Below are 111,065 nucleotides of genomic sequence, written 5' to 3' on the forward strand. Positions count from 1 at the left end.
GTGCAACACCCCTCTCTGTCACAGCTGGGGGCTCATCAGGGATTTCCTGTTATCTATACAAATGGAGAGCCTGCTGGAGAAGCCGGGGTAGAGGTCTGGCAGTCCGGGTGATGGAGGGAACACACTGAAATGGGTGGTGAAGCATCAAGGAGAAGTCTAGAACAGGGGTTCTCAACCTTTCTGTTTCTGAGCCTCCTCTCACCTCAACAAGCTATAAATACTCCATGGCCTCCCAGGCCTCTGCCCTGCCAGGCATCAGAGTTTGGGGCTCCTGGCTCTAGATTTTAACTCCACAGGGTGCAGGGGCTGGGGCTTTAGTGCAGGTGCTGGGCCTCAGGGCTCCAGCCTGGCTGGGCTCAGAGATTCAGCTTTCTGCCTAAGCCCCAGCTAGTCTACTGCCAGCCCTGCTTGCCGGACCCCCTAAAACCGGCCCAGTTGAGAACTGCTGGTGTAGAAGACCCCACAGACCTTCTAACAATCCCACCAGGCAGAAAAACAGCCTTTGCTTGCCTGGTAGGTTTAACAGCAAAGAGCCTTCAGGAATTTATACAGGAACAAGCCCAGGTCTGGCAACAACTCCTCCAAAGTCTGGCAAGTCCGTGACAGGAAATGGAAACCAGGCACAGGAGATCAGACTCTGTAAAATGGGACCTGCGAACAACCTGATCTGGTTTTGGTTACTCTTAAAGGAGCAGCGGTGAGACCTCACAAGGACAGAACAATGTGGGCCTTTCGACTGACACCCCATTTAACCGGGGAAGCACATATATGGCTCTTAGTGATTAGCGGGCAGAGATTAGGGCGTGATTAAGGCAGCCATGCTGGACGAGGTGGGGCCTGTCCACAGAAAAGTACTGCCAGAAATGGAGAGTTGAAAGATGGATTGAGGATTAGGCCTCTGTGCATTTGCATAGAAATTGAAAGATTGGACCACTCACTGGTAAGGCCACATACTCAAACTGTGGGGGAGATCATGGACTGCATGATTCTGGAAGTTTCTTCAGAGTCACCCTGAGCATATCTGAGTATAGGTTACGTGGCACCAGCCAGTTAATCTGGACCGCAGTTAAAATTACAGAGGAATTTGCAGAGGCGGACATTCCCAGAGTGAGTCAGTGGTTTAAGGGCTAAAGATCACTAAAAGATTGCCATATGAGTCTCAAATAAAAGCTCATGTCACCAATATCATTGTGAAACACATCTACAGATGCTGTGTAAAGAGCCATGTCTATGCATTGAAAATTACATTCTTATGATCTGTGTCTAGGGACTAGTCACCAGGAAAGGTGAAAAAATGGTTTTCTTTAAGGCAAGAAATGTTTCTCCATCTGTTTGTTTACATGTAAATTAAGCATGTAGGGTTCACATTCAGTTCAGGACTGTGAGAACTTCAAAGAAAGAAAAGTAACAGGAAGGAGACAGGAGTGGGGACCCAATTTTGGGGTACACCTCAAAGGTTTGCTCTAGTATATTTGGGGACAAAGAAGACACCTGGCATCTTTCACTTAGGAAGCAGATGGACAGCGAGACGGACAGCGGGGTCACTATCAGGCTTGGTTGAGCGTTGGGCGAAACATCTTTAGACAGGAGGTTAACCTGTTGGGTAAGTTTAGTCTCTAGGACCATGTTATGATTTCATTTGACATGTAACCATTTTTTGCTTGCATTCTTTCTCACTGTCACTGGAAATTCTGTTCTTTGACCATCTCTGTTCTTGTTTGCCCTATAAATATATCTAAGTGCTGTGTGTTTTGCACTATAGAGTATAAGTAATAAAGTATAAAGTATAGAGTCTAAAGTATAAGAAGTAAACTGGTGTGTACTGTTCCATAGGGAACAGCACGCCCGGTAATTCTGTGGGTGTTCAGTGGATAAAGGTCTGGACACTATACGGAACGGTCAGAAGACTCGGGGGTTGGTGTGTGCCTATCACTAACCTGTACAAAGAGACTGGGGTCTGAGGAGGCCTGGATGGCAGTGCTTGTTTTGCCAGAGCCTGGTCATTTTAGGGAACTGACCCACAGCAGACACAGACAAGACTTCCTCACTCTAAGGGCAGGCAATGGTAAGGTGCCTCATAACCCTGGAAATTCCTGGGGAGTGTCACACAACTCTATTGGAATTCTTTGTTTCTCTCCCTTCCTTCTAATTACCGGCAAGGGTTGCCCTCAGTATGTTGTTGGTCTTTTTGGAATAGGCTCCAGCTGCTTATCCTTGGCAAAGGCATCTTTTGTCCTGAGGTTCGGCTGACCTGCTGCAGGAGAACAGGAAACAACTCTGGGAGCAGCTCCTGCACAGCTTTGCTCGACTGCTGTGCTGACACCACCTCAAAGATGGCACATGTTGCCTGAAAGGAGAGCATGGTAAAAAATGAGATCTCCTCCCAACACCATCACACCCTCTTCTCCTTCTGATATCAGCTGTACTGAATTTTCACTTCTGCCGGTAGCAGAATGACTGCAAGCAACTCCCTTAACTCGTGGCTCAGTTTCCCACATCTGTAAAAATGTGTATGACCTACCAAGGCATGTTGTGAGTCCTAAGGAATATTTGCAAAGCACTGTGAGCAACCTGGTTCAAAGACTCTCTAATTGCCAGATGTTATTAAGTAAATCAGCCACATACTCTAAAACTGCGTATTTGTTCCACAGACAGCAGAGCTGGACTCAGGGAAACAGTACATCAGAGGAGAAGTGCCCACACAGCAATATTCTACCACACTTCTAGCTTTCCAGCAGCAGGATTGTCACAGGGCAGAGGAAAGCCTGAAAGGCGTGTCTGTCATCTAACTTACTGAGAGAGGTTCAGCAGCTGCCAAATGCCTGTCAGTTTCAGTCTCTGAGGTGATGCTTTCTTCTTGGCTTGTTGACGTCTTTATTTTTTCTATTAGGACCTGTAGGACCTGAGTGGCAAGCAAGGGTCTCCCAGAGATCTCCACAGCTCACTGGTGTAACTGCAATTTAACAGAAGTTACATGTGACCCCTGGACACTTTTGTGGCTCAGACTGAATGTGTCCTATTTAAGTAAAGACCAACTTTTCTCCTTGCCTATGAGGAGAAAGTTAGGAGCACTGTCCTCCTTTAACGCTCCTCCTGTTTAAATATTGAGTTTCCAGTTACAGAACTAGGTTAAGTGACCTAGTCTTACTGCAGCCTAACCATTAATACTAGACTTCCGAAGGACAGGACACAGAGCGCCAATCTCAGTTCCTGTTTTACCACTTCCCAGTAAATATGGAATCCTAAGCATGTGGCTCCCAAAGATCCAGGGTTTGGAAGGCAAGTGGATGAAAGAAAAGCCACATTTCTACTAACTGGACATACAATTATGAGAACGAATATTCATGGCCATCCTAGTTCCCTTCACAAAGGGTGTCCCTACCCTCTGTTTGCCAGAAGCTGGGACTGGGCAACAGGGGATGGATCATTTGACAGTTACCTGTTCTGTTCATTCCCTCTAGGACATGTGGCACTGGCCACTGTCGGAAGACAGGACACTGGGCTAGATGGACCTTTGGTCTGACCCAGTATGGCCGTTCTTATGGTCTTAGATTCCAGCACTGATAACTGATAACCCAGTTGGGGACCTTTAAATGAAATGATGGATCTGCTTCAGTCAGTTTTAAATCCCAAGGACAGCAACTCTATTCTAGCAGCCACACCTGACCGATACCAGCGGTCTGATGACAATATTGGACCTATTCTTTATCATCAGCCAGGGATTGGACTTGAAGCTGTCATGCTACCAGGAAATCAACAGCAATTGCTAATTTTCAAAGTGAGGTCAATTCAGGTGTCTAGAGAGCCAGGTCGGTTCAGGCACCAGCCCAGCAAGCAGCTGCTTGGGGCAGGCAATGGTGAGGGCAGCACATCTGGGTCTTGGTGGCAATTCGGCGGCTGGTCCCTCACTCCTTCTCAGAGCAAAGGGTAGAGCTGCACATCGCGATCGCAGGGTTTTTATTCCCGCCCTTTTTTGCTGCTTGGGGCAGCAAAGCCCTGAGCCAGCCCTGCTAGAGAAGTAGATGTTTCTAACAATACACTCCAGTTATACCAGTAAAGTTAGGTCTTTAGGATGTCAAAGCAGTTATGAATTAATGGAAACAGAATGACACTTAATTTCTCTCCACCCCACCTTACCATGCTCTTGGACCTTCCTGGAGAAAGACCCAGGCTATTAACCATCAGGAATTATCCCAAAATGTCTGCTGCTTAAATAAAGCCCTACATCTCCCAGCAAAGCTGTGGGATCCATGTTTTACCAAGATGAATGCAATAGGTAGCGGTATATACCTGTCCATTGGCAGATGGTTGCTGAGTAGGCTGGAGATCACTGCCTCTAGGTGATGGTGAGTTAAAATAGACACTGCCTCCAGCAGGAATTGCCTCAAGCTGCCCTCCTGGATAGTAGCCATGTGGCTATATATTATATCCACAATAGCTGGCACCTGGAAGGAACAAAACCAGAAAGAAATGTCCCTTTTTCTTTCTCTCCATTCATTCTACAGAATCAAAACCTTTATTTAGACATTTGCTGATTTTTTAGAAATTCCTCAAGAAACAAACGTTCAAATATGTCTGTGTAACTTTAACCCACAACAATTGCCCACACTTGGCTGTAAAAATTAACACTGACACACACACATACAGCGAAACCCGGCTATAACACGATGATCAGGGTCCAAAAAATTGGATCGCTCTAAATGTGGGGTCGCGGTATAGCAGGGGTTACCATTTCAAGCTGGTCAGTTTCAAGCCGGTCGATTTCTCTTGGGCAGAAAACTACTTGCATTTGCGAACTGCCCACCGCAGTAACTGAAAGGGTGGAGCTCCAGCAGCGGGAGCTCTCAGCCATGCAGTGAGAGGAAACACTTGGGGAGAGCAGGGAGATGTGCAGCGGGCAGAGGAAGAGAGGAGCAGCTGGGAGAGAGTGGCTCTTCTCACCAAAAGGGTAAGCGGGGCAGGTGGGAAGAGGCAGTGGGAAGGCACATTCCATTTTTGCTTTTTTTCCCCTTTGGGGCACTCCAGCCCCTCTCCCTTCACAAAGCCTCTCTCTCTCTCTCTCTCTCTCTCTCTCTCTTTTTTCTCTCTCTTTTGCGCTTCCGCAGCGCTCCAGCTGCTTTTTTTTTTTTGGCCTGGGGCGGCGGGCCGCACAATCGTGTTATAGCCTTCGCATTGTGCAGGCGCATTAGCAGGGTCAGGGCGGCTCTAGCCATTTCGCCATCCCAAGCACGGTGGCACCCGTGGCTCGGTGGACCTCCGCGGGCGACCGGCAGAGCACCCCGGCGTGCCGCCCAAGCAGCGCTTTGCGTGCTGGGGCCTGGAGCCGCCCTGGCGGGGTTTCCCTGTACATACCAGGTAATTTAATGTGGTGGTGCCCAGCTATGCATTAAATAAACCAGCTGGCATGCACAAAGAAGGCTTTGCTTGCCCAGATTTTGCAGGTGTGATTTAAGCAGCCAAATGCAACCATTTGCCTCGAAGGATGCACAGTTCATAAACAACCACAAGCACAAAATATGCAAGTGCTTTAAACACAGTGTGCAAATGCCTGGGACTATGAACAGGTGACGACCTCTCATTCATGCCTAGCCCTTCACATCTTGAAACACTGTGCAAGCGTGGCAGTTCTGCTGCGAGGTTCCCTGTCCTGAGGCCTTTCACCAGCCTTGATAGAAGATTTGTGGAGTGCTCCTTTCATCTAGCCCTAACGCACTGGGCTCCAGAATAAGGCATATAAATAGTGGATCCCAAAGACACTATAGTTTTCTCCCTCCCTCCTTCTATTCTTAAAGGGTACGTCTACACACTAAAATCCCACAGCAGTGAGTTTCAGAGCTCAGGTCAACCTGGGCCTGAGGGCTTGCACTATGTGGCTAAAAGTGTAGCTGTTCCTGCTCGGGCTGCAGCCCAGGCTCTGAAACCTGGCAAGAGCTCAGGCTCCAGACTCACTGGGAATGACTACAGGACTATTTTTATCCAGGTAGCCCTTAGCCATAGGCCTCCTAAGAACTGGATGCCTCCAAGTGCCAGTCATTCTGTCTTCTTGTCTTTTCCCAGAGTCTGTTTTCAAGCCTTTCTTGGCTGAATACTGTGGCAACAAGCCAGACAAATAAATAACCAACCATCTTCCTTTTCCCTTGGATTCTCTCTGTCTATTGCTATTGATTCTGCCGTTGCCTAGTTTAGGGTGAGAACAGAGATGGAATCGACTCTACGTCTGAGGGGAGAAACAGCAAGATTTTGTTCATTACACATGAGGGCAAAGATCTAAAAGCCTCGAGTTTAGGCAGAAAACCTCTCCAGTTTCCCGTTTTACCTTATCGAGCATGGCATCTCCACACTCCTTCAGTATAACCTTCATCCACAGTCCAGCTGCCGTGGCACAGGTGGGGCTGGCAGACAACATACTTTCCACTGTGGCCTCAATAAAGGCTGTGGCCTGTTCTGGGGGAAAGTACTCACTAACAACCTGGGAATAAATCAAAAACAGGAGAGACTGCAATGATGTTTGGCTCCAGCACTTGTAAAAATGGAGGCCTAATTTCTCTATGGAAAAAGATCTATGCATCAGCAAATTGCATCTGACGAAGTGGGTATTCACCCACGAAAGCTCATGCTCCAATACGTCTGTTAGTCTATAAGGTGCCATAGGACTCTTTGCTGCTTTTACAGATCCAGACTAACACAGCTACCCCTCTGATTAATTAACAATTTGTTAATTAGCCTCATGTCCAGCTAGCCATTTGGGATTAAAATTCTCTCCATAGTCTATATACTACATTTTTGTATTCTACACTAATGAGATCAGGTTCGAGGCAAAGCTTCTGTTGCACAGTTAGCACAACATTGTACCGGCTATGCAGGAGGTAAGTTTCCAGTTTGTATTCTCTTAGATACACTGCATCTTTTTACAACATATACAATGAAGTCAAGAGAGGCATGCTCACAAATATAGGCAAAGGCAAACCCACAAGGTGACAGAATGAAGACTGGATGGGTTCTCAGCTTGATGTTCCACTAATACAGTTTTTTCTCATGGATAGCTGGATAGGTACATGTGTGTGCATCTGCGTGTGCATTTTCATGGGCGTGCAACATTCTGTGGAATCTGGATTTTACATGGCATTCATAGCACACATCTATGAAAAGCATCTTGCTGGTTACTAGCAGCAGAATGCCCGCACCCACAGCTCGCTCCAAGTACAGAAAGGCATCATGAAAGTGTAAATGTAAAATGAAGGGTGCCTGGTCACTAGAACATCCGCACAAGTTTTTGAGTCAGTTACCTGGCCATTTTGGAAGATGCCTGAAACAGAGCCTCGGGGTCGGAGCTGCTGTTAGTTCGTCACGGAGACATCTCAGCTCCTCCTCCGCTGACCCCAGGTTCATGGGCTGGCCTGGAGTGGAGAAAAGGAAAAAAAGTACTGTAACGACTAATGAAACTGAACCTCTACTGCATGGATATTCATACAGGAGGATCCATGTGCTAGGCTGTTATCAGCATAGTGTAAAATCTTGGCCCCATCAAAGTCAATGGCAAAACTCCTGTTGACTATAATGGAGTCGGGATTACACCTAAATGTCTGAAAGTTAACAGTAGTGGTATGTTATTGTGACTGATACAGGATTGAACAAGCATCGTATTCAGCTTGGAGCAGCTTTCTGGGGTGTCTGGTTTCAGTAGTGTCTCTGCTCTCACTATTTACATCTAATCTCACATTCAAGTACAACTCATGCAGGTAGCTGTGAGGTTCCAATGTAGAGTGAATCCCTCCACCAAACTCTCAAGATGGGGCTGGACAAAACCTTGGCAGGAAACCCATGCTCATCCGTCACTTCTAAACAATGCTGGGATTTCTATGTTGTACACTCAAGACTGGAGTCCTTATTCTGTTTGTGAATCACCAACACTGTTTTTAGGACTGATTAATAATAATTAGAAATAGGGTCACCAGATGTCCCAATTTTATAGGGACAGTCCCAATTTTGAGGTCTTTTTCTTATATAGACTCATATTATCCCCACCCCGTCCTGCATGAGTTTCACATTTGCTGTCTGGTCACCCCTAATTGGAAATGGCCTTAAATAATAACCAAGATCTATCCCATTAGGTGAAAGAACATCCTACTCCAGGGTCGGCAACCTTTCAGAAGTGCTGTGCGAGTCTTCATTGAGTCACTCAAATTTAAGGTTTCGCGTGCCAGTAAGACATTTTAACGTTTTGAGAAGGTCTCTTTCTATAAGTCTATAATATATAACTAAATTGTGGTTGTATGTAAAGTAAATAAGGCTTTTAAAATGTTTCAGAAGCTTCATTTAAAATTAAATTAAAATCAGAGCCCCGGACTGGTGGCCAGAACCTGGGCAGTGTGAGTGCCACTGAAAATCAGCTTGAGTGCCGCCTTCGGCACCCGTGCCATAGGTTGCCTACCCTGTCCCACTCTTTCACAAAGGGAAAATGGCCTACACTTACTCCAATAGCTTTGAATGCTCATGACAGAGGGCTGCTGCAAGAACTTTTGTTTAAAGAATTATTCAGAAACCCCTCCAATACAGCCAGTGGCAGGGTAAAGAGAATGAAAATGTTTAGTACCAAGGGCTTGTCTACATGGAGATAGTCAAGAAAGCTAATCCAAATTCATTTTCAAACTGCATTAGTTAAACTTCATTAAACACCTCTGGGGACACACTTATTTAGAATTAAAGGCCTTTTTCAGGTTAGTTTAATTCATGTAATTCACTTAAATTAAGAAGGGCCATTTTCATTCAGAATCAGAGCATCCACACGTGTTTAATGCCACTTTAAAATTTACACCTTTAGTTCATTTGGATTAATTCTCCTTAGTGTCCCTGTGTAGAGAAGCCCTAAGGAACTGAGCAGTTATCTACCTGGTGCAGACCATTTATTATTTGTACAGTTCCCAGAAGTGTGCCACACTCTTTACACATCATAATTGTCTCTTCTAATGAGGTATTTACAAGATGCCCACCACTCTGTTATCTAAGTGCCAACAGACAGGACAGAAAGAACTAGACAGGCAGAAAAATGGACAATACAACAGTGGAAGAACGTGAAGAATTACTTATATACCTGCTAATGGGAAGAATTACTTATACCTGCTAATGGTCTCCTCACCTTGTATACTGAGAAGGCAGCTGATACAGTCAACCACCCACTGACGAGATTGGCCAGTGAATCACAGCTGTATGGTGCTATTGCTCCAATCAGAGATCCAAACTGATTAAAAGTTTCCTGAGTCTAATTAAAAAAGAATGAAGAATGAATGTTCTCCAGCTGTACTAGACTTCACTTGCCATCTTTATTGTTGATACCAGTCAGCTCTGTGTTTTTGGGGGACCAGGGCACAGTATCTAGCTTGTGTGACTCATGAAGAACACCCCAACCCCCGTCTCTGTTTGAACCAAAACCGATCAGAGAAAAGGATTGCAGAGAACAATGAAGGGTTTGTGGAGACCCACCTAGACACCTCCGGACAAGGGTGACAAGATTAAGACATCTCCATTTGCATACAGAATGAAGATCAGAGACAACTCCCCTAGCCTCAACTGCATGAAAGATGGTATAGGGATTAGCATAAAGAATGAAGAACAGAGAACTGCACTGAACTCTGGGACCAGAAAGCAGGGACGCATTAAATCATGGGAATCCCTGCTCCAGATGCTAATGAACCTACGCCTGCACACACCCCGCTCAGCAATTATCAGACCAATTCTAGTAATAAATCTTTGACTCATATCCCAAAATACTGAAGCAGCCTAGTTGCCTTGTGAGCTCCCTGGAAGAAAACAACACCCATAGCCAAGAGTGATCAGCTCCTATTGTCTAGCCTAAAGAAAACCCTTGAGCCATCAGTTTACCCATAAACAAATCTAGTGTTCTCCCTTCAACCATTGTATTTTCTCTACAAAACCCCTACCTATGCCCAGGTAAGGGTTCTGATGTATAGACCCAAACTCTGCATCAGTTCCACCAGGATTCCATCTCCTGACTGATCGTGCTGGGGGCTCTGCCTGTCTCCAGCACTCAGGACCCTGAGCTACCACCATCACCTGGGAACCCCGACCAGTTCAAGTCTCATGGAGCGGGTGAAATCCATCTCTCTCTGTTTTCTTTCCTACCTCAGGTATTAACCTTTAAAATGTAGCTGTTACGTTTGTTTAGCCCTCCTGGTGTGGTTATCACTATGATTCAATCAATAACTGTTATGGTTCAGCTGGTTGCCTCTCTCTCTCTCTCTCTCTCTCTGAATTTTACTCTTTTGTGTTTTTAGCTTCCCCCATTTACTGTGCAGCAACACTTCTTGTACCTAAGCTAAAGATCCCTGTAGTGCCCAAAAATACTGTGGGGTTTGCTCCTCAAGTGGGTTACTACCAGTACAATTGTAATGTGAAAGTGTGATAGGAATGTGTTAAACTTGCGGCACATAAGTGGGGGGGGGGAGCAGCTGAAAGTGCTGCTGAACCCAGCCTGTTGAGACCAGGGGCGCATAAGGGTACCAGCTTGACAGTGCTGCTTAACCCAGCCCACTAAACACAGGGACATAGGAGGGGATCAGCTGATTGACTTGCTCTGCTAGTGTGTGCGCATGTTCATCTAGTTCTAGTTATTAGCCCTGGGGAACCTAGTCCTGCAGGAAAGCTCCATTGGGAGGGGACTTGTGGAAGGAAGGAGTAGAACACACAAGTGACATAAGCAACACATTAATAGAATTACAGAACCGCCCCTCCCCCGCACAGAAGAGTGACCCTAATTAATGAGCCTCCCCAAAGTAACGGGCACATCTGGTAACATTGTGCCTCTGATTCCTGTACTGAACTGGGTAACGCACATTGGAAAATATAATTCCAATTGTACATACAAACAGATGGGGTCTAAATTAGCTGTTATCTCTCAAAGAAGAGACCTCAGGGTCATTGTGTACAGTTCTCTGAAAGCATCTGCTCCACATGCCGTCAAAAACGCTAACAACATGTTAGGAACCATTAGGAAGCGGATCGATAATAAGGCAGTAAATATCATTATGCCACTATAGAAATCTACAGTACCCCACACCTTGAATACTGAGTGCAGTTTTGCTCATCTCATCTCAAAAAGATATGTTAGAATTGGAAGAAATACAGAGAAGAGTAACAAAATTATTAGGCATATGGGACAACTTCTCGTACAAGGAGAGATTAAAAAGACAGGGACTTTTCAGCTAGGAAAAGAGACAACTAAGAGGGACTATGATAGAGATCTATCAAATCATGACTGGTGTAGAGAAAGTCAATAAGGAAGTGTTATTTAGCCCTTCACATAACACAGGAACAAGGGGTCACCCAATGAAATTAATAGGCAGCAGGTTTAAACAAAAAAAGGAAGCATTTTTCACACAATGCAGTCAACCTGTGCAACTCATTGCCAGGGAGATGTTGTAAGGCCAAAAGTATAACTGGGTTCAAAAAAGAATTAGATGAGTTCACGGAGGATAGGTCCATCTCTGGCTATTAGCTAACATGGTCAGGGATGCAACCCCATGATCTGGATGTCTCTAAACCTCTGACTGCCAGACGCTGGGGCTGGGACTGTCCAACAGGGATGGTTCACTTGACAATTGCCTTGTTCTGTTCATTCCCTCTGATGCATCTGGCACCCACCACTATCAGAAGACAGGATACTGGGTAGATGAACCATTCTTCTGGGGGATCCAGGATAGCCACTCTTATGGTTTATGTTCTTAGCTGATTACATAGAAATTCAGCTTTAGCATCCTGGGAGCATAAGAACCAAGAATGCATTTGTGACACTGGCAGACCGGTCAACCTGTGTATGACCCATAATAACTTAACAAGAGGCACTTCTACTGTATCAAGACAGTTCACTTGCATGTGAATTTCAAAGAGATGTATTAGACTAGCAATCATCAACTCATTCAAAAATGAACAAAAGATGCTAAGTGTATTGCTAAGAGAGAGAGAGATTGTCTGTGATTATCTATACCTGGTTAGAACATAAGAACATAAGAATATAAGAACGGCCGTACCGGGTCAGACCAAAGGTCCATCTAGCCCAGTATCTGTCTACCGACAGTGGCCACTGCCAGGTGCCCCAGAGGGAGTGAACCTAACAGGCAACGATCAAGTGATCTTCCTCCTGCCATCCATCTTCATCCTCTGACGAACAGAGGTTAGGGACACCATTCTTACCCATCCTGGCTAATAGCCATTTATAGACTTAGCCACCATGAATTTATCCAGTTCCCTTTAAAATTGTTATAGTCCAGCCTTCACAACCTCCTCAGGCAAGGAGTTCCACAAGTTGACTGTGTGCTGTGTGAAGAAGAACTTCCTTCTATTTGTTTTAAACCTGCTGCCTATTAATTTCATTTGGTGACCCCTAGTTCTTGTATTATGGGAATAAGTAAATAGCTTTTCCTTATCCACTTTCTCCACACCACTCATGATTTTATATACCTCTATCATATCCCCCCTTAGTCTTCTCTTTTCCAAGCTGAAGAGTCCTAGCCTCTTTAATCTTTCCTCGTATGGGACCCTCTCTAAACCCCTAATCATTTTAGTTGCCCTTTTCTGAACCTTTTCTAGTGCTAGAATATCTTTTTTGAGGTGAGGAGACCATATCTGTACACAGTATTCAAGATGTGGGCGTACCATGGATTTATACAAGGTCAATAATATATTCTCAGTCTTATTTTCTATCCCCTTTTTAATGATTCCTAACAGCCTGTTTGCTTTTTTGACCGCCTCTGCACACTGCGTGGACATCTTCAGAGAACTATTCACAATGACTCCAAGATCTTTTTCCTGACTCGTTGTAGCTAAATTAGCCCCCATCATACTGTATGTATAGTTGGGGTTATTTTTTCCAATGTGCATTCCTTTACATTTCTCCACATTAAATTTCATTTGCCATGTTGTTGCCCAATCACTTAGTTTTGTGAGATCTTTTTGAAGTTCTTCACAGTCTGCTTTGGTCTTAACTATCTTGAGCAGTTTAGTATCATCTGCAAACTTTGCCACCTCACTGTTTACCCCTTTCTCCAGATCATTTATGAATAAATTGAATAGGATTGGTCCTAAGACTGACTCATGAACACCACTAGTTACCCCTCTCCATTCTGAGAATTTACCATTAATTCCTACCCTTTGTTCCCTGTCTTTTAACCAGTTCTCTATCCATGAAAGGACCTTCCCTTTTATCCTATGACAGCGTAATTTACGTAAGAGCCTTTGGTGAGGGACCTTGTCAAAGGCTTTCTGGATATCTAAGTACACTATGTCCACCGGATCCCCCTTGTCCACATGTTTGTTGACCCCTTCAAAAGAACTCTAATAGATTAGTAAGACACGATTTCCCTTTACAGAAACCAGGTTGACTACTGCTCAATAATTTATGTTTTTCTATGTGTCTGACAATTTTATTCTTAACTATTGTTTTAACTAATTTGCCCGGTACCGACGTTAGACTTACCGGTCTGTAATGGCCAGGATCAGCTCTAGAGCCCTTTTAAAATATTGGCGTTACATTCGCTAACTTCCAATCATTGGGTACCGAAGCCGATTTAAAGGACAGGTTACAAAGCTTAGTTAATAGTTCCGCAACTTCACATTTGAGTTCTTTTAGAACTCTTGGGTGAATGCCATCTGGTCCCGGTGACTTGTTAATGTTGAGTTTATCAATTAATTCCAAAACCTCCTCTAGTGACACTTCAATCTGTGACAGTTCCTCAGATTTGTCACCTACAAAAGTCAGGTCAGGTTTGGGAATCTCCCTAACATCCTCAGCCGTGAAGACCGAAGCAAAGAATCCATTTAGTTTCTCCGCAATGACTTTATCATCTTTAAGCGCTCCTTTTGTATTTTGATCGTCAAGGGGCCCCACTGGTTGTTTAGCTGGCTTCCTGCTTCTGATGTACTTAAAAACATTTTGTTATTACCTTTGGAGTTTTGACTAGCCGTTCTTCAAACTCCTCTTTGGCTTTTCTTATTACACTCTTGCACTTAAGTTGGCAGTGTTTGTGCTCCTTTCTATTTGCCTCACTAGGATTTGACTTCCACTGTTTAAAGGAAGTCTTTTATCTCTCACTGCTTCTTTTACATGGTTGTTAAGCCACAGTGGCTCTTTCTTAGTTCTTTTACTGTTTTTCTTAATTTGGGGTATACATTGAAGTTGGGCCTCTATAATGGTGTCTTTAAAAGGGCCCACGAACTTGCAGGATTTCACTTTAGTCACTCTACCTTTTAACTTTTGTTTAACTAACCCCTCATTTTTGTCTAGTTCCCTTTGAAATTAAATGCCACAGTATTGGGCTGTTGAGGTGTTCTTCCCACCACAGGGATGTTGAATGTTATTGTATTATGGTCACTATTTCCAAGCGGTCCTGCTATAGTTACCTCTTGGACCAGCGCCTGCGCTCCACTCAGGATTAAGTCTAGAGTTGCCTCTCCCCTTGTGGGTTCCTGCACCAGCTGCTCCAAGAAGCAGTCATTTAAAGTATCGAGAAATTTTATCTCTGCATTTCGTCCTGAAGTGAAATGTTCCCAGTCAATATGGGGATAATTGAAATCCCCCACTATTATTGGGTTCTTAATTTTGATAGCCTCTCTAATTTCCCTTAGCATTTCATCATCAGTATTACTGTCCTGGTCAAGTGGTCGATAATAGATCCCTAATGTTATATTTTTATTAGAGCATGAAATTTCTATCCATAGAGATTCTATAGAACATGTGGATTCGCTTAAGATTTTTACTTCATTTGAATCTACACTTTCTTTCACATATAGCGCCACTCCTCCCCCTGCACGACCTGTTCTGTCCTTCCGATATATTTTGTACCCCGGAATGTACTTCACAATGTAACTAAATTAGCTTGTAGATGCTAATTCCTTTCATGGCTTAATTGCCTTAATTATGTGTGCAAGGTGTTCAGTTAACCTTAAAATCAAAGATGTAAGACACTTCAGGAAATCAATCATTTCTACATTATCTTCAGCTTAACTATCTGTGTTATAATGGAAGATCAGCTAATTACCTTATGTGAATGAATGTAACTAGTTTACTGTGTATGCACAGGAAATAGAAGATTATCTTCAAAGCAAAGTACAACGGGCCATCTGCATTGGGGGAAGGTCCTTCTGTGACAATTTCTGTGAGGTAGGCTTGTCAGCCTGGTAGAATAGCTATAAAAGAGAAGGCTCGGGCCTGATCCTACCATCTCTAGTCTGCTTAAACGTTGAACAGGGACAGTGTAAGCCATAGGACAGAGATCTTCCAAATGATTATTTGGAAGAACCTGGAAAATGCCTGGAAAAACTAACAGACCTTACATCTAAGCTGCCTTTGGATTCTGATCTGTTGGGAAGATTCCAGAGAGACTTTTACAAACCAGCAGTTTATTCCATCACTGTTGTGATCCTGAACTAGGAACACTGAAAGTCACTTGTCTGGATATTGATCTTTTAACCATTTGTAACTCTCTTCTTTCTTTTAACAATAAATCTTAGATTTAGTTAATAAGGATTGGCTGACAGTGTGATATTTGGGAAAGACCTGAGATTCACCTTGACCTGGGGATAAGCATCTGGTCCTTTATGATTAGTGAACCCCACTATGACGAATCAGGTTTCCAGTAACCCCTCACTATATTAGACATAGAATGTCAGGGTTGGAAAGGACCTCAGGAGGTCATCTAGTCCAACCCCTGGCTCAAAGCAGGACCAATCCCCAGACAGATTTTTACTCAAGGATTGAATTTACAATCTTCGTTTAGCAGGCCAATGCTCAAACCCCTGAGCTATCCCTCCCCCCTCTTCCAAGACGTGGATGTTTACATGGGAGCCAAGGTCTGGAATGCCAAAAGGGGACCGTGTTTGGCATCTTGTTATCTAGGGTGGAAGCTCTTTTGTGGTTGACTTGGTGAATCTAATGATAGAATAAGCCATCAGCTTGGGGGTTGTCTCCCTCTACTTCTTGCAGTCTGCCCGCAGTGTGGTCACAGCAATGTTGTGTAACCCTCTCTCTTACGGAAGCAGAGGGATGTTAGTCACCTTGAGATCCCCCCAGCTGCTGTCCTGGAAGAGTTTTTCATGCATTTGCGTTGAGTGTCAGATCTGATGTAAGCAGGGAAGTCAGCTCAAGGAAGAGTACGGCTATACTCACTGTGCTATGAACTGTCTCTTGATAGGCAGTCAGCAGCTGGGTGCTGGCCTGCAAGGCCCTTTCTCTCTCCCACTCCTTCCTGAACTGAACCATGTCCTTAGGAGCTGTTGGTAGAGCAGGGAATGGACAGAGTTAGTACTAGAAAATCCCTCCTAAAAGTTCCTCTTAAACAGGTTTAATTGTCACTAAAATCCCACTCCAAAGCATCTGACCTCCATGTAGCAAAGGAATTACACCTATATCGAAGGGGCTCTTCCATTAGACAAGTCCCAGGGACCAGATTCACCTCTGGTGTACTGTAGCTCAATGGAAGCCAAAGGAGTTACATGAGAGATTAATCTGGGCCCGTGTATGTGATGTCTGCTGTAGACTGTCTGATGGGAGCTGTCTAGCACATTGCATGCTGTTTGATGTCTGCTGCTGTGGTCTGTTTCCTGGGCAACTTCTCCCACATTGAGTGGCAAAATGACAGAGAGAAGCATTTCTTTTATTAATTTGAATAATTTGAACTTCACTTTTATACTGAAGGTGCATCAAACTCCCACCCTCAGCTCTTCACGATATTCTGTTCATGTCTGAGGAACAGGAAGTCTGCTCTGAATGAGTTTCCATACACAGGGCTTAACTCAATATTCATGAATTCCTCTTAGAAGAAGTGATCAGTTTCAACTGGTTCTCTTGGATTTGGCTACTGCAGTGGTGATTTTCTTGCCGCCCCAAGTAGTGTCAACGACACTGTAAGAACCTGGTCCCAATCCAGCCCTGGCATAAAATGGCACAGCTTCTGTGGATTTCAATGGGGCACATGCCCGCATATCCCAGGAAGAATTTGGTACTTTCTCCCTAAAATTCACTCCGTTGTGGAAAATTCCTCCACAACTGAAGCTTGACCCCCTAAATCTCTGTCTCTTCCCTGCTGTAACACAAGAAACAATCTCCACCACGGTTCAATGGTCTACTCACATCAAACATTTCCTGGAACCAGTCTGCGGTTGGTGCTTCCTCCAGCAATGTCTCCATTAGCTTGCCAAGAGCTTCAAAGGACCTCACGTAGAGTGACTGAAACCAGAAGAGAAGGAGTGAGGCTCAGCACAGATCATTTGTGTGTGTGGGCCGGGGAAAGCTAACCATAACCTTGCCAGGGAGGCCATGTGTGACTGCCATCACCCAGTGCCTGCTGGGCAGAAATACAGTGGATGGTGCCAGAGGAGAATTGTCATCACGCATTTGTATATGCAGAGCATCCTCTGCTGTCTCGCCTTCCTCTTTCGTCATCTCCAAGGGAGGAAGGGGAAATAAACTTTTGAAGCACTGATCCAGGAGCTCACGGTTTTCCTCCATGGTCAGAGATGGTTTGAGCTTGCTGGCAGAGGAAAGATAGAGAGAAAAGTCATGCATTGGACTCAGTTCCACCTTCAAGTAAAAGAAACGGGTCCAATGACTAGAGATTGTCCCAATCTAGGACCCCAAATGCGAACAACCCTTCACTTTGCACCTCTCAAGTACTGGCTCATCTAGAAGTAAAGCTAAAATGTCAAGTCCCCCTTTTAGAGAAACCCACAAGCTTCCTTCCCCCTGCCAGCTAGTCAGACACCTGCCTCCCCATCTGAACTCTGCTCCATTGTACTGCATGCCCCACAACCGCCAATCTTGTGTCTTTCGAGCACAAACCCCCAAATGGACACATTCAAATCCTTAAGAACTAAAGTCCTGCTGTTGAGCAGCATGTGAGCCACAGGGCCACCCAGAGGATTCAGGGGGTCTGGGGTCTTTGGCGATGGGGAATTGCCGCCGAAGACCCAGTACTTCAGCGGTGGGTCCCGGGGCGGAAGGACCCCCCTTCGCCAAATTGTCGCCAAAGACCCGGAGCGGAAGAAGCTCCGGGGGCCTGGGGCCCGTGGGAGTTTTCCAGGGCCTCCGGAGTGAAGGACCCGCCCACGGGCCCTGAAAAACTGTCATGGGCCTGCGGGCCCAGGGCCTGGGGCAATTGTCGCACTTGCCCACCCGGGAGGCCCTGGTGAGCCAAACCCTGCAAGCATTAAACTGCTCCCTACCTGACACTCATGAATTAACAAATAAGAAGGCATCACAGTGCCAGGAAATATGGCAGAAAATAGCCTACCTCAGATGTCCAATGGCAAGAATTGCCTGGTAGCAAACTGCAGGTGCCAGAGAATCCAGTGGTTCCTGTTTAATGAAGTCCTGAAATGCAGGAATAGAGACATCAAAAATGGGAAATGGATTTGAAAGGCAGAGAGGCCTTCCTCTCACAACCTGAAACAGGGCCATATGCCAGACCTGGAATAAACAGACACCGTGCCCAGCAGGCTCTCTGCCTCAGAAATGGACCGTAGGGCCATCTGCAGGCTATACAGAGGACAGAAAGAGAACTCACAAGACACAAGCCATTCCTTCCAGTTACAGCCCACAATATGTCAGCATCCCTGCCAAGCTCAGAGAGGACCCAGCATTATGGGTGCCGTGCAGGTAGCTCATGAGACTGCAGTAGTACAGTCACAGCCAATGGATAAAATATCATCTCCTGGAAAACCGGTCTCATTACATTACAACAAACTCTCTTGTACTTCAGTCCTCAAAGCTCCTAATCACTCACCAGCATGTAGCCAAGGAGCTCCAGTTTGTACGAGAATCCGAACTCCTGGGAGTCTCTGGTCTCCAAGATGGCACGGCTAATCTCCATGACATTGTGGATGAAGGTTAATTTTAGGTTCATGTCCTAAATAATCCAGAAGGAGAAACAAGAGGATATGGATGAGAAACTGAGAGAAGAACCAGAGTCCAGACGATAAAGATCAGGAATTAAATCTAGCCTCAGGGAAGCAGAGAGGTGTCCCCAGACCCCAGAAGGTAGTGGACTCTGGCTCTGCACCCACCTCAGAAGAAGAGAAAACCAAGGTTCATCAAATAAATCCAGGTCCACTTACACCAGAGCAGCCAGGACCCCTGCTTGATGTAGCAAGGAAACCAAGCTCTGTGCAATCCTGAGATTCACATTGACCTAGGGATAAACAACTGGTCCTTTATGATCAGTGAACCCCACATATGGTGAATCGGGTTTCCAGGAACCCTCACTATATTAGACATAGAATGTCAGGGTTGGAAAGGACCTCAGGAGGTCATCTAATCCAACCCTGGCTCAAAGCAGGACCAATCCCCAGACAGATTTTTACCCCAGTTCCCTAAATGGCACCCTCAAGGATTGAATTTACAATCTTCGTTTAGCAGGCCAATGCTCAAACCCCTCAGTTATCCCTCCCCCCTCTTCCAAAGACGTGGATGTTTACATGGGAGCCAAGGTCTGGAATGCCAAAAGGGGACCGTGTTTGGCATCTTGTTAACCACAAAAGAGCTTCCACCCTAGTTGACTTGGTGAATCTAATGATAGAATAAGTCATCAGCTTGGGGGTTGTCTCCCTCTACTTCTTGCAGTCTGCCCGCAGTGTGGTCACAGCAATGTTGTGTAAACCTCTCTCTTACGGAAGCAGAGGGATGTTAGTCACCTTGAGATCCTAGCTGCTGTCCTGGAAGAGTTTTTCATGCATTTGCGTTGAGTGTCAGATCTGATGTAAGCAGGGAAGTCAGCTCAAGGAAGAGTACGGCTATACTCACTGTGCTATGAACTGTCTCTAGATAGGCAGTCAGCAGCTGGGTGCTGGCCTGCAAGGCCCTTTCTCTCCCACTCCTTCCTGAACTGAACCATGTCCTTAGGAGCTGTTGGTAGAGCAGGGAAAGGACAGAGTTAGTACCAGAAAATCCTCCTAAAAGTTCCTCTTAAACAGGTTTAATTGTCACTAAAATCCCTCTCCAAAGCATCTGACCTCCATGTAGCAAAGGAATTACATGTTTAATGGAAGAGCCCCTTAGATATACAAGTCCCAGGGACCAGATTCACTTCTGGTGTACTGTAGCTCGATTGAAGCCAAAGGAGTTACATGAGAGATGAATCTGGGCCCGTGTATGTGATGTCTGCTGTAGACTGTCTGATGGGAGCTGTCTAGCACATTGCATACTGTTTGATGTCTGCTGCTGTGGTCTGTTTCCTGGGCAACTTCTCCCACACTGAGTGGCAAAATGACAGAGAGGAGCATTTCTTTTTATTAATTTGAATAAGAGCAGAGAAGTCTCCCCAGCCGAGCTCCTTTTTTAACTTCACTTTTATACTGAAGGTGCATCAAACTCCCCACCCCTCAGCTCTTCACGATATTCTGTTCATGTCTGAGGAACAGGAAGTCTGCTCTGAATGAGTTTCCAAACACAGGGCTTAACTCAATATTCATGAAGTCCTCTTAGAAGAAGTGATCAGTTTCAACTGGTTCTCTTGGATTTGGCTACTGCAGTGGTGATTTTCTTGCCGCTCCAAGTAGTGTCAATGACACTGTAAGAACCTGGTCCCAATCCAGCCCTGGCATAAAATGGCACAGCTTCCGTGGATTTCAATGGGGCACATGCCCGCTTATCCCAGGAAGAATTTGGTACTTTCTCCCTAAAATTCACTCCGTTGTGGAAAATTCCTCCACAACTGAAGCTTGACCCCCTAAATCTCTGTCTCTTCCCTGCTGTAACACAAGAAACAATCTCCACCACGGTTCAATGGTCTACTCACATCAAACATTTCCTGGAACCAGTCTGCGGTTGGTGCTTCCTCCAGCAATGTCTCCATTAGCTTGCCAAGAGCTTCAAAGGACCTCACGTAGAGTGACTGAAACCAGAAGAGAAGGAGTGAGGCTCAGCACAGATCATTTGTGTGTGTGGGCCGGGGAAAGCTAACCATAACCTTGCCAGGGAGGCCATGTGTGACTGCCATCACCCAGTGCCTGCTGGGCAGAAATACAGTGGATGGTGCCAGAGGAGAATTGTCATCACGTACTTGTATATGCAGAGCATCCTCTGCTGTCTCGCCTTCCTCTTTCGTCATCTCCAAGGGAGGAAGGGGAAATAAACTTTTGAAGCACTGATCCAGGAGCTCATGGTTTTCCTCCATGGTCAGAGATGGTTTGAGCTTGCTGGCAGAAGAAAGATAGAGAGAAAAGTCATGCATTGGACTCAGTTCCACCTTCAAGTAAAAGAAACAGGTCCAATGACTAGAGATTGTCCCAATCTAGAACCCCAAATGCGAACAACCCTTCACTTTGCACCTCTCAAGTACTGGCTCATCTAGAAGTAAAGCTAAAACGTCAAGTCCCCTTTTTAGAGAAACCCACAAGCTTCCTTCCCCCTGCCAGCTAGCCAGACACCTGCCTCCCCATCTGAACTCTGCTCCATTGTACTGCATGCCCCACAACCTCCAATCTTGTGTCTTTCGAGCACAAACCCCCAAATGGACACATTCAAATCCTTAAGAACTAAAGTCCTGCTGTTGAGCAGCATGTGAGCCACAGGGCCACCCAGAGGATTCAGGGGGTCTGGGGTCTTTGGCGATGGGGAATTGCCGCCGAAGACCCAGTACCTCAGCGGTGGGTCCCGGGGCGGAAGGACCCCCCTTCGCCAAATTGCCGCCAAAGACCCGGAGCAGAAGCAGCTCCGGGGGCCTGGGCCCCGTGGGAGTTTTCCAGGGCCTCCGGAGTGAAGGACCCCGCTCCACGGGCCCTGAAAAACTGTCGTGGGGGCCCCTGCGGGGCCCAGGGCCTGGGGCAAATTGCCGCACTTGCCCACCCGGGAGGCCCTGGTGAGCCAAACCCTACAAGCATTAAACTGCTCCCTACCTGACACTCATGAATTAACAAATAAGAAGGCATCACAGTGCCAGGAAATATGGCAGAAAATAGCCTACCTCAGGTGTCCAATGGCAAGAATCGCCTGGTAGCGAACTGGAGATGCCAGAGAATCCAGTGGTTCCTGTTTAATGAAGTCCTGAAATGCATGAATAGAGACATCAAAAATGGGAAATGGATTTGAAAGGCAGAGAGGCCTTCCTCTCACACCCCGAAACAGGGCCATATGCCAGACCTGGAATAAACAGACACCGTGCCCAGCAGGCTCTCTGCCTCAGAAATGGACCGTAGGGCCATCTGCAGGCTATACAGAGGACAGAAAGAGAACTCACAAGACACAAGCCATTCTTTCCAGTTACAGCCCACAATATGTCAGCATCCCTGCCAAGCTCAGAGGGGACCCAGCATCCTGGGTGCCGTGCAGGTAGCTCATGAGACTGCAGTAGTACAGTCACAGCCAATGGATAAAATATCATCTCCCTGGAAAACCGGTCTCATTACATTACAACAAACTCTCTTGTACTTCAGTCCTCAAAGCTCCTAATCACTCACCAGCATGTAGCCAAGGAACTCCAGTTTGTACGAGAATTCGAACTCCAGGGAGTCTCTGGTCTCCAAGATGGCACGGCTAATCTCCATGACATTGTGGATGAGGGTTAATTTTAGGTTCATGTCCTACATAATCCAGAAGGAGAAAGAAGAGGATGTGGATGAGAAACTGAGAGAAGAACCAGAGTCCAGACGATAAAGATCAGGAATTAAATCTAGCCTCAGGGAAGGAGAGAGGTATCCCCAGACCCCAGAAGGTAGTGGACTCTGGCTCTGCACCCACCTCAGAAGAAGAGAAAACCCAGGTTCATCAAATAAATCCAGGTCCACTTACACCAGAGCAGCCAGGACTCCTGCTTGATGTAGCAAGGAAACCAAGCTCTGTGCAATTTAAACAAGCAACTTGTGTATAGAAAACGCAAAAGCTGACAGCAGATTATTTAGAATGTACCTTGTTCGCAACAGTGATGCCCAGCACCTGAAAAACAAAATGCAAAACAGCTATTAGCAATGTAGATAGTCCCACATAACACACAACCTCAAAACGTCCTGGCTGGTGACTATGGAGCAGAGAGAAATCACTATTGTTAAATCTTCTAAAAGGCAGGAAAGGTATCCAGAGGGGATGTTTTGCAGAGGTCAATATCAGGGGCCATCCTCCGTAATATCTGCATTTGTGAACTACTGGAAGATCTGTTTGGTTCAACTGTTTTTGGCAATGCCTAAGTGAAAGTCTCAGTTAGACAAGGCAGAACTGAATGGCAAAGTGACGTGGAAAGGTTGGACTGAGATGAGAGTCAGGACCAGCAGTCAGGCACCTGGGGAACAGAAATAACGCAGCACACACACAAACAAGACGACAGATAAGAGGTAAGGGAAGTAGTGAGTCCAAGAAACAGCGTGACAGTAAATTAACTAAATACAGGCTAGCACTAGACTCTCTTGGGTAGTAAAAAATAGAGCTAGATACATGTCCATATGAGGGGAGTGTTATTCTGAATTGCCTGAGTGTCACTGCGTCTGAATTACTGTGTAGCTGGGGTCGACAGAATTTAGAAGAATATAGAAAAACTAGAGAAAATACAAAGAAGAGCAACAAAAATGATACAACATGTGACAGCTCACACCCGTCCATTACAGTTTTAAATTTGAGTTATGTGACACTTATCACGCAAAGCTCTTACCTGACCACTGGCTCTGTAATGGAGAAGGATGTTCCTGTGATGTCTGCCTCTACTCGAGAGAAGCTGGTCTTTTGGAGCATGGACAGCCACGCTGCTGTAGGCCAGCATCAGGGTGCTGCGAGTCTTGCCTCTTCTCCCATGGTGGTGGTCCTAGACAATCAGAAAGTTCTTCTGATTCCTTTTGCTTTGGAATTCTCACCTGCTGCTGACCGAGGAATTCCTCACAGCAGCAATAGCAGCTTGCACTTGCAAAGCTCTTTTCAGCCAAAGATCTCAAACCACTTGCAAAAAGTATTTAAGCAATATAATAACTGTGAGGTGTGGAGATATTAGTATCTCCATCATTCCCACTAGGTAACTCTGACACAGAGAACCTAAAATGCTGAACCTACAGCAGTGAAGTACACGGGAGCTTAGTCATTGACACTGGTAGGTACAAGATCAGGCGCTAAATATCTTGCCTAAGGCTGCACAGTGAGTAAGTGGCAGAGCCAGCAGTGGAAGCCCAGAGGCCTAGTCTCCTGCTCTAGCCTCTAGATCAGTGATTTTCAACCAGGGCTACTTGTGTACCCCTGAGGGTCTGCAGAGGTCTTCCAGGGGGTTTATCAACTCATCTAGCTATTTGCCCAGTTTTACAGCAGACTACAAAGAATGCAAGTACAATATTTATATTCCAGTTGATTTATTTTATAATTATATGGTAAAAATGAGAAAATAAGCAATTTTCAGTAATAATGTGTTATGACACTTTAATAATTTTATGCCTGATTTTGTAAGCAAGTAGTTTTTAAGTGAGGTGAAATTTGGGGACAAATCAGACTCCTGAAAGCAGTACACTAATCTGGACAGGTTGAGAACCACTGCTCTAAATCACAGGTTCCATAATTGTCATCCGTAGCCCACTGGTGGTCTACCTAAAGCAGGTTGGTTGGCCACATGTTGCTTGCAACACCTCCTCATTTCCAGCCACTAACTTGGATTAAAAAAAAACGCTAAAAATACCTTAAATGCTTTTCCATGCAAGCCACTGAGGTAGTTCCCACACATTGTGCATGGGAGGGGCGCTCAAGCCATGAGACATCAGATGATAAAAATCATTTGAGAGAACCGCAGCTCCAGAGTGTGCTCCTCTCTGCTTAACTGCAGGCGTCACGTAGAACGCACACGCTGGGGGACAATGCGAGCTGAGCAGAACTGACACTACCCCGGGGCTGCTGCCCCTGCTTTAGAGGGAGAGGAAGTTGGAGAAGCCCTGGCTCCTTTACCTTCAGGCGGCTGATGAACCCAGGAATCGTAACCTTGCTCATTGCAGCCCCAAACTCCTGAAGTGCGTTCAGGGTGAGGTCCAAGTGGCTCTCAGCAGAGAATGTGAAGATGGAAATGACTCCCTGTCACCCAAGAAAAATACTGGTTAGGATCTAACCCACGAGTCCCTTCCTTTCAGCTGAAGCGGTGTAAAGCGCCAGTCAGGCGTCAGACCCATGGGCAGCGGGGGCTGAGTGGAACAGCAATGAAGAGGATATGAAGCGAAATGGCATCTGTCCCAGGCCAGCTCAGAGCTGAGCCCCACAGGGAGCATTCAGGGATTACTTGGTAAAGTGGGGAGAGGGACAGAGTCCTCACCTGTCTCTCAGGGGCTTCCATATAATCTGTTGCTGTCAAAAATTTATGAAGCTGCGATTTAACGTGGACCAGGTCCTGACAAACTGCTAAGGACGTTCCTAGCGCCTTATACAGGAAACTCTGAAAGAAAGAGACCGGCACTGAGATACCAGTAACAGAACGTGCCAGTCAGTACAGACCCAGCTCAGCAACACTCAGGAAAGAACAAGATAGCCAAGTCCAAGCACCCATACTGCAGAAACATCCCATCATCTAGCCCAGCCAGAGAACCAACAATGCAGCACAGACAAGCAGCCTGTCCAAGCAAATATTGGAAGGGCAGGGGGGCAAGAGAGCAGGGAACAAGTAAAAACAAATTTTATATGCAGAATAAAATATAAGGTAATGAAGCCTTGAGAGAAGCCTTATGCAGCCCCCCAATCAGAATTTCAAGGGAAATTAACTAGAAACTAAGCCTTAACAGAGAACAAACCTTCTCATGGGAGGGGCTGGTATAGCTGGCCATCTGCTGGTTCAACTCAAGGCTTATCTGGCTGCTCCAGGCACTGTCGTCTATCATCGCCAGAGATGTTCTTAGGAACTGAGTGTAAAAGAAGAGTTATAGCAGATGGTTAATTGCAAGAATTTGGGGGTTGTTGTGGGGTTTGTTTATTTGTTCGGTGTTTTTTTTCTTCCTTGTTCTCTCTTGTAAACTTTCCAATATTCAGGTGTCATGGGAAGGTTACTTCCCTATTGAGAACTATAAACATCGACAACCCAGACTTCCTCTGCTGTTGTTCTTTAACCTTTGTCTGATGATTCCTCTCAGTCCCCAAACCCAGATGAACAGTGAATTGGAGAATGAGATGGAGCCAAGAAATCTGACCATTGAGGAGTGATTTTATAGTGGATGGAGGATGGGCCTAGTAAACTTTGAACAAAGGGCCCTGGACTACGAAGGACCAGGAACTTTCTCTCAAGTGCTATGAACCCTTTATGCCACCTCCCAAGGGTCCCCAGGGTTGTGAGGTACCTCACTACCACCTGCCCTTAGCATGAGGAAGACTTCTCTGTGCTCTACCAGCCACAGGAAATACAAGCACCCTCTTCTCACCCCATTCAGGTTCCACTATCCTCCTCCAGATAAGCAATTGGTACAGTCCAACCGCCGAGCCCTCTCTGTGGTCCCACAACATCCAGCCCCTGTTCCACTGGACACTCACAGAATTCATAAGTTTGCTACACACCACCTTACCAGTTTCACCTCAGCGTCACCGCTCCATTTAACACACTTAGATACATTTATAGTGAAAACAAGCAGCGTTCAAGTGACAAAGATCAGAGAGTTGAGAAGCAGCAAGTAAAATAAATGTAAACAAATGGTTATGTAAAAATAAAATCCTAAAACACTTCTAGAGCTTGAACTTAGATAACCAAACATTCCCCTGTCTCACAAAGGATAGCTCCCCCAAATCTCTCTCCCCGCATGAAACACCCAGACCAAAAGGTGATCCTCCATTCATAAGACAAGCCAGCTGGCAGTTCGTCCAATAGGTGAAGGATTCCTGGTGCTGGGTACCTCTGGACCTCCAGATATAGTTCCACGCATCCATTGTCTTCATTTGAAAACAGGGTACCCCCTACTGTTTGCTTGTTTTTCTTGTATCAAATCTCCTCTGGAGACTTCACAATCACTTGATTAGAATTTTCCTCTATTGATTAGCATCCACTGTGAATAATTACTCACAGGCAGATAAGCGTCTCCTGCCTGAAAGAAACTTGTTTATCACTTTCTGGTGACCAGCCCCCTAACTCATAGACCTTAAAAGCATCAATTTCAGTATGGAACCATAACACCTTATATATTATCCATCCAGTCACTGTGCAATGAATATGATGAGCCGTGTGGCACAGGTATCCAGTAAAGGCTTTACATGACACCCTTTGATTATATAGAGATCAGATCCAGGGAATCCTGGGAATAAAAGGTAATAAATAGGTAATAATTGGAGATATACCAATCTCCTAGAACTGGAAGGGACCTTGAAAGGTCATTGAGTCCAGCCCCCTGCCTTCACTAGCAGGACCAATTTTTGCCCCAACTCCCTAAGTGGCCTCCCTCAAGGATTAAACTCACAACCCTGGGTTTAGTAGGTCAATGCTTAAACCACTGAGCTATCCCTCCCCAATTCTGTGGCTTAACTCAGTGGGCACCCAAAGGACCAGGAGTCAGACCCTCAACTCCCATTGAAGTTGGCCAGAGGTTAGTAACTCAGCACTTTGCTGTTTCAGGCCCAAATTTTGAACAGCAGCCAGGAAATCTCAGAAACCTCACAAGAAAACCCAATCTTATTTGATTTTTTAGCTGAAAGAATTTGAAAGGAGGCTGGATCTGCAATGGGGAACTCTAGAGTGTAATCCAACCCCAAATGGAACTGCAAACCTTCTGGGGCGTATTTCTCACTAGGTCCCTTCCTTTCATTTTCAGCACTCGCCATCAAAATGTTCCTTGTCTGGATTTACACGAGGCTGCAAAGAGCTCTTTCTGACCAGAAAGGCTTCTCCCTGAGATACAGTCACCAAACCCTGTCTTGTCTCTTCCTTTTGGGGTTTCTCATAGCAAATTTTCTTTTGAGTGGCAAAAAGAATCCTTTCGATGTCCCCCAGTGGTGCATTAGCACCATGAGCATGCTGGTTTTCTGGTTACGTTTTGTGTTGTTCCCAGTGGTAACACAGTTATTTATAACTAGAGCAGGTTGAACAATGGTAAGTCCATTTCACAAAACAAGTGGGATTTTTTTGTTTTCTTGATTTTTCAACACACACATGAAAAGTGAAAGAAACAAAAATATTTTGCTTTTCAAAATCAAAAATGACCATTATTCAGTTCTTTGTTTTCCCCCTTTCCTTCCCTTTATCCCTCGTCCCCAGGCCTTTCCTCCTCTTCCACTTTGTGACTGAAAAAGCCAGGGCGGGGAGGGGAGCAGGGGAAGGAGACAAACAGGATAGCAAATGAAAAAAATACCTAAATCAACTTCACTTTAAAACCTGAACATTTTCCGGCTGGGTTGGGTTGTTTTGTTTTGTGTAAAAAAACAAAAAATTGATAATGTCCCATGAAAATAAAAAGGCCAGTTTTCACTGAGCAAAATGAAATGGTTTGACCAGCTCTGCTTATAATGAATAGTTTATCATTAATATTTTCCCCAGCTGATACATTTGGAGGGGGGAGGGAGGGCTGTGACAATACAGCTGAAAGCCATCTTGTACCTGAAGCAGCATGTGCTCCCACCGCGCATGGTCCAGGGAATTCTCCGTGTTTCCTATGAAGCAGGAGGCAAAACAATAATGTCAGCTCAGTTAGCAAGAGTTGTCGTCCCAGGAATCTCCTTTGCAATCAGTCCTTCGAAAACCCCTGCTCTGCCAAACTGTAACATACCTGTGCTTTCAAGGCTAAATGGGACCTACGCCAACATACTTTGCTGGACCAACAGAAAGTATCATGTTATGTACCCTGCTGGCATTTTTATTCAGGGTCAGTCAACCCACCAGGAGTTTTGACTTTAATGGGAGCTGAGGGTACTGAGCATCTCAGAAAACTGTTCAACACATCAGAAGACTGGGTTTAATGGGAATACAAACTTTTCCTGCATAATAAGAGATTCTGGACTTGATCCTAACTTGATGTAAATCGGTGGAGCTTCACTGAAGTCAATGGAATGATACTGATTTACATCAGCTGAGAATCTGGCCCTGTTTTTGAATGTCCAGCTCTAACCTACCCTTCTTTAATGTCGGCACAAGGCAGTACTGGGGAATCTGTACAGCAACAACCACTAGGGAAGATACAGCTCATTTTTAAAATCTTTTTTTGACTATCAAACCCACATGAACATTGTGGGGTCCGACCTTCACCAGAAACATATCTGGTTTGTGCTCCACGTAGGGTCTGTCATACTTCACAGAGACTACAATGGCACAGCCACGTCATTGGCGCTCTGCTGGCATAACCCCATAGTGTAGACGCAGCCTACACTGACTGAGGAGGTCAATAGATTCATACCACCGTAAAATTGCTGAAAGACATTATTAGGCCCACAATACCTAGAGTCTACATGGGCACTCACTTGGCCAACCTAGCTTTTATGGCTCAGGTTTCCTTACAGAAAGAAAAACTCTGGGTTTTTTAATTGAATCACCCTTGAAAGTAAACATGGGGTTTAATTTTCAGAAACCTTCAGTTTGCAAAATCAGACTATATATGGAACCCCAAAATATTTCACTAACCTCCAGCTTCACGCATAATTCACCTTCCCAAACATTAACCTAGCAAAGGTGTGGGGGGAACTGCGGTAAAATTTCCATTCAGCTGAAACCTTCCTGGCCTGATTCTGCCCAGATTGAATTGGCTTCAGTGGTTTAACTCTAGATTTACCCCAGTGGTTCACAGTTATCCAGATGAAGGAAAAGTGAGGGCCTAGAAGCCCAATTTCAATTCCCCACTGTTCCCACATACTGCAACAGGAATGGCACAACACGTGTCGATACGAAGCTGCATTTTCTGGCTTCCCTTCTATGCTCCATGGACCGCACTCCTCCTAACTAGCACTTTACCTTCAATGTACTGCAGCAGAGATGGGATCTTTACTACCCACATCTCACCCACTGCTGCATGGATATTTTGGTGCAGGGCTTGTAATAACTGCAAGGCAGCACATCCGTGTCCTTCTCCTGCATAAGGGGATGAGGCTACTACCTGTCAGTGAGAGAGAAAGAACAGGCTCAGTTTGGTCAGCACAATACCAGTTTGTTCCCGAAGGAGGGAATAGTTCAGACTCTCTCATTGTGGAGACCATACAATAGAGTCATTGTTACTGCAGTGCCTTCCTGAAGAAGAAAGCATTCTAGCTAGTACGAGGATGCAGAACAATGTGTCTCAGGAGAGGGCAGAGCAGAGAGATCCAATCATACACATTCCTCAGCCTGTCTACAAGCATCTAGCTAGAAAACCCATTTTATAGTTAACTGTCCCACTTCACATTCTGCAGAAAACCTAGTCTCATGGTCTACTCACCAGGAGTCGTGCCAGCAGCCCCTGGGGTGTAGGGAAATTCACTAGGGAAAGAAAGAGAATATCATGAATTCTGTCAGACTTTCAGAAAGTCCTGCTTATGTTATTCACCTAGCCATTTCCAACGTGTCCACCAATGTTGAATGCAGCTGATCATAATTTGCATTTCCATAGTGCTTTCAGTCTGAGCTTCTCAAAATGCTTTACAGACATGAATGAATTCCGCCTCACAGCACCTCTATGAGGTTGGCATTAATTACTCCTTCATTTCACAAGTGGGGAAGCTGAGAGAAAGATCAGGTGATTTCCCCAAGGTCATGTCAGAATTTTTGTGGCAAGCTGGGAACAGGAACCCACATTTCCTAGCTCCCTCCCATGGCCATGTTGTAATCACAAGACCATCCCTCATTTTAGCCTTCTCATTGCAGAGGAGAAAACTGGAGCAGACTGAACCTGTTCATTGCATAGTGTGCCTGGGGAGAATAAATGAAAGAGTTTCTGTTATAAACCTGATCCACCGTAGTCGAGGCAAGCAGCTTCTTCTCCTTCCTGCTGCTTTTTCTCAGCCAGCTCCTAAGGCATCTGCAGAGAGGCTTCAAAGTACCAGTGTACTGAGCTGGCACCACATATTCCAGAAGCCTTGGCCATAACACCTGCAGAGAAGAGCGAGACTGTTCAGTACGCAGCTATTTCCATTCCCCCACCTCCAGTATCCTGCTGTCGGAATCCCTCCCTCTCATGTAGCTTCTCCTTTTATTCATCACTGACCCGTCCCTTACTTATCACCTCATCTCTCTCTCTCCCCATCATCTCACTCCACCTGTCCGGGGCCCCCTCACTCTGTCTTTTAAATACACTGCCTTGTTTGGTGAGCAATTTGGCTCTCACCCAGAGATGAATCCTCTTTCCCTGCATTAGAGCATTATGGAGCTATTTAGATGGCACCATCAACTCACCCAGAACTTTACAGACCTATAGAAGGCACAGTCCCAGCCCCAGCATCTGTTCAAATCCAGGATCACCAAATCTAAATGTCAGAAGTATTCATGGGGGACCTAAGGGGCAGTTGCACTCAGACAGTGGAAAGAATGAAGAGAAGATCTCTGCACCATGATTCCTTCCAGTTCAGTTGCTTTCAATCTTTTCTCTAATGTGAACCACTTACTCCGTGATGAAGGGGTCACATCCCTGACATGAATTTGACATGCTGTTCCTCCATTATGCTGACTGTGCAAAAAGCTTCCTTGTGGGGAGGTACAAGGAAGGTAAGGAAGAACGTCCCTATTTCAAGAAGCAGTAGCAACAGGTCACTTACTTGGGTCATTCCAGTGACTGAGGTGTCCAGACATTGCAGGATGTCAGTGCACAGGGTTTGGATAGTGTTTTCTTCTGGAATAGCCTGGGTGAGAAGTGTGGTACCCTGGTGTGAGACAGCTCTATAGAACTTATTAGCTAGTAGCAAGACACTGGCTAGAGAATCAGTGTCCTTCTCTTACAAAGCCATCTTGAACATTGACCTATGCCTGCTTTTATTTTGCACTGGAAGGGAAGAGAATAATGGAAACACCTAACTGGTGGGTCAGATCCCAGGCTTAGGAAAACCCTAAAGTGAAGGGAATGATTCACTGAACACAAAAGAGTTTCCCCAACAGGGTTAATTTTCTTTAAATTTGAAAAAACTGTTTCATCTTTTTATCTGAGGAAAAACATTCAGACTCCGCCCTGTGGAAATCAATATGCAGAACCAGGGGGATCCACTCTGTTTTTTCTGATGCCCCAACCAGCTTGGTCATTTCGTATGTAGTGAGTGTGATTCTATCAACTGGCCTAATTCTGCTCTTACTTACACCGGACTAAATATTGATTGACTCTACTGATTTCAATGTAAAGGAGAGCAAAACTGGCTCAAGAAGAAAAAGCAGCCTTCCTTAAGGGGTGGGTGGGTGTGTGTGAGAGAGAGAGAGGGGCCCTTGGAGAGTATTGCCACAAGCTCCAACTTTGTAGAAAAGAGGCCAGGCAGAGCTAAGATCTTCAACAACTTACTGTAAAGTTGGACTGTTTATGTTAATACAGATCATGGATCCACTCATGGAGCACAAAGTGTCTGGAGCCCCTGGCTGTGTCCATGGACAGAAATACGGATTGAAGATATTTTTAATCTAGTACATGTAGATTAGAGCATGTAGTGAGGGAAATATGCAGCAAGCTTTCCCAGGCTCCTGACAGTCTGTGATGCAGCCTGCATAACCTCAGTGTTTTGCTGATAGTTTATGTTTGCTTCAACAGCCACAGAATTGGGCGTCATTATGTTCTCTGGAGAGTCTATTGAAAACAAAGAGATGTGCTTCCTTGTACAAGAACATTTCACTGAAAAATGGTGTTTTCAGAATTTTCAATGACTCATCAGAGGGTTGAGGAACCTAGATAACTCTGTTAGATGTAAATACCCAGTGTGAGAGTCTGATCTGTTACACTAGTATAAATCCAGAGTAACGCCACTAAAGTCAGTGGAGTTACCTTGACTTTACACTAATATAACTGATCAGATTCTGGCTCTAATCATTCAGTCCAGTTGTCCTTGAGTCAAAACTCCCACTGAAGGCAAGGGGAGCAGTCAGCATGCAAGAATGGTAGGACCGAGTCCTAAGTGTTAAGAACTCTCCTTACCAGTTTGCTGGTGGACACACTGAACTCCCTGAAAACATGTGCTACCATATCCCATGCTGCACAGTTCTCCACACTTTCTGAGCTGAGCAGCGTCCTGATGAAATGAAGAACTGCCTTCCTCACCTGCAAGGGTAGAGATGACACACATGAGTTATTGTTATCCCTTCTGCCTGAAATAGGAGATACGATATGAGAGTCCTTATGCTTTTGATTTGATCTCCTTGGCTTATAAACATGGATCCATTTAACACAGTCAGGAGAATGACATGCCTTCTCTAGTCTGCAGTCTCTCCTCTGGATCTGAATGAAAGCTCCACCCAGATGTCCATTCATCCCATATCATTGAAAAAAAATTGAAATATTTCACTGCTCCACACACAATCTTACCGTAGCATTCTGATCACTGAAAGTAGATTTCACTGCCTTCACAATCAGAAACTTTTTCAGTCTTGTCTCGGGCACTGAAAGATAAGGAGAGATGTACAGTACTTCTTTGTTCCACACACTCACTTTCCACATTGGAATGAATCCTGGATTTCAAAAGGCCCTATTTAAGAATAGTCCCAAGCTTCTCTCATACACAGAATCAATGGGGAAAACATAGGACCAGACTCTGGCCTCAGTTACAGTAGTGTAAATCTAAAGTAATTCCATTTCTATAAATAGTGCCATCATACTGCCATGATGGAAATAGTATAAAAGAATTAGATTGAGGTCAATCTGTGTTTAACACAGTATAACAGAACTCAGAATCTAGTCTATAGTGTCTAATACTGACGATTATCGAGTCAGGGGTATTATTTTATTTTTTATTATCGTTAATGTGCATTAGCCCCAAGTCAACTTCTGTATCTGAAGTTGAAAAATACCTTGGGCTACATTCAGCTCTTAGTTGAACCTGTTGATTTCTGTGTGGCCATAGGGGGGTAACTTAGGGCAGCATTTTGCCCCTTAGTGGATATCCAGACCACTGGTGACTGTGTGTTATAGAGATTCTGTGCCCCATTTGCAGAGGTGATGAGTCTGTTACAGCCCTGCCGGGCCTACAGAGCCTTGGTTCTTTAGCTCAATCTATAGTAGCTCATGCTTTTAGCTCTGGATCAGGGCTGGCTTTAGGCCAATTCCCCTGATTCTCCTGAATTGGGCCCCGTGCCTGACAGGGCCCTGCACATAACTGGACCCCACGCCCAGTGACCTTTTAAATTTTTACTCACCCGGCAGCGCTATGGGTCTTCGGCGGCACTTCAGTGGCGGGTCCTTCACTCGCTCGGGTCTTCGCAGCACGTGAAGGACCCGCTGCTGAAGTTCCACCGAACTCAGAGCGAGTGAAGGACCCGCCGCAAGTCCAGCCGAAGTCTCAGGGCACCGCCCGGTGAGTACAAGCCCCACAAATCAGGCCCCGCACTTCCTAAAGCCGGCCCTGCCCTGGACGTCCCCAACTCAACCCTCAGCATGTCGGCCAAGAGGGCAACTGGCACAGTTGCTCCTGTGTTACTTACAGTCAGCACCAACAATAGCTCTGAGCAGATTCAGAGATGCCACACGAACAGCCTCATTCTCAATCTCCAGCTGCGAGTGCAGAAAGGCTATCAGATCATCAGGAGAAGAACGGGCTGCAAGGCAAGAAATCACGTCTCGCTGATGACAGAACTCTTATTGTTACCAGACCTTACAAAGGTAAGGAAGTTACAAGGAAACTACTGTGTAACTCAGAGTTTCTTCCCTTACCTAGTTGAACTACACAATGGACCAGCTCTGTGTGATTTTCCATGCTGAGCGGCTTAGCTTGAGAACAGATCTGTGGGAAGGGAAATGGTCAAAGAAAAACTAATCAGAAGCAATTGAAAAGAAAATGTTCAATTAATTTCTAAGCTTCCACTTCCTACTTGTCCAACTAGAGGTCTGAACCCCAGGTGGATGGTACTGAATGCACAGCAAGAATCAAACACAATGTCCAATACATTAGATGAGAGAAGCTAGAGTGTTTTGAACGGCAGAGCTCATCGAATCAAGACACAGCCACAGTGTTTACTGTACAACTCTGACTCCCCCTGATAAACGGCTTATGGTAAAATTGCTTTACAAACTGAGCTGGATATTAGCCAAGAAAGTGAGACCACTACCTGCTTACTCTTGAGCCTGCAGAAATCAGTAAGGCATGAGGCAGTCCCCAGGCTCTGCACTATCATTTCATAGATTTGGATTGTTAATATGCTTCAGATCTGCTGTGCCTAAGCTCAAGGGATCCAAGCAAAACCACCCCTCACCTGGTTATGCAGAGCACTGCAGATGGCTTGAAACTTCCCGTCAGGGAGAGGGATCTTATATTCACCAGAGACCTCCAAGAGCTGGCTCAGACTCTGCAAGAGAGGGTGAAAGTCAGATGGTGGCACACACAGGAGCAATATGTAGTGACTGAAGCAGATTCAGGGGATTCATGGATTCCAAGGCCGAAACGGATTATTGCCATCATCTAGTCTGACCTCCGGTATAACACAGGCCACAGACCTTGCCCAGAATAATTCCCAGAGCAGAGCTTTTAGAAAAACATCCCAATCTCTATTTAAAAACTGTCAGTGAGGGAGAATCTTCCTTGGCCCTTGGTAAATGGTTGTAATGGTTAATTATCTCACCATTAAAAATGGACACCACATTTCCAGTCTGAATGTGTCTTGCTTCAGTTTCTAGCCACTGGATCAAGTTACCCCTTTCTCTGCTAGACTGAAGAGCCCATTATAAAACATGACTCCCTCATGTAAGATATTATAGACTGTCATGAAGTCACCTGTCACAGGATAGGTCCACCCCGTCAGGGTGGTACCAGGTTGTGGAGGAAATGAAGTAGATCTCGGGCGGCCCAGCTGGCCTAGTCTCCTTAGCCACCGCAGCAGTCCTGACTCCTATGGCAGCATAGCCTAATGGTTGGGATCAGCGCAGCAGCCCTTCAGTGAGGTTCCACGGCCAAACAGCCTGAGTCTGTAGGGCTCCCCTTCTAGGTATAGCAGTGCGGCCTAGTGGCCAAAGTCAATGGAACCACCCTTGGCAGCAGAGCAATGCGGCCTAGTGGCCAGAGTCATTAGAACCACCTTTTGCAGGAGGGAAGGGTTGCCTAGTGGCCAGCCCTTCTCCACTGGGTCCTACGTATTCCACAGGTCCCAGGCCAGGGCCCTGTCTTGCCGCAGGGGTATCTGCCACCAAATCAGCGGGGATCCTTCCAAAACACACCAAGTCAAAGCCCAGTGCCTCAACTGGATCAATGCTTAGTCTACCTAGGATACTTTCCACTCAGGAATTCTGTGGTCTCTCCTCCATCTCTGGCATTGGGCGGCTGGGGGTCGGTTGCAGCCACAGTCTGGCTGATCTCTGAATCCTGGAGCACTGGCAGTCTCTCTGCAGGAGCCTCCAATGCACCCAGGGCCGGCGCTTCCATTTAGGCGAGCTAGGCAGTCGCCTAGGCGCCAGGATTTGGGGCGGCATTTTGCCTGGAGGCGGCAGGTGGTTCGGTGGACCTCCTGCAGATGTGCCTGTGGAGGGTCCGCTGGTCCAGCGGCTCTCGTGGAGCATCCGCAGGCACGCCTGCGGCAGGTCCACCGGAGCCGTGGGACGGACCCTCCGCAGGAACGCCTGCGGGAGGTCCACGGAGCCGCGGGAACGGCGGCAAAATGGGTAGAGCCGGCCCTGCGCCTAGGGTGCCAAAAACCCTGGCACTGCTCCTGAATGCACCTCTGCTCTCTTCGGCAGCCATCCCAGACTGAGCTGAGTGGCTCTCTTTAATATCCTGGTTCCAGCTGAAGCATGCCCAGCAGAGATGAGGGGCCATGGCCTCCTTAACCCATAAAGTATGATTATCCCGTGTTGAACCAATGTTGGGTAGCTAAACCCAATCACAGACCCTTTTACTTTCTGTTTGTTAAACTAAATAGATTGAGTTCCTTGATTCTACCACTGTAAGGCATGTTTTCTAATCCATTAATCACTGTGGCTCTTCTCTCAATCTCCTCTCCAATTTATCAACACCCTTTTTGAGTTGTGGGCACTAGAACTGGACACCGTATTCCAACAGTAGTCACACAAGTGCCAGATTTAGAGGTAAAATAACCACTGTACTCCTCCTAGAGATTCCCCTTTTTATGCTTTTCAGCTTTTTTGGCCACAGCATGAGCTCATGTTCAGCTGATTGTGGTGATCATGATGAACAATCTTTTTCAGAGTCACTGCTTCCCAGGACAGCATCCCCCATCATGTATGTATGGCCTAAATTCTTTGTGCCTAGATGCTCACATTTACATTCAGCCATATTTAAATGCACCTTTGTTTGCACCCAGTTTACCAAGTGATCTAGATCTCTGTGAATCTGTCCTCGCCATTTTTTACCACTTCCCAATTTTTCTCTCATCTCCCAACTTTATCAGAGATGTTTTTATGTCCTCTGCCAGGTTATTGATAAAAAGGTGACAATCGAATTCTCCTTTGCTGCTTCAAGCTTCCAGAATGTCTCTGATGCCATCTACAGATTTTACTATATTGAAGCAGTTCTGTAGTGCTCTGATGCTATCAAACAAGTCCATCATGCGTTGGTTCCCTCCAAATCATGGGTATTTCAACCCCAAAAGTGACCACATACTGTACCAGAAAGCTTCAACCAACAGAGATGGTGAGTAAATATCACTACCAAGAAGTTATAGCTGTCTCGTGAGTTCATTTACAACAGTGTAGCCGCACTGAAGACAGAATATGGCCCGTTAATTCTTGCTCATGTGGTACTCAGGGTAGATGAAATAGAGAGAGAAGGGAGTGAGACAATATCTTTAATTAGATTATCTCACCCACCTTGGCGCTGTTGGGACCAACATGGCTACAACAACACTGCATAGAACGTGAGGTGAAATAGACAGGCAATGCTTTTAGATCCATCTAGTTACATAATCCAAAGCAATCACCCTCAAGCCTCCTCAGTATTAATTTTCAGCCATTGACCGTTGGCTTGGTACTGACCAGAGACAACATATGGCAGACCATGCTCTGAGGAGCTTATGAACTAAAAGAGAGACGCAGAGTTGACAGGATGTACTGGGAAATCATGAGGGAGGATCTTGTTGGGGAGGGGGGCAGGTGTTTTGTTTTTTATTTCCTTATCATCCTCCCCAGGAAACAGAGGATGCTTTTCATAAGAGGCATTTACCTACAAATCTTCTTGCCTGGCTCACCATGTGTATAAACCCAGAACTCGTGTGGATATTTATTTTCTAACAAGTCACTGTCTCAACCAGGAAACCCCACTGGCAGCAAATTCCTTGTGCAGTTCATACATGCACACACATAGACAGTTACCTTAAGGAGTGGTACCTCACCTTGGTGACGTGAAAAACATCAGTGTTTTCATTATATTGCTCAAGGAGCCATGAGAGGTGTTCAAATATCTGATCTTGATACTCCTCTTTGTGTAGCAGGAGGCTCATCATGGGACCAAGGGCTTTGATGATAGCCTGCTTGAGCTGCATAGATGAGACACAGAATTTATGTTCCTACTAATTCATTCAGTATCATCCAATGGGCACACCTTTTCTACTTCCAATGCCTGCAACTTCCCTTGTTCCACTCTAGGAATGGGCCTATCTCAATATTTCCTGGTAAAGAACCGGGACTCGTAGGGTTGGTTTCAGGATTATATCCTAATGCACCTCACAACTATACCAGGTAAAATATTCCCCAGATTAGTATGCATTCTAGGCCAACTCATCCCTGCTGGAACTCCACTGGGGCTGAATGGAGGAATTAATTTAAGCCACTATCCCATGTTTATCTGCACGTTAGGTGCATAAAACTAGAATCCATGTACACTGTGTACTGACAGAATTTCCATGATGTAGTGACATTATAAATGTTTGGGTTTTAGATGTTTTACATGACACTCTGTTCCATCCAAAAGGACCTACCACTAAATGCCATCATCACAATGAGTGTCAGACACATAGAATTTAACGTTACAATTTCTGCTAAAGGTTTAGAGAACCAGCAATTCTCACCTCCGGCTCCTCACAGGTCAGCCAGTTGCTGGTCACATGAGTGTAGACGGAAGAAAATGATTGCAGAGTCGCAATTGGCCCACTTTGGGGAATGAGCACTTTTCCCAGTTAGCCAAAAAGAGACGTACTGCCCTTGACCATTGTTCCAGAACTGCATGGACGGAGAGAAGACAGGCAATGTGAAAAGGACACATTAGTAACGAGAAGAAGTTGCTTTATCCATGAAGACACCCAGGCCAAAAGTTTACTACAATTCCATGGCAGCTACTGCTCTGTTCAGGACTAGACGCTGAAATCCAACATCAATTTTGTGCTATTTCTCTTCCCCCCATTCCGTGTCTTGTTTCTCAAAAGGCTTTTTAATTTGCAGATCTCTCAATCTTTTTTCAATTACCAGCATCTGAAGACAATTTTTTCTCCCTTCCTTGTTACCTCTTAATTAGAGCTGCTTGAAAAAACAGTTTAAATTAAATTACAAATCTTTACTGATGGTGATTTTTCTTTCAAAATTGCAAAGTTTAAAAATCATTTCTATTTTCAAAAATCAAAAATCCAGCCACCTCTTTAGATACTCAGAAACACTGGATGCACACTTCCTGATCAGACTTGTCACTGACATTTTTCACATTTGTTTTTCATCAAATTTTGGGGAAAAATTATGGAAAATATAATTAAAAATCAAAATATTTCAGCAAGCTCTCCTCTGAACGACTCGTGTCCTCTGCAGTTATTGTTTATTTAACTCTAACACTGGATGATTTTATCTCGAGTTACAGTTTGTCTGAAAGATGTTCAGTGCCCCTAACTGCCATTGGCTTTACTGGGATTTGAAGGTAGTGGGGAGCACTTTGCCCTAAAGGTAGGTGTATCTAGTGTCCTTGCTAAGAAGAATTAGGGCCCAACCCTGTTGTCTATGAAGTCGATGGCAAAATTCCCATTTACCTCAAAGGCACAGGATTAACCCCTTACTGAGCATCACCTGAAAAGCAAAGGAAGAGAGAAGTGGAGAGGAAGAGAAGACAGAGAAAGAGGGTGAAAGGAGATGATGATAAAGAAACTAAGAGGAGAGAATGGGTGAAGGAGTGGGAAATGGGATTTTTAAATGTACAGTATTGAAATCTGTTCCCTTCACCTCCTCCCCCAGGAGACTGCCGGCAGATGGGCAGCTTCAGCCTTTGTGTCTGTTTATTTTAAATTATATCCATGAGTCATAAAGGGCTTGAACTTACAAATGCTCAGTGCCTCCTGCAAAGTACAGAGCACTCTCAACTTCACTGAGTGCTGCGGGAGCCAAGGAACACACCACCTGGTGCAATGCAGGGCAGGGAGCACAGTTCAGGGCATGTTTGCAAACTTGGTCAGTCACTCCAATCTGTACCAAGACTCCCTAAATATCCATTTGGGGCACCTGCTGGCACTTACCACCGCAAAATGCTTGTCTCAGCCTGCCGTCCTTGACGAACTCCAGCATGGAGAACATGGTGTTCAGGGTCACTCTCACAAAAGGGATACACTTACGTGCTGCAGAAGAGAAGGAAGATAGATAATCGGCTGCTCTCTGCCTTCTTAGAACACACTTAGAAACACTGAGGGGCAGGATACTATGGGCTCCTGGGTCATTTTGTGCTGCGTAAGCAGAGCAGACTGGCTTTAAAGGAGCCATTGAAAGCCAGTGGGGGATTCACCCTGAAGAGAGGAATCCTGCACCAGTGCACAGCTGTGCCCGATGCTCAACTCACTCCCAGCATAAGGGGAGAGAGCACTGGGGCCGGATGGGAAGTGGGGTGGAGAAGAGCTCCACTAGACCTGATCTTCCACTCATTCCCATCCTTAAGGAACTTCAGTTGGGGGCAGAAGTTAGAGCTTCCACTGCCATCTGGACAGCTCATGATCTGGAAGCCAGAACTAGCAAGAGCAGTGAATCCTTTGTCTCTCCACACGCACGCACACACTCAAGCAGAGCTCTGTTTAGCTGCAACATTTTTAGGTAGAGAGAGTAATCCCTGTCCTTAAATGAAAGACGATAACTTTGAAACAAAAGATGGAAGTTACCATACCATAGGCTGATGACAGGTTGGCCAGCGTAACTAAAATAAACTCTTCAGGCAGCTTCGGTGGTTTCAGATGACAGTGTAGCTCATACATGACATGATCAAAATAGCAGCTTGCCAGAGTCACTAACGTGTTGCTAGCTGCCACTTTTACTTCAGTTGTTGCTTCCTACAAAAAAAACACAACAAAACAAAAAAAGAAAGACTGAAGTAACTGAAGCCGGTTGCACTAGCCAGAGTTGTTTATATGAGTCAAGATCTTATTTCTGTGCATAAGTTCGAATGAACTCACCCAACTTTCTGCGGATACAGTCATTAGTCATAAATATTCATTGAGTCGTTTGGCTAAACAATTTTCAGCCTTCGAGTTGCTTGCAAGCTGCTTAGTTAGACTATTCATTATTAGCTCCTTGTGGGTGGATGACTGGTCACTTTAGTCACGTGATATTTTGCCCTGCCTGCCCTGCCCTGCCCTGCCCTGAGGAGGTAGTGAGACACAGACAGCTTCAAGATATTCAGAGAGCTTTCCTGGAATAAACTGTCCCCCAAAGGAGGCTGACTTCCTTTGGAAGAAGAGAGATTTTTCCATGGGTTTTCCTGCTGCCAAACTAGATTCTAAATCCAATGCTGCTGCTTTTGGAGATAGCTCAGATTCTGTCTGTCTGTCTTAGAGCTTTATACTGCCACTTATCCCTATAGTATCAGAGCGCCTCCCACATAACATCAGTATCAAAAATGAAATCCCTAGTAGACTTTGGGAAAGACGTGCTCATTAAGAAACCACAGGCCTGTCTCTGTGTCTGAGATCATGTGTCTCGGGTCCTGATCCTACAAAGTACTTAAGCACATGTGTAACTTTCACATGTGAGTTTTCCCATCTTATGCATGTGCACAAGTGCTGTCTAGGACCTGGGCTTTGGTCTGGAGGAAGGTGTGGGCCTCTAACAGAAGAATACATTTTCATTTCAGTATATAGTTTACCCCTCCCCAAAAGAGAGTTTTAATTAGTTAAAGCTTTGGATCCTTTGATTAGTAGCTCAGGAGAACTAACTTACCTGAGTCTCTCTCATCTGGTCTGAGGCTAGGCTTACAATGTTTTTCACTAGCCTTATCTCTAGGCCCCCGGTGTCCTGCTGTAACACCCCCTGCAGGATATAGTAAATGGCTACTCTGTTTTGCTGGGGACAAACCAGAAAAGAGAAAAAAAAAATTCGGAAAAGTTTTTCTTGATGACCACACAGTAATTTGACAAATAAGCCCCTGCCCTAAAGAGCTTCCAATCCAAACATGAAATTATTAGCCCAAGTCTTATCATAACAGAGCAGGTCTGTGGCCAGGAAGAGAATCCATATCTCCTGAGTCATTATCCAGAGTCCTATCCCCTAGGCCACACTGACTCCTCAGCCAGCATGCTCACACAACTACTCCATTGACTTAATTGGTGTAAAACATGCCATGCCCTCCATAATCACCATATTAGCAGCACTTCAGAAGCAGCCGAACAATTGACATATTTTAATCTTCCTGCAGAGAAAAAAGCCAGAAGAAGCCTCCTTCACTGCCCCCTTCTCGAGTTTCATTTATTGAAAACAAACAATAAAAAGGAGCCCCTTGCCCTTGCTCTAGCCACTCCAGACAGAATTGGTAAATGTGTAATTACAAAATACCCAACTCCCGCAGTAAGTCCTCAACAGCTGCTAGGGGAAATTAGCTCAGCAGTTAGATCTACATGGACAGTCGCACAGTTAAAGGTGTCTTTTATGAGGCCCTTCAGTGTAGAAATTCACAGATGATACTAAATATGGGGGAGTTTAGTATCAGCTGGGACAGAAAAAAAATAAAGAGGGACACAGAGAAATTAAAAACCTGAGCAGAGAACAAGATTCCTTTCAGAAAACTGCAAACTAGCACATCTGGAAAGGATGTAACTGACATAATGGGAGGGAGAAAAGTGGGAAGCAACAAGTGCCCTGGGGGTGACAGTGAAAAACCAAGTCAACGTGTATATGCAAGGGGTGACAGCTACCACAAAGAGCCATGTGGGTTCGGTCTTTTCACACAGGGATCATGGCACAAAGCAGGAAGATGACAGTTCCTCTCTGTTCATCTAAGGTGTGACTGCATCTGGATTATTGCATTTTCTAGCACCACATTCCCAGAGAGAGCAACAAACTGGAAGTAATTCATGGGAGAGCAAAAAAAGAATGCAGGGGGGTGGCAGAACTGACTTCTGAATAGAGCCCTGCAACCTGACCCAAATCCTATGGGACCTGACTACAGGCATCAGGGTCAGGTTGGATGAAAAAACAACTGGCTCTTGGGCTCAGGTCAGGTCGGCTCTCCTCCTTTAGCTCATGGGATCAGCACAACAGGGGGCAGTGTCAGAGGATGAAGCCATCGATGCACATCGTTGCCGCTGCGCCAGCTCCATGAGCAGGATGCAGTGGCAATATCTGGTTTGGGGGGAAGGGTTGGGACCAGGATGGAAAATGATTCAACCCTCTCAAGGTGAGGTGAGTGGGCTTGGGGCCAGTTCAGGTTGGGCTTCAAAACTGGGCCTGAGCAGACCTCTACTTCTGAAGACAGAATGAAAGAACTGCCAAAGGCAGATGTGGCAAAAGGAGAACTATGAGGGAGACATGATAATACCATACAACTATATGTAGCCTGTGAACATCAAGGAGGAAGAGGAATTTTTTAGGCAGTGATGAGCTCCATCTGGTTCGCACGGTTCGAGAACCGGTTGTAAATTAGAAGCCTTTTAGAACCGGTTGTTCCAGGACAAACGGTTCTAAAAAGCTTTTAAATTTAACAAAGGCTAGGCAGCTGTCCACCCGGCCCGACCCAACTCACCTCACCCTCTCCCTGAATGCTCCACCCTCCTTCTCCTCCCTTCCCCTGCTTCCCGCGAATCAAATGTTCGCGGAAGCCTGAAAAACAGCAGGCACGTAAGCTGGGCGCGGGGGCGGTGTGTGCATGGCCCAGTCCGGCTCCCCTGGCCCTGGCCGGCGCCCCAGCCAAGCACCACGGTTGGGGCTGGTCCTGGCAGAGCGGCTCGGACCCGGCCCAGCTGGGGACCCGCAGCTCGGCCCGGAAGTCGGGCCCAGGCCCCGGCCTCCCAACCCCTGCCGGAGCGGCCCGCTGCCCGGCCCTGGCCGAGCAGCCCGGCCCGGGAGCCGGGCCCCTGGCTCCGGCCCGGCGCGGCCGAGTGGCTCGGCCCGGCCCGGGAGTCGGGCCCAGGGCTCGGCCCGGCGCGCCGAGCGGCTCCGGCCCGGCCCAGGCTGGGGAGTCGGGCCCTGCGGTGCTGGCCAAGTGGCGCCGGCCGAGCAGCCCCCCGGCGCCGGCCTAGCTGTCCCAGCCCCGCGGCCCCCCGGTGCCAGCCGAGCAGCCCCGGCCCGGGGAGTGGGGCCCCGCGGCCCCGGTGCCAGCCGAGCAGCCCCGGCCCGGGGTGGGGCCCGCGGCCCCGGGCCCGGCCGGGTGGGGCCCAGCGGCCCCGGGCCCGGCCCGGGAGTGGGGCGCGGCCCGGGCCCGGCCGAGTGGGGCGCGGCGGGCGGCCGAGTGGGCCCGCGGCCGGGCCCGGCCGAGTGGGGCGCGGCCCGGGCCCGGCCGAGTGGGCCCGCGGCCCGGGCCGGCCCGGGAGTGGGGCCGCGGCCCGGGCGGCCGGGGTGGGGCCCCGGCCCGGGCCCGGCCGGTGGGCGGCCGGGCCCGGCCGGGAGTGGGGCCCCGCGGCGCCGGCCCGGGGAGTGGGGCCCCGCGGCCCCGGCCCGGCCTGGGGAGTGGGGCCCCAGCCCCGGCCCAGCCCGGGGAGTGGGGCCCCGCGGCCCCGGCCCGGCGCCGGCGGCGGCTCGGCCCGGCCGAGTCGGGCCGTGGCTCGGCCCGCCGCCCGGCCCGGCGGCTCTGGCCCGGCCCGGTGCTAGCGGCGGCTCGGCCCGCCCAGGCTGGGAGTGGGGCCCCGCGGTGCTGGCCGAGCAGCGCCGGCTGAGCAGCCCCGGCCCCGCGGCGCCGGCCCGGGGAGTCGGGCCCAGCGGCGCCGGCTGAGCGGCTCCGGCCCGGCCTGGGGAATCGGGCCCGGCGGCTCCGGCCCCGGTGCCAGCCGAGCGGCTCAGGCCCGGCAAGTCGGGCCCCGCGGCTCCGGCCCCGGTGCCGGCCGAGCGGCTCAGGCCTGGCAAGTCGGGCTCCGCGGCTCCGGCCCCGGTGCCGGCCGAGCGGCTCAGGCCCGGCAAGTCGGGCCCTATGGCACTGGTCGAGGTCCCGGCAGAGCGGACCCGGACCCAGGCAGTGTGGTAAGGGGGCAGGCAGGCAGTGTTCGGTGTGTTGTGGGGGGGTCAGGATGGTCAGAGGGCAGAGAACAGGGGGATTGAATGGGGACAAGGGTCCCGGGGGGCAGTCAGGAAGGAGCAGGGGTTGGATGAGGTGGCAGGGGCAATCAGGGACAGAGAGAAGGGTAGTTGAATGGGGCAGGGGTCCCAGGGGCCATCAAGAATAAGAGAAGCGCTTGGATGGGGCTGCAAGGGGCAGTCAGAGGACAGGGATGGGTCAGGGGTCCCAGGGGGGTGTCAAGGAACATGGGGGGTTGGATGGGGCATGACCCCCGGGGGGGCACGACCCCCTCATGAGGTGAGGAGGAGGGAACCGGTTGTTAATATTTTGGCAGCTCATCACTGCATTTAGGTAAAAGTAGGAGTAATGGGATTAAACTAAAAAGACATACAATTTAGACTTTAATAACAGGAAAAATGCCTCACCTGTGAGACGGGTCTATAAGGTTATGACATAGTCTTCCTAGGAAAATAGCGGAAGTTCAGTCATTAGGGGCTTTTAAAATTAGTTTGGCCAAACCAGTGGGAAATGGCCATTTGGAATGGTTCTGCATTCACAGGGACATGGACTGGATGATCCAATAGATCTTTACCATCTCTGTCTCCTGGGAGTCTCTATATCTAGGTGACCTGCATGCCAAGGTCATAAAGCCCTTTGGAATGTTCAGAGCCAATCAGATCTCTCGATTGGCTAAACATTCCATTGGTGCTGCTTGCAAAGGAGGCTTCTGCAAACTGCAATCAGAACACACAGCTCCACTGGGGAGAAGCTCCTTCCATTCATTTTTAAATGTCAGGAGGATTTGTTTAATTGAAAATTGTCACTGATAATTTATGAATACATAAGCACTATGTAATACAAGTAGCTCTGGAATAGGCAATAATTTTATTCTTTAAAACCAAAAGATTCATCATTAATCAAGTAATTCAAATAATTAAAGTACTAGGAGGCCAAGACAAGCAGTTCGGTTCTGCTCATAAGGGCTAGTGGGGGAGGACAGACTGGGGCAGGGGCTGAATGGGAGTGGAGACCCAGTGTTACAGGGGAGGAGGTTCAGAACCACATAGTGATGGGGGAGGAGGTGCAGAGCTACACAGGGACAGGGAATGGTTGGGTGGGGCATAGAGCCACATTGGGATGGGGGGAGTGGGTATTTGAGTGGGGGTGGAGGAACACATGTGGACAAGGGGTGCAAGGACCCATGAGGGTGCAGGAACACATGGAGACAGGGGCAGATGCCTTACTGAATGGGAGAGGTTAGGAGTCAGCCAGGGTCTGCATGGGGAGAGCTCCCTAACAATTCCTCCCGCCTCCCAAAAAAACTGTTCCATACCTTTCCCATCCATACCCAGCAACCCTCCAAGTTCACACCCAGGCTCCTTCCCAGCAATTCACCTCCCTCTCCCTCAGCTCCTCCATTACCCCTGACTCCACCAAGCCATGAGGGGTGCAAGAAATATGGCTCTGTAGTGAGTTGAAGTGAATTGTTACTCAGAGTTCTGTATTAATATGCATAGTAAGGAATCTATTTGTCAAAAAAGATTTCCTCAATCCTTTTTGTTGTCTATTAATACAGACATACTTGCTGACAGGGATTTTGAAATAAATAATTTGAACTGGTGCAATTATATTGTATATTTGCAGACATGTTAAAATACTGTGCGCATCATTTTTATTTTTTTGTTGCAGAATCCACCTCCCCGGAAAATATATAGATAAGGTCCCTTCAGTGCTATAATCTCAATAATCTTTCTTATGATGACATGAGTGTTGGTTAGGAATAAGAGCAGGGAGTCAGTTCACTTGGGTTTTATTCACATTCTTTTACTAACTTGCTAAGTGGTGTTGAGCAAGTAACTGAATTCCCTGTGACACAAATCATCTGTAAATGGGGATCATGCTTACCATTCTCACAAGGGTGCTGTGAGTCTTAATTCACTAGTGTTAGGTAAGTGCTTTGAGATTTTTGGATGAAGATGCTAAAGAAGGGCAAAGTATTATTGGAAGAGATTACTGCAGGTCCTATAGTGTACTTTTACTATATACAACCCATGTACTCCACTGTGTGTAACGGACAATGCTCTTTTTATAGAGCATTATATCAGCCTGATCTGTAATAACAGCATTTTGCATGATGGAGGATAGAAGGGTGAATACAGATTATGCTGCTGGTGCACCAGGCCAAGTTCTATACTGAATTACCCCCATGCATTCCCAGGAAGTCAGGCAGAATTTGGTGTGGACACATGGAAAGCAGATTTAATTTCATGAAACTGCCCTACCTTATCCTGTTGCAGTTTCTCCAGCAGAACTCTCACAACACTAGCCAGCTTGGTCTTAGCTATAGAGGCAATCCTGAGGGCAATTCTGTCCTTATCTTGGTCATCCATGTGTGCCAGGAGGAAACAACCTCATTATAAACACCTGAAATTTAATAAAAGGATTTGGCTGGTTACCACTGATAGTAGAATTGGTGCTGGCTTCTTTAATTCCCTATCCAGTAAAGATTCTGCAGGTGCCCAAACACTGTGAGGAGAAGACGACCTGGGAATCATGTAAATCCTCTTCCTTCCGCCTGATGACCAGGTTTGTGTGCTGAAGGACCCAGTGTGTTTGGGAGGAAATCATAATGAAGAAAATTTGCTCCTTTCAAGTAGATCCCCATGTAAAATAATCTTCCTTTCCCTCTTTACTATCAATGGATGAGGTTTGATAGCATACAGAATAATAATTTATGGCCCAAATTTTCAAAACTGGGTGCCTAAACTTAAGCACCTAAATCCATATTAAGGCACCTACACCTGATTCAGCATCCTAATCACATGCTTAACTCTAAGCCAACAAAGAGACCTAAAGTTAAGCACATGCTTTAAGAGTTTTGCTTAGTCAGACCTCCCCCATAACATTCAATAGAAACTCAGATTCTCAGGAAAGTTTCCAGGTCCAGAGGCTGTAGGCCAAGTCCTCAACTGGTGTAAATCAACACAGCTACAAGGAAGACAACAGAGCAACACTGGTTTACAGCAGCTGAGGTTCTGGTCATACAAATGGAGAACATTACAACTAATCTATCTGTATGCCTAGGCTTTCTGAATGTGTGTGTGAATAGACTGGATCTAGAAAATACAATGCTGACCCTTACCTCTCTCAGTTACCTCCTGTTCACTCACAAGATTATTCATGTTTTAGTCTTTTTTCACCACTTCCTCCAGTCCTTTCTCCAAAGAGCTCCTGTCCTGGTAGGCAGTTGGCCTCTCAGTCTGTCATGGCCAGGATAGCCAGTTCAGATTATGCAAGCACTATTATGACATCAGTGTGACTGTAGCATACCTCACAATCTGCTGCTGACCAGGTATGTGCTGTAATTACATGGACAAGATCCTCAAAGGTATTTAGGCTCCTAACTCACACTGAAATCAGTAGCTTTTAGGAACCTAAATACATTTCAATATCTGGACCCATACATGTAAGCAGTTCAATAGATGGCTACATTTGCTCCAGTGTAGAATTTCTCATTCTCTCAACATCACTTTGAATTTTGGTTTGGTCCCTCTCTCAGTTTACCACACTTTCCAGTATTGGTTTTACCTGAAAATCTGCTCCTGGTTGAATTTATATAAATAAAAGCACCAAACAAAGAAAGAGAAGAAACTGCCTTGGAGAATGCACAGTGACCCTTGAGTGTGGTTGGTTGGTTTCCATCTACTTTTTAATTTGGTTGATCAAAAAGCCTGATGAAACCTTATTGAACTGTATTACAAATATTGATTTTATATTCTTTTACAATGAATTGAAATTTATACTTAATTTCCATGTCCTGCCAGACAAATCAACTACATTAATTTTTATTGTGTTTGATACAGTGTGGTGTCATATGTAGAGCCAACTCTTGATTTTGGAAGTTATGTTGCCTTTAAAGCATTCAGAGTGATGACACTCTTTGCAGTAAACCATATGGAAAAATAATTCCAATTACATTTGTCCTTTGCTATGTATAACTGTTTTTGTGCCTTACCCTTTCTGATTTTATCCTTACACGTATCTGCTATTCTTTTGTACTCCTCCTTAGTAATTCTTCCGTTTCACATTTTGTAGGATTTCTTTTTGATTTTCAGGTCATTAAAAAACTTACTATTCTTCCTATCTTTCCTTTGTATTGGCAGTTGTGCCTTTAATATTGTCTCCATGAGAAACTGCCAGCTTTCCTGAACTCCTTTATGCCTTAGATATTTTCCTTATGGGTGGCTACCTACCAATTCTCTGAGTATATTGAAGTGTGCTTTTTGTAGTCCTCCTTCTGTCATTCTCACACCTTCCTTTCCTTAGAATCATGAAATCTATCATTCGTAATCACTTTCACCCAAATCACCTTCCACCTTCACATTCACAACCAGCTCCTCCCTGTTGGTCAAAATAAAGTCTAAAATGGTTGTCCTTCAGGTTACTACCTCCATTTTCTGAAACAAAGCATTGTCCCCAGTACATTCCAGGAATTTACTGGATAATTTTGTTTTTTGCCATATTTCTTTTTTAACAGCTGTCTAGGTAGGTAAAATCCCCCATTATTATCATCAGGATTTGTGTTTTGAATATTTCTGGTTTTTGTTCTAGAAACGCTTCATCTCCCTCCTCTTCCTGATTGGGTGGTCTGTAATAGACCCCTACCAGGACATCCCCCCTGTTTTTTCCTTCTTTTATCTTTACTCAGAGACTTTCAACTGGTCTGCTTCTCACCTCCTTCTGGACCTCAGAACAAGTGTACAATGCAAGACGTCCTCTCTTTTTTTCCCTGCCTGTCCTTCCTGACCAAGCTATAATGGGAGGGAGGGATAGCTCAGTGGTTTGAGCCTTGGCTTACTAAACCCCAGGGTTGTGAGTTCAATCCTTGAGGGAGCCACTTAAGGATCTGGGGCAACAATTGGTCCTGCTAGTGAAGGCAGGGGGCTGGACTCCATGACCTTTCAAGGTCCCTTCCAGTTCTAGGAGATTGGTATATCTCCACTTATTACCTTTACCCTCTATACCAATATTCCAGTCATGAGATTTAGCCCATCAAGTATCTGTGATGCCAGTTAAGCTCAGTTATGACTTATGTACTAAAACTCCCAGATTTTACTGTTTATTCCTCATTATTATTACTCCTTCCATTTGTGTATAGACAGCTAAGATGTTAAGCAGATACCCCCATGGATTTCCCTTTTGTTACTCCTATAATTCTACTACAATTTTCCACATCTGCTTTTCCCCAAACATCTAGTCCTCTATTAAGGTCACCTTTTTTTACCTGGTGCCTTTTTTGACCTGCCCCCTCTGAACTTAGTTTTAAGCTCTTCTCATAAGGTTGGTGAGTCAGTGCACAAACAGGAAGCCATTCTGTAAGAAGCTAAGGGCATGGTCAGCACAGAGAATTTGCCTGTCTCTGTCCTTATGTTATGCACTCCTCGCTATCTACACCTGGCTCCATAAACTTCAGCCTTTCAAGAATGCAGCATTGTGTAGGAGCACGGGTAATTGTAATAACGCTTGTTCATTGCAGCTGTTAACATCAGGGCAAGGCATCCACATATAAATCCACTACACATGGACCAGTGATAGGAAGAGTGTTCATGCATGTAATGCCACAGAACAAATTAAGATCAATAACAGAACAACATTATGTGTGGTGAAGCCATGACAAACACTGTGCAGGCATCAAGGAGCTCGGAAATTAGCACATCATCACCCGAACACTGGCTCAGCTTGACTTAGATCTTGGGCAATAGTAGACCCTTAAAAGGAGGCCACAGCTTTACACCCATGGTCACTGTGGTGTTAATTGGCTGCATTTTACAAGAGCAGGATCATAGGTTGACTCTGAGTGTGTTTACACGGGGCAAGGTTTGCACAACACAAGCCTTGTGCACACACTTCCCCTCAGAGCAGCTGCGGGTGGAGGCCCGACCATTCCCCCTCCAGCAGAGGGGAGACACAGCATCTGCCCCTCACTGCGCATGGGGGTGATTTCCTGGCGCACAAACAGCCCATGCTGTATTCTGCGTGGGGGAAGGCCCAAGCCCCGTGCATGGGGTGGTGGTTCCCGTCACCTCCTTTCCAATTTCAATCCTCCCCTCACGTTAGTGACCTGATGGTATGGCCAGGTGGAGGCGGGGTGGGATGGCAGAACAGCTAGGGCACTAATGTGTCTTTGCGGTGCTGTCCTTCGTTGCTTCATTGTGTGTGACCGCTGCATGCTGGCATGTGCTCCTGCGGCCGGTCTGCCCCGAGAGGTCAGGGCAGCAGGAACCCTCTGTCCCGCAGCTCAGAAAATGGCAAGGCAGAGCTGCTGGAGAGTAGATTGAGTGGTTGGGGCTCTGGATTCTACTCCTCGCTAGGGGAGTATGGTTAGAGAAGAAGGGGAGGGGGCAGGACACCTGGTTCTCTTCCTGTCATGGGCTTGCTATGTGACATTAGCCAAGATGCTCAGAACCAAAATAGCAAAAGCAGCCTTTAATTCTGAATGCCTCTGATTTTGGGGGTGCCCAGTGTGAGCTATGAAGGCCTGAGTTTCACAGGGACTCAGCATCCACAGAGCCCATTATTGGCGCGACCTGGGACACAGCGATCCTACCGGGGAACCTGAGAAACAGCCAACCCTGGGAAACGGAAACTGCCCTGGGAAGCTTGGTATCTGGTTATTGGTTTGCTAATAAAGCCAACTTCCAGGAAGAGAGTGAAATTGGCCTTGTGTAATGTGTTTGGAACAGGCTGGGGCAATAGACAATAGATTATTTAGGTTAATTTTTCTGTCTACCCAGTGGGACGCACTGCTCAGTTTCTTTCCCGGACTCAGAGCTTGCAAGCTTGTCCTCCCAACCGGGGCAGGAGAGGGGAAAACAGCCGTCACCACCTCCTACCTGTAAGTGGCTGCCCCACGCCGTGGTAAGTAGTGGGTGGGGGTGTGGACAGGCAGCCCAGATGTGCCTACCTTTAAGATGCAAATACAGGCACAGTTCAGTATTTGCTGGTTCATTTGTTTTCCTCAGAATGCCGGGGGCATCTGGCATTAAACGCCATGAGGCCATTCCACTTTCTGAGGGACGCACAATTTGGTCAGTGGTTGGGGCTTGCGGCAAAACTCATGTGCCAAAATCTCTTGAGGCCTGGACTAGGAAAGCCCAGGCCCACTGAAGCTCATCCTCATGGAGACGTCCCTCAGTGGCACTTCACACCTGGGCTGGCAACTTCTGCTGCTGCCCTGTGGCCACAGGCAGCTTCCTACAGACCTCCTCCCCCCCGCCCCTGAAGGGAAGGAACCTGTCCCCTAGAGGACGTGGGAAGAGGAGAGCTAACACTGCCTCTGCCAAGACCACGTCCAAGTGGAAACGTTCCCCAACTTACTGGCGGTAACGTCAAAGCCGCAGACCCTAAGCAGGCAGGTGCTAAGGAGAGTGGGCAGAAAACCTCCTCCCTGGCACCCCAGCATCCACAGTTCCTTGCTCACCTCTCCTCGGTAGGGACACTGTTTCAGCACTTTCACTTCCATTCACTCCACCAGCTACAGCCGCTCTTCCTTCCTCTCGTGAGGAGGATGAAGATGAGGAAGGGGAGGCTTTTTTCTCCCAGCACTCTTCACTGATGCAAGGCAGTGTTTGGTCTGCACATCAGGAGCGTCCCACACCTCCTCTAGGGTCTGAATTTCAAGGGTGGTCTGGTCACCTCCCCACCTATTCCCTTCCCACCTCAGCGGTCATTCTGGCACCCACAGGCAGCTTATACACAGTTCTGCTCTAACACCAGAACTGGCACCATGGAGGTACACAGGTGCACAGGTACACAGGTACACATCTCCACCAAAATGCACAGTGCCACCAGACGCCCCTGCCAAACAGAATTCTGAGGAGGCAGAAGAAATCTTAGATCAGGAGGCAGCTCCTGCTACCTGTAACTCCTCGCCAGAGAAGAATGTTATGCCCCCTCTACCCACTGCTGGGGAAGATCTCAGGAACTTCCAGGATCTCTTCAAACAAATTGCTGACATGCTCCAGATCACCTGGGAGGAAGTCTCTCTCTTGGACAAACCCCACATGTCCACCTGCTCCGAGATTGTCCTTCCGATTAACTCAGCACTCACGGAACCTGCCAAGAACATATGGCTGACTCGAGCTACCATTCTGCCCACATCTAAAGCGGCAGACAAAAAATGCTACATCCCTCCAAAAGGGATGGAATTTCTATTCACACACCCTCAGCCAAATTCACTGGTAGTTGATGCAGTTAACAAAAAGGGCAAACAACACGTATCCAGAACCAGCTCTTCTGATAAGGAATGGAAAAGACTAGACTTACTTGGCATAAGGCCTGCTCATCAGCAACACTTCACTGCTGCATCGCCAGTTATGAAGCCCCCATGGCGAAGTACGACTACATAAACTATTCCAAATTTTCTGATGTTTTCGACTGAATACCAGAGGACAAAAGAGAACAGTTTACATCGCTCATCTCTGAGGGTCACCTCTTGGCTAGGACAGCCCTTCAGACATCTTTGGACTCTGCTGACACAGCGGCAAGGACCATCACTACCGCCATAGTAATGCGCCAGGCCTCCTGGCTTCACCTCTCAGGATTCCCCAAGGAAGTCCAAGCCACGGTAGAGGACCTTCCATTCGAGAGTCTAAAACTGTTCGCCGACAAGACTAATGCGTCACTCCACTTGTTGAAAGACTTGAGACCCACTCTCAGATCTCTTGGCATTTATACACCTACAGCAAAATGCAAATAAGGCAAGTATTATACATCAGAGTGACCCAGACAAATCCCATACACAAAGCAACTGAGACAATATGCTAAGCAGCGACATAGACAGACGCTGACCAGACGCGGCCCAAACTCCCATTCCACCATGTCTCAACGATCAACATCCAAACAGCAGATTTGAAGGTTTGGTCGAGGGCTTGTCAAATCTCCCCCAACTATTGCTGCCAACAATAGATCCCACCAACCATCTCTTCACCAACCGCCTGATGCTGTTCTATCCAATCTGGCAAACTATCAGTTCTGACAGATGGGTTCTGGAAATCATCAGGACTGGCTACACTATCCAGTTTCTCTCCATCCCATCTACCCCCCATCCCTCTTCAGGGACCCCTCTCAGGAGCCCTTCCTGAGACAGGAAGTGGAACATGTCCTACAACTGGGAGCGGTAGAGCCAGTATGTCAGAGAGGGAAGGGTTTCTATTCCCATTATTTTCTAACGCAGAAGAAACCTGGAGGATGGAGACCCATCCTTGATCTCAGGAAACTGAACATATTTGTCAGAACTCAACGATTCAGGAGGGTTATGTTAGCTACAATCATTCCAGCACTGGAACAGGGGGATTGGTTTGCAGCCCTCGACCTGTAAAACACATATTTTCACTTTACCATATTACCACAAAATATGTGACAATTTGCCCAGTTTAAAGAAAAAGTCAGGACACCCGCAGGAGGGCTTAAATACAGGCCTGTCCCTTTAAAAATGGGATGTCTGGTCACCCTATGTATGGGGAAACAGGCCTTTAAGGGCTGAACTTGCCAGAGTCTGGGCAGGATAGTGTCATGCCAGGAGCCAGACTCAATTTAATCATGGTTTTCTACATAACACTGTATTCTTGTTGGTTGTTATAACCTTAATACATATTCTTCACAACTCAGAGATAGATGTAGGTTTCATTTTTAGAAGGTACACACTATACATTTTTTAAGTGATTTATTTTGAAAACTTTTCAGATTAGTTTTACAGCTATATCAGAAAATGAATGACTGTTTGGTTATTTCATTTACCAAAGGTAATTGAAGCAGATGTTAATGAAGTCATTGGGAGGTGATCTATCTCCAATTCGACAGGTTAATCATTAATAGTTGGAGGATTTTCTTGCTGTGCTGTATTAGGAGAACATCACCAGACAGACATTTAAATTGTTTTATTTAACTAAAACAACAACAACATTACGTATTCTGGATTTTTTTCTTCAACAACAAACATATAATATTTTAACAAAACAGCATATGAATTTTTGAATTTAGTTAAACATTCACATTTTTTAAAATCAGGTTTGTTTTGTTAAAATTGTTTAACTAAAATAGTTAAATGAAATATTATAAAAAAAATTAAATCAACTATGTCAGCCAGGTCAACATGAGAAAATTAAAATATTGGCTTCTGCAGCTAACTCAGTTGTCTTCACCTTCATTTTCCTGTTTCTTCATAATCTGGAAAAGAAAAACAAGCTTTCCTTCTTTCTCAGGTCCCAAACAATTTCTCAATTTTGAATGAATTAATCCAAAGGAAGAAAATATACCTATTTCTGTTAAAAGTGAGAGTATCACCTCAACAGTCTCTGAATCCAAGTGCTTAAGTGACTCCCACCAGTTCACTGGTATGACTTTCTTTAAAACATCCACAAACATATTTCTTGAATGGTTCTTATTCCCAAACTGGGTCTCTGTTACAGCCTGCTGCCATTATACATATTCCCTTCTAGTACGAGAATGGTATGGTAGATCTCAAATCAGTGAAGGCTACACTCAAAGTCCTCAAGACTTCCGGAATATGCTGCTCAAACAGTTTCACTTTTGTTTCTACTGCCTGTCCCAGACTTCTCCTTGTCCAGATCTATTCTGCCGCCAAGAATCTTCTATTCCAGGGGTAGGCAACCTATGGCATGGGTGCGAAGGCAGCATGCAAGATGATTTTCAGCGGCACTCACACTGCCCGGGTCCTGGCCACCAGTCTGGGGGGCTCTGCATTTTAATTTAATTTTAAATGAAAATTCTTAAACATTTAAAAAACCTTATTTACCTTACATAAAACAATAGTTTAGTTATATATTATAGACTTCTAGAAAGAGACTTTCTAAAAACGTTAAAATGTATTACTGGCATGTAGAACCTTAAATCAGAGTGAATAAATGAAGACTCGGCACAGCACTTCTGAAAGGTTGCCAACCCCTGTTCTATTCACTGAACTTTTTGAAACTTTGCATTTTTAGAGAGACGTTAGGGATTGACTCTGTGTACACAAATTTGCAGAGGGACAATAGGGTTGAGGCCTGTTATTTCTCACTTTTATATATTTATGTATTTATTTAAAAACATCTTTACTGTTAACAAGCATATTATCTCTGGAGACACAAATCCACAGTTTGAGACCTGCAAAACTAAGCATCTCTGATGGTATCTTCTAGACTGAAGAGTGACATCGCCGCTCCTCTCCCTGCACATTCCTCAAAACCCCACTTTTTTGACAAAAAGTTGGGATGGCCAGGACAGGGCTGAAAAAAGGGACTGTCCCGGCCAAAACCGGTTGTGTGGTCACCCTAGGCACACAGTGGTACAGAAGACTCTCTCCCAAATATCCATCCATGCGTATCTAGCCACCCATTCATGCTTGTCCATCCTAATCTAATTTAAGGTGTTTCTCATGCAGCCATGATCCTAGTAGCTGGTTACTTATACAGCTCTATTGCAGACTATGTAAAGATTGGTAAAAAGTCACACAGCAGGCCAGGGTAAGAAATCAGCCTTTTATTTATTTATATATATATATGGAAAAAAATAAGAAAAGAGAGTGAAACCCCCGAAGAGGACAGGGCTAGTGGCGAGTGTCAGCAGCACTGGGACTCTGAGTGGAGATGTCTCCACCTTGAGGGTTATGCTCCATCTCAGCTCAAACTGTCCCCTTGGGGCTGCTGGGAAAGCTGGGTCCAAGTTTAGACTGGGCAGCCAAACATGGTCATGGCTTCAGAGAACTCAAGGAATTCCTGGCAGAGGTTCTGGAAATCCGGCTTCCGGCATTCGTCCTCGTTGGGCCACTTCTCGATCCAGGTGTCCTTGCCAATGATGTAGGATAGCCTGGGACAGACAGGCAGAAGGGTGAGCAATGAAGCACAAAATGTGTTCAATTTGTTTGCTCAGTTCCTCAAGGGCAGCCGGGTTTGCCTAAGGGCATGGGCAGCGGGTATGGCAGGCCAGGGGAGGCTGAGTGTCCTCAAACAGCCAGGCGTGGCCCCACTCATGCTCCTCCCCGAGCCCTATCCTGCTTCCCCCTGGCCACAGCCCACATAGGGCTAGGGCTAGGGCTAGCATGGGCTGGCCTGCGGCTCGGGACTTGAGGCAGTTGGGTGCCCCTGGTGCTGGCCCCCCCCAGCTCTGGTGCTCCCTGGCGCTCTGGAGCTGGTGGCGCTTGAGGCGCTGGGGACTGAGCACACAGCGCTCCAGGGCTGGGGGCACTTGGGCTGTGGCACCTGGTGCTCCAGGGCTGAGGGCACTGGGGCTGCAGCACCCAATGCTTCAGGGCTGGGGGAGCTCAGGTTGGCCAGCTGGAGCGGCCCAGAACTGGGGCCGGGGAGCTGGCAGCCACGGTGGTGGGCTCGGGGCTCTGGTGGGAAAGGGAGACAGGCAGGGCTGGGGTCTAGCCTCCCCAAACAGGCAGCTCACACTCCACCTGTGCCTAAGAGCCACATCTGACTTGCAGAGAAACAGTGGGTTGCCTCCCGTCTCATAGGTCCAGAGAGACTACAGATCCCAGCATGCAATGCTCCAGATACACATGAGGATGGAACTTTTAGCCTCTGTGAGCTGCATCTTTTTGGTAAAGCTCATTTTTAGGTGTTGTTTTTACTCTAATTAATTATAGTTCCACCCAGTTGAAACCGAAGTGATTTCGGAACAACTGTGGCTGGATGCAGGACCATGAAATTGCACTGACAAAGTGATTTGTGCTGGTGAAATAGTTGGGTGGCCCCTGTGAGGAATGGTGGTCCATGGTTAGACTACGAGGCGAATCTGGATTCAATTCTCTGCAACTCCAGAAACTTCCTTTTGGTACTTTGAAGATGTCACCTAAGGCCAGTCAGTGGGAGTTAGGAGCCTCAATACCATTGAGGACCTGGACCGTAGGCTGTCTGTGCCTCAGTTTACCAATCCGTTAAATGAGGGTAATAACGCTGCCCTGCCTCCCGTAGTGAGAATAAAAACCATTTGATATTGTGAGGCTCTCAGAAAGTACAGTAATGGGGGCCTGATAGGTACCTAAAATAGATAGGGTAATTAGTTAAGGGCGTGTGTTCTTGAAAGTGACTAATGCAGGGTAACCACAGGAGGCTACTTACTCAGCTTCCCTGGGCCACAAGTCGGTGCTGAGTGCCCAGATCAAGTAGTCTTTGTTACGCTCCAGCCTCAGAGACTCCCTGCATTTTATGTGGCTGATGAATGGGCGGGTTTTTCCTTGTGGATCTTCATCAGTCCCTAGGGCGGGGGTGAAAAAAGATGTCACACATAAGAGCAGAGTGAGGAGGAGATAGTACGGGGTGGAGACAGATGAAGATGAAAGGAACAGAGAAGAGGAGACTCCTAGGTGTTCTCTTGAGGTTTCAGTACAAATTCAGCCCCAGAGTGACTGCAACGATAATCAATCACTGAACCTCCAGCAGTCATTAGAGACAGGAAGGACCGTCTTGTGGTTGTGGCACCGGGTTGGGCCTGAAGAGTTCAGGCCTCAGCTCATGTTTCTGCAACAGACTCCTGGTGTGACCTTGCACAAGTCACTCGATCTCCCTGGGACTCAATTCCCCACCTGTGAAACGGGGCTAATAAAGCCACCCAGTGTCGATTTAGATTGTAACCTCGTCAAGGCAGGGGTTGTATCTGGATATGTCCAGTGCTTAGCACAAGGGGCCCCTAATCTCAGGTAATTCAAATAATTAGAACAGTCAAATCAGCTCCCAGTGAGTGAAGCCGCTTTGAGCTCAGTTAGATCCCTGCTTCCTTTGCCTTTATATTGATTTATAAAAGTCAGCACTGAGGAAGAGAGACTCCACCTCCCCTATAGTAGCTTGGGCCAAAGGGCCACCAAGTCTGGGATCTTGACTCCCACAATGGCCAATGCCAATTGCTTCAGAGGAAGCTTGAAAAAGCCCATAATGAGACTGGCCAATTGTGCCAGGCTGACCACAGGGAGAGGTTCCCCCTGTTATTTTGTCTGCCTCTTCGTGGCATGGCTGCCTAGGTGGGTTGAGCAAATTCTTTCTTGTCCCCTTGTGGCGATAAATTAATGCCCTGGAGCATGAGACTAGATTAGCCTTGGGGCTTTAGCACTGCCTCTGGCTAAGAGAAATAGCTCTTATGCCGGCCTTTATCCCAAAGGCCATTCAGAGAAATTGCACCCTGATTGTAGAAGGGGAGCTCATACCTGCCTTAATGAGTTCCACAATTTCCATGATGTAGTAGTCAGAACTATCCACTTGTTGAATTCTAACAAGCCTGGTTTTATACACTTAAAAAAAAGGAAGACATACAAAACACCAGTTGAAGGTCTGCAGTATTTTTCTGTAGAGAATTCACTGTGTAACTGACTCCCCAAACTGGCTGTGAGAAAGCTGGTGCCGTGGTGAGGGCAATAACTGGAGACCGGGGTTCATTTCCCTGCTCCACCACAGACTTGCTGCATGACCTTGGGCAAGTCACTTAGTCACTCCATGCCTCAGTTTCCCCTTTTGTACCGTGGGGATAATAGCACTGCCCTGCCTCACAGGAGGTTGTGAGAATAAACGTGTTAAAGATTGTGAAGTGCTCAGATACTAGGGAAAAGGGGGCAGGGGCGGGGAGTTATATACACTCATGGTGCCTGGGCTCCAGCAATATTCAGGGCCCGGGGGCTCGGCTCCACCAATGTTTGGGGCCGGGGCTCTCCCCCGGTTTCCCCTGGCCCCCACTTGCTGCCCCTGCTCACCTCCCCTGGGCCCCAGAGCCTGCAGCTCTCACTGAGTCTGCTCTGCCGGCTCCTGGCATCAACTGCTGCCACAGGGTCCGAGTGCCCCCCATCCACTATTGGCAGGGCAGGCTGCCCTTCCGCCCTAGCCCTGAGCCTCATCAACACTCCAAACCCCTCATCCCCAGCCCTCATCCCCCCAAGCCTCTGCCCCCGCCCTGAGCCCCCTCCTGCATCATGAACCTCTCAGTCCCAGGCAGAGCCCGCACCCCACACCCCAACCCTCTGCCCTAGCCCTGAGCCCCCTCACACACCCCAAACCTTCATCCTCAGCCCCACAGCCCTCACCCCTGCATGCACCCCCTCCCCTTCACACACACACCTCCCCTGCCCCCAAACTCCCTCCCTCCTATCCCCAAACTCCCTCCCAGAGCATGCACCCCCTCCCCCTTCATGCACATCTCCCCTGCCCCCAAACTCCCTCCTCTGCACCCCTCCAACCCCAAACTCCCTCCCAGACCCTACACCCCGCACCCTCCTACACCCCCACCCCCAGTCCAGACCCTGCACCCAAACTCCATCCCAGAGCCTACACCCCTCATCCCCTCTTGCACACCCACCCCCTGTCCCAGCCCAGAGCCTGCACCCAGCACCCAAACTCCATCCCAGAGCCTGCACCCCTCTTGCACCCTAATCCCCAGCCCAGGGCCTGCACCCCAGACCTCCTCCCCCCACCCAAACTCTCTCCCATAGCCATAGGCAGGTGGGGGGCAGAGTTTGGGAGTGGGTGGGTTGTGGACACCACCAAAATTTCTACAAACCTGCCACTCGTGAATGGGGGCATAGCAGGATAGTTACCCCACTCCTGCTGATTGGAAAGGAGCCACAGCTGTGGCTGGCTTAATAAGGGCCCAGCTGGCCCTTATAAGAGGGCTGGGGGCCAAAAAAACAAGACAGACTCTCTCTAGCTTTGAGAGGGAGGGATCTGGCTGTAGAGAGCTGAGAGAAGGTACCTAGACTGGAGCAGCGCTGGGGGAAGGCCAAGGGAGCTGGGGAGCTCCGGCCTGGAAATCCCCCCGGCTGTGGCCTAGTGGAAGGCGAATTAGGTACTGGGGTTGCAAGGGCAGCAGGTCCAAACCCCCCTTGCCTATGATGAGTGGCTTTTGCACTGCAGTCTGCCCCAGTGAGTGGGGGCTAGATGGTGACTGGCAGTAACCCAGGACTGAAGCAAGGTGGGGCTAGAGGGTTGTGGGTTCCCCTGGGTGGGGAGACCCTGAGATTGTGGGGGTATTGCAAGGAGGCAGCACCCTGGCCTGAAAAGGGCACTGGGGTCCAGGAGGGACTTGGGCCAAGCAGCAGGTGGGACACCAGCCTGCAGAGGGTGCTCCGGAGGCTGGAAACACTAATTCCCTGAGAGAACCAGCAGGAGGTGCCACAGGGGTGAGTTGTGCACCGTGACAGGGGGGCAGATAAATTCTTAGGGTTAGATTGAATCTTAAACAGTCATCTGATCTTGTTCATTTCTGGGCACTTATGGCCCCAAAATCTCATCAGGTTTCTGTCCCAGCAGATCCAGACCTTACCCCGATTCAGCCTCAAAGGCAAACTTTACAATCCAAATCGAATTCTGAACCCTGTCTCTGCGCTCTCCTCATGGAAAAAGACTCAGCAGATCCAAATCACAGATTTACCATAATCCACTCCAGGTTTGCAGGCTTCCTCCATTCGTCTGTTCTGGGTGATTGGACCCTCTATCTTCTGCTGCATGAAGCAGCTTTCTATGGGGAAGGAAGATGGGTAGAGAATCACCAAGGGAGACCCTAGTTTCAGCTCTGTTATTAGTGACCCATAGGTGCCCACCTATTTGAATCCTGGGTGAGCCGCACTAACCCGCACAGTGACAGGCTCACCTCCTCTGACAAGGGAGTGGCCATGAAGCCAACCACCCGTCACATTATAGGACATAGGTGCTGATACCATGGGTGCTCCAGGGCTCAAGCACCCATGGGGAAAAAAATAGGGGGTGCTCAGCACCTACCAGCCACAGCTGTTTGGCGGCTGGCAGGAGGCATTTGGCGGAGAGCAGGTGGCGGGGCCTCGGGGAGGGCAGATGGGGTACAGGAAGTGGCAGAGCGAGGGTGGGGTCTCAGGGGAAGGGGTGGAGTCAGGGTGGAGCAGCCACCAGGAAAAATAAAAGTCAGCGCCTATGTTATGGGACACAGTAAAAGAAGAAAACAAGGGATGGAGGGGTAGGTTGCAGGATCCAAATGATCCTGAGCAGACAGACTCAGACAGCTCTGCAAAGGAATCGGTAGATGTTGCCCAGAGGAACTCTGCCTGGGTGTATGAAATAACCAAGGACCATAAACAGGCCTGGCAATCCCAGCTAACTTCCCTCTCTGCACTGATGGATCTCTGCCTGGGTCAGTGCCAGGAGGAGCCTGGTCACTGGACTTAGTGGAGCTCCAGATGGGGAATCAAAGGTGATGGGAAGGACAGATCCGGAGACTGAGCGCCTCTCTGTATGCCCGGCAGACAGCAGGGCTACAGCAAGTTCCCCACTGAACAACGTTCCCACCAATGGGTCTCTACCCTCTTCTAGAGGATCCCTTCCTAAGAGTCAGCGGGGAGTGGAGCCTCCATGGCTCATTCAATATTTGGCCTCTGGGCTGAAACTGACAGTGGGGGGCTGAGGGGTGCCAGCTGTGGGCATCCTGGAATGAGAGAACCCAGATATTGTAAAGAAGTGCCTGACTTTGTGTCACCATGCCCCCCCCCCAACTGGACTCCATGGATCAGCTGGCTTGGTCCAGCCCCCAAGGCCCTGATGGCCAGAGAGGAGGAACTGATGTTTCCTATACCCGCTCCCTCCTGGTGACCCAGCTGGTTAGAGAAATTCTGCTTCTACGTCCTGCTGCCAGCTCTCCTGTGATTGGTGGGTGGGGTTGCCATTGGAGAAGGAGGGAACCCAGGTGAGGGCAGGTGGTCAGGAGGGTGGAAACCCTCTGTGACTGCAGGGAGGAGGGACCGGAGAGGGAGTGAAGGACGATATTGCGACCTCTGTGGGGGTGAGGGGTGGGTTCTGGGGGTTACTACCTCCTCGAAGGCCCATTCCAGCCCCTCTAGGTTCCGTTCCCTGGCCCAATCCCAGGCCCTGCAGTCCCTTCTGGATCTTCTTTTGCCTCCGCTCCCCAGGCCTGCATGAGTTCATGTGGGGGTGCATCCCTCTCATATTCCCACTGAGGGTACCCTCATCCCAACCCTCATTCCCCTATTGCTGTATGTGGTGGTGTGTAGCAGGGACACAGCCAGCCAAGAGTCAGAGTTCCAGGCTGGGGGACAGACCCAGGGACCATCCTGTCTCCAGCTGCCATGAGCCTGTATCGCACGTGAAAATCACCCAGACACCACAGGGAAAGAAGGCCCTGATTGGTTTCGGGGCGGGGGCGGGGGGGGGCTGGGACTGCATGTTTGCTGGTAACGCTGACAGGGGAGCCTTCACCCGAGATGTAAGCAGAGACAGGACTCTCCTTACCTTCTGCACACCGGCAGATGCCCCTGTGACAGATCATATTGAAGAGCCCGCTCTGGTTAGACGGGTGGTAGAACTTGGTGCACCGGCCATCTAGAGAAAGATCAGAGACATGGATCATTCCCCCTCCCGTAGAACAACGGCTACAGTTTACAGCACCTAGGAGACAACCCTGAAGCCCTTACTCAAGCAGAAGCCCCACTGGGTGACCCTGGGGAAGGGAGCAGCAGTCTGTGGGAACGACTTTCTTAGCTATAGGAAACCATCAGCTTGAAATGACGGGCTGGTGCTTGTTGGAGACACTCTCTTAATCATGCTAGCAGCAAATTCACCTCTGGAGGTAAAACAGGAGGAGAGGGCAAGTAGGATAATTATTGCCTGTAGTCAGAGGTTCCCCTTATTATTTTGTCTACCTTTGCTTGGGTGTGTTAAGGTGATGAGTGTGACCATATATTTCCAGCATGGAGTAATGTTGGAACAGGAGGAACTGGGAGGTGGGCAGTAAACCAGACTAGATGATCAGGATGGTCCCGTCTGGCCTTAAAGTCTGAGTCTAAACCCCCTGTGTTCTAATCCAGTAGTTCTCAACCAGGGGGACACATACCCTAGTGTAACAGGGTCGTTACTCACCCCTGCCGCGCCTCCTGCTGGTCGGTCCCGGAATGTCCCTCGGTCCGGCCCTGGAGCGCCCTCGGCAGGCTGGTGACCCGCCTGTTCTCTGGCCCCGGCGTCCCTCCCTGGACCCGGTGCCCGCTATCTATAATTGGGTCTCCCCCTCCCAGGGGAACCCCACGCTACTATCCCCGCCTTGCCTCAGTAGTGGCTACTGTCAGTCATTGTCTAGCCCCACACCCTGGGGCAGACTGCAGTATCAGCCCACTCATCACAGGCAAAGGGGGTTTGGACCTGCTGCTTCGTCCTACCCCTAGGTTGCCCTCTGCAACCCACAGTACCTATGGCCCTTCGCTAGGCCGCAGCCTGGGGCTGTCCTGGCTAGAGCTTCCCTGGCTCCTCAGCCTATTCCCCAGCACTGCTTCCCTCAGGTACCTTGTCTTAAGCCTCTAGGCAGCCAGGCCCATCTCTCTCTGGAGGCAGAGAGAGACTCTCTGGGCTCTGGCTTCCCTGCCTCTTATAAGGCCCTGCTCCTCAGTTTGGGGCGTGGCCCCCAGCTGCAGACACTTTCCTAGCCAGCTCAGCTTCCAGCCACAGTTCTCCAGCCCTGCCAGGCTGCTTCTAACCCCTTAAAACCCCGGAGCAGGGTCCACCCTGCTACACCTAGGGATACCCAGGAGGTATATTAACTTATGTAGATATTTGCCTAGTTTTACAAAAGATTCTAGAGCCCTGCAGTGGGACTGGGATCCCGCAGGGCCCATTGCTATAATAGTGGGATAAAAATTCAACAAACAATGCAGGAGCAGGTGGGAGTAGATATTGTGGGTCGGGATGGGAGCAGGATTGAAAAAAATAGTCCTCATTCGCCGCCAAAAATATGAACCCCCCAGCCAGCAACCCCAGCTCTCTGGCCTCCCAGCTCTGAAGGCAGCGCTCCTACCAGCAGCAGGTCATGCCACCTTAACTCCTGCCCTGCTGCTGGCGGGGTGCTGCCTTGAGAGCTGGGAACCTGGCCAGCAGCTGCCGCTCTCCAGCCACTGAATGACACGACTCATGAGTGAAAACAGGCTCATGGCTCGCACTGAAATATAAGTCCAATATTTATATTCTAATTGATTTATTTTATACTTACATGTTAAAAAATGAGGAAGTCGGCAATTTGCCAGTACTAGTGTGGCTGGGACACTTTTGTATTTTTATGTCTGATTTTGTAAGCAAGTCGTTTTTAAGTGAGGTAAACTTGGGGGATGCACGACAAATCAGACTCCTGAAAGGGGCACAGTAATCTGGAAAAGTTGAAGGGAGAGTGAGCTTGTGTAGAGCAGAAGACTGGGATTCAGGACACCTGGGTTCTATTTCCAGTGCATCCCCTCTGTTACACGGGGCAATAATACCTAAGTACTGCAGCAAAAGACTGCAAGAGGTAATGATACCAATGTGACCCAGAGCAGAATTTGAAGCCAGGTGCCTTGAATGGTGAGGAGAGCTGCGATCTGTTACCTATGCTGTAATAGTCGTAGACTGTGACGGATGCCGGCTGAATGAGCCCCACTTCGAAAAACTGGTGAGCTTTAAACTGCAGGCATTCCTCCTCTCTGTGAGAAACCTGGGTGCGGGGGAAATAATAGGATTGCTTAGGTTGAAGGGTGGCTGGATGGAAGAGAGAATGAAAAGAATAAAAGAAAGGAGATGTTGGGAAAGAAAAGTGAGGCAGGTGGGGGAAAGAAGAACTAGAGAAGTGAAAGGAACAAGGAAAGAAGAAGTGAATGGCACAGAGAAGCAAATTCAACCTTAATATCAGATATTGCATTTCCCATTAAAGTCAATGGACCTACATCCACATACACCAGCTGAGGATCTGGCCCATTCAGTTACTCCTAGTGGAAAGACTGAATCTGGACCAGTGAATCAAATTTGGCCGTGGGTTGCAGTTTGTCAACCTGCTGACGTCTGTGGGGATGCCAGGGTATATCTGGGAGTGCAGTTTGGCTCAGCAGGAGCCCATGAAATTAACACAAGATCAGAGAAGCCGCTTGTTGAGTCTTTACCTTGTCCACATAGATTATGAGGTTGCTTCTGTCGGATGGGGCTTTGTTGATTTCAAACTTGGAAATGTATCTGTTGATCCCTTGGGAAAGCTAAATGTGAATAAGAAAAAGCAAGAGGCATTGTGGGTAAGGCAGCGTCTCTATGAAAGTCCTGCAGCTCATGCTTGTGATCACGTCTCCCATGCAGATTGTATCATGGAAGTTACTAGCCTGCTACTTACTCCACACCTAGGGTTGCCAGGAGATTGTTTTTTGAGCAGAACACCTGGTTGAAAAGGGACCCTGACAACTCCAGTCAGCAGCACAGCGCAGCTAAGGCAGGCTCCCTGCCTGTCCTGGCTCTGCACAGGTCCCAGAAGCGGCCAGTATGTCCAACTCCTAGGCGCAGGAGTGGCCACAGGGGCTCTGCGCACTGATCCCGCCCCGAGTGACAGCTCCGCAGCTCCCATTGGCCAGGAACTGCAGCCAATGGGAGCTGCATGGGCCGTGCCTGCGGGCGTGAGCAGCACACAGAGCCCCCTGCTCCCTCTGCCTAGGAGCCGGAGGGACATGTCACCACTTCTAGGAGCCACCTGAGATAAGTGCTGCCTGGCTGGAGCCTGCACCATGACCCCCCTCCTGCATCCCAAGCTCCTGCCCCAGGTCAGAACCCCCTCACACAGCCTAACTCCCTAACAGAACCCGCACCCCTTACCCCCTCCTGAATGTCAACCCGTTTCCTCAGCCCAGAACTCCCTCCTGCACCCCAAAATCCTCATCCCTGGCCCCACCCTAGAGCCCACATCCCCAGCCAGAGCCCTAGCCTGCTCCCTGCACCCCAACCTCATGCCCCAGCCTGGAACCTCCTCCTGCACCCTGCAGGCTTCATTTGTGGTCCCACCCCAGATCTGGCACCCCCAGCCAGAGCCCTTGGCCTCAGTTCTCTTTTAAACCCTCTTATAGTCCTAGCGTTCACAACCTTCTCAGGCAAGGAGTTCCACAGGTTGACTGTGCGCTGCATGAAGAAGAACTTCCTTTTATTTGTTTTAAACCTGCTGTCCATTAACTTCATTTGGTGGCCCCTAGTTCTTATATTATGGGAACAAGTAAATAACTTTTTCTTATTCACTTTCTCCACACCACTCATGATTTTCTATACCTCTATCATATCCCCCCCTTAGACTCCCCTTTTCCAAGCTGAAAAGGCCTAGCCTCTTTAATCTCTCCTCATAGGGGACCCGTTCCAAACCCCTAATCATTTTAGTTGCCCTTCTCTGAACCTTTTTCAATGCCAGTATATCTTCTTTTGAGATGAGGAGACCACATCTGTACACAGTATTCAAGATGTGGGCATACCATGGATTTATATAAGGGCAATAAGATATTCTCCATCTTATTCTGGATCTCACTTTTAATGATTCCTAACATCCTGTTTGCTTTTTTGACTGCCGCTGCACAGTGTGGACGTCTTCAGAGAACTATCCATGATGACTGCAAGATCTTTCCTGATTAGTTATAGCTAAATTAGCCCCGATCATATTGTATGTATAGTTGGGGTTATTTTTTCCAATGTGCGTTACTTTACATTTATCCACATTACATTTCATTTGCCAATTTGTTGCCCAATCACTTAGTTTTGTGAGATCCTTTTAAAGTTCTTCACAGTCTGCTTTGGTCTTAACTATCTTGAGCAGTTTAGTATCATCTGCAAACTTTGCCACTTCACTTTTTACCCCTTTCTCCAGATCATTTATGAATAAGTTGAATAGGATTGGTCCTAGGACTGACCCTGGAGGAACACCACCAGTTACTCCTCTCCATTCTGAAAATATACCATTAATTCCTACCCTTTGTTCCCTGTTTTTTTAACCAGTTCTCAATCCATGAAAGGATCTTCCATCTAATCCCATGACAACTTATTTATGTAAGAGCCTTTGGCGAGGGACCTTGTCAAAGGCTTTGTGGAAATCTAAGTACACTATGTCCACTGGATCTCCCTTGTCAACATGTTTGTTGACCCTTCAAAGAACTCTAATAGATTAGTAAAACAAGATTTCCCTTTACAGAAACCATGTTGACTTTTGCCCAACAAGAATGGCGACTGTACATCACTCCCTTTCCAAACTCCCTCTCAAAACTCCTCTGTTAGCGGCCCCTGTTCACCAGCACCAATGCTGGAAACATCCCTGGGTTTGTTTGCTAAACTTCACCTTCATTTTATACCCGGGCAGCAATTCACTGCAATGAATCCTTCAGGACCTGGATTTTTTTGTGCAGCCTCTTTTTTTTTTTTTGTATCCACAGTTCTTCAGGCCCAAATAACTGCACTATGTAGGTCAGAGGATCAAAAGGGAAATCATTTTTTTTTAAACTGTGGCCCCACTGTACAAGAGACTGTATCAAATGCAGTCTGCTCTGGCATGCACAGTCAAATGACAAGTATCAGAGGAGTAGCCGTGTTAGTCTGGTTCTGTAGAAGCAGCAAAGAATCCTGTGGAATCCTGCTTGCATCCGAAGAAGTGGGTATTCACCCACAGCTCATGCTGCAAAACATCTGTTAGTCAAATGACAGCAGCCTCTCAATTTGCTATCCAATAAAGCAGGATTGAACTGACCTGAACTTGTATGGCCAGATTTTCAAAGTAGCCTGCGCAACCTGCAAAATTTGCCCAGGGCCCTGTTTGTTTCTGTGAATTTGGACATTGCGCTCATGGCTTATTCATCCCCTGGAATCTCCTCTATGAATGCCCCAAAACTGCCATCCCCGACCTGGAGACAACTGGTTGTGGTTTCCTAAAGCTGTTACCAATCCTTAGAGCTGTCTGGTCTCCCTCCAGGTTTAACTCTGGAGTCTGACTATTCATCTGCTGCATTGGATTTTCTTATCTGAAAGCCCCAGTCGAGCCACTGCATTGTTTATTACGTTCCCTGTTCTCAGATTACACTGACGTACTCTCTTAAGATCCTCCATGTCTGGTGAGAAGCCAGTGAGCATGGAGACATCGATGATAGACATTGTGGCATCAACCACACCGAGGAACCTAACGAGGAGAAGAGAAAATACCCTTTTGATCAGAATTCATCACTTGAACATTGATTTTTGCGATCGCTCCACCAGCTCCTGTTGCTTAATTATAACTTTTTTGCCCATTCCATAGAAAAAAATCATAGCCCAGGATTCTCCAGCTACCCCCTGCATCGGTCCATCTATTTATCATCTATCATTAAAGGGCATTGTTCTCACCTGATGCAGATTTTAATATATAGACTGAACGCATCGCTCCATCCGGCTTCTTAACTGGAAACATTGCAGAAGACAAAAGAAATTAATATCTCAGTGTAAATTTCATGCCAGATAAACCCTCTTTTGTTTTTTAGGTGTACTAATATGGCTTAGTAATCAAACAGGTCCTAGAGTAGATGTGAAAAATCCCTCAATAAACCTCCCCTCCCCTCCAGCAATCCATAAAAAATTCTTCCCATCCCTGGCACGCAAACTAAAAAGCCTCTCCCAGCTGAGTGGCACAAATGAAATACAGTCTAGGGCAGGGGTTAGCAACCTTTCAGAAGTGGTGGGCCAAGTATTCATTTATTGTCTCTAATTTAAGGTTTGGCGTGCCAGTCATACATTTTAACATTTTCAGAAGGTCTCTTTCTGTAACATATAACTAAACTATTGTATGTAAAGTAAATAAGGTTTTTAAAATGTTTAAGATGCTTCAATTAAAATTAAATTAAAATGCAGAGCCCCTGGACCAGTGGCCAGGAGGTGGGTGGTGTGAGTGCCACTGAATATCAGCTCATGTGCTGCCTTCGGTCTAGGGTTAGCAGAAAGAGGAGACTGAAACAATGAGAACTCGTGGGTGTGAATTTGGGCAGCTGGGAAAGTTAAGAACAATTTACAGCTGGCTCCTGTTTCTGTAAAAGCAGTGCCAAAATCCTGGATCCCTCTATCATATGACCACGCATTAGACCAGCATATCTCCCGCTACTGGCCAGCCCTAGCAATTATAACAATCAGCTACTCCCAGGTAAAGGAAGTTGCTCCTTTAGACCAAGCCACAGAGGCTTGTGTTTTGGGTGCTGAAGATCCTGACCTCTGTCCCATGCTGATTTCACACCCATGCTGTCTGGAAATGTGTGCCCTGGAAGTTTGGGTCTGTAACCAGACTTCCTGGCATGGGCTCATCTCTGCTTTAGAGGGAGACAATACCCAGAGTAGCTGGCCTGTGTTCCCATCCACATCCGATGCTCCAACTATGCTGCTAACAAGTGCCAGGATGAGAGAAGGCAGCATCTGCTCCCGCATCTAGAAGGACCCTGCATTGGTTGCAACTTAGAACATGTAGCAGCTGGAAATATTATTTAGTGCCTGCCCTATGGGTATAATTTTTAGGACTTGGGAACTGGGAGAGTTTGTAGAAGCTTCACAAAAATACTTTCCAAAGTTAAGAATGTGATTGCAGAGATGGTGCTTGGTTGGTGTAAATCCACTGCTGTCCATGATCTGAGGATTGACAGCAAGCTTCAGAAGAGAAAAGACAGGTGGTTACTTACCACCCTGGGCTTCTTCAACCGATACCCTCAGGTCAAACTTCTTACACTGAGATTCATCTTCCTTTCGCTTTGCGTTATAAATTATCGTTACTGTTACTGTTGCTTGTCCAGTTCCTTCTGCCTTCACAGTGAAGTCTTCATTCCATTTGAGCTGTAAAATTAATCCAGGGTTAATTTTCTTTTGTACTTCATTTTTATTATTATTAATTTAAAAGACAGGGCAAATGAAGCTAATGAAGAAAATGAAGCTGGTGAGATTGACAGTCACTCACCCGGAGGGGCTGGGGGGACTCTGCAGAGACAATAGCATGAAGGAGAAAAAAGGTTACTTCCGAGGCAGTAGCTCTTTGATCTTCAGACGTATTGCTTCTCCAGAGCCAAACCTAAACAGCAACCCAAACCCCTCCTACTTCTGGATTCAGCTCAAAACCACACACTCCAGGCCACTGACCCTGGAACAATTTACCTCAGGATGTGTGAGGCAAACCCCACCCAGCCCAGGGCTGCTCACCCAGCTGCGGTGACTCACTCCTGCAACGGAGCCTGCAGTGACTATCCCTGGTCAGGGCTCAGGCCAGATGACCCCCAGGCACAAGTATTTCACTGTCCCCATCAGAGCTGAGAGTGACTCTGCACAACAGCACTAGTCGGCCAGGGACCTTCCTCCAGCCTTGCAGTGTTACAGACTGCCCAGGCTTCTGGCCTGCCCTTGATCCAGTTCCTGTTCCTGCCCCAGCCATGCCCGAGTCTTGTTCCAGCCCACTTCAGCTTCCTCTGTGCCCTGCTCTGACCTTGCTCCAGTCCCGCTCCAGCCTGCATCCGCCTCCTGGCCCCCCAGGCCCTCGGACTGATTCCAACCTGACTTTGACCATTGGCCTGCATCCGAACTCTGACTTCAATCCTGATTTGGCTTGTCTGTGGATTCTGACCCACGGCCTGTCCCCAGACCCTGATTTCAGCATTGCCCTTGGCCCAGTCCCGACGCTCCAGCCGGCTCCAACCACCAGGCCTGACTGCCTAGAACCTAGGGCCTGACAGGATGTGGTGGATTCTCCATCACTTCAAGTCTTTAAGTCAAGACTGGATATCTACCTAAGAGACATCTCACAGGTCAGCTAGAAGTTACGGGCTTGATGCCGAAATTAGTAGGTGAGGTTCTCTGGCCTGTGTCATGCCGAAGGTCAGACGAGATGATCATAATGGTCCCTTCTGGTCTTAAAAATCTGAGTCAAAAGTGTGGATGCATTTGGATCTGGTGCCGGGAATATGAATGCCCCTCCCTTTCCCAAAACGGTTTGGATAGGAGGTTCTAGTCAAATCTTCTTTCTCTATAATCAGTGATCTGTACTAATCACATAGAGAAGCACGATACCTCTGCTGTTCTGGCCACTAGAGCATCCTCATTTGAGATTCTGTACTTTATAGGCCTAGAATGATGTGACAGGAAAATAGAAACAATCAAATTCAGCTCCTTGTGTAGGGGGATGTCTATCTGGTACTGCGCAAGAGCCTGGAACACCATGATGGTCGCCTAGAACACCAGGAAAAAGACAAGAGAGTTACACCTTATTGTCCTATTGCACTGAACATCTGACAGCTTTTAAACTGACTCTTAAGGAAGAGGAACCAAAAATACAATGAAAGAAAACACCAAGGGTCCACTGGGTGTCACGCAGGCAAAGGGTTATATAATAATATTACCTGGTTCCTCTGTAATGTGTTTCATCAGTAGATCTCCAAGCACTTTACAAAGCAGTACAAGATCTTTATTCCCATGTTGCAGATGGGGAAACGGAGGCACAGGGCAGGGAAGTAACTTTCCCAGGGTCACCCAGGAAGCCCGTGGCCAAGCCAGGACTAGAACCCATGGTCAATAAATATGGTTAATTAGCTTCCCTTCGTGCCTAGCTATTAACAGGGGCCAATTGTCAGCTGGACAGAGCACAGCAAGTGGCTCCTTCTATGTATATGTAACCCACACACCTCCACAGGGTGTGGTGCTCTGTCCCCTCTAGTGGCACTGAGACCACTTAGAGAGTTTAATGAGTTCGATCCCACCCACCGACAACTGAGGTCTATCGGTATTACAAGTGGGGGCTTGTCTGGGACTCAAATGCAGGACCTCTTGCTAAATGCATGAGCCTCTCCTGCATGAGCTAAAAGCCATGTGGCCCTTAGCTAAGTCTGTAGCAGACACATTAATCTCTCTCTCTAAGTGGTCTCGGTGCCACTACAGGGAACATAGCACCATACCCAGGAGGTGTGTAGGTTACTTATATAGAGACATCTATGCCACACAAAGAACAATGTTAGGGATAGAACACATGGCCTGTGACTCAGAAATACAGACCACTCCCAACCAAGCTTGTAGCATCATTTTAGGTAGAGAAAAGACAAGACTCAGTAGCAAGGAATGTAAAGGGGCCTCTCTACTGAGGCTGCTGGACACAGACAGACCCTATAGTTCCTGGTGGCCCCCGTATTCCAGGGAAGGGAGGGATATCTGAGGACACTCCATCTTTATTTAGCTGTCACTAGCAGTAGGGCTTTTATCCTCTCCAGTGCTTCATGTAAGCACAGTTTTAAAAAAAGAATCTAAAATACATAAGCTTACAGTTTTACTTAGAGGTGGATAAAGCCCAATTGATTCAGATTAGTCATGATCTACCATGGCTTTGTCATTTGGACTCAGTCCGTTGGTCCTGCACACCTGGTACCCTCTCTCCAGACCAATGGCCAAAAAACAACAAATGCTAGAATGAGTCCAGATGCATGTGTGTTTCTGCCCATGGGAAGAGAAGGCTCATTCACTCCCCAGGACAATTCATTATCTTAAAGAGAAGCATGTGCTCACACCCATCACCTTGGCGGGATGGAGCCTTTAGTGAGACGATTCAGTCATGCCCCTGTGCTGGTCTCTGCCTTAGGTTAACAATGGCAAAGACCTGATAGGTCACGTTGCCCATCTCCCAGGCAATGCAGGACTGTTCTCTACTGGGCATTCCCCAGGGCTTTCTACAATGACTCAAGTGATCGGATCCCATTCCTTCCGATGGGAGACCTGCCCACAAAACACGGTCTTGGAAGGATACCCGGGACTATAAGGATCATACTCACTTGGGTAGATCCATATTCTCCTCCATAGTAGTTCTGCTCTCTCAGCCATCTGACTATGGGACCAGTCAACTCATACTTCTTCATTTTCAGCAAGGCGTACGAGGTGCCCTCAATGTTGAAGGTGTGGGCGTTTGGCTCTTCCCAGCGATTTCCCTCTAGGCAGCAGCAAAGAAGGTGAGCTAAAGGACTCTCCTCAAGGAGATCCACTCATTCTGAGCAGATCTGACTGGACCATACCATCGCCTGACTCCTTCCCCAACTTTCCGCATGGAGGATCAGTAAGTCGAACTGATTGTTGCCCCTTTTAGGGGTGAGCAGCTACCCAATATTTGGGGTCTTGGGAGGATTGTTTCAATTAGGATGAGGAATTGGTGATAGGCCTCTGGTACGTTCTCTGGTGTAAACCTGATTGCTTATGAAAATGCACAGAAAGCCCCATTTTCCCTGAGCTTGAGAGAAACCAACAGCAGGCAACTTCATTGCTGAGAAATCCCCAACTCTGCCTCTGAAGTGAGTTCTAGGCCCAACAAGCAATGTCTCTCTGCTTGTTTCATAACACTTCTCCAGGCTTTCAGCTGGTTTCTGCCTCTAACGCACAGGGTGCAAAACCAACATGCTAGCCTCTGTGTTTGCCATCAGGGAAACCCCTCAGCCCACATGCCTGAGCTCTTGACCTGCTGTGTGCCTTGGGCAGTCCCTGCATTGTTTTTAGCTGTGTCTACTACAGAAAGAGTCTTGATTGCTCCTTCCACTGAGTCTGAAAGAGTGCCTGGCACACCCATTAACTTGAACAAGGGCCTGGTCTACACTTAAAACTTAGATTGTGATAGCTGTGATACTCAGGGCATGTGAAACATCTGCACACACACACACTTGCTATAGCTATGTCAAACTAACGCCTAGTGCAGACACAGTTAAGTCAATGGAAAAATGCTTCAGTTGATCTAGCTACCGTTGATCATGGTGGTGCAGTTCCTACAGAGATGGAAAACCCCTTCCATCGGTGCAGTCTGCGTCTACAATAGGGGGTGATACCAGGATAGCTGCAGCACCATAGCTTTGCCGCTCTAGTCCCTGCATTGTAGACATGGCCAAGGTCTGTGACTGTTTGGGGATCAAAGACCCACCTGGCACCTTTCAACACAACATTGTTATATCTAGACAGCAGCTTTGTCCTGCCCTGTTTTAACTATCCCAAACAATGGGGCAAACTCCATTTTCTTTGCGGGTAATATTATTCTATATCCTTTGCTCAGTTTCATCCAGTTACATCCTCTTGAGCCACCGTTTTCTCTCTTTTTCTCTTTGGGGTTTACATCTTTTAGATATACGTACAGAGCTCTCAGATTCCTCCTGAGGTCAAGTAATACCATACATCTCTGCCACATCCAGATCTCAGACACATTGGTGTAAATCTGGAGTAACTCCACTCAACCCAGGAGAGTTACTCTGGATTTATACCCAGTCTGATCAATCTCAAATCTGGCTAAAAGGAGCAAATCTATGCCCATTATTCATTCCTCATAAATTAATCCCTCTTCAACCTCCTTTGCTTCTCTTCCCTGAACCCCATCCTGACTTGGCCACATCTTTCCAGTACTTGATAAGACGCACTCATTTACCTGTCGAAGCTCTCATGAGCATCTTCTCAGTGTCCAGTGTCCCCACCATGGCTAAGGCATAGGATGCAAGAGCCACAGTGTACGGTCTGGTTAGAGACTGGTACCTTTGGGCTAAGTATTCAGTGGCTTTGCTGATGCTGACTTCCAAACTCTAGGAGGTGACAAAGAAAATGGAAGAAAATCAAACTCGTTGGTTAGGCTGAGGTTTTGAGTAGTGTTAATGCCGAGGAGGGGTGCAGGATTGAACATGGGACCTCTGGAGCTAAATGCATGAGCCTCTACTGCATGAACTAAAAGCCTGAAGACTCTAGAGCAGGCTCATTAAGCTCTCTCTACATGGTCTCAGTGCCACTAGATGGGACAGAACACCACACCAGGAGGGGTGTGGGTTACATTAACACATTACGAATTCAAATGGCTTCCAGCTTTATTTAATTTCACAGTGAATTTTGTGCTGGTGAAAGACAGAGGAGGCTGAAGACATGGAAGTGAGATATTTGAGGGCAGCAAAAGGGGACATTTCTGGACCACATGCAGAATGTCAGCAGGAGTGAGACCAATGTCTGTGGCAGGACCGGCCCTAGCCCAAATGGCGCCCTAGAGCATCTTTGGTGTCCCCCCCTCTATTTGTTAAATTTTTGAATACCTTATTTTTATTGCATTTGTAGCCCATTTCGCGATTTCGCTGCATGATTAGCATGTATGATTTATCCCTGTTGTACAAGATGATAAATTTGCACGCTAGGAGCTGTAAGTCTGTATTTATTCATGCCATATATAAGCAAATAAAAAGTTTCCTCTAAGCTTATAGAAACAAAGCTTATACATCCAGAACATTCTAGTAGGTTAGTGAAAAATGAATCCACGTACAGAATACCGGAAACATCAATTGTCCTTTTTGTCTCTAACAACAAAAACAGCACCCTGAGCCCAGCACCACCCCCCAAGTCCAGCACCCGAGGCAGTTTCCTGGATTGCCTGCCCCCAAAATCTGGCCCTGGTCTGTGGTATCAGACAGAAGCTGCAAGAGAGGAGGATGAGGTGACGTGGTGGGCACGTACAAAGAGGGGATGAAGAGAGTCATAGGTGCCGACTCCGTGTGTGCTCTGGGGCTCAAGCACCCATGGAAAAAAATAGGGGGTGCTCAGCACCCACCAGCCACAGTGGTTCTGCCCCAGCTGTGCCGATCAAGCCCCAGGGCTGGCCGCTGATTAGCAAGCAGCTGTTGGGGCGCTTGGGGAGGACGGAGATGAGGAGTGGCAGGCTGGTGGGGGGGACTTTGAGAGAGGGGGTGGGAGCGGGGGCAGGAAGAGGCGGACCAAAGATGGGGCCTCAGGGGAGGGGGCAGAGTGGGGACAGGGCCTCAGGGCAGAGCAGGGGTGGAGCACCCATTGGGAAAAATAAAACTCAGCACTTGTGAAGGGAATTTTGTTAGGGAGGCGTTTGAGAGTAACGTTTACAGGCAGAAAGCAAGAAGACGACCAAGAAAATAGTGGCAAGACAGTGGCCAGGAGGACAAAGTGCATATGGAGAAAATGTAGGACTGGCAAGCCTGAAGAAGAAAGATGGAGGCAATTCTGGAGGATGTCCTCCGTTTAGCCCCACGAATGGTACAGTGGCTGAGCAAGCCTCCCTGGGATGAGAGAGGGTAGTATCGTCCCCATGTGCCACTCATGCTGGTTTGACCGGGATCCAAGATCTAATAATACCAAACTCTTATATCACACTTTTCCTCAGCGCTTTACAAAGGAGGTCAGTCTTTTTAGCCCCAAATTACAGAAAAGGAAACTGAGGCACAGAGTAGGAAAGTTATTTGCCTGAGGTCCCTCAGCTGTTGTGGGATGAGAACTAAGTCTCCTGAAACCTAGTCCAGTGCTCTGCCCACTAGGCCCTGCTTCCCTCACCCTACAGATGACTGCCTCTGTCCTCATGCTGTACTGCTACAGCCTCAGTCAGCTGGCTCCTCCTCACTATAAAAGAGAGGGAACAGCCCTGGTGGAGTGAGCCATAATAGTAGATGGAGGAACCTTTGCCAAGTCATAACAAGTGTAAATACACGTCATGAAGGCTGCCCTGGCTCCTGGACGGCGCTGCAGTGGCGTGGCTCCAGCGGGACCGGGGCTCGCAGCCCCCTTACCATGCGGTTCTGACTCAGTGGGAGGAGCTCAGGCCCTGCCGGAGCCACACCGCTGCAGCGCTGTCCTGGGCCGCTCCTGATGTGGTGCGCTGAGGCGATGGGGGAAGGCAGATGTGGGGCCAGGGGCCCTGCAGGGCCTTGGGCAAATTGCCCCACTTGCCCCATCATCTGGGTGGCTCCTGGTCAGGAGAGGATGAGGAAGACGCTACCGGCAGGAGTGGTTCCATGGCGGCTTCTGGATTTTCCGGGACTGGTTCATCCCGAGCCCCAGGTGTAACCTCCACTGGGGGTGGGGTTGGATCTGGGTTTTGCAAGGGATCCTGAGGTGGAGCAGTGCCGAGATGGGGTGCGGTGCCACGACATAGAGTGGTACTGCTATGTAGAGCAGTGCTGGTCCGTCGAGCGACGACTGGGAATGCAGTCTGAGGTCGATCACGGCGCTGCTGCGAGTCACAGATTGGGATCTGAAACTTGAGCAGGATCCATGACTTGTTAGCTGATGACCACCTCAAACGGAAACAGCTCCAAGGGTCGGGGCTGAGAAACTGGTGCCGCGAGTCAGACCAGTGCCACGAGTCAGACAGGCACGGGGCATATGTACGGCACCGGGACTCGGAGCGGCGCCGGGACTCGGAGCGATGCAGAGATCCTGGTCGGGGGGTAGATGGCCCAAACATAGTGGGTTTGCCTCTTGAAGGTGCTTGGCTTTGGGGTAATGGAGGCCTCGAGACTGGAGACTTGGGAGCCATCATTTCTATAAGCCCCCTAGCGGCCTCAGAAGTGTCTGGTGGAGGGTGGCATCACCTCCTCCACCTGCAGCTGTGGGGAGTCCAGGAGTGCTGGGCTTCCTGGGGAGATGGGAGCCCATGGGGGTTGAGCCTAACCAGAGGGTCTGTCGGCCGTAGGCCCATGCACTGTAGCGTGCCCTGCCGAGGCTACGGTTCCTGAATCAGGCCATTGTGGAGGCTTGTCCTTGGCCTGCTTCTTGTGGGCAATTGGCGAGTGGGAGCGGTGCAGAGCGGAACACTTCTGGGCCCTGGGAGACCGCCGACCCCTGGGAGTGCTGCTGGCAGCACCGCTGGAGGGGTGCTCCGCAACAAAGCACTCGGGGCCGGGTCCTGCTGCAGACAGAGGGCTGACTCCATGAGGAGTTGTTTTAAATGAGTGTTCCTCTCCTTTCTAGCGTGAGGTTTGAAGGCCTTGCAGATCTTGCACTTATCTGCCTGATGGGCTTCTCCCAGACACCAGAGACAGGAGTCATGGGGGTTGCCCGTAGGCATAGGCTTGGCAGGAGCTATAGGGTTTGAAGCCCTGGGACTGCATGCCCTGGAGCCCCAAGGGCACTCATTGAAGGAACCCCACCAACCACTAAAGACTGCAATTAACAACTAGAAGAGAACAATTAACTAACAATGGGTAACTATATACAAAGATAAGCAGAAGAGCCAGGGATTAGTGGACCACTTGCAAGCAAGAAACCACTGTTCGAACAACCATCACAGGCAGTAAGAGGGAACTGAAGGGAGGTTGGGCCAGCAGGGTCATATATAGAGCGCCATACCGGTGCCACTCCAGGGGGCTCCCCAGCTGGTCTGACGGGTAGCTGCTAGGGAAAAGTTTCTGACAGCCGTGCATGCAGCACATGCGCACACCTAACTGGAATTGATATCAGCAAGCACTCAAAGAAGAATTCATTGATCCCAATGAAGGAAAATCACTATATAAATGGGGTGCCATGAAACTCTGGGTTCGTTCTTCCAAGACTTCCGCGGAGCTGGCCACTAGATTGATCCAGAGTCTGGACTGATAACTATAACATTGACTGGTGGGATAGTGTGTGTGTGGTGTGTGATTGAATGCGTATGTTAATTGTTGTATCTTTAATAAACGTGGCGTACTGCCTTTTCCCCTGAAAAAGATCTCATGTGCTTCTTATAAGCATAACACCATGGGGCATGGTTCATAGGGGATGGAAAGATGGGAAAACCTGGGAATGAACGTAGAAGTGACGCTACGGTGCAGAGATACTCACGTTGACTTGATCCTTGCAGATGTCCTTGGCCTCTTCCAATGCAATCAGCACAAAAGCCGTTAAAGAGACATCAGGCTCAGCCCCCTTGTACCCTCCCTAAAGGGGAGCAAAGGACAGATTTGGGATAAGAAAGTCGCCCGAGTACCATGAAAAGGAAGAATTAATCCCAGGACATCAGCATAGGATAGTATAGCAGAACACATGCTTCCTAGAAAGCTACCCAAGAATGGACTCTCAGTCATGGCCAGACCTATAGCTGGGCCAGGTTCTGATCTCAGTTACTGTTACTCCTTTATCAGTGTGGAGGAACTCCATCCAAGTCAATAGAGATGCTTCGTATTAAACCAGTGTGAGAGAATTTAGCACACCAGGCCGGTGCTCAGGTCCTGCCACTAGCTCCCAGGCAGCTTCCCGTGCGTTAATGGATCAAGCCCCAGTGACATCAAAAACCAAACTTTGGCCTGTGAAGCACCAAGACAGCTGCGCTCCTCTGAGGCAATGCAAGTCACTAAGCCCAGGACGAAGCGCATGAGAGGTGTGGACAAGGCATTCTCAGTTGAGAGGAGCTGGCTGGGGAACCAATGCCCAGGGGAGATCAGGCCAGGCCAGAGTCTAAGCATCTTTAGTAAATGCTGCAAAACTATCCCCTTCGGAGATGTCTTTCAATCATGAGAACAACAGTCATGGCACTAACCCCACCCCCTTCTATCTAATAAACCCTGATATAGACACCTCCTAAACCCAGGCATGGACACTGCCTTCTGCCCTAAACCCTAACACTGAGATCCCTAACACAGAGACCCCTTAAACCCAGACACTGACATCCCTAAACCCCAGGGGTGCTGGAACAATTTTTATAGTGGGGATGCTGAGAGCCATTGAACCAAACTGTAACCCTGTATATAATGGAAACCACTTCAAGCCAGGGGTTGTTGCAGCACCCCAGGCACCCCTAGTTCCAGCACCTCTGCTAAACCCTGACACCCCTTCAATCCCTAAACCCTAACACTGAGATCCCTAAACCCCACCCTGAGACCCTAAAATCTAACACTGATGCCCCTAAATCCTGACACCAACACCCCTTATACACCTTATCCCCTGACACTTAAACCACCAATCGTTTACACGGACAACCCCTTATTACCTAAACCCTTACACTGAGACCCATCAATCCTGACACTTACACCCTCTTTTACCTAATAAACCCTAACACTGACATGCTCTAAACCCTGGCACCCCTAATCCCAACGCTGACACCCCTAACTCCAACAATGACCCCCCTTTCAGTCCTAAACCCCGAACAACAACAAAACCAAAATGATCTACCCCCAGCAGAATGTTTACCCCAAAAGGGAGAAGTGCCAAAGACTCCATGAAGTCCACTAAGGACTAAATAGATACATTCTGGTCCATTGGGCCTGAATCTCCATTCACTGCTGCCCATGTAACTGCACCGGGAGAGAAAGAGGAGATCAGGCTGCGTGAGCACAGACTTTGGGATGTAGCCCAGTAAGACGTCCCTTTGAATTATGAACCAACAAGTTGCTGTGATGATTGAAGTGGGTAGTGACTGGTGTGTAAAAGTCAAAGGAAACACGTACAACCATCTCTCCAGCGGATTTCGGGGCATCTTCTTGGAAGACCCCATCCAGTTTCTGCTTTTCCAGGATCAGGATTTTTCCAGGATTCTATCTCCTGACTGATCGTGCTGGGGGCTCTGCCTGTCTTCAGCACTCAGGACCCTGAGCTACCACCATCATCTGGGAACCCTGACCAGTTCAAGCCTCATGGAGTGGGTGAGATCCATCTCTCTCTCTGTTTTCTTTCCTACCTCAGGTATTAACCTTTAAAATGTAACTGTTATGTTTGTTTAGCCCTCCTGGTGTGGTTATCACTATGATTCAATCAATAACTGTTATGGTTCAGCTGGTTGCTTTTCTCTCTGAATTTTACTCTTTTAGCTTCCCCCATTTACTCTGCAGCGCTTCTTGTACCTAAGCTAAAGATCCCTGTAGTGCCCCAAAATACTGTGGGGTTTGCTCATCAAGTGGGTTACTACCAGTACAATTGTAATGTGAATGTGTGATAGGGATGTGTTCAACTTGGGGAACATTGGTGGGGGGAGAGCAGCTGAAAGTGCGGCTCAATCCAGCCTATTGAGACCAGGAGCACATAAGGGTACCAGCTTGAAAGTGCTGCTTAACCCAGCCCATTGAGTACAGGAACACATGAGGGGATCAGCTGGAGAGTGCTGATTGACCTGGTCCTCTCAGACTTGCTCTGCTAGTGTGTGTGTGCACATGTTCATCTAGTTCTAGGGCTGGAGGAACCTAGGTCCTGCAGGAGAGCTCCATTGGGAGGGGACTTGCAGGAGGAAGGAGCAGAGCTCCATGTGAACACACAAGTGACTTTCACAGCACGTTAATTGAATTACAGAAGCCCCTCCCCCAGAAGAGTAACCCTGATAAATGAGCCTACCCCCAAAGTAACGGGCACATCTGGGAACAGTGTGCAAAAAGCCCTTTTCCTTCCTCAGGAAAGTTGGATCCCAGATATGTTGGTTAATGCTGCTGGGAGATTGCTTTAGGTGAAAAACTGCTGTAATAATTGATTTTAGATTCTAAGGAGCATGTTATGATTTTCATTTTATATGTAACCAGTTCTGTTTCCATGATCTTGACTCAGTACCTCTTAAATCTTAATCTTTGATAATGAATTTAAGATTATTCCACTATACATATGTCTCAGTGCTGTGAGGTTATAAAGATCTGATCCTGAGCTGTACCAATCAAGCTGTTTAGATTCTGTTCCCCGGTAATTTCTGTGAGTGTCCTGTGACAGTAACCTGATGCTTCTGGGGACACTTTCAGAGGACTTCGTGGCTGCGGTGCAACAACTGTTACCATGCAAGGCAGAGCAAGGGCTGGCAGAGCCCTGTGGAGATTGGTAGGCTGGCTAACAGACCGGTGGTGTTATGCTTGACTAGATATCAGCTCCTTGAGAAAATCTTCCTCTCGCCGGATGAGTAACAAGGTGACTCAGAGCCTGGGCACCCCAAGAAAGCTGCACACATACCCCTGTAACCTGCTTTCTCTCCTCCAGGGGCCTCTTTATCTTAGCCAACCCTCAAATATGTTCAAACCGTGTTCAAATATGTTAAGGACTGTTATAAAGAGGACCCCGCTCAACTGTTCTCCATGTGCACTGGACGTAGGAGAAGTAGGAATCAGCTTAGTCTGCAGCAAGGGAGATTTAGGTTAGATATTAGGAAAAACTTTCTCACTATAAAGATAGTTCAGTTCTGGAATAGGCTTCAAAGGGAGGTTGTGGAATCCCCATCATTGGAGGTTTTTAAGAACCCATTGGACAAAGAGCTGTCAGGGACGGTCTAAGTATAGTGCTGGCTGGGATGATATTTCTAGGACCCTCCCAGCCCTACATTTCTAGGATTCTCTGAACTGTGGAGTTTAACTGGTGAGCCCCTCAGTGAATGCCCCATCAGCCTTCACCCAGCTCTAGTCCAATGTGAATTATTAACAAAAGGAGCTGGCCCTTAAGAAGCCACAAGACCAGTGAGCACAGCAGGACATACCCTGTCAGAGATACCCAATGACAGTCGTTCCCTTGTAGTGCAGTGGGGGAAGCTAGGGAATCCAATGGTTCCTCTCCGATAAAGTCTTGCAGTTCACAAACAGGGACTTGGCGTAGAAAAGCAGAGATGCCTTCCCTCACACACTATTACAGGCACTGAGCCTAAGGCTGTAAGTAAACAGACGCTGTTCACAGATAGCCTTCTGACCCACAAATAGGCTAGACAGGATGGAGGATAACTCACCAGAACACAGTCCATCCCACTTACAACCCAGAATTCATCAGCAACACTGAACTCCCAGAAAAACAAAGATGGGAATATGATTAAGAACCAAACCCCAGGCCACTAACTACAGGGATTAGATTTAGCTTTGTGGGGACTGCGGAAGAGTGGTTAGAGACCCCAGAGAGGCGCTGAGCTGAGGTCTTCGTCCAGCTCCACGGAGAAAGGGCAAAGGAGGAAGCCCCCACATCATGGTTACAGAGGACATTGAGGAAGCCCCAATTCTCTGAAAGACGAAATCAGGCCTCTGAGCAATTGAAACAGATACTTCAAACAGTTTAATAGGAAATATGTACACAGTATATACAAAATCCAGAGCTGGGTTATTTACATATGATCTTGTTTGTGAGATACATGGCCAGCACCTGAAAAAGAAATGTGAAGAGTCATCAGTATTTGTCCAGTGCCCCTTAATACACATAAACAGAGTGCAGAATACTAGGGAATAACAAAATGAAAACATGGACTGGGAATAAGCTGCTGGATGCGGTATAGAAAACAATCACCAAAACAGGAAACACTACAAGATTAGGGGAACCCATCTTACTTAATATAGTCACTTTTGAATTAGCAGAATGTGTCAATTCAACAGGGCTCTCTATTGATTTCCTTCCAATATTCAACTGTTACAGGAACGTTGTCTCCCCATTGAGAACTATAAGCAATAACATCCCAGACTCCCTCTGCCTTTCGCCCTCCTATGCTAACTGCTGCCTGGTGAACCCTCACAAGCCCTGCATCCAAGGGGACAGTAAACTGGGGAATGAGGTGGTGATGGAGACTAGAAACCTGACCATTCAGTGACCTTTTGATATGAGGTGAAGGATCATAGTAGCTAACTTTGGAGGATGAGTTATATCTGCTGAGCGCCTTCTCTGAAGGGCAGAGCATCCTTATCTCCCAATAACATCAGTGGGAGTTTGAGAACACTCAGCAACTCATAGGCTTGGGCAAGACAAATACAAAGGCCTTGGGTGACTAAAGTTAAGCACTAAAATCTGCAGGTAGAAGCCTAAATACCCATTATAGCCACCTGCAGAGGTGCTGATTAGGGCACTTAAATCTCTATCAGCTTTGTGGTGTTTCAAATAGATATTTGAAAAACAAGGGGACTGATGTTTAAAGGCATATTTGGCCTTTGGTTGCCATTAGACAACTTTATGCCAGGGGAGTGGGTTTTCCAAACCCGGATACCTGAACACAGACTCCTAACAACCACGGGTAGGTGCATCAATAGGGGTGGGGTTAGTTGTAAAGTCACCCTTTTGCTGCCCTATGTTGCAGTGGAGCAGGGCAAAGTAGCCATAAAGCTGCCCTAAGAGGCAGCTAGGAATTCCCCAGCATGTGCAAATCTCTAACACCCAGAGAACCAGCACAGAGAGTTCACAGCCAGTGTAGCTGGCTGTATGTCACCAACTCCTAGCTTCCTACCCAAGTATATGGTGTGTGAGCTGGGAACAGAAGATGGCACACACAGTGTGCGTTGTGCTACAGCTATCTCCAGTGCAGCAATGGCTGTTACAAGACAGCGTAATTTAGAACAGCCCAGAGTCTAGAGCTCAGGTGTATTTGAGGATCTGGGCCAGTACTTGGCTTTTACTATAGGAATGACCCCTGAGAAAGCAGTATAATGTACATGCTTATCAATGAGCTTGTCCAGAGGCTGCATGTCCATCAGAATGACTAGATGTCCTGATGTGTAATAAAAACGCTTTGAGTAATAAAAATCAACCCAGGCTACTTTACAGGGCCTGATCCTTCTCTCACTTACAGCATCTGAGCAGTAGGACAACGGCGAATACTGCCCAGGATTATAGTTGTCTCTGTCTTCTTCCAATTTTGGGTAGCGGGAGCGAGGAGTATAAGGGCCCTACTGTCAATCAAAACTTAACCCCACCTCTTGACCCAATAAGCCCTGCCCACTGGTCATCAGAAGCCTCACCGCATGGGGGTATTACTTCTGGGCGTCAAGGCGGACACATGACCGGAAGCAAGGTGTGTCATGTGACCCCTCTAAGAACTCCTTCCACTATACCAATCAGGATAGATTTTGCCCCGATAGGAACGCCCCGAGAGAAGATTTAACCAACCAGGGGGAGTTCCGGGGTTTGTGTGACCCCTCTAAGAACTTCTCCCACTGCCCTCTACCAATCAGGAGGGGCTTCAGCCACTAGAGAGCACCCTGAGAGGAGATTAGACCAATTGGGGGGAATTCTGGGGCTGGGTGACCATCCAGAAGTGGTTTGTGTGACCCCTCTAGGAACTCCTCCCACCACCCTCTACCCGTCGCGATGGGTTTCGGCTGCAGAGGACTGCCCTGAAAGGAGATTTGACCAAAACAGGGCAGGTTCTGGGATGGGGTGACCACCCAGAAGAGGGTTGTGTGACCCCTCTAAGAACTCCTCCCAATGCCCTCTGCCAATCAGAGTGCCGCACCATCACCGCACAAGTCCCAGAGCTGGACAGAGGAGGCTCTCTCTTACCAAGACGACATGTTTCAGAAATTGTGGAAAGGCTGAGAGGAAACGTGGACTCCTTTACCACCCCCCTGAGAACTTCAGACTTTGTTTTAGCCCCGCGAACCTTTGGACTTGTGTGGAGAAAGTGCTACAGCAGCAACAGTTCCGAAGAGGATGAGGGAACAGCCAAGGGGATTCCTTTGGCCCAGCCATTGATGGATATGCCAGAACCTGAACCCAAAGCCCAACCATTCACGAGACACACCAATGAGCATGGTGGCCTCTCGTTGTCCACCATCCTGGAGGAGGAAGGCGATCATTGCTTGGGGGAGTTACCGGCGGACAAGCTGAATGGAAAAGACATCGCTCAGGTAAATGAATGATTAAGAAGCGACAGTTGATGATGAGGTGTAATGAGGTTAGGAACCTGGGGTTGTGTAAATGTAAAAAACAAGCAGTGAGAACTTACACTTGTTTCTTGTCTGAGACAGCTCGATGATGCCTTTCTAGAGGACCCGGAGGCCCTGGACAACGTTGCATCAAGCAGCAAAGATGAACCGGGCCCGCCTTGTTTTTGCTGAACGCCGCTAAAAATTGTTGAAGAGGACTTCGAGGATGAAGGTTATAAGGACTTTAAGAGAAGGTTTGGCATGGAACTCGCTGAGCCAGTGCCACATTGTGAGTGTAAAAATTTATGTGGACTATTGTATGCATTGCTATTTATGCTGTTCTTAATAACTGTCTTAGGGAAAAGCTTTTTGAAGATTATGAGGGCTATGTCATAGATGCCCCAGCCCAACGGCACCATGACTGTGTGATTTAGACTTCAACTTTATATGTAAATTTGTCAATTTAAATATGTAAATTTAAAAAACATCTATTGAAAAGGGCTTTGTGACTATCTGCATTTCTGTTAGAAGGTCTCTGGCCCTTAAGTGAGCTAAAAGTTTTAATGGAGCCTCTTGGTTTGTTTTCAAGGAGCTGTATGTCTTTTAAATAAAAAAAATGGTTTGTGAGAATCTAACTTTTGTGGTTTTGTGTAAAAAAGACCCATTTACAGCAAAAAGCTGAAATGTATGTTGTGGGAGGAGAAAAATCCTAAAAATGTGTTTATAGTGTAACCATTCTGCCCATCAGAGTTGGCAGCAACAAGAGCTGCGTTCAGTTGCTAGGAACTCCATTCCAATAACACAATGCAAAACTGGCTCAAGCCCTCAGCCAGTGGGGCACTGAGGCTCCCCTACTACAAGCCAAAATCACCACTTACTGTGTTAAGTAGTAGGGAGGACTCAGTGCTGGTTCACCATTAGCCCAAAGTGAATTCAGCTCTGCAGTCTGTAATCAGACTCTGCATGGAATCAAAATTAGCACTAACATTTCACAGTGGAGACAGGAAGAAGAGATAGAATTAGTGTCTGGGGCTCACCAGGTACAAATACCTCTCCCCAGCCTTTCTCAATTTGCTGAGTTTTGGAACCCACGTCCCTGCCTAGCGAGTGCTACTTAGTTGATGGCGAGTCCCTCTGCCATAAAAGGCCAAGTACAGGTCCACTGTCCTTGATTCACATAATCAGGATAACAACACTTTATTCTTTCTGCCTCAGTAACAGAGAAACTGGGGTTCCCACAGCAGCCAAAGTGATCATTTGGGCTACTGTGGGCTCATGCTAGGCGGGGTGCGTGTGCCTGTGCAAACGAGATCAACCCCTGACGTTCTTTTCCACAACTCACCACCAAATGTCAGGGTAGATCTCATCCTGACTCTGCTTACAACAGTGAAACAAACAGGGATGGTTCAGACATGTGTTTGAGTACAATAGAGTTGACTAATCCTGTTGACCTGAATGGTTTTAACCACACCCCCACTGAATAGCGAAGCTAACTGTGACTACTTATCGTTGTTGCCATAGGGATAAATTTGATTGGTGTGCACCCATGGTAAGGGAGGTGGGTGGGTGAGTTCTGATTAATATGAAATGAAATAAAACTTCAGGAATTAGCAGATGCTATTGGACAGTTTAAATATGACTCGGGAGTTGGTTGGATGCTATGGGTCAATTCAAAGCCATTAAAAGTTTAAATTAATATATTTACAACAAACAAACCAAAGCCCACCCCCCCCCACAAGGGTCTAAACCAAAACTGAAATGTTTCAAGGGGTCACAAACCTTCAACATGCTTTAGAAGAAGCATTTGCTCTAAAGACAATCAAACATTTAAAAGCTCTGGAGGGCTTATTATGGTTGTGATACAACCATTTTATTTCAACCCCCACCCCAAATAATATGCATGAAAGAAATGTTTTAAAAAACAAGCCCCAAAGAGATGTATTGATATCTGCAAAAGGTCCCCACTTGGGACTGAGGGGGGGACAGTTACATTAAGGATTGGGGATTTACTGTTTAATACTGTACTGTAAGAAGGCCCTGCAGAAAAATGGATTTTAACTAAAAGAAAAAATGTAGCCAAAAGCAGCTGAGTTGTGCAGCCAGCTTAATTCCCCCACCCCAGCTCCCAAAATGGAATGTTAGGAAGGGGCCTAAAGTCCTTAAGTCTCTAGTATTTCAGAGCTGTAGCCATCAAATCAACCTGCTCGCTACTATTTTGAAGTCCTTTTGAAACAAAGGGTTAGGATGGTATGAACGTCTCCAAAATACCTGAGGTTGTTTTTTTCAACAGAATCTCTTGAATGGCTGCTGGGCTGCAAGAGGAGGTATGCTCCCTGTTTTCAACTCTGAAAATATATATTGTATAATATCACTCGTTGGCCGTGCTGTCTTAGTAAATAATGGTGACTATGTTTATTGCAGTGTGATCTGTTTAGCATGGAACTAGTAACTTTAAATTGCATTTCATCACCAGGCCAAGGTAAAAACCATTGTAACTGTAGTTTTGCTTAATAACGTCAGGTACTACACAGGTTGTATAGGGATTTGGGACTAATACTAACTAACAGTTTTTGCTTGTTCTTTAATTCAAAGGCCCAAACACACATTGAGGGGGACAGAACAAGCATGTTCCTGCAACACTTTATCCTGTAGTAGAAGGTAACTTTCTGCAATTGGCTATTAAATGCGTGTGGGATTATTGAAAACTATTTTGTTGCAAACTGTATTTTAAACTCTCTCTCTCTCTGTAAAACATAGGTGGGATTTTTTTTAAGTATATGGCTGCAAACTGATGGTAATGGTGTGTTTCAAACTAAGAGGGTGTTGGTTTTTTAGTGTGCAAAATGTGTTTTAACCTGGATTTTAAAAGTTGATTTTAAAAGCCGTTTGGTTTTTATTTTGCAAAATGAGGTGTATTTAAAAAAAAGTTTGTGGGTTTGTTGTTTTAAATGGTAGAAACAAACTCAAAACTCCTGTTCGTTATACAGACTGAAATGGATTATTTTGTTTTAAAGCTATGACTTTTTAAATAAAATATTCATTAGGGTATTTTTCTATTTTTAAGTTTACAAGACAGTTTCATGTGATTTATAATAAATAATAATAATAATAATATCATCTGCTCCACAAACCTACCCAATACCAGCAGTGTGAGAGACCCTGACGAACTCTCTCAGTACCTGTTTTCCCCCAACTATAAGGTTCCATCCTGCAAGTTTATCGACGATGAAACAGCATGAGTGTCTTGAAAGGACCCAAAAGACCAGTACTCTGTCTCTGGAAATACCAGTGTTTTCATAGCCTGTTTCACCACTGCTTATGCCCGCATAGAACTATACAAACTGCTAGACAGATTTCAAAAGCAGTGCCTGTACCATGACACTGACTTGGTGATATGTGTGAAAAGGGAGGGTGACTGGAATCCTCCTCTGGGATTATTTAGGCAAGACACCGCCAGATCAACACATCACCGAGTTTGTGTCAGCAGGACCGAAAACATACAGATAAAAGCTGCCGGGAAGAAAGGCCTGCATGAAAGACAAAAGGTATTACCCTGAACGTAGCAAATTGTGAAAAGATCAACTTGGACAGTTTGAAAGATCTAGTTCTGGACTATTGCATGGGCCTGTGAGAAAACACCTCCAAAAAGATAGAGGTTCAGCAGCCCTCTATCATAAGGAACAAAAATCAGTAGCCAATAAAGACAAAAACCCTTAAGAAAACACAGAAAGTCGTTTCCACCAAGAAGGTCCTAGGAGAAGGGTTTAAAACCCTGCCCTACGGCTTTAAAAATGGATCCGAGGTGGAAACACCCCTTTTCTGCAATTCTTGCGGGGCCTAGCAACTGTGGGAAAAGTTACTTTATAAAAAATGTGTTGGATAATGCCAAACAAACATTGTCTGTTATGCCTGAGAGTTTTGGATAACATGGCTATAAAAATCATTGCAAGATACACATGTCTGGGCTTGTTGAAACATGTTTTAAGCAAGGCTAGATATGCCCAAGAATTTAAATTTAGTTTTTAGAAAAATCATCACCATCCGGTCGTTTAGCACTAAGTCGTTAGAATACAATTTAAGATAAACCCTTGCTACGATGATGTAAGAAAAACATGGAGTGATAGCTGCAGGCGACAGAGTGGGGGTCTTATAATTGTCTATTGTGAAACACATTATCTGTGGCATTTTTGTTTAAAAATTTCATAATGCTTTTAGGAAACAACACGCTATTCGGGGGGGGGGTGCCCGTATGAGTCAAAAAACTCTCCACGGTTACACTTCACCAGATACAAGGTGAGCCAATGTTCACCGGGTTGGTTATGTGGATGCGTGTTGACCACCAAACCTAAGGGTTTCTGAGACAACTTGCTGCCAGGGAGCCAATCATAAGGGAATTCTTTTTTGTGTAAGGGGTCATTGATGAGACACGTGAGAGCTGCACGGTGTCCATGTTCACATATAGTCAAGCAGAACATTTCTCCTCTGATTTATCACTATGATGTTGTCAAAAACCCCATACACGATCATATTGACGGTGATGGTTAGAGCCATCCCAAAATGTATTTCTGCTCTCAGGTTCCCGGTTTTAAACAGGGAACAGTGATTGGTGCATTCCTGGTTGGGAGACAGGTCAAAGGCAAACAAGGTGTAACCTCACGGTTGATTAACAGAGAACGATCTTTCACGTGTTTACCAGCTGTCTGTACCAGATTCATGTATCCTCTCACGCAGTGTTCTGCCTCGAAGTCTGGTTGCAGAGGCTTGGTTATGGAATATTCCACCTACGCCAGCCTCGTACATCCAGGAAGGGCATATCCCACCTGGGCTTTGTAATAGTTCCTGTAGATGGTGGGGTCGCTGTAATTTTTAGGATCGCCAAATGTTTTGCTTTTTAGAAACCTCGCTCTCTCCCGGGACACAGGTGCACCTTGATGATCACCTTGCCAAAGCAATACAAGACGTGTCTGTTCTGATCTGTCTTTATTTCAATGGTAATGGTATCGATGTGGTGTTTTCTGACAGGAACGTAATGAGGTTTATCATAGGTGATGGTGACAAACTCATTGTTCCTTCCTCGGACAGAGAGACAATGTAACAGGGGAACAGAAAAGTCCCCCACAAACTCATGTTCTACAATATCTGTGAACAGACGCAAGAAATTAAAAGCCGTGTGATGTCTGCTGAGAAGGGGAATTTTTGGACTCTATGCTTCGGGCCCAAACCTAGAATGTTAGCTAGCTCCCCGCTGATAGAAAACATACAAGTAAAATTGGCAGATTTAAGACTAACTTTTCTACCCCCAGGGTCGTAGTTCATGACCACCTCAGGCGGTGTGGGATGACGAACCACAGTACTGTTCATATGATCCAATAATTCAGGTATGGACGAGTAATAACCTCGTTGTAGGATAAACTCCATGCCACACCTGCAAAGGTGATTTCAAAAGGGGTGTCTTCATTGATAGTGTTCCGGCTGTGCGGGTATTGTATTTCCACTAACCCACCTCCCAGGCTCTCTGGATATCCCAGGGCTTAATTAGCCATATTGTAAAGTTCAAGCTGGTGTTCTGAGGAAAAACTGCAGAGCTGGCATTGCTGGGCAACGTAATGTAGAACCCGCTGTCGCTCATTTTTCTCTCTCTCTGTCTTTGCAGGAGGAATCTTTTTGTTTGTTTGTTTTGTTCACGTCTAAATGTCACAGAGTTGAGAAGCTTCCACCCAGCTGTTAAACTTATCGCCTCCTCAAACCATTTCACCAGTAGCTGCTTTTTTCTCCCTTTTCCTTTATCCGCTAGAACTTTTTCAATCCTGTAAATCCTGTCTTGTTTGGGGTTTACTTTTTGTAATTCTTCAGGGCAAAAAGATCCAGTAACTGTCTCACCCTCGTAATCTTTTAATCAGTATACAGGTCTCTGGCTCCTGGTTAAGGCTTCATCCACTATAAATAGCTCATCAGTAAACGTCTGTTCATAACCTTTTTCAAAGGCTCCTTTGACTTTAGATAGTCTCACGTGGTCGCCTTTTCTAAAAGGGGCAACAACTGGTTTTATTTTAAAACCATCTCTATAAACTGTTTTCCATATCTTCAGAGAATGTGAAGGATTAACATCAGCAGGACTGGTACGTATAGTTCTGTGAAAGCTCCGGTTGTCACTCTTTATAAAGTCAGATAATACGTCTTAAAGCCTCTGTTGTGTTTGGAGAACCGGTGCACATCTACCAGATCTTCCTGCCATTGCGCGTCCACATCTGAAACAATGGTCTTGTTTCTTTTAAAATGTATTTGAGCCAGTTTGTGTAAAGTGTAAGCATCTGATCTGAAAGCTAAGCTGTTACCTGTCTTCTATTTAAAAAGTTTTACTGTGCTTTTTGGCCACTCAAAAAGAGGATTCCCCCACCAAAGCTCCCAGCATCCCTGGGGATGTAATCTATTTTCATTAACAGAGCTGTCTGTGGAGACAGGACTGTTCCTGGTACCGTCTTTTACTAACGCAAGTATGGAGGGGATACAGTCATAGGGACACATTTAAATAAGTTTAATTAATTGCCTGGTTTAACACAACCTTTGACAGCCACCTGTAAAAATGGACGCCATGACCCTTACAACGAAAGACTCTGAGCTGGTTCATTCTTCTATTTTGTCCTTTTCCGGATTTTCCTCTTGAGATCCGCATCTCAGACAGGAGCAAAACAGCTGATGCACAACAGGGCTACCGATGTGTAAGTTCTCAAAGGCCTCTTGAAAGGCATCGTCGAGCTGTTGAGAGATTTTCAGACAAAAAACAGTGTAAGCAACCCTCTGCTTGTTCTTAGATTTATGCAATGCCAAGTTGATTCCTAACCCCATTATACCCCCATGATCGACCATCGCTTCTTAATCATTCATGTACCTGAGCAACGCGTCTTTCCCGTTCACCTTGTCCACCAGTGACTCCCAAGCCATGATCATCTTCCCACTTTGGGGTCGTCACACTCATCAGGGTTCTTCACGAGGGTTCGGGGTCAGGTCCTGAGGTATCTATCAATGGTCGAGTCAAAGGGCCCTCCTCGGAACTGTAACTGCTATAGCGCTTTATCCATACAAGCCCAAAGGTCCTCGGGGCTAAAACAAAGTCTGAAGTTCTCAGAGGAGTGGTAAAGGAGTCCATGTCTCCTCTCAGCCTTTCCACAATTCATAAAACACGTCTTCTTGGTAAGAGATGGCCTCCTCTGCCCAGCGCTGGGACTTATGAGGTGATGTGCTGCACTCTGATTGGCAGAGGGCATTGGAAGGAGTTCTTAGAGGGGTCACACAACCCTCTTCTGGGAGGTTCACCCCTTCCGAGAACCTACCTTGTTTTGGTCAACTCTCCTCTTGGGGCAGTCCTCTGCAGCTGAAACCCATCGCAACTGGTAAAGGGTGGTGAGAGGAGTTCCTAGAAGGGTCACATGAAGCACTTCCGGATGGGTCACCCCACCCCAGAATTCCCCCCAGTTGGTCAAATCTCCTCTTGGAGTGATCCCCAGTGGCTGAAACCCACCCTGATCGGTAGATGGCAGTGGAGGAGTTCTTAGAGGGGTCACACAAAGGACAGGTCACCTGCCCCGGAACTCCCCTTGATTGGTCAAGTCTTCCCTCGGGGCATTCCTATTGGGGCGAAACCCACCCTGATCGGTAGATGGCAGTGGGAGGAGTCCTTGGAGGGGTCACATGACACATCTTGCTGCCGGGGTCAAGGGGTGGGATTAACATTTGATTGATGGTAGGGCCCTTATACCACTGGAGCGCCTTGTTCTGTTTGTCTCCGTTCTGCTTCATTCGCCAAGCGCCGGCCAGGACAGATGTCACTTATGAGCTCAGTTGCCACCAGCTGGACAGTGGGACTTGGGTCTTTCTCTAGGACCCGGAGAGCTGAAATTACAGAGGACATCACGTTAGTGAACAGACTGTCAAATCACAGCTAAGCGTGATCACAGAACCTTGAAGTACCTGAGCAGAATGATCACATGGAAAAATGTGAAACTGGGCTCAGTCCTTCTACTGGGGTGGAAAATACATGAGAGATGAATAGGCCTCACTTTTCATATAGTCACCTGTGCCTGAAATAGCTGGAGACTTATTACTTCTGAATACCACACGACAGCAGCTCTCCAATACAAACAAAGCTTTAGGGTCCCTCATTGGGTCCCTTCCATGCTCCCAACTGTGGGGAGACCCTGACTCTACCAGAAAGTCATCCACTCTGCTGCAAATGGAAGAAGGTCCATTGTTTCAATAGCTTCCACTTTTCAGTTATTTTCCAGCTCTATTCAGGAGCCACTGCCTGAGCTCACTCAACGTGGAATTTAACACAGGCCAGGTCCAAGCTGGTTTGCACATGATAGAGGGCACCTACTGGAAGGAAAATTGCTGGTGGGAAATTTGGGGTAGCAGAAAGTGGCTACTTCTCACTTGGGGAGTCCACAGAAAGCCAATAAAGCCCAAAGTGTGGAGAGCACTGGCTGGGAAGGGGCATTGCCAGGACAACCAGGAGATGCACTGACTCATATCACACCTTCTGCAGCTTCCTCCTTCAGGGAAATTAAGGCTGACTTTCTACTGGGCAAGAGTGTATTTGTCCTTTGATGTGGCTGATGCACTTTGCACCAGTGGTATCGGTTACTGCTGCTTGTCAGCTAAATTCCTTTATAACTCATTAATGAGCAGGACTTCAGCTGTATTTATCACTTACACATCAGCAGATGTTCCAGGTCCAGCCATTTCATACGCTGAGTGTCTGTGTGTTCCAGGATGATGCCTAAATACACAATGTCAAATAAATAACAACAATAACAATAAAACCTTCCCTTGTTGAGTGCAAAGTGATATTGGCAGCCCCTAGACAGGTCTTTGGGGTCTCCTACTGTGGGCCTAAGGGTGAGCTGTGGGCAAGAGGATGCTAGAGCAGTTTAGAGTCCACACTGAAGAGAATGAGAGAGAGACATTTTTTAAAAAGAATGTTTACATAAAACCCATTTGCTTGATGAAACAGTCTGTGCTCCTCTTGCCACTGCAGTCAGTTATTGGAGACATACTAAGATAGTGTTTGGTCTAGTGGTCTGAGCAAAGGACTGGGGCCAGGAATAAGCGAGTTCTAAGCAGGGATCTCACAAGGTGACTGATAGGTGAGCCCCAATGCCTGCCTGTCTCACATGGGTGTGCTAGGGAGAAGAGGCCACAGGGCCAAACAGGAGGAACCTAATGCTTCCTTGACAAGGTGCTGTGGCCAGGAAGGTGAAACAGCAGGCGCTATGGGGAGGTGGGCTGCTTGCCTCCCAGTGATGAAGTCACAGTGAGGAGCACTGAACAGCACTGGGTAGGTCTGCACTTTGAGCTAGAGGTATCACACCCAGTTCAATGGGACAGGCCCACACTAGCTCTGACAGCGCTAGCATTAGAATGTAGCTAAGGCAGCACAAGCCGTGGGAGGAGCAGCCACTGTGAGAATAGACTTTGGGGTTTGGATGGGATCATACTTGGGGTGGTTAAACCTCCTGCTGCTCCTGACGCCAGCTACTCTCTATTTTTAGCACAAAGGGCTAGTGCGGGTGTGTCTCATCAAGATGGGAATTATACCCCAGCTCAAAGTGTAACCATGCCCTACGTGACAGTGTCCCAGGCACTACTACGAAATGACTGCACCGTGCTTCCCCTGCAACAATCCCGAAGCACTTTATAGCAACTAATGAATTCCTCCGACCACCATCCTGGAGAGGTAGGGACATTAACATCTCCATCTATGGGTGGGAAGCTGAGGCACAGAGAGATTAATGGCAGCTCAGTGCTGCACAGTGGGATTTTTCTGTCTCCTCAATGGGAATATCAAAGGGACACTGGGCATCATCTCTCACCAGCTAAGTTGGCGGCACCTGCCCGGATCCCTTCCCAGCTGCTACTGAAGGACGCGATGGTGGTGCTATACAAGTTCTCCAGCAGTTCTGCATTTTCTTTGGCCTAGAGGAAATCAGGGACACATGAGCTCTCTCTGGCTAGAAGTGCCCTTTGACTGCCAGCACATGCTTTTATGAACCACAGGTAAATAAGAGAAAGAACAGGTGGCTGGGTAGAAGTGGAAAAAATGGGAATCTGGGGCAGATTTACATTTCCCATCACCCTCCAGTCAATAATCTCCTACAGTTCAACAGCTCACTCACAAGGTGTCTGCAAATGTCCACCTGGAGCTCTTCAGGCTTCAGCTCGGCTCTGCCACCAAGGTGCTTATTGATCGCATGTTGGAGTCTCTTCAGTCCCAAAAACGGGAAACAGAGGTGAAATGTAGCTCTGCATTCCTGAAAAAGAGCGTCACACCATTGACTTGTTCCCTACCGAGTGCTGTGTTCAATCAAAGGGAACTCATCTGCGTGACTGCTCATCTATTCCAGGACAAAAAAGGATTCATCTGGATGTGACTGGCAGAAACATGCAGGAATGACTAATAGAGGGGAGAGCTTCCACTGAAACCTGGAGGTAGCATCAATGTCTTTTGGGAACAGATATACCGATGAAAGCTGCTTCACCAGGCACAGCTGTGGTCTCTCCTCTGTTCTGGGAGGCAGGGGCCTGGGGTGAAGAGTCAGACAGGAACAGAGACCTGTAGGGGTCAGACCCATGACCTATCCTGGATTCTGGTGAGGCAGCCATGGACCAACCTGGCTGGAAGTGACTCAGCAGGAGGGCAATGAACTGAGGGGAGAATTTGGGCCTCCACAACAAGCAGGAATAGCAGTGCTCCCCTGGCACTGGGAGGAAGATTCCTTTGGCTTAGTAAATAAGTCACTGTTGGTCTTACCATTGAAACCTCGGGGCTTGGGTCTTGCAGGTGCAGCAGAAGTATGACCCAGCTCTTCGAACCTGCTCAGCGAAATAGGCCTTCCATTTTTCTTTGTCAACTGAGCCAGGATGCCAAATAGGACAAAGGCCACTGAGCGAAGACCATCATTCTCCTACAGCCAAGAAAGCCCCACAACTTGGTAAGTAAGGGACAATCCCATCACGCACCTCACACAGCCGTCTCTTCTACGCTAAAGTAAAGTGATTGCAACTACAGCTAGTCAGATAAACTTTAATTAACCAATTTTTATTCGAATTTTCTGATTCATGAAAATATTTTAGAGACAGTTCAATTTTGATGAAATTCCTCCAGAAGCCAGGCAGGGTCCTTAGAAACCTGCCTGGTGTCTTGCCAGTACACCCATCCAGCTCCTTGGCAGCCAATCTAGCAGGCTGACTGGGATCATAGGCTTCAGGCTCCCAGCTTTGGGGAAGGATAGCTCAGTGGTTTGAGCATTGGCCTGCTAAACCCAGGGTTGTGAGTTCAGTCCCTGGGGGGCCATTTTGGGAACTGGGATAAAAAGCTGAGGATTGGTCCTGCTTTGAGCAGAGGGTTGGACTAGATGACCTCCTGAGGTCCCTTCCATTCTATGACCCTGGGGTCCTAGCTCTCAAATTTGCAACTCCCTGGCACCTCTAGCTCCCAGAGTTTCCTGGGTTCCCAGCACCAGGATAGTCTGAGAGCAGACTGCCCCGGGCCAAGGCTTCCAACAGAGCTAGGTTGAGAATAGTAATTCTGTTTCACAAGGAGTTCTGAAGTTTGGGGGAGGGGTTCCCACAAATAGGAACAAAACCAAAATTTGAAATCTCAAAAATTCTCTGCAAAACAGAATTATCATTCCAACCCTCTCACATAAAAACGGTATAGAGCAGGCCCAACACTTTCTATTGCACTCCCCCTTTTCATGGTTATCTAGCTACCTAATCTAGTATTCAGACTTTCTTTGAGGTTCTCAGTGGCAATCAAGAACAGAAGGGTGAGACTGTGGGAGCAGGGATGTCATCCCCATCCTCCTAATGTTCTCCTCCTCCGTAAAACACCTCCCTTCCCTGGGGCCTAAAATCTCTGCACTCTGACATGAGCAATGCCCAGGGAGTCCACATCACACATCGTAAATCGAGTCTAATCAAGATCGGTTGAACTGGGGTTGGAGAGTTCTGTTCACATACATCGTCAAAGTAGGCCCGGATCTGTTCGGTGAGGTTTTTGAAGGAAGAACCAATGTCCTTCTCTTTCAGCTCCTTCAGGACTTTGGCCAGTGCTTTCATGCTCTCACCAATCACTTCAGAACTGAAAACGTCATGTAAGGCCCCGATCAGTATGTCCAGAAGAAACTTCTTGTATTTTTTTACCTGTACAAACATACGACATTAAATAAAACTTATCACTGATCACACTGCTAAGAACTTTTCTTTAGCAGTTATGAAGCTGTGGGAATTTCATCAACCCTCTCTCCCTCCTGAGATCTATAGCTATATTTCAGACCAGGTGCTAGCTACAATGAGCCAAACTCGGTAACATAATACACATGCATAATCCTATTATTAGATTTCTAGTTACTTAGATTCCAAGGCCAAAAGGGTTCATTGTGATTATCCGGTCTGACCTCCTGCATAACATAGAACTTCTCCGAAATAGTCTCTGAACTAGAGTACATCTTTTAGAAAAACATCCAATCTTGATTTTAAAATTGCTAGTGACCGAAAATCCACCACAACAACTTTTGGTAAATTGTTCCAATGATTAATTAAAATTACTATTAAAAATGTACGCCTTATTACCAGTCTGAATTAATCTAGCTTCCTTTTTCTCCATTGAATCTTGTTATACCATTGTTTGCTAATGTGAAGAACCCATTATCAAAATTTGTTCCCCATGTGAGTAGTTATAGACTGTCCTCAAGTCACTCCTTAACCTTCTCTTTGTAAAGCTAAATAGGTTGAGCTCCTTGAGTCTATCACTAAAGGTATATTTTCCAATCCTTTGATAGTTCTTGTGACTCTTCTCTGAATCCCCTCTAATTTATCAGCATCCTTCTTGAATTGTGGACATCTGATCTGGACACAGCATTCCAGCAGCACTCACATGAGTGCCATATTCAGAGGGAAAATAACTTCTTTACTCTTCTTCAAGATTCCTCTATTTATGCCTCCAAGGATCATTTCAATCCTTTTGGCCACAACTTCGCATTGGGAGCTTATGTTCAACTGATTATCTGCCATGGCTCAAGTTTTTTCTCAGCATCATTGTTCCCTGGGATAGAGTCTCCCGTCCTGTAAGTATGGCCTGCATTTTTTGTTCCTAGATGTATACATTTACATATAGTTACATTAAAGTGCACATTGTTTGCTTATGCCCAGTTTACCAAAGGATCCAGCTTGCTCTGTATTGACTGCAAAAAGGTGACTAGGGTATGGGAGAGAGCAGAATTTGGCCTAGTGCATTGTGTGCAGCCTCTGTAAACTCTGAGCAATTATTTCCCTTGGATTCTCTACTTATGTTGCATCCTATTCAGTATTCTCTCATACCTTCACAGGCGCCCCATTGACTATATTTCCCAGGCCTCTTACAGCCATCTGACGGACAATGCTGTTCCTATCCTGTGACCTTTCTTCCAAGATGCGCAAGACACTCTTAAGCAACTTCTTCTCCCTGAGCGTGGGATCAGTCATTAGCTGAAATAAAATCAACATGTCCATTAGCACCAATATGATCCTTAAGATTGGGAATAGAATTTGAGCCGGCATAGAATACACTAAAAACAACAAGGAGTCCTCCTATAGCCACAGTCTTGTGGATACAGACTAATATGGCTACCCCTCTGATACGTGGCACATAACACACTAACTTTATCATTCCACACAAATGAGAAATGTCTTAAAAACATGCAGCTTTCCTTTTGGGCACTATAATAGGGATCCACTCACCTCTTGAGAGCCCCTTAGTGGCCAGGTCTGGTACCACAGTCCTTTTCTCACCCCTGGTGCACCCTGCCAGCTGACCTCAGTGAGTCTTCTGTGGCTCAGGCCTCTGGCTAAGTCCCAAAGTCCAAATGAACCCCTTCTGGGCTAGTCAAGAACAGTCCCATTGCCCTCACTAGGGTCTCCAGCCCCAACTCTGGGTCCTTGAAATTCTGCTCTTTGTTCAAGCTCTCCGTAAGCATTGTCCCCTTCCTGGGGCTTATGCCACTGTAAGTGGTAGGGGATCCAAGGCCTGCCCATAACTCTGGGTTCCAAACCATGGACCCTGTAAACAGTAGTTAGGCACCGCTTGATTTCAGTTCATTGTTGCTTTTTCCTACCAGCCACTTTTAGCTTCACCCTCACCTCAAGGTTCAAGTTCTTAAGGACTCTCTTCCTGCAAACCCAACTTAAGCAAATGCTGCCAGAATCAAACTCTGGCAATCCCTGGAATTTCTGTGGCCAGAGAGCAGCATCATTTCTTGCCCCTCCAGTTCCTGGCAGGAACTGACCTGCTAAGGCCCTGCAGCTCCTTTTAGCTGAGCCTGATGGGCTCCGATTGGCTGCTCTCATGAGGCCTCTCTAGACAGACCCAGATTTGTGGCTCTTTTCCTGGGGCAGGGTGCAGTAGGACCATGGGGCCTCTTGTAAGGAGCCTCAAAGCCCAGGAACAGCCCATCCCAGGCACAGATCGATTGTTTTCCTTAGAACCAGATGAGCCCCTAAGATAGTTACTTAGCATAAGTGGAAATATGATGCAGATGTTAGAGGAGGGCTGTAGAAAGGGAGGATGGTCCAGCAGTTAACACACTTGTCTAGGACTTAGGAGACCCAGGTTCAAATTCCTGCTCCTCAAAGACTTCCTGGGTGACCTTGGCAAATCACTTAGCCCTTCTGTGCATCAGCTCCTGCCTGTAAAATAGGAATAATAGTGCTTCCCTACCTCCCAGGAGTGTTGTGGGGATACATACATACATTACAGAGTTTTGAGGTACTCAGATACAATCGTCATGAGAACCTAAGACAGATGTGAATGTATTTGTATGTTGCTTGTTTTATAGTATTAGGACACTAGGTTCATTCCAAAGATCTGCTGAGTGAAACCAAAACCAGGAGCTGTTGGTTAGTATCAGCACTGGGACTTGGCAGAAGAGGTCCAGTACTTCAAACTCTGTCTGTATCTCTCTCAGCCAGCACCTGTGGTTGTGTAGCTAGTATAGGCAATGACAGCAATACAAATATCAGCGAGAGAATGACTCCGAAAGGTAGAATGAAGTTCCTTGTCAGGTTTCCATATAAAGGGGGACCCAGTCTACTATCTAAAATGACAGTTACTCCTATGAACTGAACTGTACAACTCCTTAAAAGAAAGGCAAACAGACAATGGTCTAATGGTGAAACTGCTCTTCGAGCCCTGTGTCTTACCTGGGCAAGGAAAGCTGTGCCGGTGACTCGGAAGTTTTCCATTGGGGAATTCACCCAGGGGAGGAGGCTCTGGATGATCTCAAGTGTTATTAGTCCAAATCTTAGCAGACCACTGGAAGGCAAAAAACCGCTTATGGGGTCAATTGCACACTTCAAAAACTCAGCTGCTCTGAGCAGACAGCTCTGATATCTATGGGTGGGAGCTGTGTGTTTCCACCCAGGGCACCCCCCACAAAGCTATAAACTGGAGGTTCCCTCTCAGCCACTCTATTTGCTACTGATTCCCAAGGATAAAATCATGCCTCTTAGATCTCTTACCTCACCAGCAGACACACTCCTCATGGTGAGTCTGGGGTTTTCAAGCAGAATCCATGTTTTCAAGGCCCTGAGCACTCTCACCAGTCTCTCATTCCCAGCTTTAGAAAGCACAGATTCTAACGCTTGGACAGAAAACCTGGGGAAAGAGAGGCACAGAACTGCAGCAATCAGTAGGAAGGTGCAGCCTGAACAGAGTCAGGAAGCCCAGGTTACTTGTCAGGTCTGCTGTTCATCGACAGTTCATCCACTGGCAATATCCTGGACACCAGTGTCCCTGGAAGGACTTGATGCCAGGAGGTATGTTTCTGTCTCATACATCTCATATAACTAGTTTTGCTAGGGACAAAATTTTGCAGTCATTTTTCACTTTCTGCAAGGAGTATGGGCACTAGCAGAGTACAAGGATATAAAAAAGATACACGATCAGGACCCAAAAACTGGGGGGCATAGAATGTGGTGATCACTAGTGGATATTTTGGGGTTGTATCTCCAGATATGATGTGACAGAGTGCTGAGGGTATGCACTTGAGTCAGCACTCTGGTCACTATTAGTACTAATTCAGTTCCTTACAGAAAGCCTAATTGGACAGAGGTGTAGCTGATTACGAGGTCAGATTGGGGCTAGTGAGTCATGGAACCAATCATTCCATTAACAGGGAAACTGTATAAAAGGACATGGGCAGGAGCCCTTTGAGGGGAACAGACAGAGAAAGAAACTTGGGTGACCAGATATCCCGATATTTGGGGCTTTTTCTTATACAGGTGCCTATTACCACCCACCCCCTGTCCTGATTTTTCACACTTCCTGTCTGGTCACCCAAAGAGAAACAGAAAGACAACAAGCTGGGAGAGCCTGACAAAGTGAGCTCTCTGAGTGGAAACACCTTCCCCCCATTTTGGAGAAGAGTTTAGAAAGTTGAGATACAAGATAAAGGTGCTATGTATTGGTAGGGGGATTAAATAGACTTCACGTTGGTGTTTACAAGCAAGAAAGTCTCAACGTGGTCTGTGTTTGTAGAAGATGTGGGGTGCAACACCCTCTCTGTCACAGCTGGGGCTCATCAGGATTTCCTGTTATCTATACAAATGGAGAGCCTGCTGGAGAAGCCGGGTAGAGGTCTGGCAGTCCGGGTGATGGAGGGAACACACTGAAATGGGTGGTGAAGCATCAAGGAGAAGTCTAGAACAGGGGTTCTCAACCTTTCTGTTTCTGAGCCTCCTCTCACCTCAACAAGCTATAAATACTCCATGGCCCACTCCCAGGCCTCTGCCCTGCCAGGCATCAGAGTTTGGGGCTCCTGGCTCTAGATTTTAACTCCACAGGGTGCAGGGGCTGGGGCTTTAGTGCAGGTGCTGGGCCTCAGGGCTCCAGCCTGGCTGGGCTCAGAGATTCAGCTTTCTGCCCTAAGCCCCAGCTAGTCTACTGCCAGCCCTGCTTGCCGGACCCCCTAAAACCGGCCCAGTTGAGAACTGCTGGTGTAGAAGACCCCACAGACCTTCTAACAATCCCACCAGGCAGAAAAACAGCCTTTGCTTGCCTGGTAGGTTTAACAGCAAAAGAGCCTTCAGGAATTTATACAGGAACAAGCCCAGGTCTGGCAACAACTCCTCCAAAGTCTGGCAAGTCCCGTGACAGGAAATGGAAACCAGGCACAGGAGATCAGACTCTGTAAAATGGGACCTGCGAACAACCCTGATCTGGTTTTGGTTACTCTTAAAGGAGCAGCGGTGAGACCTCACAAGGACAGAACAATGTGGGCCTTTCGACTGACACCCCATTTAACCGGGGAAGCACATATATGGCTCTTAGTGATTAGCGGGCAAGAGATTAGGACGTGATTAAGGCAGCCATGCTGGACGAGGTGGGGCCTGTCCACAGAAAAGTACTGCCAGAAATGGAGAGTTGAAAGATGGATTGAGGGATTAGGCCTCTGTGCATTTGCATAGAAATTGAAAGATTGGACCACTTACTGGTAAGGCCACATACTCAAACTGTGGGGGAGATCATGGACTGCATGATTCTGGAAGTTTCTTCAGAGTCACCCTGAGCATATCTGAGTATAGGTTACATGGCACCAGCCAGTTAATCTGGACCCCGCAGTTAAAATTACAGAGGAATTTGCAGAGGCGGACATTCCCAGAGTGAGTCAGTGGTTTAAGGGGCTAAAAGATCACTAAAAGATTGCCATATGAGTCTCAAATAAAAGCTCATGTCACCAATATCATTGTGAAACACATCTACAGATGCTGTGTAAAGAGCCATGTCTATGCATTGAAAATTACATTCTTATGATCTGTGTCTAGGGACTAGTCACCAGGAAAGGTGAAAAAATGGTTTTCTTTAAGGCAAGAAATGTTTCTCCATCTGTTTGTTTACATGTAAATTAAGCATGTAGGGTTCACATTCAGTTCAGGACTGTGAGAACTTCAAAGAAAGAAAAGTAACAGGAAGGAGACAGGGAGTGGGGACCCAATTTTGGGGTACACCTCAAAGGTTTGCTCTAGTATATTTGGGGACAAAGAAGACACCCTGGCATCTTTCACTTAGGAAGCAGATGGACAGCGAGACGGACAGCGGGGTCACTATCAGGCTTGGTTGAGAACGTTGGGCGAGAAACATCTTTAGACAGGAGGTTAACCTGTTGGGTAAGTTTAGTCTCTAGGACCATGTTATGATTTCATTTGACATGTAACCATTTTTTGCTTGCATTCTTTCTCACTGTCACTGGAAATTCTGTTCTTTGACCATCTCTGTTCTTGTTTGCCCTATAAATATATCTAAGTGCTGTGTGTTTTGCACTATAGAGTATAAGTAATAAAGTATAAAGTATAGAGTCTAAAGTATAAGAAGTAAACTGGTGTGTACTGTTCCATAGGGAACAGCACGCCCGGTAATTCTGTGGGTGTTCAGTGGATAAAGGTCTGGACACTATACGGAACGGTCAGAAGACTCGGGGGTTGGTGTGTGCCTATCACTAACCTGTACAAAGAGACTGGGGTCTGAGGAGGCCTGGATGGCAGTGCTTGTTTTGCCAGAGCCTGGTCATTTTAGGGAACTGACCCACAGCAGACACAGACAAGACTTCCTCACTCTAAGGGCAGGCAATGGTAAGGTGCCTCATAACCCTGGAAATTCCTGGGGAGTGTCACACAACTCTATTGGAATTCTTTGTTTCTCTCCCTTCCTTCTAATTACCGGCAAGGGTTGCCCTCAGTATGTTGTTGGTCTTTTTGGAATAGGCTCCAGCTGCTTATCCTTGGCAAAGGCATCTTTTGTCCTGAGGTTCAGCTGACCTGCTGCAGGAGAACAGGAAACAACTCTGGGAGCAGCTCCTGCACAGCTTTGCTCGACTGCTGTGCTGACACCACCTCAAAGATGGCACATGTTGCCTGAAAGGAGAGCATGGTAAAAAATGAGATCTCCTCCCAACACCATCACATCCTCTTCTCCCCTTCTGATATCAGCTGTACTGAATTTTCACTTCTGCCGGTAACTTGAATGACTGCAAGCAACTCCCTTAACTCGTGGCTCAGTTTCCCACATCTGTAAAATGTGTATGACCTACCAAGGCATGTTGTGAGTCCTAAGGAATATTTGCAAAGCACTGTGAGCAACCTGGTTCAAAGACTCTCTAATTGCCAGATGTTATTAAGTAAATCAGCCACATACTCTAAAACTGCGTATTTGTTCCACAGACAGCAGAGCTGGACTCAGGGAAACAGTACATCAGAGGAGAAGTGCCCACACAGCAATATTCTACCACACTTCTAGCTTTCCAGCAGCAGGATTGTCACAGGGCAGAGGAAAGCCTGAAAGGCGTGTCTGTCATCTAACTTACTGAGAGAGGTTCAGCAGCTGCCAAATGCCTGTCAGTTTCAGTCTCTGAGGTGATGCTTTCTTCTTGGCTTGTTGACGTCTTTATTTTTCTATTAGGACCTGTAGGACCTGAGTGGCAAGCAAGGGTCTCCCACAGATCTCCACAGCTCACTGGTGTAACTGCAATTTAACAGAAGTTACATGTGACCCCTGGACACTTTTGTGGCTCAGACTGAATGTGTCCTATTTAAGTAAAGACCAACTTTTCTCCTTGCCTATGAGGAGAAAGTTAGGAGCACTGTCCTCCTTTAACGCTCCTCCTGTTTAAATATTGAGTTTCCAGTTACAGAACTAGGACTTTACTTAAGTGACCTAGTCTTACTGCAGCCTAACCATTAATACTAGACTTCCGAAGGACAGGACACAGAGCGCCAATCTCAGTTCCTGTTTTACCACTTCCCAGTAAATATGGAATCCTGAGCATGTGGCTCCCAAAGATCCAGGGTTTGGAAGGCAAGTGGATGAAAGAAAAGCCACATTTCTACTAACTGGACATACAATTATGAGAACGAATATTCATGGCCATCCTAGTTCCCCTTCACAAAGGGTGTCCCTACCCTCTGTTTGCCAGAAGCTGGGACTGGGCAACAGGGGATGGATCATTTGACAGTTACCTGTTCTGTTCATTCCCTCTAGGACATGTGGCACTGGCCACTGTCGGAAGACAGGACACTGGGCTAGATGGACCTTTGGTCTGACCCAGTATGGCCGTTCTTATGGTCTTAGATTCCAGCACTGATAACTGATAACCCAGTTGGGGACCTTTAAATGAAATGATGGATCTGCTTCCAGTCCAGTTTTAAATCCCAAGGACAGCAACTCTATTCTAGCAGCCACACCCTGACCGATACCAAGCGGCGGTCTGATGACAATATTGGCCCTATTCTTTATCATCAGCCAGGGATTGGACTTGAAGCTGTCATGCTACCAGGAAATCAACAGCAATTGCTAATTTCCAAAGTGAGGTCAATTCAGGTGTCTAGAGAGCCAGGCCGGTTCCAGGCACCAGCCCAGCAAGCAGCTGCTTGGGGCAGGCAATGGTGAGGGGCAGCACATCTGGGTCTTCGGTGGCAATTCGGCGGCTGGTCCCTCACTCCTTCTCAGAGCAAAGGAGTAGAGCTGCACATCGCGATCGCAGGGTTTTTATTCCCGCCCTTTTTTGCTGCTTGGGGCAGCAAAAGCCCTGAGCCAGCCCTGCTAGAGAAGTAGATGTTTCTAACAATACACTCCAGTTATACCAGTAAAGTTAGGTCTTTAGGATGTCAAAGCAGTTATGAATTAATGGAAACAGAATGACACTTAATTTCTCTCCACACCCCACCTTACCATGCTCTTGGACCTTCCTGGAGAAAGACCCAGGCTATTAACCATCAGGAATTATCCCAAAATGTCTGCTGCTTAAATAAAGCCCTACATCTCCCAGCAAAGCTGTGGGATCCATGTTTTACCAAGATGAATGCAATAGGTAGCGGTATATACCTGTCCATTGGCAGATGGTTGCTGAGTAGGCTGGAGATCACTGCCTCTAGGTGATGGTGAGCTAAAATAGACACTGCCTCCAGCAGGAATTGCCTCAAGCTGCCCTCCTGGATAGTAGCCATGTGGCTATATATTATATCCACAATAGCTGGCACCTGGAAGGAACAAAACCAGAAAGAAATGTCCCTTTTTCTTTCTCTCCATTCATTCTACAGAATCAAAACCTTTATTTACACATTTGCTGATTTTTTAGAAATTCCTCAAGAAACAAACGTTCAAATATGTCTGTGTAACTTTAACCCACAACAATTGCCCACACTTGGCTGTAAAAATTAACACTGACACACACACATACAGCGAAACCCCGCTATAACACGATGATCAGGGTCCAAAAAATTGGATCGCGCTAAATGTGGGGTCGCGGTATAGCAGGGGTTACCATTTCAAGCTGGTCAGTTTCAAGCCGGTCGATTTCTCTTGGGCAGAAAACTACTTGCATTTGCGAACTGCCCACCGCAGTAACTGAAAGGGTGGAGCTCCAGCAGCGGGAGCTCTCAGCCATGCGGTGAGAGAGGGAAACACTTGGGGAGAGCAGGGGAGATGTGCAACGGGCAGAGGAAGAGAGAGGAGCAGCTGGGGAGAGAGTGGCTCTTCTCACCAAAAGGGTAAGCGGGGGCAGGTGGGAAGAGGCAGTGGGGAAGGCACATTCCATTTTTTGCTTTTTTTTCCCCTTTGGGGGCACTCCAGCCCCTCTCCCTTCACAAAGCCTCTCTCTCTTTCTCTCTCTCTCTCTCTTTTGCGCTTCCGCAGCGCTCCAGCTGCTTTTTTTTTTTTTGGCCTGGGGCGGCCGGAGCCACTTTACAATCGTGTTATAGCCGAATTCGCATTATTACGGGGCGCATTATAGCAGGGTCAGGGGCGGCTCTAGCCATTTCGCCATCCCAAGCACGGTGGCACCCGTGGCTCCGGTGGACCTCCCGCAGGCGACCGGCAGAGCACCTCACGCGTGCCGCCCCAAGCACGCGCTTTGCGTGCTGGGGCCTGGAGCCGCCCCTGAGCGGGGTTTCCCTGTACATACCAGGTAATTTAATGTGGTGGTGCCCAGCTATGCATTAAATAAACCAGCTGGCATGCACAAAAGAAGGCTTTGCTTGCCCAGATTTTGCAGGTGTGATTTAAGCAGCCAAATGCAACCATTTGCCTCGAAGGATGCACAGTTCATAAACAACCACAAGCACAAAATATGCAAGTGCTTTAAACACAGTGTGCAAATGCCTGGGACTATGAACAGGTGACGACCTCTCATTCATTCCTAGCCCTTCACATCTTCGAAACACTGTGCAAACGTGGCAGTTCTGCTGCGAGGGTTCCCTGTCCTGAGGCCTTTCACCAGCCTTGATAGAAGATTTGTGGAGTGCTCCTTTCATCTAGCCCTAACGCACTGGGCTCCAGAATAAGGCATATAAATAGTGGATCCCAAAGACACTATAGTTTTCTCCCTCCCTCCTTCTATTCTTAAAGGGTACGTCTACACACTAAAAAAATCCCACAGCAGTGAGTTTCAGAGCTCAGGTCAACCTGGGCCTGAGGGGCTTGCACTATGTGGCTAAAAGTGTAGCTGTTCCTGCTCGGGCTGCAGCCCAGGCTCTGAAACCTGGCAAGAGCTCAGGCTCCAGACTCACTGGGAATGACTACAGGACTATTTTTATCCAGGTAGCCCTTAGCCATAGGCCTCCTAAGAACTGGATGCCTCCAAGTGCCAGTCATTCTGTCTTCTTGTCTTTTCCCAGAGTCTGTTTTTCAAGCCTTTCTTGGCTGAATACTGTGGCAACAAGCCAGACAAATAAATAACCAACCATCTTCCTTTTCCCTTGGATTCTCTCTGTCTATTGCTATTGATTCTGCCGTTGCCTAGTTTAGGGTGAGAACAGAGATGGAATCGACTCTACGTCCGAGGGGGAGAAACAGCAAGATTTTTGTTCATTACACATGAGGGCAAAGATCTAAAAGCCTCGAGTTTAGGCAGAAAACCTCTCCAGTTTCCCGTTTTACCTTATCGAGCATGGCATCTCCACACTCCTTCAGTATAACCTTCATCCACAGTCCAGCTGCCGTGGCACAGGTGGGGCTGGCAGACAGCATACTTTCCACTGTGGCCTCAATAAAGGCTGTGGCCTGTTCTGGGGGAAAGTACTCACTAACAACCTGGGAATAAATCAAAAACAGGAGAGACTGCAATGATGTTTGGCTCCAGCACTTGTAAAAATGGAGGCCTAATTTCTCTATGGAAAAAGATCTATGCATCAGCAAATTGCATCTGACGAAGTGGGTATTCACCCACGAAAGCTCATGCTCCAATACGTCTGTTAGTCTATAAGGTGCCATAGGACTCTTTGCTGCTTTTACAGATCCAGACTAACACAGCTACCCCTCTGATTAATTAACAATTTGTTAATTAGCCTCATGTCCAGCTAGCCATTTGGGATTAAAATTCTCTCCATAGTCTATATACTACATTTTTGTATTCTACACTAATGAGATCAGGTTCGAGGCAAAGCTTCTGTTGCACAGTTAGCACAACATTGTACCGGCTATGCAGGAGGTAAGTTTCCAGTTTGTATTCTCTTAGATACACTGCATCTTTTTACAACATATACAATGAAGTCAAGAGAGGCATGCTCACAAATATAGGCAAACCCACAAGGTGACAGAATGAAGACTGGATGGGTTCTCAGCTTGATGTTCCACTAATACAGTTTTTCTCATGGATAGCTGGATAGGTACATGTGTGTGCATCTGCGTGTGCATTTTCATGGGCGTGCAACATTCTGTGGAATCTGGATTTTACATGGCATTCATAGCACACATCTATGAAAAGCATCTTGCTGGTTACTAGCAATGAATGCCCCGCACCCACAGCTCGCTCCAAGTACAGAAAGGCATCATGAAAGTGTAGATGTAAAATGAAGGGTGCCTGGTCACTAGAACATCCGCACAAGTTTTTTGAGTCAGTTACCCTGGCCATTTTGGAAGATGCCTGAAACAGAGCCTCGGGGTCCGGAGCTGCTGTTAGTTCGTCACGGAGACATCTCAGCTCCTCCTCCGCTGACCCCAGGTTCATGGGCTGGCCTGGAGTGGAGAAAAGGAAAAAAAGTACTGTAACGACTAATGAAACTGAACCTCTACTGCATGGATATTCATACAGGAGGATCCATGTGCTAGGCTGTTATCAGCATAGTGTAAAATCTTGGCCCCATCAAAGTCAATGGCAAAACTCCTGTTGACTATAATGGAGTCGGGATTACACCCTAAATGTCTGAAAGTTAACAGTAGTGGTATGTTATTGTGACTGATACAGGATTGAACAAGCATCGTATTCAGCTTGGAGCAGCTTTCTGGGGGTGTCTGGTTTCAGTAGTGTCTCTGCTCTCACTATTTACATCTAATCTCACATTCAAGTACAACTCATGCAGGTAGATGTGAGGTTCCAATGTAGAGGTGAATCCCTCCACCAAACTCTCAAGATGGGGCTGGACAAAACCTTCGGCAGGAAACCCATGCTCATCCGTCACTTCTAAACAATGCTGGGATTTCTATGTTGTACACTCAAAGACTGGAATCCCTTATTCTGTTTGTGAATCACCAACACTGTTTTTAGGACTGATTAATAATAATTAGAAATAGGGTCACCA

The 111,065-nt window shown here is 47.1% G+C and overlaps 2 protein-coding genes and 2 long non-coding RNA genes across 4 annotated transcripts; all 4 read right to left on the reverse strand.

Annotated features, from left to right (window-relative positions):
• Positions 1-56,964: 56,964 nt before the first annotated feature.
• LOC120394555 (A.superbus venom factor 1-like) lies at positions 56,965-83,593 on the reverse strand. The gene is made up of 15 exons (XM_039518771.1): positions 83,579-83,593; positions 81,345-81,431; positions 79,744-79,839; positions 75,575-75,725; positions 73,953-74,107; positions 72,208-72,366; positions 70,836-70,986; positions 69,222-69,319; positions 66,300-66,389; positions 65,752-65,857; positions 63,640-63,729; positions 61,796-61,882; positions 59,586-59,669; positions 58,507-58,642; positions 56,965-57,247 (listed from the first exon to the last, which is right to left on the reverse strand). The coding sequence occupies exons 1-15, from the start codon at positions 83,591-83,593 to the stop codon at positions 57,106-57,108; spliced, it is 1,647 nt and encodes a 548-aa protein (XP_039374705.1). The 3' UTR covers positions 56,965-57,105.
• Positions 83,594-95,181: 11,588 nt separating this feature from the next.
• LOC120394560 lies at positions 95,182-97,020 on the reverse strand. The gene is made up of 3 exons (XR_005592339.1): positions 96,638-97,020; positions 96,335-96,437; positions 95,182-95,241 (listed from the first exon to the last, which is right to left on the reverse strand). It is a non-coding gene; the product is annotated as an uncharacterized LOC120394560 (long non-coding RNA).
• Positions 97,021-97,256: 236 nt separating this feature from the next.
• Positions 97,257-102,031, reverse strand: LOC120394556 (maestro heat-like repeat-containing protein family member 2B). The gene is made up of 6 exons (XM_039518772.1): positions 102,018-102,031; positions 101,700-101,811; positions 99,843-99,989; positions 98,484-98,666; positions 97,321-97,426; positions 97,257-97,267 (listed from the first exon to the last, which is right to left on the reverse strand). The coding sequence occupies exons 2-6, from the start codon at positions 101,739-101,741 to the stop codon at positions 97,257-97,259; spliced, it is 489 nt and encodes a 162-aa protein (XP_039374706.1). The 5' UTR covers positions 101,742-101,811; positions 102,018-102,031.
• A 61-nt stretch (positions 102,032-102,092) lies between these two features.
• On the reverse strand, positions 102,093-105,981 carry LOC120394561. The gene is made up of 3 exons (XR_005592340.1): positions 105,857-105,981; positions 105,214-105,407; positions 102,093-102,153 (listed from the first exon to the last, which is right to left on the reverse strand). It is a non-coding gene; the product is annotated as an uncharacterized LOC120394561 (long non-coding RNA).
• Positions 105,982-111,065: the final 5,084 nt, after the last annotated feature.

This window comes from Mauremys reevesii, unplaced genomic scaffold (genome assembly GCF_016161935.1).
Source record: "Mauremys reevesii isolate NIE-2019 unplaced genomic scaffold, ASM1616193v1 Contig65, whole genome shotgun sequence".
Lineage (NCBI taxonomy): Eukaryota > Metazoa > Chordata > Testudines > Geoemydidae > Mauremys > Mauremys reevesii.

Coding starts and splice junctions, on each gene's coding strand:
- LOC120394556 (XM_039518772.1), bottom strand. CDS start 101,741: ATGGAAAACTTCCGAGTCACCGGCACAGCTTTCCTTGCCCAG. Junction 99,990..101,699: donor GCACAGCTTTCCTTGCCCAG/GTAAGACACAGG, acceptor ATTTTATTTCAG/CTAATGACTGATCCCACGCT. Junction 97,427..98,483: donor TCCGGGCCTACTTTGACGAT/GTATGTGAACAG, acceptor TCTTGGCTGTAG/GAGAATGATGGTCTTCGCTC.
- LOC120394555 (XM_039518771.1), bottom strand. Junction 65,858..66,299: donor TCATAATCTATGTGGACAAG/GTAAAGACTCAA, acceptor CCCCGCACCCAG/GTTTCTCACAGAGAGGAGGA. Junction 63,730..65,751: donor CTACGACTATTACAGCATAG/GTAACAGATCGC, acceptor ATCTTTCTCTAG/ATGGCCGGTGCACCAAGTTC.